Raw genomic sequence first — 143032 nt, 5'->3', positions numbered from 1 at the left:
CACTTAAGAAGTATTTATACTAGCCTGGATTTACCTAGTCGCTCTCCTTCTTCAAGACCGAAGAAAACAAAATCAGTGACTCCCCTTCAGAATGAAACCAAGTTAGTGACCTCGTTAGGATTAAGGGAGAGTCCACATTTTGGATTGAAGTGTGGGTGTTAAAGTGAGAGACCAAAATTTTGGGCTTCAAACTTCATCTTAGAGAACCTGACCTGAATTTAAACTCAAGTAAACTAACAAAAAGCTGAGCCTAGCTCCAGTTTCTAGGCTAACCCCAACAATCTCACCCTCTGCCTAACAACCAGCAGTCAGGAAGAGATCAGAAGTTAAGTCTATGGTTTGGCTCCCAACACCAGCCAATTATGCTCAAGGCCATAGTAGCACCCCAATTAGATGCTTGCCAAGCTAGGAACACTCACCCCTGGCTTGCTCCTTTCTATAAAACCTTGTCTCTATGAATGTTCGGGACTTTTCCTCCACCAGAACCATCCTGTGCATAGGTGGTGAGCTAAGCCTGTGTAGGGGTGGTTCTGATGTTGTCCTGTTCTCCAGTTGGTTCTTGATCTGTCAGTAAAGAAGCCAAGGACCAATTACTGGGTGAAATGAATAGATGGGTCTTCTGGGTCCCTGGAGGCAAGAGACAGATGCAAGGGAGGAGAGGAGAGTCACCATGCCTTGGAGAGAGAGAAAAGCCAAGCAGCCATGTGAGGGAATACCGGAGTGGGGGAGACCACCACCCTCTCAGAAAGGAAGGGGAGGGTTTTGGGGAGGGACCGGGAAGGGAGGGGGACAGTGTTTGGGGTGTAAATTAATTAATTTCAGAAATGAGTCTTATTATGTTTTATGTGTATGTGTGTTTTGCCTGTGCATATGTCTGTGCATCATGACTGTGCCTGGTGCTGGTGCATCATATAGGCCAGAAGAGGGCAATGGATCCCCTGGGACTGGAGTTTCATATGGTTGTGAATTTCCATGTAGGTGCTAGGAATTGAACCTGGGGTCCTCAAGCAAAGCAGTCAGTGCTCTTAACCACTGAGTCATCTCTCCAGCCCCATAATTTTCTTTTGTACAGGAAATTCTGTTCTAATTTACTTTCTGTCCCTAAGCAAGCATGTTCTCCCTCCCTCCCTCCCTCCCTCCCTCCCTCCCTCCCTCCCTCCCTCCCCTTCCCTTTCTGTCCCCCTTTGTCCTTCCCTTTCTCCTTTCTATCTCTTGCTTGTAGCAGGGTCCAGTGTAGCCCTGGTTGGATGTGAAGGCTTCTGATCTTGCTAGCACCCAGTCCATGCTGGGGTTACAGACATGTACCAGCACACGCAGTTTACCTGGTTTATTTGTTGTTTTTAACATCCTTGTTTGAGAAGGAAAACTTGTTTTATGCCTTAAGGCGTTTTTAGCTTTATCAGTTGTTTTGATGTTTCTTGACTCCCAGACAGCAAGAAAAGCAAACTGAATTGGAGGAGGAGGGGGTCTCTCTCTCTCTCTCTCATGCCCCCTTAAACTTTTCCTGTCTTTCTATCCTGCATCAGATGTGTTAACCACTCTGTCAGCTTTAATAGTATTCCAGAACACAGGAATGGTGTCTCAAAAAGGAGAATCTCACCATTGTCCAGCAAACTGGGTTTTCCCTTTAACCCTCCCCCACCCAAGCTTCTCTCAAATTCCAAGAATACGGAGCATTTGAGGGTGGGGGTAGGACCTACTCTCCCAATGCTTGAAGGACCCCGCAGACCAGACCTGAGATAATGATTAGCCAGATTGGTAAACCAGCCCTGCTTGATTAACACATTTCCAGCCTCTCTGCCTTTGTTCCTTGGAGGTCCTAGGTCTATTGACAGTACCCACAGCCAGGCAGGAGGACTCTGGTCTCCCTTTTCTTCTCAGTCTGGCCTGACTGTATAAATTCCTTTTCTGCTTCTTTTCCCTCTTTCCCCTTCGGTCCTGCGTGATGAGTAACTGTGGATGGTGTGTGGACCTCTCCAGAGCCAAACCCTCAGTCAGGATTCCAGTAACAGATTCACCCATTCCAAGATCCCCGGACTCATCTTTTGTTGTGTTTCTGGTTATTTTGAGACAGTATCTCATGTAGTCTAGGTTAAACTAGGTTAGGCTAGCGTAGACTACATGCGATTGTCTAGACTCACGGGATTGACTTTCTTGTCCAGGGCATTCTAGCTTGGAGACTTCCTCCCAATTCCTCCCAATCGATGTGATGGAGAACAGGCTGCAGTGGCATCTCCAGCCTTCAGTTGCCAGGGCAGATTGGGATTTTGTTACCATATCTACTCAAAGCAGCTTGTTATTCAGCATTCATAAGACGCTCTGGTCAGGACTTTGGTGATGAGACTTCTGTCCTATGTATACCTTGGGGTCTGATTTCATCCCCAAAACATTCAATCCTCCTGACCTCGATGAAGGTTGAGTGGACTTCCTGGAAGCCTCCTCATACCTTCCCTGCTCTCCTCAGAGTCCCCTATCCCTGCTCTTCTGACTTTGTAGGTTATAACCTCCTTTTTATTTTTCTGCATCTGTTGGGTTCAGGGTGGAAGCCAAGAAAACTCACTTCAGATATGAAAGCTTAAAAATGAAAGCTTTATTTTCTTTTTCCATTTTTTTTTCCTTTCTTCCCCCCACCCCCTTTGGTTTTTCAAGACAGGATTTCTCTGTGTAGCCCTGGCTGTCCTGGAACTCACACTGTAGACCAGGCTGGCCTCGAACTCAGAAATCCGCCTGCCTCTGCCTCCCAAGTGCCGGGATTAAAGGTGTGTGCCACCATTGCCTGGGTTTTGTTTTGTTTGTTTGTTTGTTTGTTTGTTTGTTTTGAAAGCTTTATTTTCTGAGCACTCAGGGAGGTGGCCAGTTCAGGATCTGAACCCTGTCTCTGAAGAGAGATTGCATATTTTTATAAGACGGAACCCAAAGCAAGGGGGATGAAATGGACTGTTGCATTTGGGCACAAGGAATTAAACAAGGAAGTTAACATTAGTGGCTGAGCCTTATTTGGGTCACCTCCTGGTTTCAGGGTCCTTGGGTCAGCTTTTATAGTCAGGTCCCCTTCTGGACTCTGGCCCAGAGTTTTAGAATGATAAGGGAACAAAAGAGTGGACAAACTGCTTGTAGTCAATTAAGTCAAAACAGGCTGCACATTTATGATTTGTGTGTCTTATTTTAGATAACAGGATGACAGTGTTTTCCCTCGTTGTCCTTACTGGTTACCAGACAAACGTGAAACATCTGAAGAAGCAGGACAGGAGTTGGGTTCCGGGGCCTGGGAACAGGAGCTCAGTTTTGACCCTGTCAGCAAGGTGAAACTTGTTCCTCAGATGGCTGAACTGGGGAAACTCCCTCCTAACACATCAAGGCCCCTGCCCCTTAGCAGTTCTGTAGGCTCCGTCCGAACAAAGTCAGCATCCTCCAGCAGAGTTCCAAAGTCCTTTGTCCTCACCAGTTGCCTTTTCCCCTGGGCGGAGCTGCAAGCAAGGGCTCCCTTCTCCAGGAGTGACTCTGGGCAATGGGAGAAGGGACAGGAAGACAGTGTGATGAGGTCTACAGAAGAAATCCCAGAGACAAGCCCCAGAAACGATACAGTCTAGGGTTCTCCGTTGGGTTTGTTATCTCTGCCAGATAAAGAATTAAAAGGCAGGAAAAATCTGAAACAGGTGGCAGAGAAATCTCAAGCGCTGTAGACCAAACCAGCAGTTAAAGAAAGGTGGTTATGGGGAATCAGAGGGGACACACACAGCAGACGACCAATAGAGGGGGGTGCACACTATAAAACTGGATGGCCTCAGAACGACAAAAACCCAATCCTTTCTTGAGGCCTAGGTTTCAAAGCCCCTGAAACATCTTCCTTCCCTCACTTAGAGTTTGTCAGTCTGAAAAGAGCTGGGATGGTTAATTGGCCCAGAACTGTTGAGTGACATAAGGTGATCAGGCCTTGAAATTGCTGCCAGCCATCAGCTGGGGGCCTGCTAGTGGGAGACAAAAACCTACAGTGCCTTTGTTTTAGATGCCAGGCTTTTGACTCAAGTCAGGAGGGGAAGGAAGAAGCCGCTATCTTTATTTGCCTAGCCATGACCCTTCTCTCTGCCTACTAGAGTCGTTGTAACTCTAAGTGTTTCAGTGGACCTAGTTTTCCAGCATCTTCTGCCTGACAGTCAAGTTGGGTTGGGGGGAAGGTGTTAATCCTCCTGGTTGAGAATGAGGCCACTCCCACAATTTTTGAGCCAACTTTGAAGCAAGCTTTATTAATTATTGGCCAGAATGACAGACACTGGCTATTCATACTGGGGATTCCCAGAGTATGGCCCCTGGGAGGAATCCAACAAGAAGCTGCAAGCAAGGGTCAAACAAACTGGGTATGGCTCAAAAGCATAGTCTGGCTCTTAATTCACAAATGTAGGGCTGGGGGCTGGAGAGATGGCCCAGCAGTTAAGAGTACTGACAGTTCTTCCAGAGGTCCTGAGTTCAATTCCCAGCAACCACATGGTGGCTCACAACCATCTGTAATGGAATCTGATGCCCTCTTCTGGGGCATCTGGAGACAGCTATAGTGTACATAATAAATAAATAAATCTTTTTTAAAAATGTAGTTAGTATCCTCTAGAGTAATCGAACCAACGAGTGAACATAAATTACAGAGGGAATTGTCTTACTTGGTTCCAGCTAGATAGTCCAACATCGCCGCTTACATCCTAAAGAAGCTGAGAACCAGTAACTCAGTTCACAAGACTGGATGTCTCATCAGTCCTGATCTGGTGCTGAAAGCCTGGAGAATTTCTAGAGAGCCCCCTAATGTCTAGGACACCGTAGAAAACCAGAAAAGCTGGGTTCTAATGTTTAGCAGGGGATGGTAGCCGCAGTCACAGCAAAAGAGAAGATGCACTCACCAGCAGGCGGTGAAGGAGGGCAGGTAGACTCAGAAGCCTTTCCTTCAGGTCTCCTCATATCTAAGACACTGCAGGAAGCTGCTGTCTACTCTAAGGTACTCTAAGGGAAGGTCTTCTTCAGTTAATTCTTCAGAAAATGCCTTTACTGATCTACCTCAGGGGGGTAGCTCTCTCTCTTTCCCTCCCTTCCTCTCATAGATTTGTCAAAGGCATTTTATTTTATTATTGTTCATGTGGTGGGAGACACACATGTGGAGATCAGAGGACAATTTTTTTTTGTTTTTTTGGTTTTTTTTTCGAGACAGGGTTTCTCTGTATAGCCCTGGTTGTCCTGGAACTCACTTTGTAGACCAGGCTGGCTTCGAACTCAGAAATCCGCCTGCCTCTGCCTCCCGAGTGCTGGGAGTAAAGGTGTGGGCCACCACAGAGGACAGTTTTGAGGAGTAACTTATCTCCTATCTTATAGGTTCCAGAGATCAAACACAGCAAGCTGCTTTACCTACTGAACCATCTCACCAGCCCAGTATGTCTCTTAGTTGATTCCAGATCCAGTCAACTTGATAACCAAGGTTAACCATCCCATAAAGGAAATGAGATATTTTATTCAGAGCCCAGTGTAGGTAACCACAGTCCAGGACACAGATTTAAGTCGCCCAAAGACTCATTCCACCGAGGAAGCAGATGAATAAAGTTTAGTAGACACTGAACAAAAAGGTAACACCAAACCAATTCATTTACCAAATGCATTGATGAGGACATCTGTGGGATTACAGCAGAACAGGGAAGTTTTCATCAAGTTTCAGATGCCATCCAGCCATAGTTCCAGCTTGTAGGTTGGTAGAGCCTGGTGTTCTGCCAAATTAATGCAGTGTAACATTTTCACTTGATACTTACTTACAAACATGGATAGGTGATAAATGGCTGATAACAAGACCAAAGATAGTCCAAAATATCTTCATTCTGGTTGGTAACATTTCAGCTTTCATCAGGCAGGAAGTTCCAGTCCATCAAGCCTCAGAATTGTCAACAACTTGGAGTTGAACTTGAAAGTGGCCTTTCAGGGTACTCCAGTCCACAGCTGGCTGCTCTTACCAAACATTACATTGTCTTCGAGGGGTCTGGGGAGGGGCTCAGTTTGGAAAGGGCTTTCTTCTTAAGCAGGAGACATGAGTTTGGATCCCCAGTGGCCACATAGAAAAGCCAGATACAAGAACAGCAACGTGACTCAGTGGGTAGAAATACTTGCCATGAAAACCTGAGTTTTGATCCCTGGAACCCATAATGGAAAGGGAGAACTAACCACCAAAAATTATTCTCTTACCTTGACACATTCAGTATGGCATGTGAATGCTTACACACACACACACACACACACACACACACACACACACACACCAGACACATACACACATGAACACACACATGCACACACATACACACTCGCACCTACACACACATCTATGCACACATCCACAGACATACACTCATGCACACACACATACACACAAACTCACACTCACACATATGCACATACCTTAGGTGACTCTATTAGAGGGGGTTCAGGCCATTGGCTGGTCTATAAGGATATCTCTTGAAAAATTAACTGATGGGAGGGGCGGAGCCTTCCCCAGAGTCTGAGGGGAAAGCTAATGCTCTCACTGCCTCTCTTCACTGAGCACTGATGAATTCACCCACCCTGCTCCTGCCACTCCCTGCTCCTGCCACCGCTGTTGTCCTTCACTGACTTCTTTAGCATTAACTCTTCCAAGGGCAATGCCCCAGGAACCTCTTTATTTTCCACGAGGCCCCACTTTTTAGGCTTCAAAATTGCCACACAAGGGACAAAGCTTCCAACATATGAATCTTTGGGTGACATATTTAAAGCCCAAATTTGAGGTACCGACATAAGGATTAAGTTTAAGCACAGGGCAAGAGGTAAGAATAAGTAAGCAGTCCTGTGCAGAGTGCCGTGCCATGATGTTCTGCCCGGCACTGACCCAGCTCTGCTCCAGTCTCTCCTGTAAGGTAGCCTGGAGTTGTCAGAGCTGTGAAATCTCTCCTCTGGATGTAAAGTGTTTATTAAAAGATAGAGGAGGGATATGTTTTATGGAGGTGTGGTGAAGGGGTGTCTCAGAGGGCCCATGCCAAGGCATCCCTTTCCCCCGAGGGACCAGCCACATGGATGGTATAGTATAGAATAGAGTTTATTCAGGACATGGGGAGGGGAGTTAAGAGGGTAGTAGAGACAGAGAAAGGCAGAGAGGGAGAGAAAGAGAGAGAGAGGGAGAGAAAGAGAGAGAGAGGAGGAGGGGAGGGGAGGGGAGGCAGGCCATGAGCATGGGGGGGGGAAGGAATGTGGGGGGAGGGAAGCAGAGAAAGAGCAAGACAGAAACAAGAGAGTGAGGAGGGGCAAGTAGTCCCTTTTATAGTGGGTCAAGCCTACCTGGCTGTTGCCAGGTAACCGTGGGGCGGAGCTTAGACAGAATGCTAACAGGGTGGCCTGTAGGCTTCAGCCTTTCCTTATTCCCAGATTCCTAGGAGAATTCAATCTCTTCGAGGACCATTCTTTCTATAATCCAAAAGCCAGAAGGGAGGGGCAGGCATAGGTGGTTGTTGTTGTTGTTTTAAGATTATCCTCCCATCAGGAGATTCACACTTTCATCCCAAGGAATGACACAATGTCTGCTTGTGCCTCTTCCCACAGGTGCAGTTTCCTGGTCAAGTGGAAGCACTCTGTAAGCAGTCAGAACTTGCCCTTCACTGACTGATGTCACCACCTATCCACCATTTTCAGAGGGCCTAAGAGGGCCATGGAGTCCCCAAGAGAGCTGTGCTCAGAGCTCTGTATCCCACCGTACTGGGACCCCTGACATGGACAGACAGGCAGGCAGACACACATACACACATACACACACACACACACACACACACACACAGAGAGAGAGAGAGAGAGAGAGAGAGAGAGAGAGAGAGAGAGAGAGACTTATCAGTCAGTCCCTTCAGACTCTACAATCCTCAAAGACTTCAGGAAATGTGAAAGCCACCATCCCAGGAAGTCTCAGTGCCCTTCTCAAAGGCAGAGGCTGCTGCCGCTGCAAGATTACAGGTCCTAGTCACACAGCCACCTAGCAGATTCCAAACTAAGGCCGGGGCTTCAGTTCCTCGTGTGTTCTTTCTCTAGACTGGAGTCCCTGTCCTTGATATTTTGGGCCTAAGAAAGACGAGGCATTTCTCTAGAAAAGCTCCGCTCTTGGATTCAGTTCTGATTTCTCTCTTCACAAAGCTTGTTGAAAGCCAAATGAAAATTTCCTTTGCTAGATTTGATTTTTTTTTTTTTAATGAATCTGAAGGGGAAAAAAGAGCAAATTCGCTCTCCTAATGAGATAAGGAATGCACAGTACTTTGCACAGCTCTGCTGTGCCTTCACATATAAGGTATTATTATGCCCTTGAAAGAAGCACGCGGGCCTGCAGGCCTCGCTGGGCTGGGGGCTGGGGCCCGGCAGAGACAATTTTCTCTAGAAGGCTGACTCATCCCTTGATTATCCCCAGCTTGGAGAACTACATTCCTTGAGGTTATTTTCCACCTCAGTCAGGAACTGGTGGTGGGATCATCCTGGAGTTGGGCTTTGAGGGAGCTGACCATCATTGAGCGAGCGAGTGATCCCAGCATCTGCCTGAGGAGCTGAGGCCTGCTGACTGCACAACTAGGCTTCTGAGTCTACCTTTAAAGGAGCCCCACTGTGAGCGCCCTGCTAGTGCAGCTGAAAGGAGACCATTGCCAGAGGTAAAGGGGAAAGCAGGCGTCCTAGATCTGACTGACTGCTGCCTGGCAGGCTTGCACGTGGGATGGACTGAGGAAGGAGAATCCTATTAATGTTCACAGCACACAGCCAAAGGAGTGGGATGCCGGTCAGTACTTTTAAAGTTGCAAGGCGACTATTTATATCTGATTTAGGCAGCAAACAAACAAAATATGACGAATTAAAAAAAAAACCCACAGAATTTTATTGACCCACATATCTGGGAAGCCTAAGGTTAGGGCTGACCATAGGAAACACTCAGTCTTTGGACTCAAACATCAACAGTGTTCGGGTTAAACCTCAGCTTGGTCTCTCTTCATTGTGGGCTTCCTCCATCGGTATCCCTCTGGTGTTGGGGCTTCCTCCCTCCCTCTAGCCCCCTGCACTAATACTAAGGTTTACAAGGGGGGGGTCAGGGAGAGGGAGAAGGGGAGAAGGAGAGGGGAGAGGAAGAAAGAGAGGGGAAAAGGAGAAGGGAGAGGGAGAGAGGGAGAGAGGGAGAGAGGGAGAGAGGGAGAGAGGGAGAGGGAGAAGGAATGTTTCTTTTTACTAACAAATCCTAACTTCACTCTGATTGGATCAACTTGGGTCACGTGCCCACCTAATATTTTGATTGGCCAGAAGAAGTCCAGTGCTCCGCTTTCAGGGCCTAGGATAGATGTGTCTCTTAGTTACTTCACCTAAAATGGCAGGTGTTGGGGTGTTTTTCAGAGGAAAGATTGCAGAAGGTTCCAGAAGGCACAATGGATGCTAAGCTCAGATGGTATTGGGCTCTACCTACCTAAGTATTTGAAACAGTTTCATACTCAAATAATGAGTACTCAAATCAATCTCAAATGCATGCTATCATGTATGAACTCTGTCACCCTTTGCTTTCTGGTGCCTTGAATGGAGAATTCAGAACAAGTGTCCTGATAGTGTGTCACTTTTAAGATATGAGGTACAGATTTCAGGTTGGATATTTCCACCAGAAACTGATGCATTTTAAAAGGCCACCTAATAGGGGGATGAAAAGTAGTTTAATGGTAAAGAGTTAGCTGAGGACCTAAATTCAATCTTACAAGAGGGCACACACACACACACACACACATACAAACATACACACATACATGTATACACATATATACACATACACACACATACACACACATACACATACATATACATGCACACATACACATATGTACAAACATACATACACACATATACACATATGCAATGAGGGGGTACATGAGGGACAGCATATAATCTAATACCTCAATGTAATAATAACGCAAATTTAGAGGATGATGGTAATTTATAAAGTCCCTCAGATGACACACGACACAGGCAGCATCTTTTATGGGGTTAACTCTCTGGTAAGAATTGTTCTGGGCATGCTTAGCCCCAGTGACAGCATCATCAAATCTATGTGCTAGCTAGCCCTGGGGTCACAGTCATCTTGGCCAGTTTCTGATTAGGCATTATTCTCCAAAAACTAACCTCCTTCCTCCATGTCTCTGGTGGTCAATCTTGATTGTCTACTTGGTTGTATTGAGAAACATCTAGATCAACTGTTTCCAGAGACTATTGCCTAATGAAGAGTTGAATCCATTGGTGGATTTAAATTTAAACCCTTGGGAAACCACGAAACTGTGACGGTTGGGCCAGGTTGGAGGGTACTCCCTGGAGTGTGTCCTTGGAAGCCATTTTTCACCAGAGCCTCCATCTGCCCCTGGTCCTCTCTGCTCCTGGCTCACCCTGGGGTGGGCTGCTTTGCTCTCCTTCCTCTGCCACATCGGACTGAAACCTCTAACACTGGGAGCTGAATGAACCTTCCCTCCTTTGAAGTTGGCTTCTTGGGTGTTTTGCCACAGCAATGACAAAAGTAATTAATAAATTATTTTACTCTGTTCTCTGCTCCTCTATAGAATAACACACACTGGGTAAATAATGAACAACAAACTTTTATTCAGCTTATGCTTTAGAGGCTAAGACATCCAAAATCAAGTGCTGTGTCTGGTGAGGGCCATTTTGCTCTACCTACAGCATAGTAAACTGGCACGTGAGTATGGATGAGACAGGGAGGGAGGGACAGAGCACAGAAGCAGTGGTTAAAACGAATCCACCCTTTGCCTGGCATCATAGCCCAAGAGGGAGAGCGCTTTCCCAGCATGACCAAGGCCCTAGGTTCACTCTTCAGTACCACATGAACTCGGTATGCATATAGCATGTAATTCCAGCCCTTAGGAGGTGGAAGCTGGAGAAACCAGAAGTTTGAGGTTATCCTTCAGCATACATCACGTTCAAGGCCAACCTGGGCTACATAAGACCCTGGAGAGATGCAAGGGGAGCAAAATAACTAACAAACAAACAAAAAACCCTCCCCATTCTCTGTGATAATGAACACATTTCTTTGATAATGACATTAATCCTAACATTGCTTACCCATCTTTTCTTTTTTTTTAATATTTATTGATTTATTTAATGTATGTGAGTACACTGTCACTCTCTTCAGACACACCAGAAGAAGGCATCAGATCCCATTACAAATGGTTGTGAGCCACCATGTGGTTGCTGGGAATTGAACTCAGGACCTCTGGTAGAGCAGTCAGTGCTCTTAACCGCTGAGCCATCTCTCCAGCCCCGTCTCTACCCATCTTTAAAGGAGCTTCACTGTGCTACTCTCTGTGGCAGCTGCTGAAGGGAAGACATCTTCCATTAACAGAGGAAAGGAAAAGATTAGTTTTTATAGTTTCACTAAATAAAATAAGCTATAAAGCAGAGCACCTCAGTGCTGGGGAGACGGTGCAGTGCTTGGGAGCACTTGCTTCTCTTGCAGAAGATCCTATTTCCGGCCACCACACGGCAGTTCACAATCATCTGATTGCAGTTCCAGGAGGTTAACTGTCTTCCTCTGGACTCCTCAAGCACCAGGCATGCATGCATTTGGAGAACATCTATGCATGCCAGTAAATACTCATACACATTTAAAAATAAAAATCAGAAATAAGCATCCTAGGTCTGGCCATTCTAAATGGCTCGGCCTTCTACAGTCCCAGCGTTTGCCATAGTCTATCTAAATTTTGAGTCCATGAATGGATTAAAGCATTCATTGAGTGAGAGCCCCGATAATCAATTATTCAGTGCCAATACCCACACCGACGTGCTCAGAGATGTGTTTTACTAAGTTCCTAGACATTTCTCACTCTGAGCAAGCTGACAAGATTATTATAGACAGGAATGAGGGGAAGTTGACTTTTACAGAATATAATAGGGTCTACCTGACCGTGTGCATTAGACCCTGCTTTCCAACACGGTTGAATTTAGTATCAAGTTTCCAATGACTTTGGGGACACGTTCAAACCATAGCATTTCCTCTGGAGATGCTGGATCCCCGTCTTCTCCCTCCACAAGGAATGACTCTGCTGTCCTAAGTTGCAGCTCTAGATGTGGTGCACAGTGAACATCTACCAAGGCATTTCAAGGTTCCAGGTAACAAACCTTAAGCCCCAAATGTAATTCTTGCTACTCTTTAGTCTGCTTTGGTTTTCGGAGCCATGCTGTATCTCTGGCACTTTGTCCCTCTGAAAGGCCCATGATGCTCCTCTTTCCTGTCTCTCCCAACTCCACCATCCTCTCCTCTCTTTACTAGGACCTAGAACAAAGACATTGTCCATAGAGATCAAGCAAACATGGAATTTTCCTGTGGATTCTAACAGACGACAATGTTTCTGTCTTCTTGAGTGAGCATCAAAGAACAGAAACTTCCCTTACTTGCTAATAGAATGACCCTCCAGAATTCCAGAATCTCCCAGAGCCCACCATTCCTACAACCTGTTAGACATTTCAGTTCCCATACAGCATGTTCCTGATTTATAAGTTTTACTCCTTGGCAGTCTTATCGCCATTAACAACTCACCCTTAACCACTTGGAGTCACTCTTCAGTGGTCATCATTGGCATCACTCTAGCAACACAAACTATGTCTACAGGCAAAATTCCAGCACTGAATTGATGAGATTGCTGTTTTATTCACAATAGCCAGGAAATAGAACCAGCCGAGGTGTCCATCAACTGAAGAACAAGTACATAAAATGTGGTACATATACATAATGGGATTTTATGCAATTACAAGAAGGACTTGAAGCATGACATTGGTAAGAAAATGGACAGACATAAAAATCATTGTATTAAGTGAATTAAAGCAGATTAAGAAAAGCAAATACGGTATGTTTGTCTCATATGAATAATATACAATACAGTTTCAAGAGTGTATGTGCGTATGTGTGTGTTTATATATGAGTATGTGGGTAGGCCATGAAACTAAAAAGGGGTAATGAGAGGTAAGGAAGAGATCATAAGGGTAAAGAAAGGGTAGTGGAATATATGTGACATGAACACAGACATGGGAGTTTGGAAGGAAAAAATCCAACCAGAGAGAGGTGGGAGCACGTGGGGGGAGAACAAAGTAAGGCGATACACAGGTATGAAGACACCATAAAGAAGCCTTTGGGTTTTTTCAACATAATATTTTTTATTGATCCTTTAGGAATTTCACAACATTGACCCAAATCACACTCACTCCCTAGTTTTTCCATGTTTAACCCCCCTCAAAAAATAGAAAAAAAAAATCCAATTTATGTTATCTATATATTCTTTGGAGCATGGTCAAACTCTCATTGGTCTGGCCAGTAAATGCTTTTAACCACTGAGCCATCTCCTTAGCCTCTTGGCAAGACTGTGCTAAAATTCCGTTATTATTCCTCTCCTTTTGGTTTTGAGACTTGGACCCCCTTTCAAGTCCTCAGGCAAAGCATCCGATACACATCAAAGTAAACATTACAAACACTTCTAAAACTCACTAAGAACAAAGCTAGCAGGAGAAGCCCGGCGGTGGTGGCACACGCCTATAATCCCAGCACTTGGGAGGCAGAGGCAGGCAGATTTCTGAGTTCGAGGCCAGCCTGGTCTACAGAGTGAGTTCCAGGACAGCCAGGGCTATACAGAGAAACCCTGTCTTGGGAAGAAAAAAAAAAAAGCTAGCAGGAGAATCAAAAAATAATGCAAATGAAAATTATTAAATCATTTCCCTAGATCTTTAAAAGTTCCGGACATTGCCACTGGTCCTGGGAGTCACAGGAAGCTCCTCCGCGTCCTGAGTGTATCACCCTGCCCAGCTTCTTTTTCCTCCTTATTAGACAGGGTTTTACTCTATATCTCAGGTTGTCTTAGACCCATTATGTGGCCCTGGCTGGCCTGAAATTCAAGACAAGCTTCCTGCCGTTAGCCTCCCTGCACGAGAATTACAGTCGAGAGCTAACACCCTTTTCTGAATGTATATTCTTTTATCATTAGCAAAACCAGACCCAATTTATGTTTTCAGTGTAAGTAACTTAGCCACGTTCAGAACTAGCGTGTATGTACCTAAGGTTACAGCTGCACCTCATAATTTACATCTGCGCCTCAGTACAGCGCCTAGCACAGCACAATGAGTGTCATAGCAGCCTCATTATCTGTTTGAACATTCCTGAAAGCACAGCCCTATTGTAGAAGCAAGGATCCAAATTATTTGCATGGATATTACTATCATAGGTTTTCATTCATGGTGAGTGCCCACAAAAGGTCCCACAGAGGACACTGTACCATTACAAAAACCTCACCTTGAAAAGGCGAGTTGCATCTTGCCCATAATCAGGAAACAGAAGTATTCCAGCAATTGCCACCACAAACAAATGAATTTCATAATAGAGCCAATGTAATCTGTGAAAAACAATTTATATCCAGCCTCTCTTTCAAAACAGACAAATCGCATCTATTTCTGTATAATGAAATCATATCTGTAAAGAATGGATCACACTTGAAATGTAAAATTCAATTACGCTTGAGTATTTTTATTTATTCTCCCCATGTCATTCCATTAAAGATGTGTGTCAGACTTTCTTTGCCTGAATACATCATAAAGGCTTCCCAGGAGGTAGATGCTTTACAAGGGATGTGCTTTCCCTCAAAGAACCCACCCCCTTCTCGTTGCTCTTAGAACTCTAAGTCCCAAGTTAAAGCAGTTTCCACAGCCGGAAGTACAAAGGCTAACCGCGATGAGATGAGACACACAGGGAAGAACTGCGTCCTTCCACGAATGCATCTTCCTAGACTGAAGAAAGTTTATCACGTCGGGGTTCTGTTTGCATTCTACATTTATTTATTTATTACATGTATCTGTGTTTTGCCTGCATGTATGTATGTGCACCATGTGTGCAAAGTGTTCTTGGAGTTCAGTAGAGGGTGTTGGATCCCCTAAAACTGGAGTTGTGTATGAATGGTTGTGAACCACCATATAAGTGCAGGGGAATGGAACTTGGCTCCTCAATAAGAGCAACAAGTGCCTCTAACCATCTCTTCAGCAAGTTCACAGTTTTTAACAACCAAGGTCTCTTAACCTAGGGATATGTGTGGGAATGGATCCTAAGAGTATAGGACCAGAATGAAGGAAGTATAATGTTGAAGCAGCCAATTTTATTGACAAATACTCAAGTCTGTAGAGATTCTCAATCTAACAGGGCTCTAGTTGTTTGGTTAATTAACAGAAATCTAAACCTGAAGGTGACTTAACCAAAGGCTATTCCCTCTACTACAGAGCAGAGTTGCTCAACGTTGGAAGTGAAGCTTGCCCAGGGCATTGTACAGTGTTAACTAGTCCAGCCAAGACTAGGATGAATTAAGTGAGAAATCTAGATTTATGCCCTGGGTGCCTTGTCTCATCTGAATCCTGCCTCATTTGGGAGTACCCTGGCTCCTGCCTAACAGACATCAGTAACACTCTTCTAATTATGATGTCCCAAGATGGCTTCAGATACTGCCAAGTGCTGTTGGAGGGCAGAATCGGCTCCAGTAGAGGATCACTACTATAGAGGAAAACTTCCAAAGGCTTAGGGATATTGGTGTATAGCAGGAGGTTTATATATATATATATATATAATCTACCCTTATATTATATATATATAATATATATATATATATATATATATATATATATATAATCTACCCTATATATATATATATATATTATATATATATATATATATAATCTACCCTTTCCTATGCCCACCAGGAGGGTCCCCAAAGCAAGGAGAAATATACCACCGTAATTCGAAGTACTCCCTTAAAGAACTCTTTGGTGACAACTCTCTGTAGGCCAAGAATTATGGCCAAGACAGCTGCTATTGCAATGGGCTCTCTGAATGCAGAGAAGAGAATGGGATTCTGGGTGGCCTGGTAGCAGCTAGTCAGCAAAGTGGACTCATCAGAACAGTCTGGCCTGCAGAGATCGTTGGCAAGAACAAGTTATGTTGCTAGACCTAGACTAGATGAGCAGCCTACAGGAGGATTGTCCATTTGCTTTGTGCTGCTGAGAATTGAACTTAGGACCTCAGGCAGACTCATATATGTTCTCCCTCTGAGTCATACTCCCAACCCTTAAACTTTTAATTTTTTTTTAAAGTGGAGACACTTTAGGTCTGGCACCATAATAAGAGAATCTACATGCTTTAACCAGCTTACAGATTGGAGCAAGGTCCCAAACCTAGAGACCCTTGCATTGAAGTCCAACTCTCTGTAAAGAAGGGTCCTACTACACAGTCAGCCATTCACAGTATAAATTCTTCTTGCCTCCTCAATACTGTGATTCAGAAAGGGGAAAATAAGTGCAGGGAAACTGGAATGTGCTCTGGACTGATAATGAGTCCTAGACACCAGAAGTGTACTGGTCAGAACAGGCGGTTTGTGCTTGTCAAGTGAGCCACAGAGCTCTGGTGTCAGTTTATCTTGGTTGTTGCCGAGGTCTATGACATTCAGTTTGCACAGGCATGCTCAGCAATGGGGAGATTCCTTGCACTGGCTTCTGAACACACCCAGTGAGGACTATTGTGGTTAAAAACAAAACAAACAACAACAACAAAGGTCAAGTATAAGCCTGTAAATCCGCTTCTAGCTACCAGGCAAGTAAACTAAATGTGGTACCACTCTCTGGAGATCAAGGCCAGTGCTAAAGATCTGAGCCTTATATCAGTGATGGTTCCTAAGGAGTCCCCTCCTGATTGCTTATTTGGTCTATGAAGACATGTGGATCTTGGAGAATGAAAGCAGTTTGAGCACTGAAGTATGGTTCCATGGTAGAGGACTTCTGTGGACTGCACAAGGCTATCTAGAACAGAACAGAACAAAAACCAAGCGAGGAGAAAGTTATGAAGTTGGTGTTCAATACAGCCTCTCCAGATCAAAACAAACACACGCAGACCCTGAAAGCAATTTAGCCTAAACCTACTTGACCACTAAAATGAGTCAGCCAGCAAGTTTGCTATAGCCTATACTAGCAGGACTGTTGTTAAAAGGCCAGCTCCTCCTGAAGGGAGGCTTTGGACTTCCTGATCACACCCTGCTGAGTTGAGTGCTCAGGGTAGAACTTTGAGCCAAGTGAACAGTTGCATGCAAAGGTATAGTGATTACGGTGCTTATGGGTTGGTGGAGGGAGAACTTGGGTAGCCAGGAAGTGTAATGACCTTGACACCTGATCCTCCAGCCTCCACCTGCAATTGCAGGTCCATGCCTCCACTTAGGTATGGTTCTTTAGTTTGATAAGAATATGTTTTCAAAGCCAGGTGGTGGTGGCACATGCCTTTAATCTCAGTACTGGGGAGGCAGAGACAAATGGATCTCTGTGAGTTTGGGGCCAGCATGGTCTACAAAATAAGTCCCAGGACAGCCAGGGCTGTTACACAGAGAAACTCCGTCTATGTGTATATATATATATATATATATATATATATATATATATATATATATATACACACATATATGTGTGTGTGTGTATGTTTTCCATCCCCTTACTGACATAGAAGAGGCATCAGATCCAACTACAGATGGTTGTGAGCCACCATGTGGTTGTTGGGATTTGAACTCAGGACCTCTGGAAGAGCAGTCAGTGCTCTTAACCACGGAGCCATCCCTCCAGGCCTGCCTTTCTTCTCTCATTAGTGTTGTCACTAGCACAGTTCCCAGTGTCTTCACCTCTTCATTACAGTTGGGATCAGAGATGCTAAAACACTTTAGCAGTGTGCTGAAAATCAGGCTTATCTTCTCTCTGCTCTCGGAGTCAGGTCCTGAGGCAGGTAACAGCCAGCCACAGTGGACGTGATGAAGGCGGATTCATACTTCATTGTTGCTATCTTATATCCTATGCCATTTGAAAATTTGCAGTGTATGAAGTCCTGCAGGTGTCATGTGTCAGTGATGGTGGTAAATCCATAATTAAAAAAAAATATATCCCTTTTTAAGTATTATGTCTTGGATTCAGGCCACAGCAGGTCGAGTGATGGGACAGTGTGGGTGGGTGTGGTACTGAGACATGTTTGCTGGGTGGTGGGCTCAAGGGGCGTGAATGCATTATTATCTTCTTGATTGAACCACCGTAGACAGCTTTTTAAAAAGATTCATCTATTTTTATCCTACTTGACCGAGTGTTTTGAGTGCTTGTTGTGTATATCGTTATTTCCTTACCCTGAGGCTTAGTTCAGTGTCAAGCTCTTGGCCCAGCCTTCCCTGTCATTCCTTTCAACATCCTATACCCTGGATCACTGGCTGCTCTCCGTCCTCCATACGTGCCTGCAGGGCATGTCCCTCTTCAGTAGCATCTTCCGCATTCCTTCTGGCTCTACAGAGTCCTCTCTGTTCCTAGCTTCTTCCTTCACTTTCTTTATAGACCGGTCTATCAATGTCAAGTTCTCTTTTCCTCCTGCTCCAATAGATCTTGGTTCATAATTTCATGGCATTGATTAAAACGGTCTGGCTGATAAAAGGAGAAGCTGACTAAAACAGACTCAATAGGAATCCTATAAAATACTAATAAGGAACTCGCTGAGACTTAGACACAGGAGCCAACCGACCTTGAGGTGTTGATCTAGGAAGCAGACAAGCTCTTCTCCTCAACCGTCTCTCTTTCCTCTTCATTCTCCTGCTGAAGAACATATTTTGTTTGTCCCCACAGCAAAAATCATGGCTGTCTTCTCAAGCTACCAAAGTTATTCATTAGAGGTTTAGCTGAAATTTGGATTTGGAGGGGAAGATTAAGTGGGCAGTGTATTAATCCCATAATATGAAATGGGAATTAACTGGACAAATACATAGTTTATTTAAGTAGGGTGGGCAATTGAATTGTTCAAAATGGCTGCCACTTCTATGGATTGGGCTGAAGCAGTTAAGGGCTACTTAACTTTACATGACATGGTCTGAAAATCTCTGGGAGTTCCATTTGTATCTGACTCCCCAGCAAGAAAGTGAACTCTTCAAGGGCACTTATTGCTGCATTTCTAACAGTTCCGTGGATCTTAATTTATACATTAGCTCATATAAATGTTTGAATTAACAGGTGTAGACGCCACCGTACCATAAACAGCGCAGTAAAGATGTTACAGTACAATACTGTAAGACGGTTCTGGTTTCCTGCCCATAGTCCTTTTCCTATTCTGGAGAGATGGCTCAGTGGTTAAGAATGCTTACTGCTCTTCCAGAGGGCACGAGTTTGTCTTTCAACATCTATGTTGGGCAACTCCCAGCCACCTCTAACTCCAACTCCAAGGGATCTGACCCCTTTTTCTGGCTTCTTCCCAAATAAAAATAAATCTTAAAGGTAATAATAAGGGGAAGCCATCCAGAGGCCTGCTGTCCGGGCCTACCTGCTGCTGTGCAGGCTGGAGCCTCTGTGATGAGCAAGTCTGTGGGGGAGAGATGTGAGAGAAAGACAAGCGGAATGCTTTGTGCACTGAGAAGAGGGGGAGAACTGGAGACAGGAGGCTGGTGAGGAACAGCCTGAAGTAAGGAGCCTTTGCTGATGTCCCTGGTCTGGGACCATGTTGATATCTGTTGGGCTCCCTCTGCAGATTTGGCACAGCTCCTTACAGGCTGCAGCTTGCAGGAAAGCTGGTCCCACCCCTCACCTGGGCAGTGTGGGAGAGCTGGCCCCCAGGGTCTAAGAGTGGGAGAGCTGGCCCTGCCTCTTGCTGGCTGCAGTGCTTGGGACTGCAGCCACTCCCACCTCCCAACAGGAGAGTTAGGTCTGGTGAAGTGTGTGTGGGAGAGCTACCCCCAACCCACCACTGCACCTGGGCAGCGTGGGAGAGCTGGCTCTGGCAGTGTGGGTGGATGAAGGGCACCCAGGAGAGCAGAAGAGCTGGCCCTGCTCCTTGCTGGTTGTGGGTCTAGGGTAAACTGGCCCTGAACCTCCCCTGGGCAAAGTGGGAGAGCTCATAGGCTGACCCATTCAACTACCACCGAGGCCCAGACCCAGGGCTTTGAGTTGTTCCCCATTTATGAACTGCTGGAGTGCATGAAGGGACCCGCCCTTAAAAACCAAAACTGCAGGATCTCTGTGACACAAGGCAACTATAGATATCGGAGAGGAGTCCTGCTGAGGATGCAGTATTGAGAGAGGAGCAGAAGCGAGAGGCCTGGAACCAGCCCAATGACTCACTGTAGTGAACACTGCAAGAAAAGCGATTTGGGCCAAAGGGAAGACTGTGTGACACACTGACACACTGCCGCTCCCACAGTGGGATTTATTTTTGTTGTTTCTTTCCCGTTTTCATTTCTGTTTCCTTTTGTTCCAGCAATAGAAACCCTAACTAAAAGGCCTGGGAGATGCTTTAGGGGTTAAGAGCACTGGGGTTACAAGGGTTGGGGGCAGATATGAAGGGAGATGTGTGGGACTGGACAATTAAAAGTTAAATTATATATATGTGTGTGTGTATATACATATATACATACATATACACACATACATACATATATGCACATATACATATATACGTGTATATATATATATATATATATATATATATATGTGTGTGTGTGTGTGTGTGTGTGTGTGTGTGTGTGTGTGTGTATATGATAGCTTAGCAGATAGAGGAACCCCACCATAAAGCCTGAAAACTTGTGTTTGATCCCTGGAACCCGCATGTTGGAAAGACAGAACCAACTCTTTTTTTTTTTTTTTTTTTGGTTTTTGAGACAGGGTTTCTCTGTATAGTCCTGGCTGTCCTGGAACTCACTTTGTAGACCAGGCTGGCCTCGAACTCAGAAATCCGCCTGCCTCTGCCTCCTGAGTGCTGGTATTAAAGGCGTGCGCCACCACGCCCGGCTCCAGAACCAACTCTTCAGAGTTGTCCACTGTCCACAACCCTCAACTCTCCGGCCACACAATACAAACAAGTAAATAAATAAATAAAAGTGGAGACCAATTGAAGAAAGCAATTAACACTGAACAATTAGCACTGACACACCACACCACACACACACACACACACACACAGACACCCCTGAGAAACCAACCAGCTTTGATCATTTCATTTACTGAACATCCAGGTATGGTACAGGCAAGTGGTTGCTTTGTTGTTCAGCTTCTTGTTTGGGTTTTAGGCTTTGGTCTGAATCATTTCCAGCTCTGCAGCCTCAGACTCACTGACTTTCTTGAGAAAGTCACACAGAAAGGTCCAGCTTCTGGAAAGGCTCTGGTCCGGCTTCAGTAAGCACGCAGTCCCTGTGTGAGGTCAGCAAATGTTCTGCTTTCTTCAGACTGCTTATTCTAAATACCAGACCGAGTCTGTTCTCTTTCTTTTCTGAGCACTGCCAATCATATTTCCATTTTGAATATGTGACTGTACTTAGTATTTATTATAGTTGTCTAATAAGTTTGAAATGTGCTAAATCCAATATAATTCTGACTTAATAGTCCCCAAGTTTAAGCCTTTTCTGAGCTATTAATTCTTTTCAGGCTCAAAATAGTCCTATCCAATTTTGTCTTTCTTCTTGGATTATGTTATTTTTCTATACAAAAAGCAAAGGTTTTATTTATTTATGTATGTATTTAATTTATTTATTTTGAGACAGGGTCCCACTATGTAGCCCTACATGGCCTGGAATTCGCTACATAGACCAGGTTGGTCTCAAACTTGAAGAGATTTGCCTGCCTCTGCCTCTGCCTCCTGAGTGTGGAATTAGGGTATGTGCCAGTATGCCTGGTCTTAAAAACAGATTTTTTAAAAAACCCTAACATCTGAGTATGACTGAAAGCTTTTGATCGTGTGCATCAGAATACTGAGTAGAATGAGGCCTGGTAACTATTGTGCCTTGTCATTTGGAATCCCTTTTGTCAGAACATCTCAAAGCACCTTTTCTTTACTGGTCTCTGTGCTAGATAGTTTTTTTTTCTTTTATTGAAAATATTTTTTTCTCATATAATCCATCCTAAGGTTTTCCCTCCCTCTACTCCTCTCAGTTCCCCTTCTCTCCATCCAGATCCACTTTCTCTGTCTACTTGACACAGGCTAGAGGAAAGAGAGATTCTCAGTTAGAAAATGCCCTCACCAGATGGGCCTATAAGTAAGCCATGAGGCATTTTCTTGATTGATGTGGGCAGGCTAGTGCCACAGGGGACATGAAACCCCTGGTCCCAGATGAAACAGGCTGGGAAAGCCATTAAGAGCAAGTCAGAAAGAAGCGTTCCTTTGTGGCTTCTGCTTCTGCTCTTGTCTGCAGATTCTTGCCTTGATTTGCTACCTGATCAAGGAAACATCCTGACGTCCTTGGATGAAGGACTACAACTGTATGCCTAAATAAACTCTTTCCCCTCCAAGTTGGTTTTGATCATGATGTCTTATCACAGCAATAGAAACCCTAACTAAAAGGCCTGGAGAGATGCTTCAGTGGTTCAGAGCGCTGGCTGCTATTGCAGAGGCCCCGAGTTTGATTCCCAGCGCCTGTGTGGCCGCTTACATCTGTCTATAGCTCCAGTTCTGGAGAACTTGATGCCTTCCTCTTCCTCTAGCCTCTGCGGGCTTCAGGCACACCTGTTGTACACAGAAAAATCATTCATACACATTAAAAAAGGAAAAATAAAAATAGGGGCCAGTGCAATGGCTCAGTGGTTGATATGTTTACCTCTAAGACTGACAACCTGATGTCAATCCTGGGACCCGCATGTTGGCTCCCATATGTTGACATTGAGCTGTGACGTGTGCAAGGTCCCTTCTCCAAATAAACATTAGCCAAACAAGCAAACAAAAAAGGAGGGGGAGCGGGAGGAAGCATGGTGGCACCACTTAGGGAGATGAAGGCAAGAGGATCAGAAGTTCAAAGCCAGGGCTGGAGAGATGGTTCAGCGGTTAAGAGCACTTACTGCTCTTCCGGAGGTCCTGAGTTCAAATCCCAGCAACCACATGGTGGCTCACAACCATCTGTAGTGACATCTGACGCCCTCTTCTGGTGTGTCTGAAGACAGGTACAGTGTACTTACATATAATAAATAAATAAATCTTTAAAATAAAAAAGAAGTTCAAAGCCATTCTGGAATACATGCAACTGTCTATAATTAGCTCACTGATAACCAATACCTAAAAGAATAAAATTAAAAGTGTTATTAGGGAGTTATTGCTAAGCTTACCAGGATTTGTGTCCTTATAGTTATGTTGGAGTTATTATTTTTAGGAAGACAGAATTAACTGGAGTTAAATATAATGATAGCACAAAATTGATGAACAAAATGGCAAACTATAAAAAAAATGGTATTGGGAATGTAGAAGTCTTTTTTATTATTATTCTTTCTGCCTCTGTACATATTTGAAAATACTCTTAGAGCTGGGCACGGTGGTACCGTGCCTGCAGTTCCTCCAGAAGGAAAGATGAGCCAGAGGACCTGTGGAGCCCGTGAGTCCAAGGCCAACCTGGGTAATATAGTCTGGATTGGTTGCAAATTTAAAATGAATGTTTACAAAGGCTCAAGAAAAGATTGCACAAGGAGAAGGTTGTACGTCATAGGCATGTGTCCATGAAAGAATTAAAATATAAAGGAATGGAAACTGAAAAGAAAGCGCATCCACGGGCTGGTGAGATGGCTCAGTGGGTAAGAGCACCCGACTGCTCTTCTGAAGGTCCAGAGTTCAAATCCCAGCAACCACATGGTGGCTCACAACCATCCGCAACGAGATCTGGCGCCCTCTTCTGGAGTGTCTGAAGACAGCTACAGTGTACTTACATATAATAAATAAAAATCTTAAAAAAAAAAAAAAAGAAAGCGCATCCACTTGCTGGGGTTTATTCCCAGGAGTTCACGAGCTAGAAGCTCGGCCTCCAGAGTGGAAGTACTGAGATGGTGAGCCTTTCTGGGGAGAGGAAGACAGCTGAGTCAGAGAGCGCTCTCCCTGAAGGAGGTAATGTGGGTATCCTGGCACTGGGGTGGTTTCTGTGAGAGTTTAGCATCTCTGCCTCAGCTGTCACTGTCACACTCAGGGCTGCCACTGTGATGCTGTGAGCCGTGAGGCTTTCATCAGAGCTGGGCAGGCCATGGCACTATGTTCTTAAGCTTCCGGAGCGACAGGGTCAGGAAACCTCTTTACTGTATAAAGTTCTGATCCTCAGATGATTTCTATTACAGCAAAATGGACCGAGACTTTATGAATCAGAGACCCTGACGCCAACAAACCTGTAAATCTCACACATATACCAGAAGTCAATTCTCTTAGTATTCTAGATTTTATCCTGCTTTTTCTTTGCTGTTATTGCCATTCTATCGTTACCTGTAGAAGGATTTTGCCTGCATATATGAATGTGCAGTTCTTGCATGCCTGGTGTTTATGGAGGTCAGAAGAGGGTGCTAGGTCCCCTGGACTAGAGTTATAGAAGGTTGTGAGCCACCACATGGGTGCTGGGAGTCAAACCTGGGTCTTGGGCAAAAACAATTGCTCTTAGTGGCTGAGCCAACTCTCCAACCACCTCACATTGAAAATAGAGCCCCAGACCTAAGCATGACTGACTTCATGATGAAAGTACCATTCAGGCTGTAAATTCAATATGCAGAAACAAAGGCCCAATCCATCAGAGTCTATGGCTCTAGGAAAGTCTCTAGATGCACTAACCTTGCTTTTTGGCTTCTCTAGTTCTGATTCTGGCTAACTGCTCTTGTTAACTGAAGTATGCCAACCCAGAATGTAGTTTTTGCGCTTCAAAGCTCAATCTGAGAAAGGTTTGGTATCCTGAACAACCAGTGTAGTCACCAACTAGCTAATGAAGACTTTTTATTGGCTTAAACCCAGGCAGTCTCCTCTGGTGAATATTGCACAACAACATAGCTTTTCAATAGTATATTCTAAACTATCCCAAAATTACTTGCCTCACTATAGTTCCAAGTGCTTGTGGTTACCATTAGGGTTTCTCTAGATGTGTGTGTGTGTGTGTGTGTGTGTGTGTGTGGTTTTGTACACTGCATAAAGTTTACCCTGGTGTTATTCAAATGCTGATTTCTTTGCCCCCATATCTTGTTCCAATCTGGACATGGCATTGTAATGCCTATACCAAGAATCTCCTGTAAACAATTATTGTCATTTATTCTCTGCCTTGTTAATAAATGCTGATCATCCAATGGCTGAGCAGAACAGAGAACAGGGTGGGATGGGAGAGAGGGCGAGAGGGAGATTCAAATCAGCAAGAAAGGTGGAGGATTTGAAGTCACGAGAAAGGGGTCCAGAGAGAGGTCATAGAAACACACCTGAAGCCAAAGAGTCGGATCAATAATAATATGCAAGTATTATGGGATAGGGCTGGGAGGTAGCCCGATTAGAATAGAAGGCTAAGGTAGATTAATTCAATGTTTATATTTATATTAAGAATAATTCATTTATTTACATTGCCTGTGTGTGTGTGGGGGGGTGTATATGGGTACCCATACTACAGAGACCAAAAGAAGACATAGGATTCCCAAAAACAGTTACAGTTGTGAGCTGCCCAGTGTGAATGCTGGGGACTGACCCAAGCTGCCATGCCTGGTTTTAGGATGATTTCTGATAGAGAAGCACTCAGAGCGTTTGCTAATGTCTGAAAATGAGAACCTAACCTTAGTACACTATGTTCGCTTTGGTTGTTGTTGGTGGTGGTGGTGGTTTTTGAGACAGGGTTTCTTTGTGCAGTCCTGACTGTCCTAGAACTCAGTAGTCTGTAGACCAGGCTGGCCTCAAACTCAGGTACCTGCTTGCCTCTGTTCCCCCTACCCGCAAGTGCTGGGATTAGAGGTGTGTCCCACCACTACCTGGCTCCTTGCACTTCTTATCCTCAAACAGATTCTGCTGTTCAGGACGGTTTGCAGAGGGTCTGTAGTCCCAGCTTCTTGATCAGCTGAGGCATCAGGGCCATTATCTGAGTCCAGGTATTTGAGAACAGCCTGCGCAACATCGAGCCCTCATCTCAGAGGAAGAGGCAGTGCAGTGGATGCAGGTCACTGGAAGAGCACTTGCCTCACATCCTTTATCCCAGCACTCAGGAGGTAGAGACAGGTAGATCTCTGAATTTGAAGCCAGTCTTACCTACATATAGAGTTTCAGTACACCTAGAGCTGCATAGTATGACCTCAACTTAAGAAACAAACAAACAAACTCCATGATCCTCTCCTCTATCCATGCTGGGTTTTAGTTAGCTTGATCTAAGCAGCTCTTGTGCATGAGGTCTCAGCCACTGTAAGTTCCTATGTGCAACCACAGCCTTGTCATATCCAGCAAATACTGTCTTGCTGCAAATCTTCACTACCTTTCATTCTTACACCCCCCCCCCCCATTTCTTCCTTGGTGATATCTGAGCCTTGTGGTGAGAAGGGATATTGTAATGTAGCCATCCCATTTACAGCTGAGCCTTCCACATCTCTTATTCCCCGTATGCTGGCAGGTTGTGGGCCTCTATTAATCTCCATTGACTGCAAAAAGAAACTTCTTTGATGAGGGTTAAGAGATGCACTGACCTATGGGTATAAAGATAAAAACCTTAGGAAGCTGTCTAACACTATGACCATTTAGCAGAATAATAGCACTAGAATTTAAAATTTTTTCTCCCCCTCCCCCTCCCCCTCCCCTCCCCTCCCCTCCCCTCCCCTCCCCCTCCCCCTCCCCTCCCCCTCCCCCTCCTTCTTCTTCTTCTTCTTCTTCTTCTTCTTCTTCTTCTTCTTCTTCTTCTTCTTCTTCTTCTTCTTCTTCTTCTTCTTCTTCTTCTTCTGGTTTGATAGGATCTCACTGTGTGCCCCTGGCTGATTTAGAACTCAAATGTAGACCAGGTTTGCCTTGAACTCCCAGAGATTTGTCTGCCCCTTCCTCCTAAGTGCTGCCATTAAACTTTCTCCAGCCTCTTTCCAACTCTCTCTGAAAACAGAGATCTTACCCCATTTCCTTCTCTAAAACTCTTATTTCCAAATCAATTCAACACAAACTCAGTAATTTGATCTCAAGTCCTTCTACAACCTCCATTCAGTTTAACCCATACAGCGTTCTCAGGCACCGCTGCACCAAGCCGGGAAAAGTGATATGCTTATTTTCCGCACAACACGCAGTTTGCTTTCATCTGTCCAAGCTTCGACACACCTTTTTTCGTCCACCTGGATTTCATGTCCCCACTGTCTCTAAAATCTCCTCCTCCAGTTTCTCTCGCCATGACACCTTCTGGTGCTCAACTTCTACCAATTACATAATAGTTATTCGTGCAGTTATTGTATTTCCACACTGGATTTTGAATCCTATTGAAACAAAATACCAGGGCTGGGCATATGGCTCAGTTGCTATTGATGGCAAAATCAGACTCCTCCCCAGGTTAAAATCGTACTTGTGTAGCTAGTACAATGTCCACCACATTGTACTTGGGATTCAATCTGTGCATATCCTATCAACACGCCAAACACAAAACAAAACAAAACAAAATTAAAAACAAAAAACCGGTGTTTCCACGTAGACAAACGTTCTGAGAGGGTTTGTATAGAGAGGCTGGACGGTAATGAGAGAAGAGGATGGTTTGAGAATTTCACTGTTAGGTTATGAGGCGTTTAAAACGAGCATTTAAAGTATTTGATTGCTAAGCAGGGGTGTATTTATTCTTCTCTCTCTGGTTGTTAGTACCTGTCATTTGTCGCTCTGATTTTATTGTCTTGATCCCTGAGGATCATCCTTCTTTTCTATTCCCACAGCGTTTAGCGAATTGCTCAACACACAAAGTGCGTACTTGTTGATTTTAACGTACGTGTGTTTGCGTGTGTGCACAGCAACTGGGCCGAGGACGTGGGTGTGGGATGCAGGGAACATTCCTTTTCCTCATTCTTTTCCCCTTAAGCAGCTGCAGCCTGCAGGCTTTCCGTCTAGGCGGGCAGAAGCAGAACCACTGACCCTTTAGCAAGTTGTCCCTCACAGAACAGGTGTCTCCCCCGCCTCTCGGAGCAGAGGGATGGTTGGCTGCTTAGTGACATGAGCCCCCGACCAATGAGAAGTCAGCCTTGGGCAGACTCACCAATGGCCGTCCGGGGGGCGGGCCCGGTTTCCTGAGAGCGGGGCGGGCCAAGCTGGTCTGCGGCCGCGGTGGAGTCTCCGCCGCTCACGCTGCCCGCCGCGGCTTCAGCGGCGGCGCCGTTCCCTGGCCGCGCGGCTCCCCGACGCACGGTTCGGGAGGCTCCCGGTGCGGCGCGGCTGCCCCGGCGTTCGGGTCCCCGTGGCCCCGCGGCTCCCGCCTCGGGCTGCAGGGCGCGCAGGTGGGCCGGCGGCCGCTGGGAGATAGGCCCCCCGGGGGCAGCGGCGGACCATGGCGCGGAGACCTGGCGTGCCGGCTGCCTACGGGGAGGAGTTCTCCTTCGTCAGCCCGCTGGTGAAATACCTGCTCTTCTTCTTCAACATGCTCTTCTGGGTGAGATTCGGGGGGTCAGGGGGCACCGGACTCTCGGGCATCTCTGGAGCGCCGAGGGGGCTGCCTGAGGCTGGGAGGTTTGGCCTGGGCTGCCCGGTGCCCAGGAGCGTGTGGAGTGGTGCTTCGTAGTTTTCTGAGCTGGTGACACTTGGGGGCATTTCTCCGGGGGAGGAAAACCACAGTGGCGCCGTGTCAAGAGGGGACGTTAAGAGGTGGGCAATCATCCTTGCTGCCAGGGATGAAGCTTTAGCAGGGATGAGGATCTGTGTCAGGCCATGAAATAAAAAGGGTTTGGGGAAAGAAAGAGCTGGCTGGACAGCCCCATGGGCACATTTCATGGTTAGGGACTTTCAGGCCTGGGGGCTGGAAGGCCCGACTGGCCATACGGGGCGCGGGGCGCGGGGCGGGGGTGGAGGGAGAGAGAAGGAAGAGAAACCCCAAGCCTTCCTTCGCTCCAGTTCCTCAGGGGCTTGTGTCAAGGGACTATATCTGTCCCTTTTGCAGGCCTCGGTGTCTGCTCCTGTCAGGGCTGAAAAGGGTTAAGAATGGTCTCCAGGTCCGATGTGTACCCCAGCATGGCCCCAAACTTTGCCCTACCTTCTTCAAGACCAGCTTCTCTACTTGGAGCTGACAGTCTTCAGATGATTCAAATAGGATTTTGTTGTTGTTGTTGTTGTTGGGCTGGAAGCTATGGCTCCTTTCAGAATCTTTTGTTTGGGGTGGAAAAGTGTAAACAGTATTAACCCCGAGCTCCCGACACCTGGATTTCCGTCCCCTCTCCACCATCCTTATTGATTTGACTGATCTGGGTAAATATGTTCAAGTCCACAGGCCTTCCCTTCCTCCCAGCAAAAATCTAATGCAGTGTATTGGGGGATGGCAGGAGAGGGCTGAGAATTCAGGGGGAGGGGGAGTCCATTAGAGAATGCTAGCTGAGTCCTGTTTCATAGCCAGAGTGCGTGGGCCCCTCTGGATTTGATAACAAGGGGAAGTCCTTCCCCATCTCTCCATTCTTTTGCCAGCTTCTACTGCACCAAAGCTGCAGCCCAGAAGCCTATCATCTTTGCCTCTCTCAGCCTGAGACCAATAGTTCAGATTTGCCAGAGGGAATAATAGTGGGCCTGAACTGCCTCCTGGGAGAAGGCAGATCCAAGGCCACGGCTGGAAAGGTTTCACAGGGGCCCTGGTGTGAAGCACAGGCACAGGGTACCTAAGTGCCAGCCTATTGGGACAAATGAGAGACATCCCAGAGGGTGGTGATGACGCTCACTCTCAGCCATCGTATTCTTGGGAAGATTGAAGTTTTGGGCTTCTGTCACATTCTAGAATGGTTTTGGAACTAGAAAATCCAGCAGTTGCTAAACTTCCACGGTTTTATACAGGAGAAAGTTAAATCGCAACAACAGTCAGGATTTTCACCCGTGGCCAGCAGCTGGTTAGCAGGCTTGGGCTGGTGGGCCTTGGGCTGCTGATTTTCTATTGAGCCAGCATGTGTGTAGGGAAAGTCCGCGGATGGCTGCTACTGTGGCTGGGGTAACCAGTTAACCCAAGAACTCTTGGCTTTGGTTCTGCTTCCCTGGGAGGTTTGAAAACAGGAAAAGCCCTCTCCACCACCCTGCAGAGCTGAGGGAATGTACTAAGGGGAACTCACCACATAGGGGCAGGCACCAGTGAAACCACCTTCAGTGGGGCCTCACTCTTACCTGCCCTCCTCAATGCCCGCAGCCGGTGCCTCTGTCACTCGTGTTCACGAGCGTTTTCTTGGATTGTTTGCTTCCACCCTATGCCCTTTTATCAAACAAATAACTTTGGGAGGTCACAGTCTGGAAGAGAGCTAGGCTCATAGGCCCATTTACCTTGGTGAAGAATGTAAACTATATAAATAAAATAATAATAATGATAATAATAATAATAATAATAAAACGTGTTAAAGATGTAACCACAAACACCTCATGAAGGCCTTTTGGCATCTGCACACATGGGTGACAAAATGCTCTCTCACCTGCTTGGAAAGCACTTGGATAAGCATGGTCCGGCGCCTAAAACCTAAAATAAGATAAAATAAAAAAATGCTTTGTTTGAAATCAGAAGCTAGCCATGTTGGTACTACCCCCGAATTAGAGCAGAACCCCCATTTTGGACCTACTGCAGATGCAAAAAAGTTGGTGGGTCTAGAAATAGTGTCTGGAAGGACAAGAGGCCCAGTTTCTTTCTGGCACCCACTTACTGTGTGACGCCAAGCCAACATATACGACTCTCTGTCCTTAATCTTTTTCCTCTAAAGGAGGAATTTGTCTATTTCTGTGAACTATTTATAGATGAATAAATCACTTTGGGAACTGTTTTCTCTCTCTAAGACCTAAAGGATTTAAGCATGAGTCTCTCTGTCTTGGTCCCTGGGACGCTGGCCTCCCTAAGGGATGGTGAAAAGATGGTACTGTTTGGGCAATACTGCTTGTCACTTCTCTCCTAAGCCCAGAGCCCCAGTTTTATTCCACACACGTGCAGCTATCAATACAGGGCCACTTCTCCAGCTCAGAGCTCCTCTCTGTTACCATCCACTTTAGGGACTGGTGACCATGTGATGTCCCTTGTAGGCTTCCAGTGTCCTAATCAAATAAATTTCCCCTTTCTGCTTGGAAAGCACCCATGGCTGGGACAGTTGGACCACTTTGCAGGCAGAGTGCATGTCTGGCCTGCTCCTGGGGAGCTATGTAAGGGTAGTCTTTGTATCTGTGCCTGAAACATGTTAGGAAGGTAGCCAGCATCCTCTGGGCTCACACTTGGGGATGGCAGCAGGGGCCACATCTACTGCAGCAGGGGCCCTGACCCCCGGGGCGTCTGGGATCTGCTTCAGAAGCTGGTGCCTCCCTTGGAATCAGAACCAATCCTTCCTGTTCATGTTTCAAATCTCATTTCCTCTTTGGCATGGAAGCTCTGGTTTTCTCCCCAGAATCAGGTTGCTGGGCCACTGGTCATTGAGTTTCCATAGTCTGAAAGTAACTGCTGCAAGATCCTAGAAGTTGTATTTAAACTCTTTAAAAGTAACTGCCTCCCTCCCTCCCTCTGATGGTTACTTCTGTACTGTGTGAACACACTGATATGGGAAACAGTGTCCTAGGCCGGGGCACTTGTTGGCGGGAGTATTATCAGTGCTACCCTGCTTCTCTCTTGCTGGTCCTTTATCCACTCTGAGCAGCAGATGGGTGCTTTCATTCCCTGTACTGCAGTCATGTGCACCTAGACCCCGGCTCCTGACTGTGGAGACTGCCTAATTTGACTCTGGATTCTTACTCCCCGAGGCAGGAGTGAATGCTGAACGGATGTTTGTTGCCTGAGAGAGCAAAGCTTCTTGGGGGAAGCCCATGTCTTTTCTCACTCTTCTCCCTTATAGACTTACTCTGTGAAAACACAGCCTAGCCTTGCCTGCCTGAGCAGGTGAGGTACCCAACTGTGCCTTCCTCTACCTGACACCTCTCATCCTCCAGCCAGGTCAGAAAAATGAATGACAGCTGTCCTCTTGAGTAGCTCCCCAGTGCCTCATGTGATTGCCACCCTCCACATCGGCTTTCCTCTGTTTGTCTGTGACACATGTGGATCCCATCCCGGGCCTTCCCTAGGCCAGCCTCAGCCACTGGTGAGGAGTCTTTTTTACACTTCAGACCACACGCAATAGAATCATAGTTGTGCGGAGAGTGTTGACCTAATACTACTGTGTTACAAAATGCCATCTTGTACTTTACTATGGGGCAGCATCTGAAACAATCAGATTCTTGGTTTTGGTTTTTGTTTGTTTTTGTTTTGATTTGTCTTTTGAGACAGGCTGGGCTCAAACTCATTATGTAGCCAAGTCAGGTCTTGAATTTCTGATACTCTTACTTCTAACTCCTGAGTGCTGAAATTTCAGAACACTTATACCACTGAGTGTAGCCTCTCCCCCCTCCCTCCCCCTTCCCCCTCCCCCTCCCCTCTCCCTTCCTCCCCCCTCTCCCCTCCCTCTTCTTCCCCCTTCCCTCTCTTCCCTCCCCCTCTCTTTTTCCTCCCTCTCTTCCTTCTCCCTCTCTCTCTCCCTCCCTCTCTTTCTCTCTCTTTCTTTCTTTCTCCTCTTCTTTCTTTTTTCTTTTTTGGAGACAGGATTTCTCTATGCAGTCCTGGCTGTCATGGATTTTTTTTTTCTCTCCCCAGCTCCCTCTCTTTGTGTGCATGTGTGTGTGTGTGCACACGGGTGTGTGTGTTCATCTTCTACCTTGTTTGAGACAGGGTCTCTTATTCGATGGTGCCTGTGCTAGTGTGGCTGGCCTCAGAGCATCTAGGGTTCTCTTATCCCTGCTTCCCATCTCACAATAAGAGTACTGGGATTCTAGACATGTGCTACTAAGTCCAGCTTTCACACGGGCTCTGGGGATTTGAACTCAAGTCTTCATGCTTACTACAAGTTTTGCCCACTGAGCCATCTCTCCAGCCCATCTTTTTGATTGGGACAGGCCTCAAACTTACAGAGATCTCCTTGCCTCAGCCTCCTGAATGCTGCTGATGTTATAAACATGGTGGCTACCATGCCTGTCTCCAGATAGTTTTTTAAAAACAACAGAAATGCCACACTAGTGAATTCCTGTAACTCCAGCGTTCTGGAAGCTGAAGAAGCAGAGGCTCCTTCTGCCATAACAGACTCCACAGTGAGTTCAGTCAGGCCTGCGCTTCTACATGGCAAGTTCCAGGCCAGTCTGGCTGGGCACACAGTAAGACCTTGTCGCTAAAGAACAGACAAACTTCAAACCACCATAGGTGGAGATAAGAGCCATCACATCTCAAATGGCTTCTTATCTCCCTAGCAACTCTGCTCTACTGGGTCTTGTACTAAGTAGAAAACTAAAGCTTCAGCATCTTTTTGAAAGAATTTAAGAAGTGTGCAGTTCTCCTCATGGTTTTGGTAGCAGACTATGTTTTAGACTGGTTTTTCTAGGACTGGGAGTTTGGATTGGGGCTGGGGGAACCTCACTTTGTAGCTCAGGCTATCTTTGAACTCACAGCAGTCCCCTGCCTCAGCTGTTTGAGTTTGGGGATTCCGGTAACGGTCAAATTTGAACAGTTATACTATGGAGAGTCCTTATGCTCTTCCCTTCCTCATGCATTGCCTTTGAAGAGAAAAAGCAGCCATGCATGGTCTGTGGAAGACAAGGTCAGCCACATGGCATGATGAGGAAAGGGCCCTGCTAACTCCTCCATTTCATCAAGGTGATACCGTCCAGTTCAGACGGTACAAGCTAAAAGCCAGTGTCACACAGTGGTCTCCTCAGAATTCCGGGAACAGCAGTGCTGGATGACACAGAGGCCCGGCATGTGCCGGTCCTGGGAAACAAGAGGAAGGGCCTTGCTTTGCTCTAGGTGGCTGTGAATTCCTGCAGTCCACCCACCAGGATAGAATACCTGAGAAACAAAGTAGAGACTCATTTCTACTTCCTCTAGGCTGGAGTCGCTGGTTTTGGCTTTGGTAGTGCTAAGGATTTGGTCTGGGTCAGACGTGTATCCTTTATTACCGTCTTCAGAAGAGGGAAAGAGACTAATGGAGGGGCCACTGAAACAACCCCCAACTGTCTGTAGATGGATTATAAAATGTGGAGGTCACTCCAGCTGGCGGGCCCTGCTTCTTCATTCCCTGTCTTCCCCTTTTAGGTGTCAGAGATGCCTCTGAGCCGCCCACCAGGCCTTGCTGGTGCCCTGCTATGTTCTCCTGCTTTCTCTCCCCTCCCTGAGCTCCACCTGCTTTGGAGATTGCCAGCTGCTCCCCAGGAGGACTGAGGGCAGCTGTTCTTCCTGCTTCACGATAGCCCCATGGGGAAGGCATGGGATCAGGGGTGACTGTGGTGCAGAGATAACAAGGCAGCCAGCCCAGTGGCTGCGGTCCGAAGGCTTTGATGACTAGAAGAAGTTCCTTTCCCATTTCAGAAACTCACTAACTGAGCGAACTAGGCAAAGTCACTTGGATGCTGTGAACCTCAGCTCTGTAAAATGGAGACGTAAGTGCCCTCTTGGTTGAGCGAGATGTTAGTATATCTAAGTTTAGTCTGGGGCCGGCAAAACAATTCAGCAGGTCAAGGTGTCTGTCACTAAGCCAGATGACCTGAGTTCAATCCCTGGGACCCAGAGCATGGAAGGAGTGAAACAGTTCCTCCACGTTTGCACGGTGGCGTGCACGTGTATGTGTGGACACACACATAAGCAAACAAGTAAGTAAATGAAGTTTTGTCTGGTGCTGGCTCGTGGCACTCTCAGGAGGAAGTTACTACTACTGTCCTTGGAAACAGCAGGGGTCCCCTGCTGGGGTGGGCTGAGGTGGGAGGCCCTTAGGTGAAGCCTTCATCAGGAAAAAGAGAAGGGCATGTGGATGGGAGTGACTCCAAGGGCCAGCTTTAACTTTTTTTGCTCACAGTCTCACCATTAGCCATAGAAAGATGAGAATTATATTAATAATTAGTATTTTCTATTTTATGAAAGCCGTGTGTGTGTGTGTGTGTGTGTGTGTGTGTGTGTGTGTGTGTGTATCCCCTAGGAACAGGGCTCCACTCCTATCTCCCAGGGCCTCCTCAGGGTTTGGCAAGCCACCAGCAATCAATTTGCCCATAGTTGTTGACACTGAGCTTGGGAGCCTATGTTGGCTGCCTCACCTTAGGGTCCTGAACTAGCAGTGCCATAGGGGAGAGAACAAGACTTATTTCCCTCCATATATCAAACCATGGGTGTCTTTTTCTAATTTGCAAGAGAAGCCAAAATAATGGAGATTTTTTTCACTTCCTGTTTTCTTTTTGAATAGTATCAGTGCCTTGACTGTTCACCCTCTAATCAGCGCTAGCAAGGGGGCAGAGAAAAGCCCCAGTCACAGCACTGTAATGGAAACATGGACACTGTTCGTTTAGAGTACTTACTGCCTGGGTTGTTTTATGGCATGCAGAGACATATATCTAATAGAACATCATGGTAGCAAAATGATGTTTTTATGAGATGGGAATTAGTGTCTTGTGCTTCCTCAAAATGCAACAGTATCTGTCTTAGTCAGGGTTTCTATTCCTGTACAAACATCATGACCAAGAAGCAAGTTGTGGTGGAAAGGGTTTATTCAGCTTACACTTTCCACATTGATGTTCATCACCAAAGGAAGTCAGGACTGGAACTCAAGCAGGAGCTGATGCAGAGGCCATGGAGTGATGTTCCTTACTGGCTTGCATCCCCTGGCTTACTCAACCTGCTTTCTTATAGAACCCAGGACTACCAGCCTAGGGGTGGCACCACCCACAAGGGGCCTTTCCCCTTGATCACTAATTGAGAAAATGCCCCACAGCTGGATCTCATGGAGGCATTTCCTCAACAGAAGCTCCTTTCTCTGTGATAACTCCAGCTGTGTCAAGTTGACACAAAACTAGCCAACACAGTATCTATGTAATATTCCTGTCAAAAATGTGTAAGATACCAGGTGTGGTAAAGTGGGAGGCTGGGTGGGGAGGGGTGTGGGTGTGGGTGTAGGTAGACAGCCTCAGGAGTTCAAGATCATCCTGAGCTACATAGTGAGTCTGAGGCCAGTAATGATGTGGGCCCCATTTAAAAGTGTTACACCAGAGGCTGGAGAGGTGGCTTAGTGGTGAATAAGAGCACACTGGATCTTCTTCCAGAGGACCCGGGTTCAATTCCCAGCACCCACAAAGAAGCTTAAAACTGTCTGTACCTCCAGCTTCAAGAGATCCAACACACTCACACAGCCATACATGCAGGGAAAATGTCAATTCATATTAAATAAATAATTTAAAACACAGATCACCCCAAGCTTCCAGTCTAGCCCATCTCCAGTTTTACTAGTCCCTCCCCACACACTGGTCTGGGGTGCAGATCAGTGCCTCAGTCAGCCCACATTGGTGAAGCGTCTTCTTACAGCAGATGGGAATTAACACAGAGACTCACAACTGGACAACGTGTAGACAGTGAGAGACAGTGGAGCACAGAGTCCTACATGGGGATGTTTTCATCAAATCCCTCCACTTAAGACCTAGGGGACTCTGTGGAGGAGGAGGCAGAAAGATTGTAGGAGCCAGAGGGGATGGATGACTCCAAGGAACCCATGTCTTCAGGACCCAGCAGGACTGATGCACATATGAATGCACAGAGCCTGGCAGCATGCATAAAATGTGCATAGGTTCAAATCAGACGGCAGCCAGCACTAAGAGGGCAGGGAAGCCAGCAGCAGTTGATACCCAGTGGCAAAGGGAACATCACCTCCCCTCAGTGGACTCTCACTGAGTGTATCAGCCACCCTTCAGGACAGACCCAGGGCTGTTGGCTAGCACAAGACTAACTCAGTGGTAGTCTGCGGACCTTTTGTTTTGGTTGAGCATTCTTTTGGCTTATTGGTCTTTGCTTGTTTTGACTTTTGGTTTTGTGGGGTTTGTTCCCTTGAGTTTCTTGTTTTTCTGGTGTGTCTGTGTCTGTGTATGTCTGTGTGTGTGTGAGAGAGAGAGAGAGAGAGAATGAATAAAGATGGGTAGGTAGGACCGGGCGTGGTGGCACATGCCTTTAATCCCAGCACTTGGGAGGCAGAGGCAGGCGGATTTCTGAGTTCGAGGCCAGCCTGGTCTACAAAGTGAGTTCCAGGACAGCCAGGGCTACTGAGAAACCCTGTCTCGAAAAACAACAACAACAACAACAACAAAACAAAACAAAACAAAAAAAAGGTTGGTAGGGAGATGGGTGGTATCTGAAAGGAATTGAGGGAGGGGGAAACATGATCAAAATATGTTATATGAAAAAAATTTTCAATACAGAATGCCATCCCAAAAACCTAAGTTTATAAAAGTAAAAAATTTAAGGGTGGTTTTTTATTTAAATAGACTTTTTCAAATTTATTTTTATTTATTGTGTGTATATGTATAAGTTAAGTGTGGGCATTCATGTGACATACATGTTTGAAGATCAGAAGACAGCTTGCCAGAGTTGGCGCTCTCCTTCTACCATGTGGGCCCTAGGAATCGAATTCATGTCTTCTCATAGCTTGTCGGCAAGCCCCTGTACTCACTGATCCCTTCACCAGCCCTTTTAAATAAGTACTTACACAGACCAGTTCCTCCATGCTAACACCGTAGGTCCGTATGCTGTTACAGTCAGCAGCATTCCCACTGGGCTCTGAACTTTAATCAGGCTCCCTTAGGAGCCTGTTTCAGATCCCACACTGCATTTAGCTGTCATGTTTCCTTCCTCTTCCTCCTGGTTGTGACAGTCTCTGACTTGGTTTTGATGGTGTTGTTGAGGTATTGTTGTAGGACTTTGTAGATGGCCCCTTTATGAGAACTGCCTGATGCCTGTTCTTGGTGTTCCTGTGGGTTCTGAGGAGGAAGACCACAATGGCAAAGTAACACGTTCCTCCAGTGACTCGTCACCATCGTCCCATTGCTACCGACCGTGAACGAGAGGCTGAGGGGCTGTCGGTTGGTTTCCCCAACGTGCGGTTGCTTTTTCCTCCTCTGTGCTGTGCTCTTTGGAAGAAAGACTATGCACAGCACACACATAAGGAGTAATGAGTTCTGTTCTACCTCTTTGATAGCTACATTTATTAGTTAGTCTCTATTAAGTCATTTATTTGTATTGATATAGGTACACAGACAACTATTTTATACTATGGGCAGTGCTTTAATACAGTTACATTTTTAACTTTATTTTAAAGTACATGTGCATGTGTGTAGGGCTGTGTATAGGTGTGCACATGAGGTCAAGTGCCCAGAGAGGACAAAGGCATAGGTCCCCTGGAGCTGGAGTCATTGGCAGTTGTGAGTCACCCAGTGTGGTTTCTGGGAACCAAACTTGGGTCCTTTGTAAGAACAATATGCACTCAATCATTGAATCATGGTTATTTACTCTGATCCTCTGGCCATTGATAGCTCATTCACTTGGTGCTTGTGTCTCCCCAGTGTGAGAATTCTGATTGTGTATGGTAAATGTCTCTGTGTATGAGCACCCTTGTAGAAGCCAAAGGAAGACACGGAGTCTTTCCTTCTATTCTTCTCTGCCTTATTTCCTTCCTATAGAGTCTCTCATTGGAGCTGAAACTCTGCTTTGGCTAGGCTGGCAGACCAGCAGTCTCTGCAGATATGTGCTCCCCAGTGCTGGGTACCGGTGTGCTCAGCAGCCATACTCAGCTCTTACGTGGTACTGGTTCTCATGCTTGCCCAGCAGACACTCTGACCCACTGACCCAGCTCCCCTACCCCAGCTTTATTTCTCAGCGCCTTACTTTCTGCCCCAGCCTGTTCCAAGCTCATCTGAATATATTTCTGCTCTGGCCCTGAACTAGCCCTTTCTCACCAGAGTCCTACAGATGACCATTTTCATTCCAAGGTGATAACTCACTTTGTATAAGAATACAGGGACTGGAACATACAAATTATTTTATATCATCTGACTGACAGCTTTTCAGGAACATAAATTTTCCTAAAAGCTAGGCTCAGCTATTTTGAAAATGGTACCTAGCTTTTAAAAGTTTCTAGTCAGGCTTCATTCTGTCCATTATATGAAAACCCATTCTAAGAAGAGAAGTGACTTTATCTCTATCCCCTGAAAGCAAGCCATTGGTGGGATTCTTACTATGGGGATGTTGTGCTAAAGATTGGTACCATAGGGAGATTACCAGAGTGAGAGGGAGGTTGTACGGTGTTCACATGCTGCCACAGCACCATACACACTCGGCCAGATGTCCTTCAGAGGTGAGTGTCTGAATCCTTTCTGGAGCTCCATACAGCTTTAAAGTTGATGGTGGTAATGTCTGCAGCACTAACCTTGTCGTGGCAGCGGCTTTGAGGCTCCAGGGTGGGACGTGAGGGCAGGGATGGATATGTGAAGGACAAAGCTGTGAAGAGCAGGTCTGGAGGTCTCAGGAGAGAGATGTCCTTAACGATCAGGTTAACAATTAATAATATTCATGCCTCAATCTGGATCTTAATGTAACCGATTTTCTATCTTCCATTCCTGGTTGGCTGCACTGTGGGATCACCAGGAACTCTCAGAACTACGGTTGCTTGGGTCTCCTGGCAGGGGATTCTAAACTGCTTGGTTTGCAGGGCAGTCTGGACATGGAGAGTTGAAAAGTCCCCTCCACCTCCAGGTGCCCAGGTGGCTCTAATGCAGTCAAGTTGAGAGCCAGTGCCCTAAGCTGAGGATGCACTAGCTTTCCCTACAGGGTAACAGATCACAGGCCCTCGGCACCTTACCTAACAGCTGGTGGGTTGGGTTGGAATAGCACATTTGTTTCTGTTCTCCCAAACTTAAGGTTTAAAACAACACAGATTTAATCTTTCACATTTCTGGAGATCCAAAGCTCAAAACAGGCTTTCCTGGGCTAGCACCAAGGCGTCTGTAATTCCATGTTGCTTCCCGTGTTCTCTAGGGGAAATGTCCTTTCCTGCTCCTGCTTCTGAAGCTGCCTACATTCCTTGGTCCATGGTACTGCATCACTTCAACCTTGCTTCCACTGTTCTGCCTCTCTCCCTGAATCTGCCCCTCTTCCTTCCTTCTGATAAGGTCTGCTTGTGACCATATTGGGTCCTGGGCAGTGGCAGTGGGGGGTGGGATGGGGACAGAGGAATGAGGAGATCTTTAAATCCTAAATCACATTTGCAAAAAGTCTCTTTGGCAACGTAAGATAATATATTCACAGGCTCATAGAATTAGGACATTATTGTCCTTGGGGGGCATTGTTCTCTTTACCCCAGAAGATGGAGCAAGTGTTGTAGTTACATGCCCATGGAGAGAATTAAGTTGCCCTGTGATATGTAGCCTCTCCCTCTCTCCCATTCTTCTTCTCCCATCTCTGTCTCTTTTGTTGAAGTAAGGTCTCACATAGCCCTTACAACATACCCAAGGCAGGCTTGAGCTTCTGATTGTCCCATTTCTCCTTCTAGAGCTCTGGGACTGCAGGCATGCACTACCACACCTGCTGGTTTGATCCCTGTACAAAGTTATCCAATCTAGAAAATTTTAGCATGTGAGGAGACTAGGAGCAACAAAAATACAGAATAGATACTCATTTTTAATTAAGTCCACAGTAAAAGACTATTCACAACTGCAGCTCTGTGCAGTAGAGAGGGAAAGGCAGAGGAGTTTTGTGGAGTGGGTTCCAGGTACTGAACTCAGGTTGCCAGACTTGCACACAAGTGCCTCTCCCTGCTGAGCCATCTTGCTGACCCAGGTGTGTCTCATACTGTTAAAGGGCTTGTCCAGACCTGGCGGTGACTGGCATCCCTGACCTAGGGTTTCCCTGCCTTCCCCCATGTTTCCTAAGCCCGGCCATGTGTTAGCACCTACAGCCCCACATTCGGCTCGGTAAGCTGCCCTGTTTATCCCAAGCAGAAGATGAAGGCTAATAATATTTGGACCCAAGTCAGAGGAAGGGCTAGACCTGGGTGGGGGTGAGGAGACAGGGCTGAGCATGTTGGATCCGAGTCAGAGGATGGATCTGAGTAGGGGCCAGGAGGAAGCACTATGGACTCACACACTTGATCTTAGCCAAAAGGCCAAGAAACCATAGCACTATGGATTCACAAAGAAGCATTCCAAAGACTTATTTTTAACCCAGGCCTGGCATTAACTACATACTTGTCTTTTGCTAAATAGTAAAGAATGTTCAGAAATAACTCCCAAATGGAAAAATGTCTTCCTCACAGAGGGCTAGTTTAATCTCATTACCTGACCTAGGGCCCAGCTCCCTTCTCTCACTGAAGACCTCCCAGGTGGCTCTTTCCTGCAGAGTGTTGTCTCACAGGATGTGGGATCTAGCTGCTATACCCTTCCCTCCTGAGCTGGTCAAGCCCCTGCTGCTGAGACCTCTCTGCCAGAGCCTGGCCTAATCTATTGCCATGGTGACAGTGAGTTGCTGCTTAGCACCAGCCTGGAAACTGGGCTGGAAGCTGAGCAGAAAGCTGGGGCTACCAGGCACTCTTGGAAGCCTTGGAAACAAAGACCCCTCTGGGGGCCCCTAGGAGCCTCTCATGGGCTTTGCTCTTACAGGGAGGAGCCATGAAATTTGTAAGGCCTAAATTGTCTTCTTCCATATTGGAATCAGAGTTTATAAAGATTCCTTTCTATGGTAGAGCCAGTAAGCACACTCCTGCCTTTCACATTGGTGTGTACTTTTATCCTTGGCTTCCAATAGAGTTAGAGAGCTAGAGTCTGCATCTGCCAGGAAGACCTGCCTGCCTTTTGATGTAGGTGAGTTAGAATTCAGAATTGAACAAATCCTATGTAGTCCTGTTGGTGATGGTATATAGTATTCAGTGTCAGAAATTTAGGTGATTTCCAAGCATTATTTTATTCAACTCTCACAACATTTTTTTTTTCGGGACTGACGATATGGCTTAGTGGGTAAAGGTGTCTGTAGCCAAGGTGACACTCAGCCTGAGTGTGATCCTAGGACACAGAGCGGAAGGAGAAAATCAGCACCCGCAGCTGTGCTCTGACTTCATGCGTGTGCTGCAGCAGGAGCTCACACACAAACAGATGTCAAAATGGAAACGAACTTGTTTTTATTTATATGCATGTGAGCATTTTGCCTGCATGTGTGTAAGTGCCCTCAGAGGCCAGAGGTTCCTTCCAGAGGTAACAACTGGAGTTGCAGGTGGTTGTGAGCTGGCACGTGGGTGCTAGGGCCTTAAGCCAGGTTCTCTGCAAAAGCAAGTGCTCTTAACTGCTGAAACTCGTCTCCAGCCCCGAAAACATTGTTTAAGACGTAAGAAATATAAGTTTAGCCAGGCAATGATGGCTCACACCTTAAATCCCAACACTTGGGAGATAGCAGCAGGCAGATCTTTGAGTTCGAGGCCAGCCTGGTCTCCAGAGTGAGTTTCAGGACAGCCAGGGCTACTCAGAGAAACCCTGTCTTGAAAAACCAGTAAGGAAAGGGGAGAGGAGGGAGAAAGAGAAAAAAAGAAAAATAAAGATATGATTATATTTTAGATAGTTTTGGCTGGAGAAATGGCTCAGTGGTTAAGAATGTTCACTGCTGTAACTCAGGACCTGCCTGGAGTTTAGATTCCAGCTCCCACACAAAACATTTCACAAACACCTTCATCTCTAACACCAGGTCCAAGGATCTTCTGTGCCCTCTTCTGGCTTCAGTGGGCACCCACACAGACACATGTGAAAATTAATTTTTTTTTTTGAGGCAGGCTCTTGCATTGTAACACAGGCTGGCCTTGAATCTTGGTCTCCTATCTCAGCCTCATAAATGCTGAAATTAAATGCCATAAGCCATCACACCTGTCCCTTGTCCTTAATTCCATCTTCACATGCAGAAATCAACGGCAACTCAGAAAGTTGTCCCAAATGGAGTTCAGTATTTGAATCTCTCAGAAGGCCATGCTTTGTTTTAATTGTGTCTCTGTGTGTGTCTGTGCGTGTGTGCGCGTGCACGTGTTCGTGTGTTCGTGTGTGTGTGTGTGTGTGTGTGTGTGTGTGTATATGTGTGTGTGTAAGTTTTGGTGCTTGTGATTGAATCCAAAGCCTTGTGCTATAGTCCTGAGTTATGCCTCCAGACCTGTCTGGAAGCTTGTACTGTCTTGATTCCTCCATCTGTGAGATGCAGACACTATCTGTCTCACAAGATGATTGTGTTATAGAGAATGAAGGAGAAAATGCTGAGGAGCGGAAGCGCCCTTAGCGGTGTTGGGTAGGAGATAGCTGCACCTGTGCCCTGGAAACCTGGCCTCTCCTGACTCCTCTCCTGTTCCCACAGGTCATTTCCATGGTCATGGTGGCTGTGGGTGTCTATGCCAGGCTAATGAAGCACGCAGGTGGGTTATAGGTCTCCCTCTGCCTCTCTTCACCCTTGCTGCACCTCTGCTTGCTCCAGCGCTGGTCCTGGGCTGAGGTCAGAGGAGCAGCCCCCTGAACCCAGTCTTACTGGGCCACTTGAGATTGGCAGTTCCCGTGGGTTTTCCTGTCCCCCACCCCCAGATCTGTCTGATCTAAGCCCTGGAGAGAAGCTAGGTCTGCAGAAGCAGAGAGCAGTCACGGACTTGGCCCCGCAGCCTGTCCTGAAGCGACTCAACCTCAATCCCCCTGCAGAGTATCTAGGAATCGGCCCAGCCAGTGAGCCCTGTGCCACTCTAAGTGGCTGCTCCACTCGTGAGGCTGGGATGGAGGCTTTCCCCAGTTCTTCCAGTTACATGCCAGGACTCCTCCAGCACACTTTTGTTCTTTCCTGTGAGGAGGTCTTTCCCATAATCTCCACCAGACAAGGAGGTTCCCCCCAGGACAGGAAGAAAGATTGGGTACACCCTCATCCTTTCCTGGGAGCCCCTCAGTGGGTAGCAGACTCCGGCTGAGGGTCAGCCTCTCTCCCAGAAGCAGCCTTGGCTTGTCTGGCGGTGGACCCTGCTATCCTGCTGATCGTGGTGGGCGTCCTCATGTTCCTGCTCACCTTCTGCGGCTGTATCGGATCCCTTCGGGAGAACATCTGCCTTCTGCAGACAGTGAGTGGTCAGGCCGTGCAGAAAAGCCTTGCTCGCTCGTCTTCCTTGTGCTTCCTGCTCCCCTCTGCCATCCTATAGAGGTCCATTCTGTCCCCTCTGTTGCATCCTACCCTCTAAGCCTGTGCTGTCCGCCCCTCTGGGTGGCCACCTCTGTAGCATTGTCCTAGAGGCAGGAATCTTTGTTGTATTGGGGGTGTGGAGAAGAGTCTAGCTGCCTCTCATTGGCCCTGGAAAGGGCTGCTTCCCAGAGCAGTGATGCTGTTCCTTGTCTTGCCATAGTTCTCCCTCTGCCTCACCATCGTGTTCCTGCTGCAGCTGGCTGCTGGCATCCTGGGCTTCGTCTTTTCAGACAAGGTAACACTGGGGAGCCTGGAGGCCTCTTGGTACCAGAGGGAGGAAGGGGAAGTTCCTACTGATTAATTAACCACAGCACATTTTCCCCTGGGAAGCATCAGCCTTTGAAAGGTTTCCCCTAGGGATGGATAAATGGCCTCTAACATCAATCTATTTAAAGAGAATTTCATGACTATAAGGTGTTTTCCTTTGACAACCTGATGCCATGGCGCGGGGTGGGGGTGGGGTGGGTGAAGGGGGATCAATAAACATGAGGAACATTAAAATAACCTACATCTTAAATGGTAAACAACTAAGTAGCACTCAGTGATCAAAACCACAGACAACTTGAAGAGACTGTTACTCAAACCCTGTTTATTGAACTAGCTGTGGAAAGCAGAGGGAAGGCAGACCCTGTTCTGAACCGTGCTGCCCGCATCTGGAGGTCGGCTGCCCGAGGCAACAGTCCTAATTAAGAAGCAGCATTTCCTTTAATCCCAGCACGGGGAAACTGGAGGCAGAGGGATTTCCACTAGTTTGAGTCCAGCATTGTCTGCCTTGTAAATTCCAGTGTAGATGGGACTAGTAGGAGGGAGAAATCTGTCTATTTTTAAAAAGGAGGAAAAGTGTAGCAAGGTGTGTTGGTGCATCCCTTTATTCCTAGCATTGGGGAGGCAAAGGCAGGTGGATCTCTGAGTTCCTGGACAGCCTGGTCTACAGAGTGCATTCCAGACCAACCTGAGCTACCTAATAAGACCCCACCTTGAAAACAAAACAACACCTCCCCCCAAAAAAGGGGGGGAAGAAAAATGAATCAGAATTCCATTCTCAAGTTACAAATAGCTACCAGGAATAAAATACAAGACTATGAAATAACATCACAGGAACAGAAGCCAGGGGTGGTGGCACACACCTTTGATCCCAGTGCTCTAGAAGCAATCCAGGCCAGCCTGATCTACATAGTGAGTTCTGACAGCTAGGACTATATAGAGAAACCCTGTCTCAATAACACACACACACAAAGCCCTAGGAAAAAGTAGTTGAGCAGAGAGAGACCCTGGTACAAGCAGCTAGGAGCTGCTGAGCTGATTTGTAGTTGACAAGTCCTTCTGGCTTAATGAAGTAGATCTGAGTCTAAAGAGCAGTTTTCTTGTGTCCACTAGAGGTCAGTGTCTCCACTTAGTGAGCCCCTTCCTGCTAAAACAAAACAAAATTCCCTCACTGCACCAGTCAACAAGTATTCTGGGTACTACTATGCAGAGGTAGGTAGAGAGAGGTAGATAACACTGCATTGTTCTGAAGGAGAGTTCTGAGAAGCTGTGATGTCAGGAGCACTGTTGCCCTGGTCCACTGGTCCACCCAGGGCAGAGTGGATGGGCCTGAACCAACCAACGTCTTCCCTTGCAAGATCTCCTTCAGATTAAAGATGAGCTGAGGGAATATGAATTGGTAGCTGCCCCAATTTTAATTTTAGTCTGTGATTCCCTGCCCCCCCCCCAACTCTTGGGAGGCAGTTACTAATACCTTTTAGTGACATGGGTCTGACAGTGACAGGGCTTCTCAATTTTTAGGCCTTGGGATGAATTTGAGGTAGAGTGAGGCTCTCTAGTGAGTTAATGACCCACAGGGTGAGATAGGGTTATCCAGTGTATAAAAAGGGAGGCAGGCATAGGAGCTGGTGACAGGGCATAGGTATGGTGGAAACTGGAGCTGGGACAGTACGCAGGGACTTAGGGCTGTTTGGCTGCACTAGCTTTAGTGGCTGTTAGCATGCACCCAGAATAGGGGGAGAGCCTTACCAAGCCTGTGCTGATCCTCTGGAACCTGGCACGAGGGAGGGAAGGGCTACCCTGGGCCTCTGACCCTACAAAATGTGCTGTGACAGTAAACCATAGAGACATCTGGAGAGGAGAGCAAAAGACACAACCAGTAGTGTTGGTGACTCTCCCGATGCTGTGATAAAGCACCATGGTCAAGGCAACTTAGAAGAGTCTCTTTGGGCTTACCGATCCAAAGGGGTAAGTCTGGCGTAGTGGGGAGATGTGGCAGCCACAACGGGTATGGTGGCAGACGTAGGATGCTGAGAACTCACGCCCTGAACAGGCAGGAAACAGAGAGTGTCCTGGGAATGGCATGTAGCTTTTAAACCTCAAAGCCCACACCTAGTGACATACTTCCATCAACAAAGCCACGCTACCTACACCTCCCCACCCAGTGCCACCAACTAGGCACTCAGACATCTGAGACAATGGGGGACATTTTCATTCAAACCACCGCAAATGCTGATCTGGGTTTGCTGTTATTTCTGAAGGGATTAATAATTATGAATTAATCCTGTGTCCTGATTGTGTCTGGCAGGCTCGAGGGAAAGTGAGTGAGATCATCAACAATGCTATCGTGCATTATCGAGATGACCTGGATCTGCAGAACCTCATTGACTTTGGCCAGAAGAAGGTACCAGCCAAGTGTGGTGTGATCACCCAGTGCCCTGTGGGCAGGGGTAAAAATGTTACTGCAAGAAACGCCTCACTCTCTAGGCCAATGGACTTCTTTTACCTGATAAATAATGTATTCTAAGAAGGGCTTTGTGGGGGCAGGTACTGCTAAGGGCATAGAATGTTATATATAGCATTACATATATACATAATATACATATACAAATGTGTGTACATACGCACATCTGTGTGTATATATATATATATGTTTATATATACACACATATGTGTATATATACACAGATGTATATATTATAATATACACATATGATACATATATATAATATATATGCTTATATAAAGAAGAAGAAAGGAAAGATTATTAGTCTTACAAAAAGATTCTGGAAGAATTAAAAAAATTGTAAGGGATTACCTATAGGGGAATGAGGAATAATCAAAAATTATTATATATCACATTAAAAATTGTGACAAAATATATGTAATCAAAAAATACTATTTTGTGCCAGGTGGTGGTAGCACACACCTTTAATCCTAGCACTCTGGAGACACAAGAGCAGGTGGATCTCTGACTTCTAGGCTAGCCTGGTCTATAGAGTGAATTCTGGGACGGCTAGGGCTACACAGTAAAACCCTGTCTCAAACAGACAAACAGAAAACAAAAACAAAGGCCATTTTGTTTTGTTTTGCTTGTTTTTGTAAAATCAGGAGTAGAACCCAGAGCTGTCAGCACCATGGACAAATACTCTACAACACTGAGCTATACCCATAACCCAGAATTTGCCCATTTTATGTATTGAAAAGATTTACATTAAGTGGATGTATTGACACAACTTGTAATCCTTCTTAGTTGGGAGGCTAAGACAGAGTTCAAGGCCTACCTGGGTTATTCAGTCAGTTCAGGGACAGCCTGAGTAACTACTGAGACACTGGGGTTATAGCTCAGAGGTGAGCACCTGCCTTGTATGTTTGAGGCCCTAGGTTCAATCCCAGCATAGAAGGAGAAACGTTGGGCTGGAGAGATGACTCAGTGGTTAAGAGTACTGACTGCTATTCTAGAGGTCCTGCAATTCCCAGCAACCACATAGTGGCTCACTGGGATCTGATGCCTTCTTCTGGTATGTCTGAAGATAGTTACTCATATAAATAAGATAAATAAATCTTTAAAAAAGGAGGGGGTGGGCTGGTGAGATGGCTCAGCTGGTAAGAGCACCCGACTGCTCTTCTGAAGGTCCTGAGTTCAAATCCCAGCAACCACATGGTGGCTCATAACCATCCGTAACGAGATCCGACTCCCTCTTCTGAAGACAGCTACAGTGTACTTATATATAATAAATAAATAAATCTTCTAAAAACAAAAAAGAGGGGGTAATCATATTGTATGTAGCCATAACCACCATCTGTTAGCAGAACTTTTCCATCTTTGCCTGTATGGCAGTGCACACTGTCCCTTCTATTTGAAAAGATGGAATTAGAAAGATTAGCAGTTCAAAGCTAGACTTGGCTTCATATTGAGTTTTAGGCCAGCTGGTTACAGGAACCCCCATCTCAACAACAAAACAAGACAAAAATCTCTTCAGGACAGTGAAACAGCTCAGTGGATGAACCTGCTTTTTTAATTGTTATATGTAAGAACGCTGCAGCTGTCCTCAGACACACCAGAAGAGGGCGTCAGACCTCATTACGGATGGTTGTGAATCACCATGTGGTTGCTGGGATTTGAACTCAGGACCTTCGGAAGAGCAATCAGTGCTCTTAACCGCTGAGCCATCTCTCAAGCCTGAATGTGCTTTTTATAAAACCCTGACAGAGAGCCTGAGCTTGATTCCAGGGATCCACTGTGGAAGGGAAGAACTAACTCCCCAAAGTTGTCATCTGGCCTTTCCATGTACGCCATGGCACGTGTACACACAGGCACACACACATACACACACGTGCGCGCGCACACGCACACACAAAAAACCTTTCCTTCTTTCCCTGATGAACTGTGCCCATTAAACTCTCTCCATTTCCCTCTCGTGGAGGCCACCACCATTCAACCTTCTGTGAATATAACACCATGTGAATGGGATTATACCTATGTGTCCTGTCATGTGAATATAACAGCATGTGAATGGGATTATACCTATGTGTCCTGTCATGTGAATATAACAGCATGTGAATGGGATTATACCTATGTGTCCTGTCATGACTGACTACTGTTACTTGGCATGTTGTCAGGTGTCATCCATGCTGTATGTAGCATGTGTTAGAATTTCCTTTTTTAAGGCTAAATAATACTCGGTGTGACTGCCTCCTCGTTCTGTTTATCTGTGGGTGGACACCTCAGTCACTTTCACGTTTGGTGTTCTAGTTTAGGCTGCTGTGACTCAGTTACATTTTGAATGAAGGCATCTTCAACACCAGTGCTGCATCTCTGTTCCTCTGGCTCAGCAGCCCTCAGCTTTGAGATCCAGTTTGCTTCCATGGAGTAATTGTGAGATCCTGATATTGAAGATTTTCTTCTTGTGATTTATTTTATTTTATTGGTTTTTTGAGACAGGGTTTCTCTGAGTAGCCCTGGCTGTCCTAGAACTCACTCTGTAGACCAGGCTGGCCTCGAACTCAGAAATCCGCCTGCCTCTGCCTCCCAAGTACTGGAATTAAAGGTGTGCGCCACCACACTCAGCTTGTGATTTTTTTTTCTTATGTCAAGGTTTTGGGTTTGGATATTTTAAAAATATTTTTTTCTTAGTAGTGCTGGAGTGAATCCAGGGGTCAAACACTTTAAGCATATGCTCTATTGCTAACACCCCTGGTCCAAGCCAGTAATCTTGAATATCCCCTTTCCAGACTGGTTTATAGGGTTGTAAATTCAGAACCTTCTCTCAAGAGGTAAAATCTGAATAATCTCTCTCTCTCTCTCTTTCTCTCTCTCTCTCTCTCTCTGTGTGTGTGTGTGTGCATGCGCGTGTGCACAAGCCAGCTGGAGTATAAAGCACTAAGTTATAATGAGATAAAGAAGGAATTAAGAGAATTTCTTTAGTGAAAGAACAGAGAAGCTTGGGTCCCTCATATGCTTGCAGTACCTTGAAGTTACAATGGAAGCTCGCCTTCAGCTTGGTGAGTCCCCTGGCCCCTCCCTGTGGGGGATCAGCAATTCCTAACCTTTCTGGTGGGCTGTGTTGCAGTTCAGCTGCTGCGGAGGGATCTCCTACAGAGACTGGTCTCAGAATATGTACTTCAACTGCTCGGAGGACAACCCTAGCCGGGAGCGCTGCTCTGTGCCTTATTCCTGTTGTTTGCCCACCCCCAACCAGGTGAGCAAACACCGCTTGTCATTTCCTCCCAAGTAAGCTCCAAGTTACTTCCTGGGCAGAAAAGCTGTTATGGTGACACTCCTTCCTGAGCTTAACCAGGTGGCTGTGCAGGTTTGTCTTCACCCTACTGTGATGGTCACTTTAGCCTTTTACTCTGAGCCCACATGGGACAGAGATAAGGGGATGGTTGGGCCAAGAGAGCTCAAAGGAAAGGAGTTTTGTATTTAGCCATTTTTACTCCAGTGTTCTCCACAGACATTCTCTAACAACTTAGGGGGGTTGGGAAAGTTGGCAGGTTTGTCAGCCAGTGTTTCTTGGTGTGGGAGTACCATTTGGCTTCTCAACATTTTCCTCAGGCAGTGATCAACACGATGTGTGGCCAAGGTATGCAGGCTCTGGACTACTTGGAAGCTAGTAAGGTCATCTACACCAATGGCTGTATTGACAAGTTGGTCAACTGGATACACAGCAACCTGTTCCTGCTTGGTGGTGTGGCACTAGGCCTGGCCATCCCCCAGGTAACTTACCCTGCCCAACTGGTAGGTCTCACACTCTGCGAAGGTTGTCTTTTGTAGAGACACCCAGGGATCAGTTGGGTACTGACATAGCAGAGGGACCAGAGAGGGATGTGCTTGCTGCATTGGAAGGACTGAGCCTGGGATAGCAGGATAGTCCACCCTGATTCCTTTCTGCCCGTTGCAGCTGGTGGGAATCCTGCTGTCCCAGGTCCTCGTGAATCAAATAAAAGATCAGATCAAGCTACAGCTCTACAACCAACAGCACCGAGCTGACCCGTGGTACTGAGAATCCTTCCTGCGCCTCCTTACCGTGGCGACGAGCATCTCAAGGACCAGCAGCAGAGGGTGCTGAGAGCACCCAGTGCAGATTTGGATTCCAGCCCCCAAATGAGGGCCCAGTGGAAAGAAGCAAGCTCCAGAAGGCAGGACACAGATGGCTCAGGTCTCCGAAGGATGTGCCTCATCTCCCCATCCTAGCCTCAGCATTGTCCGAGAATTATTTCATCCTGTTTGTAACCTTGAACATTTGAGTTTGTGTTTTTAGTTTCCTCTGGGCAGAGGTGTGGAAACAGCGGCGGCACAGAAAGCTGTAGGGTTACTAGCTGCATACTTGTCGCTGAGGCACAACAGACAGCTCTGTTAAGGCTGCTGCTGAGCTAGGTGGACAGAGTCTGCTGCCAGGGAGACCTGGCTGTGCACAGACACTGGCAGCCCTGCAGGAGTCCAGTTGGCACAATTCCGCCTCCAGAGAGGCTGGGAGTGCAGCGGGCAGAGCAGCTGGAGCCTAGGGGTTGGACCGGACCGCAGGGCATATGGGGGATAGGAGTGAAGGGGGTATGTTTACCAAATGCTTGCCTAGCCGCACTCCCAGGTAGTCAGAGTGAGCTATATCCTGCCCCTCCCTCATCTCCATGGAAACAAGGCAGCAAGGGCAAGGGGTATAACCGCAGCCAAATTCATCCCCACCCGCTCTGTAAAATGTTTGGAACCGTGGTCCCTATATTCTGCGTTCGGCAGAAGCCGGACTAAGCCATATATGCCCTTGAATTCCTCTCTGTCTGGCCTTCCCGCCCCAGCAAGTGGGGTTTTCTTTAACTTGGCAGAGGAGTGACACCACCCCCCACCCGCATCCCCTGCACCAGAACTCAGTGTTTCTACAGTGTAAGAATCGGGAATCTGGCAGAAATGGCAATAAAAGTTTGTTGACATGGGCTAAGCTGTCCTACATCAATTTTCCATTTGGGCAACTAGAAGAAATGTAGAAGGGACCAAACTGTGGGCCTGCCTTCTGGAAGAGACTTGAGACCCCTGATCCGCACAAAGCCTCCAGTTCCCTCGCATGACCCACCTACTTAGGGTCGAACCCCCGGGTCTAAATTAGGTAGAATGATTCAAGGCACAGATCTGTAGGAATGGTGTTACCTTATCCAAAAATCCCAACCTTAATTTTTTGTTTGTTTGCTTGCTTGCTTTATATCACTCTATGTCAGAGTGAAGGGGCACCAAGAAGAAAGCTTGACTCATCCTCCATCTTTAACTGGAGGAACTGGGTACTAACAACCAGTCTGCCTTAGGGAGGACTCAGCAAGCACTTAGCAGTGTGTCTCTGCCTGGAACGGCTTGGCTTACGAAGGCGAGGGCGGGGCGCGCGGGGGCGGCTCTACCGCTTGGGTGGTCCCCACCCATGTGACTTGGGAACCTGGGAGAGTGTTCGTTCGTCTTCTCAAGGATCCCTGCATTTAGGGCTTTGGATTAAGGGGGTCTTTGGCCTGGCCCAGAAAACTTAAAGAGAATCCTTAAGGTTCTAGGAAACAAAAGCGTAGCGGGTGCCTCCCGCCCCCCAGGGTTTCCTCTGCCAGCCTTCTGCGCCTGCCTGCGAGAGCTCCTTTCTAGCAGGCGCCTGGGGCCCTGGCCAGTGTTTAGCTCCCAGCTCGAAACAACGGAAAGAAATAAAATCACGAATGTAAAATTAAGAGCGAAGACCTTTTGTTCCGAGGGAGAAGAGTGGAAGGAAAAAAGCACACTTTCATGGTAAGGTGCCGTTCTCTCACAGTGCCCCAAACGTGCGTTTTCTCTGGTTTCAGTAACAAGGACCAGAGTATGAATCTTGAGTTAGGGATTGGGGTGGTGCGGATTCCCCAGAACTGCGGCTTTGTACCGGTAGCTCACCAGAGTGGGTTCCACTTGGACTACGGATCTCCAATTTCTGCCAGTACCCCAGACTTTAAAATTCAGTGAATAAATGTTCAGGAACACAGCTCAACGATTCTGGCTAAATTCAAGTTTGTGGGTGCTCCCCCACAACCTCCCTCCCCCTCCCCCCACCGTGTCGCATTTGTCCCTTTGCTAGAAGAGAAAATGTCTCCTTGTTCAAAGGACTTCTTGTTTATTTCTTTTTCGCTCTGTTAAATTTCTACGTAGTCCTAGTCACTTCAGGAGAGCTTACCATTAGTGTTTTAGAACAGCTGATTAAATAAAAAGTAAGAACTGAAAAAACCCAAGGTGAGTGAGAATCCAATGGAGATGTTTCACTCACGGCTGAAATCAAGCTATGAAGTTAGAAGTCATGGAAACCTGGCCTGTTGGCAATGGCAAGAAAAATGCCATCAGTTCACACCCTGTAATTAAACAAATGGCTTCTTCATCTCCCTCCTCTTCCTCTTCTTCCTCCCCTCGTCCCTCCCCCCTCGTCCCTTCCTCGTTCCATCCTTTCCTCTCTCTCTCTCTCTCTCTCTCTCTCTCTCTCTCTCTCTCTCTCTCTCTCTCTCTCTCTCTCTCTCTCTCTTGGCAAGGTTTCACTGGCTCAACATCATGTAGACCAGACTGGCCTTAAGCTCACAGTGAACCCCCTGCCTCTGCCTCCTGTCTTTTTTTCTTTTTCAACAAATTACCAAAAAGTTAGTGTTTGAAAGGAGCACACATCTGTTATTGTAGCATTCTGGAAAAGAGCAGTCCTAAATGAGCCTGGCAGAGCCAGAATCCAAATGTGGTGAGGACCAGACATTTGGGGTGGGGGGGTGGATATTTCCCAGCTCCCAGAGATTCCCTGGTGTCCTTGCAATGCCCCCCTTCCTCTTCAGTGCGCACCACCCTAAGGTCTGTCAGTTTTCTGACTCTCCCACCTTCTTGTACAGCCTTGTGATTGTCTAGGATGGCTGACCCATTTTAAAATCCTTAACTTGGGGCCAGTCAGATGGCTCAGGGGCACTTGCTCCCAAGCCTGAGTTAGATCCCTAGAACCACTGGTAGGAGGGAAGAATGTCCCCCAACTGCCTGCCACACACATAAGCTAGAGAATGCCTCTGTGTCTGTGTCACACAAAATAACAATATAATGAAGTTTTAAAAATCCTTAATTTGCCGGGTGGTGGTGGCACACGCCTTTAATCCCAGCACTTGGGAAGCGGAGGCAGGTGGATTTCTGAGTTTGAGGCTAGCCTGGTCTACAAAGTGAGTTCCAGGACAGCCAGGGCTATACAGAGAAACCCTGTCTCAAAAAACAAAAACAAAACAAAACAAAACAAAAATCCTTAATTTAACCACATCTCAAAGGTCCTTTCACCATGTAGGGATTTATAGACTTTGGAGGCGGGCAAAGCCCCTTTCCCTTTCCAGCCTTATGCATGACCTAAGGTTGGGAAGACAACATGATCAGAGTGCGCTACCTGCAAGAAGAAGGTGGGAGGGAGTTCTCACCTGACACGACTGAGTACTTACTGCACACACATACTTAACGCCGAAGCTTAGTATGCAAGCTTCATTATGTTTTAACTCGCCGTAAGGCCAGACATGTTAACAGGATCAGGATCAGTTTCAGAAAGAGGATCGGGATAGGCTCAATGGTGAGCCTGTAGTCTCCGTTAGCTGAGAAGCTGATATAAGAGCACTTGAAGTCAGGAGTTCAAGTCTGAGCAACACAATGAAACCTTCACAAGAGGGGGAAAAAAAGAGGTGGGCAGTATACAGCCCAGCAACTTCTACCAGAAGAGGTCTAGTGTGTTTTTAAAAATCCTCAGAATCGGAGCCCGGTGTGGTGGCGCACGCCTTTAATCCCAGCACTCGGGAGGCAGAGGCAGGCGGATTTCTGAGTTCCAGGCCAGCCTGGTCTACAAAGTGAGTTCCAGGACAGCCAGGGCTACACAGAGAAACCCTGTCTCGAAAAACCAAAAAAAAAAAAAAAAAAAAAAAAAATCCTCAGAATCATTTCATAAACACCCCCATTCTCTCCAGAGTATGTGTCTAGGTAGTGGATATGTCAGATTGCTGTAGATCAAGCATTTGAAGGAAGGCATCAAACAAGGAGGGAACTCAGAGCTCAGGTTAGCGAGTAAGCTCGCAGTTGCTGTAGCTCAGCAGCCAGCAGGCATGAACTCTTCGAATCAAGCCCTCCACCCCACGTCCCCACCAAAATTCTCCAGACCTACAGAATTTTCTCAGTCCATGACGGGAACCTCATGAACCAATCGGAGGAACAGAGAACAGAAAGTTCAAAAATGGTTTTCAAACATCAGTGCTCAATTTAATAAATGAAAAGCGACACAGCAGTCAGAGGGCACGAATAGAAGTCATTAGAGGAACAGATGACTATATGGAAAACAACAGATTTGTATCTTCACACACCACACACCACAGTACATTCCAGAAGGGTGAAAGACCTGAATATTTTAAAGGGAAATCAGAAAAGAAAAAAAAAGAGAGAAGCAATGGCTCTATGTGTCCCAGGTCTAGGGAACTAGATGGATAGCGTCCGTCCTTCTGTAGGGGTGAGTCTTGAAGGGTCACATTTGGACTCTAAGTTCTGGTCTCCTAGGCATAAAGGAGTGGATCATACTGGACACTACACTGGTTTTCTCTATCTGCCACCCAGAATGCCAAAGCTCACATTGCTTTAAGCTCAGACACTGTTGCTTCCTGACCTTGGAGGCCACAAGTCTGAAGCTGAGGTTTGCCAGGGTCACGATCATCCAAAGCTTCTAAGCTAAGAAGCCTCTTCCAGATTCTGGTAGCCCTGGGCACTCCTTGGCTCAAGGTAGCATCATTGAAGACACTCCCCATCCTTCCATGACCACCTTCCTCCTCTGCCTCTGCCTGTGTCCTAGTTCCCCCCAGCCCTTGAACTAAGGCCCCACCTTACTGTGGAATGTCCTCCTTACATCTGCAATGGCCCTCTCCAAAACGGGTCACATTCTGAGTTGGAGATAGGGTGTCTTTTTAGGGAGGCCACAGTTTAACCCATCTCAGAAATCGCATATGGCTAGTCCCAGAATCAATTTCTTCTTCTCCTGGGACTTCGGCTTTGAGAATGAGATTCTAGTCCCAAAGGGAAGTTGAAGGCTGGCCCTCTGACAGTTTAAAGAGAACATGTGTTTCCCAAGGGGGGAGAAAGAGAGTGAGGTTGGGCGAAGCTGGGAGGGAGGCAGAGATGGAGGGCCCGAGCAAGGAGGCCCAGAGCAGCTTACCTTCAAGCTGCTTTCCTGCCTTGTTCTCCCCCAGGTGCCCTGGGTGCCCACGATGGCCTGCTGCCTTTGCTCGGGGAAGCTCAACTTGGTTCTCCTTGCTTATAAACAAAACCTTAAAAACAAACAAACAAAAAATTACGGGAGAGATGGCTTAGTGTTTAAGAGCACTGGTGGCTCTTCCAGAGGTTCCTGGTTCGATTCCTAGCACCCACATGGTAACTCACAACTGTCTGTAACTACAGTGCCAGAGTATCTGGCACCTTCACGCAGACACACGGGCAGGTGAAACATCAATGCATACAAAAATAAATCTTTTTTAGAAACCCTAGAAACGAATGACAGGTCTGCATTCACTTTCAATAGGTGCTCCAGTACTTTTTCATGAACTTCATGCAAAAAACAACCAGAGCTTCTGCCCTGCAGCTTGGTAGGGCAAAAGTCTGAAACGGGTCTCACAGGGCAGTTACCACAGTTCATTCTGGAATCTCGCTTGACTCCAGGGCAGAGTCTGTCTCCTAGCCACCTGCATGCCTTGGCTGGAGACGCTTCCTCTAGCCTCAGAGTCAGCAATGGAGGGATGGGTCCTTATATTCCTCTCTCTGGTTCTGCAGCTAAGAGAAGTTTTCTGCTTTTAAAGACTCATGTAATTAGCTGGGGCCGGTGTATATAACCTAGCCCATCCATCCTGAGGTGTCTCAGCCACAGATCACACTCACAGACAAAGCCCCCTTTTTACTGTGTGAGGTGATGTGGTTGGTTGTGTGTGCTGGGTATTTAGGATGTGGACATTTTTAGGGTTAATTACTTTGTCAAGCGCACCAATACAATAAAACCTACTGTGAGCATTTGTCGTAAGCTAGAAGGCCAGTGGTTTAACTGTCATACACTGTTTTTATCCTCACGAAGCTGCTTTCCTTGGCTGAACTGCTCCGTTTGAAGTTCTTCCTGAGGAACACAGGGTGAACACCGTTAGATTCCAGGGCCTTTATTTAGCTGCCTTGTCATAGCTGACGTTTTAGAAAGACATGAAATGAGAGCATTTTCCCAGAAGGCCTGATTGAAGCCAGGAAAAAAAAAGGGGGGGGGAACATGGGATGAAATCCGTACCCCACTGAGACAGATAGTTTGTTATTTTGACACAGCACAGAATCACCTGGGAAAGAACTCAATGGGAACCTGTCTAGGTTAGGCTGACTGACCTGCAGGCATACCTGTGAGAGATGTTCATTGAATTGATCTATGTGAGAAAACCCATGCACTGTGCCCTAGACTGCACAAAAGGGAGACCTGAGCATCAGCATGCATGCATTGCTCTCTGCTTCCAGCTGTGAATGAGCAGAGGCCAGTCCCTTCAGGCTGCTGCATTCTTACTTCCCTGCCCTGATTGACGGCAGCCTGCAACTGTGAACCAAATAAACCCTTTCTCCCTCAAGTTGCTTTTGGCTGGTTAATTTGTCACAGCAATGGGACAGAAAACTTTATTGACAACTTAACATTCATTAAAATGAAATTACTGAAGCGAAACAGTTTGCAAAGAAATTAAAATCTGGGCTGGAGAGATGGCTCAACAGTTAAGAGCACTGACTGCTCTTCCAGAGGTCCTGAGTTCAATTCCCAGCAACCACATGGTGGCTCACAACCATCTGTAGTGGGATCTGATGCCCTCTTCTGATGTGTCTGAAGATAACTGCAGTGTACTCACATATATTAAATACATAAATCTTAAAAAGAAAGAAAGAAAGAAAGAAAGAAAGGAAAGAAAGAAAGAAAAGAAAGAAAGGAAAGAAAGAAAGAAAGAAAGAAAGAAAGAAAGAAAGAAAGAAAGAAAGAAAGAAAGAAAGAAATTAAAATCTGCCCAAGTGTGGGGCCACACACCCATGATCCCAGCAAATCTCAACACTGAGGTGATTAGAAGTTCAAAGCCATCTTCAGCTACATATTGAGTTTGAGGCTAGCCTGGGCTACAGGAGACCTTGTCTCAATAAAAGAAAAGAACAAAATTCGGAATCTCCTCTGAGGTAAGTCTGGAGTGGATAACGTGATAAAGCCTTTAGCAAAGTCAGTGGATTTCAACAGAAAGAACCGCTGCAGGATATCAGGCAAACTCGAGTATTGACTCAGTAAACATGACCTGCCAGGTGCCTTAAGAGTAATAGGGAGGGAACATGACAAGTCTCTGCCCTTTTAAGTTTATGCTTAACTGTAGGAGACAGATTTATTCAAATATGTATTCTAGCTTACATACTCTACCTATCACACAGCTAGAGATGGAGGCTTTGGACAAAGCTAGCACAGGCTAGGAGTACTTAAAGGGCGGTACAAAGCTAGCACAGGCTAGGAGTACTTAAAGGGCGGTATTCTTGTCAAGATGTTTGGGGGAAATGCTTGCGATCCTAGCAGTTGGAAGACTGAAGCAGGAAGAAAACGGAGATTGAAGGCTGGCCTAGCATTGTTAGCAAATACCAGACCAGCCAGGGCTACCATAGTGAAATCCTATCTCAAAAACAAACAAACAACAAAAGACTGAGAGAAAGACCTTGCTTATTTATGAATTGCCTCCACATCTCCCTGGTGAGTCTGTATATCAAGCTGATAGCTCCCCCATTGCAACAATCCTTTCCTGATGTCAGAACCCAGCTCCTTTGGGCTTCCAACATGGCCTGAAGACCAGTGGCTCTGCAGGATTCCCCCAGGTGTCCAGCATCACACTGGGGCTGCTGGTACATTCAGCCTTGTGGCCTGAGCAACTGTTATCTAGGCCGTGTTGTGTAAGTCAATCTAACAAATCATCTTTATTAGATTGCCAACTATATACTTACTTATTTGCATACATGTGTATAACTCCATATAATTTAATCAAATATGTAGCTTCGCATAGTCACCTCCACAGTCGAGATACTGAGCTGTTTGAGTGAGCTATATCACTGTATAGCTGTTATAAAAATATTCAAGTGACAGGGCTGGTGAGATGGCTCTGGGGTTCAGGGTGCTTATCCCTCCATCAGAGCACCAGGTTTCGGATCATCGCACCCACATCAGGCAGCTCACTAACACCTGCAACTCCAGTTCCAAGGGATGCAACGCTCCCTCTGGCCTCTGTGGATACTCATTCACGCATGTGCAAATGCCACACACACACAGGCACGAACACATGCACAGACACAGAGAATACAATTAAGAAGATTAGAGATCGGGTTCTGTATTTAAGGTCCTGTTCTGGTCTTCTGTAGGACCAGAGTTTGGGTCCTAGTACTAATACTGGGTGGCTTGGCACCACCTGTAACTCCAGCTTTAGGGGATCTGATGCTCTCTTCTGGACTTCAAAGGCACACATAACCATTTTCATATATATATATTTTTTGTTTGTTTGTTTATTTTATGGGTTTTTTGTTTTTGTTTGTTTGGGTTTTTGTTTCTGTTTTTTGCTTTTGTTTGTTTAGGTGTTTTGTTTTTGTTTTTTCAAGAGAAGGTTTGTCTGTGTAGCTCTAGCTGTCCTGGAACTTGCTCTGTAGATCAGGAACTCTGTAGGCCTGGAACTCATAAAGATGCTCCTGCCTCCACTGCTGGCATTAAAGATGTATGCCACCATGTCCAGCTTATTTTGTGTTTTTTAAAGAATTATAATCTTTTAAAAACACCTGTGTCCACCATGTGTTTGTGGGTGCCCACAGAAGCCAGAAGAGCCCATTGGATCCCCTGGAGTTGGAATTACAAGCAGTGTGAGCCATCTGGTATCAGTGCTTTTAAACATCTCTCCAACCCCCCAAACAAATTTTCTTTTTATTAAAAGGCAAAAATACTCACGGAGTTGGTGGTGTAGTTCAGTGGTATACCACTTGCCTATGCCGGTACCCTGGGTATGCTCTTCAGTACTAGAAGGAAAAACAAAAAAACCCCACCTCAACTGTGTCATCATTCAGACACACAGGAGTTACCTTTTCATGGCCACACCCATCTCTCCCTACCATCACTAACCCCTGGCAACCAGTAATCTGTTCTCCATCTCTGTAATTACGCGATTCCACAAATGATGCAGAAATGGAACAAGCTGGTGGGCATCCCTGCAAGACTTGCTTTTTTCTTCACCCCATATAATTCCTTTACCATCTACCCGAGCAGTTACCTGTATCAATAACATCGTCCTTTGAAATTCTGAGTACTGTGTCATAAGGACAGACAAATCCCAGTTCATTCATCCCTCATCTGATTCAGGGTATTTGGCTGGTTTCCAGTTTGGAGCTATTACAAATAAAATTGCTATGAACATTTGTCTACAAGTTCCTGCATGAAAATAAATCTTCATATCTCTTGGATAGATGCCCAGGAGTGTGTGTGTGCGTGTGTGTATACAAAAATGCCATATATATATATATATATATATATATATATATATATATATGTATGTATATGTATGTATATATATATATATATGTATGTATATACATATATATATATATGTATATGTTTTCATTATGTGTTGTTTGATTTCAGGAACAGACAAACTGCTTTCCAGAGGGTATCATGTTGTATTCACCAACAGGGTGAATGACCCAGTTTCTCTGCAGGTTTCTATCATTTGGTGTTAAACACTAGGGACATGTGTGCACAAGTGTGTGTGTGTGTGTGTGTGTGTGTGTGTGTGTGTGTGTGTGTGTGTGTGAGAGAGAGAGAGAGAGAGAGAGAGAGAGAGAGAGAATGTGTTTCCATGTCTGGGAAACCCAGGGCTTCATATATGCAAAGCAGATACTCTATACATTTTGTTAAGAGTGTGGTGATGTCTTATTGTGGCTTAATTTGCATTTCTCTGATTGCTCCTGATGCTGAATTCTTGTTTATCTGTCATCTAAATGTTCTCTCGCTCTCGCTCTCCTCTCTTCTCTTTCCTCCCCATTCCCTCTCCACTCCTTCCCCTACCCCATTAGGATCTTGCCATGTTGGTCAGGCTACATTTGAATTTTCGGGAAGTGAGCGTTCTCGGCCTCTCGGGTAACATGGACTGCATAGCTCACCTTTGCCTTCAGACCCTGCTGATACTTACTCTCTTGAGTAGTTACCCGAGCTTCTCTCTGGTTCATTGAATTTGTAATTGAATTGTTGGGTTCTGTTGTGGCTCTGTTTTGTTTTATTTTGTGATAAGGTCCCATATATCCTAAACTAGCCTCAAACTTGATATATGGCCAAGGATAACCTTGAATAATCTTCCTGGTGAACTCTTTTTTTTGGGGGTGGGGGTGGGGGGTTTCGAGACAGGGTTTCTCTGTGTAGCCCTGGCTGTCCTGGAACTCACTCTGTAGACCAGGCTGGCCTCGAACTCAGAAATCCGCCTGCCTCTGCCTCCCGAGTGCTGGGATTAAAGGCGTGCGCCACCACACCCGGCCCTGGTGAAGTCTTGAGGCCTGGATTACATGTGTATACCACCAGTCTATTTTAGAATTGTTGGGCTTTGGGGTTTTGTTTTGTTTTATTTATTTATTTAGTTAGTTATTTATTTATTTAGTTAGTTAGTTAGTTTTCGAGACAGGGTTTCTCTATGTAGCCCTGGCTGTCCTGGAACTCGATGGGTAGACCAGACTGGCCTCTAACTCACAGAGCTCTGCCTGCCTCTAATTGTTGGACTTTTAGTGTTATTTTGCAAACTCTTTATTTGCATGCTCAAGCACAAGGCTTTGTTGAACATGGAATGGTAAATGTGTCTTCTCTGTTGGTAATATGTCCATTTGGGTTTTGGGTTATTGGTTTTGTTTTTTTTGTTGTTGTTGTTGGGTTTTGCTTGTTTGTTTGTTTGTTTTTTTAAAAGATTTATTTATTACATGTAAGTACACTGTAGCTATCTTCAGACACACCAGAAGAGGGCGCCAGATCTCGTTACGGATGGTTGTGAGCCACCATGTGGTTGCTGGGATTTGAACTCTGGACCTTCGGAAGAGCAGTCGGGTGCTCTTACCCACTGAGCCATCTCACCAGCCCCTGCTTGTTTGTTTTTAAGACAGTATTTCTCTGTGTAGCTCTGACTATTCTTGAGTCTGCTCTCTGTTGATAAGGTTAGACTCAAGGGCAAGAGATCCACTGCCTCCCAAGTGCTGTGATTAAAAGTGTGTGTCGCCATGCTTGGGCTAAGCCAGATGGGGTCCCAGTGCTGAGAGGAGAAATAGATACATGTTCCCACCCCTAACCAAGAAACTATCCCCAATTGATAATCACTGGAAAAGGAAAAGTTAGTTTTCTCCAGTGGAGTCTCATTGGGTATATAAGCCACACTTAACTGGCAGACCTCAGGCCCTGCAGGAGGTAGCCAACACAAGTGAACTCTATGGTAATTTTTTTTTTTTTTTTGTCTCATAATGAGTGCTTTATCTGGGATTTTTTCCTCTCCTTAAAGATCTTTTGCTATATATTACGGTTTCTGATTTTGTGTCTTTATGGGATTTCTGTGTGTGCTAATAGGTTGTGTCTCTGTGCTAATATGTGTTTCTTGTGCTTTTTCTTTGGCTTCCCCTCTATTCCGTTGTTTTGTCCTCTTCAGTTTGTTTGTTTTCATTTTATCTTATTTTATTTCAGATATCTGTTTTTCTAATGTGAGAGAGAGAGCGAGCAAGACAGGGTGTGGATTAGGGAGGATGAGGAAGTGGAGGGGGAGGATCTGGGAGGACTTTGAGGAGCAGAAGCCATAATCAAAATATATAGTATGGAAAAAAATCTATTTTCTTTTTCTTCTTGGCTTTTTGATACAGGATTTTTCTTGGCTTTCTTGGAACTAGCTCTGTAGACCAGACTAGCCTACAACTCAAATAGACCTACCTGTCTCTGCCTCTGGAGTTTGGGATTAAAAGCTTCTGCCATCATTGCTTGGTCCCCTTAAATTCTATTTTCAATTAAAGAAGGAGGAGGAGGAGAAGGAGAAGAAGAGGAGAAGGAAAAGGAAGAGAAAGAGGAGAGGGGGAAGAAGAGGAAGAAGAAGAGGGAAAAGAAGAGGAGGAAAAGGAGGAGGAAGAGGGAGAGGAGGAGGAGGAGGAGAACTCTTCCAGTAAAACTCCTAATATTTTTTTTTCTTATATCCCTCTTTTAAAGTTTTGCAATTGGGAGCTGGAGCAATAACTCAGTATTTAAGAAAGTTCCAACTTCTCTTGCAGAAGACCAGGTTTAGTTCTCAGCATCCACAAATGGGGCTCAAAATCACCTGTAACTCCAGTTCCAAGAGATCCAACACCCTCTGGCCTCTGTGGGCCCCTGTATGAATGGACTGCACATAAACTCAGGCAGGCAGGCAGGCACACACATATACACATTAAAAAAATAAATCTTGAAAAGTTTTGTGGTTTTAAATTTGCACTTAAGCTCATGGTTCTTTTGAAATCAGTCTTTGTTTGAGCTCTAATGGTTCTGTCCAATTTCTTTCCATTTGATCTATAGGTACCTAATTGCCATAGTAATCACATATTGATAATATTCTCTTTCCACCATTGCTTTTGCTACTTCATCAAAAAAAAAAAAACAAAAAAACAAAAAAACAAAAAACAACCAACTAACTAGAGGGCTGGAGAGATTGGTCAGTGGTTAAGAGCACTGGCTGCTCTTCCAGAGGACCCAAGTTTAATTACCAGCAGTCACATGGCAGCTCACAGCTGTATGTCACTCCTACCGATGACCTCTGCAGGCAACATGCAAAATACCTATATATCTAGCATGCATAGCGTGCATATATGTGTACCACATGCATGCCGGAGCTCAAGGCAATCAAAAGACTGCATTGGATTTCCTGGACCTGGAGTCATTTCACCATATGGGTGCTGGGAATTGAACCTGGGTCTTTTGCAAGAACAACTGCTCTTAACTGGTGAGGTAGCTCTCCAGTCCCTATATTGTGGGTTTGGATGTACAGGTCTTTCACTTTCCTTAGTCAAAATTACCCAAAAGCATTTAATTCTTTGAAATGTTATTATAAATGGAATTACCATCTTAATTTTAGCGTTTTTTTTTTATCACTTATTTTTGGAAAGGCACAAAAGGAGATACGGAAGTTGTCGACTGACTGGGACTCAGTGAGGCTAAGTCTTCAGTCCCGCATCTGTTTTGCTAACCTCTCTGAGGGCACCTCCTTGGCCAGTGTTCACTTAGTCTCTTCCCCTTGTGCTCTTACCCAATAAAGAATGAAACACCAGCCAAGGAAAGAACTGGGAAATGCAAAGGTTATACTCCAGGTTCTGGCTAGTGCAACAGCTGAGCTGTAAGGAGGTAGGATGGTGTCAAAGATGCCCATGGAGAGCTGATAGGTACTTGGATGTCAATCCTCCGTGAGTGAAGGGCCCGAAGGCAAATCTCAGAAGTCAACCTGGATTTCATGACCTCACAAGCCAAGGTATCTGAAGAGAATGACTCAGAAGTCAAGAAGCTACATGTAGCAAATCAAGTCCTGTAAAGCCTTGTTAGGCCGAGGGAGCTTCTCACGGCCCTGACGACAGGATTGTGCCAGGACATGTAGGCAAGACTCTGAATCTTGAATCAGCATCATGGCAGCTTTACACCAGGAGTACAGCGAGTCCTGCTGACGTGTCTTCAACAGACTTCGGCAGTCTTTGTGTTCTCAGGGGAAGATGGGCCAGCTTGGAAAGGCTGTGTGCTGTTCAAGGAGCAGGAAACCTCAGCCCTCGATGGACACCATCCTTTTTCATGGCCTCTTTCTGCTTCCTTCTGTGTCCAGGGGATAGCCCATTGCTGTGTTGCCATGCACGAGAACGAGGTATGGTAGTTGTGGACAGCACCATTATTAGAATTTCCTCTCCCTGCCTTCCCGCTCCTCTTTGTTAGGTCAGGGAGTCCCCCAGAAATGAGCCGTGAAGTCTGGTGATTAGAATCATGCACACACTAAGACAGCTGAGCAAGGAGAAAGCATCTTTCATCTCTCCCTTTAGAGAATACCCTGCCTCAGAGAAACATCTTTAGCTCTATAAAAATATTAAAAAAAAAAAGATTTACTACTTTATGTTGATGAATGTTTTGCCTGCGTGTGTGTTTGTGAACCACCTGTGTACCTGGTGCCTGCAGAGGTCAGAAAAGGTGTCGGTCTCTGTGGGGCGGGAGTTACAGATGATTGTGAGGCTCCGTGCAGTGCTGAGAACCGAACCTTTGTCCTCTGGAAGAACAGCCAGTGCTCTTAACTGCTGAACCATCTGCCCATCCTCTGCCCTTAAGCTCTTCTCCGTTCCTTCTTCTAGCCATGCCTGCAATCCAAGCACTCAGGAGGCTGAGGCAAGAGAAATGCCAAGAGTTCTAGCTCAACCAGTGCTAAGTTGCAAGACTCTGTCACAAACAACCCAAACCAAAACATCTGTCTTCTGTTTCCAGTGTGAAGGTACTGTGCCACAGTCCTGTGGTTTCTCTCTCTCTCTCTCTCTCTCTCTCTCTCTCTCTCTCTCTCTCTCTCTCCCTCCCTCCCTCCCTCCCTCCCTCCCTCCCTTCCTTCCTTCCTTCCTTCCTTCCTTCCTTTCTTTCTTTCTTTCTTTCTTTCTTTCTTTCTTTCTTTCTTTCTTTCTTTCTTTCTTTCTTATCTTTTATATATATATTTTGTTTTGTTTTGTTTTGTTTTGTTTTGTTTTGTTTTTGTTTTTGAAACAGGGTTTCTCTGTGTAGTCCTGGCTGTCCTGGGACTCATTCTGTGGACCCGGCTGTCCTGGAACTCACAGAGATCTCCCTGCTTCTGCTTCCAGTGTGTTGGGATTAAAGGTGTGCACCATCACTGCCCACCCAGTGTCTGTCTGTCTGTCTCTCCCTCTCTCCCTCCCTCCCTCCCTCCCTCCCTCCCTCCCTCCCTCCCTCCCTCTCTCTCTCCCTCCCTCTTTCTTTCTTCCTTTCTTTCTCTTTCATCTTTTTTTTTAAAAGATGGGTCTCTTGTAGCCCAGGCTCACATCCAACTTATTATAAAGCCAAGGATGACTTTGAATTTCTGATCTTCCCACCTTCACTTCCTAAGTACCACAGGTATGTGCCACCGTTTTTAGCCATGATTTTTCCTTATCCCTACCAAGAAATTCCAGGCAAGGAATGACTTGAAGTGTGTGTGTGTGTGTGTGTGTGTGTGTGTGTGTGTGTTTCCTACAGAGGGCAGAAGAAGGCATTTAATCTACTGGACCGGCTGATAGTTTGAAGCAGATAAAGGTGGCTATCTGAGCACATGTGGAGGTTTCTTCCTTCCTAATGTATGGAATACTGAGTATCCCATGAAAAAATGCTACCAGCCTTCAAAGCTAACCTGGTGCTGCACATAGTGGCCCATGCCTTTAATCCCAGAACTTGGCAGGCAGAGGCAGGCAGATCTGAGTTCAAAGCCAACTCGGCCTAAGTAGCAAGTTCCAGGCATATCTAAAACAAAAACAAAAACAAAAACAACCAACCAACCAACCAACCAACAAACAAAAAAACAAACCAAAACTACTCATGGTAACAGCCATGAAAGTAAGTGGGAGAAGTTCACAAAGTCAAGTGTCCACATGACTTAGGCTCCAAGGCAGTTTTCTGTACAGAACAGATGGAGACAGGTTATAACAGCCATTTCATTTTTATCACAAAAACCCTGAAGAAGATCATTAGGTTTTCAATTGTTTTTTTCCCGGGGGGATGTTATGCCCTAATGACAGTCTGTTTTACTTTTTCCATAGATCACACATGACTTTCCTCCAGATGGTCCCTTGCCTCCAGCGTTTTGCCCTTCATGCTCTCACAGCACCCCCTTACTAGTTATAAATGATTAATATTACTTCCTAGATTATTTGCACTTTTTTTATTACCAATAGTGTTTGGTTTCCACCCCAGGATGGGAACTGAGGTGGATATTTTACCTACCAAAGCAGACCTGGCCTCCAGGTTCTCCCAGCATCCTACAGTCCCTACCTGGCATACCCTGCCCCCATCCCTGATCTTTCCAGCCCAGGAGCTGGGCTGCCTTTCCACCAGAGGCCCCTCCGTATATATTCCAGACATTTTGGTTTCTCTCTCTCCTCTTCTCTCTGCAGCAATGCCCTATCTCTCTTTCTCACCACCCTCCTCCCACCCCCATCATAGCAACCTCCCTGGCCTTGGTCCTTGGGGCCAATGAACTTGCCCACCTGAGAGCAGGTTCCCAATAAATCTGCCTTTAATCTAATCTAATCTGGCTTAAATTGGTTCATTTCACTGGCAGCAGAAAAATAACCTATCAGATGGAGCTGAACCCAGGAGAAGTTGAGACCCCAGCCTGATGGCCCCAGTCCCTCTTTGCTACATGGGGATCATTTCTGCTCCTCAACTACTTCCAGTTACCAGGCTACCCATGCTCTCAGTTGCGGCCATGTTTTCCCCACATGTATTGTCTTTCTTCTCTCTTTCTTTCTTTCTTTCTTTCTTTCTTTCTTTCTTTCTTTCTTTCTTTCTTTCCTTCTTGTCCCTTCTAGTTATACTTTAGTAATGGGTTCAGATCCCATATCATTCACTTCTCACACTGATTTCTCTTTGCTATAAATTACCATTAATTTTACAGTAGCTAATAAAGATATATAGAGATGATATATATATACACATATATATGTGTGTGTGTATACACATATAATCTATGGGGATACAAAGAGTGTAAGAAGATAAGGTGCCTGTACTGGAGAAATTTTCACTGCTTTGCAAGACATTGTGGATGTTGATACAAAGAGTATAAGAGGCTAAGGTGCTTGTACTGGAGGATAAAATTTAGCTACTTTTCATGACATTGTGAATGTTTCTTGAGAGCAAGTCTTGCCAGCACAGTAAAATAAAAACTCTCAAGTTCTACAAGGATACCACCACTTGAGTACATTCTAGGATTTTAGGAAGGCTTCTGTTGATAGGTTGTTTTTTGTTGTTGTTGGGGTTTTTTTTGTTTTTGTTTTTGTTTTTTTGAGACAGGGTTTCTCTGTGTACCCTAGCTGTCCTGGAACTCACTTTGTAGACCAGGCTGGCCTCGAACTCAGAAATCCGCCTGCTTCTGCCTCCCAAGGCGTGGGCCACCACAGCCAGGCTCTGTTGATAGTTTTAATTGTCAAGTTGATACAATCTAGACTCCTCTGGGAAGAGAATCTCCATGCAGGATCTCTAGATGAAGCCAACCTGTTGGTGTGTCTGTGGGTGGTTGGTTGTCTTGATTACACTAAGTGATATAGGCAGGTCTGCCTGTGATGGGCAGCACCATTCCCGAGACAGGGAAGTCCAGAGAAGGTGCTGAGTACCAGTAAGCATGCATGTATTCATTTCTCTCTGCTCTTGATTGTGGATGCAACCAGCTAAGGTCCCTGTCTAAGGTTCTCCACAATGATGGACTATGACCTGGAATTGTGAGCCCAGAATACGACCTTTTAGTCTTAAAGTTGCTATGTCAGGATATTTTATCACACCAACAAGAATAAAATTAAAACACAAAATGAGACCCCAAATTGAATTAAATTCCTCACATAATTCTGGGGACCCGGGTACCAATTAAGCATGTATCTTAAGTGTAGGAGCCAATTTGCTCTTAAACAACAGAGATAACAGAAACGATCTATATCTGGCTGGCTGTGAGCTATTCTTACAGAAACAAGAAATGAAAAGCTATGCTATTGAGTTGTCCGTCAACAAGGAAAAGTTACTCAAGGTTCAGTCCAGTCTCCTAGCCGTTGAAGGAGACTTGCTTAGGGGAGCTGGGATTTAAAGAAGCTGCAAGAACGAACGAACGAATGGACGGACGGAACGGAAGGAAGGAAGGAAGGAAGGAAGGAAGGAAGGAAGAAAGAAAGAAAGAAAGAAAGAAAGAAAGAAAGAAAGAAAGAAAGAAAGAAAGAAAGAAAGAAAGAAAGAAAGAAAGAGGAACTGAGTGGAGAAGGGAACGACAGAAACTTCATGAGGCAGCTGGGCCTCAGGTATTCATCCAAGATGCACTAGTTTCCTGCAGACAAACCCGAAGGTGCATCAGGGTCAGTTGATGGAAATCACAGTCCAGCCCTGACATACCTGAGCGATAAAGGTGTTGACATGTTCTCAGGCTAGATATCTGTCCCCACAGCTACTCTGAGTGACTCCGAGGTCATTTCCCCACATATATCTCGAGTTGGAAGAATTTAAAGAAGCAAAAATCCCCAAACTCCGGTTCTTCTCCACCAGGGTTCTAGGTAAAGTTGAGAAAGATCTAACAAAAAGCAAGAAAAGATTGGTAGGGCTGGGGAATTGGGCAGGAATGGAATGAAAACTGTTGCCTGCTTTAGGCATCCCCCTGCCACCCTAAACTGAGAGAAATGTTCTCTCCTAAAAGTCACGTCAAACAACCTTAGGACCAACTAAAGGTTCAGTCAAGTGCCTCGTGGCAGCTCTGGGACACAACTTGCACGCATCTTCCCCCACCCCCACCCCACCCCCTCGCATGGCGAGGGTCTTCGGTAGGGTGAAGGTTCCCGAATACCCCCACCGCAGCCCCTTCGGGCGTTTAGGCCGCCAAAGCTGGGGCTCCTCCTCTCCAGCGTCTGAATCTCCCCTTGCTCTTCCTCGCTCGGGCCCTCCCCCAGCCTCCGCGGATGGGGGGGCCGGGCTTGGCTCCGCGAGGCCCGTGCATTCCAGAGAGCAGGGCCAGCTAGAGCAACAAAGGAGCCCGGTAGTCGGCAGGGAGAGCTCAGGGGGCTGCGGCGCGCTCGCGCGGAGGTGGCTGCTGGGCCGCGGGCTGGCGTGGGGGCGGAGCCCGGGACCCACTCCCGCACCCCCCGGCCGGCGCCTGGCCTCCATCGAGGGGCTGGGAGTTGGTTTTAGTGGTGGGAGAGGGAATGGGGCTGGAGATCGGGGCCCCGGAGGGTTCCCAGGGTTGAAGACAGCTTCGATCTCCAGGCGAGGGAGTCCGGAGTCTGTGCATCCTGGCCCGGGCCTGCGCTGCTCAACATGGGGCCCGGGTTCCAAAGTTTGCAAAGTTGGGAGTCGAGGGGCCCGGACGCGCGCGGCGCCTGGCGAAAGCTGGCCCCAGACTTTCGGGGCGCACCGGTCGCCTAAGTAGCCTCCGCGGCCCCCGGGGTCGTGTGTGTGGCCAGGGGACTCCGGGGAGCTCCGGGGCGCCTCAGCTTTTGCTGAGTTGGCGGTTTGGCCATGGCCGCTGGCCGCCCCGTGCGTGGGCCCGAGCTGGCGCCCCGGAGGCTGCTGCAATTGCTGCTGCTGGTGCTGCTGGGGGGCCCGGGCCGGGGGGCGGCCTTGAGCGGGAACGTGACCGGGCTTGGGCCTCGCAGCGCCAGCGGGAGCGCGAGGAGGAACGTGCCGGTGACCAGCCCTCCGCCGCCGCTGCTGAGCCACTGCGGCCGGGCCGCCCACTGCGAGCCTTTGCGCTACAACGTGTGCCTGGGCTCGGCGCTGCCCTACGGAGCCACCACCACGCTGCTGGCTGGGGACTCGGACTCGCAGGAGGAAGCGCACGGCAAGCTCGTGCTCTGGTCCGGTAAGCGCGCGGGAGTCGGGATTGCGACGCGGAGGTGATGGGACCAGCCACTGACGGAAAGAAAGGGCTCAGGCCTCAACTGTTGGGCGGGCGCGGCTTGCACCCGGGATAGTTGGAGAAACGAGTCCGGAACTTTTGGGACAGGTTGCGTGCGGGAAGGGGACTCTGCGTGTTGGAGAAGGGTTCGGGGCAAGAGACCAGGGAAGCCAATCGGTCACAAAGAGCCCGAGTAAGGATGGGGTTGGGGGATGCAAGGCGGTGAGGAGGGAGAAGAGATGTATTCGTGAAGCAACAGTCCACGGGGATTCTGGGCAGTGTTCAGACCTTGAGGCAATCTGAGTTGTAGAGAAGAAAGAGAGGATGAAGGTGGAAGACATTTAAGGATTTGGAGGAAAGGGGCGAGGAAAACTTGTACATTCTGTGAAGGAAAAAAAAAAAATGCCTCCTTGTAGTAACTAAAAAGCCAAACGAACCACCTGATAATCTTGATTTAGATCGGCCCAGGGAACCAATGATTTTTGTCTTGTTTTTACCCGTTTAAGTTTCCTTATCTGAAAAATGAAAACTCTGATCCATTCGGGTTAAGAAGGAGGGAGACGGTTTAAGCAGTTGTTTGTGGCTCTGTGGAAATGTGAAGCCTCACGCCAGTGTATGCTGTGGAAGAACATTAAGTCTGGGGTGTTGAGAGCCAGTGGGCACCGTCCAGAGTGGCAGAAAGTCCTTTCCTTGGGGTAGGATTGTGACAGAGCCTGAAAACAGCAGACTACATCAAACAAGTCCTTCCTAGGCTATTTAGGATGGTTTATCTCTCTGCCTGTCACCCAGTTGGACTGAGAGCCTGTAGGGTGCTGGGGAGGGGACAGTCCTTGTCATTTTTCCCATCCCTCTTCCCCACCCTGCACCCCCACTTCGGTGTGATGTAAAAGCTGTCCTTGATGGAAAAAGAAAAGAAAATTGAGAACCCGGAGCAAACCAGAGAGCCTGACAGTGTCCCTAGCCTTAGCTCTTCCTCTGAGGTTGTGAGGCTCCTACTGGGAGGTAGTGTGAACCGTAGGCTGACTGTCTTGGGCTGAGGTGTGTTGTCAACTTGACTACTAGAGTTCTCAGTTGTAGCTGAGTGCTGCCTGGGGTCCTAAGGTTCTTGGCTTGATGCAGATGTTGGAGCAGGAACTTGGAGGATGGTGGGTACCCAGAAGGTAGAACTGTATTCTATGGAGATAAGGTTCTAAAGTAACCTATGGGTGGAGACCTCTCGAGGGAGTGAGTGACTCTTTCACAGGGGTTGTCTAAGACCATCAGAAAACACAGATATTTACATTATGAATTACAACAGTAGCAACATTGCAGTTATCAAAATAATTTCATGGTTTGGGGAGCGGGAGCGGTTACCACTACATAACGAGCTGTATTAAAGGGTCGCAGCATTAGGAAGGTTGAGAGCCTTAGAATCTAAACCCAAAATCTAAGGCAGAAGCTATATGTAATCAACAGTAGCTTTGAAAAAAAAATCCATAAATTACTGTAATGTAAGGTCTGTGTGATTTCACACATGCACACTTATGATAATATGTTTGCATAAATGCAGTATAGAAGATATAAGAATGGACATACAGAGGGAATATAATTGTAGTCTTTAAAGTTATATGTGTGCAAAAGACTGACAGAATGAAAAAGGAACATGAAAGAAAGATTACGAGCCCTTGGATGGTTCAGGTAGAGGTGCTTGCTATGTACACCCCATTATCTGAGCTGCATTCCCAGAACCCAAGAGAGAAGAGACCTGTGTGCTGACAGCTGTTGTCTGATGCCCGGGTGTGCCCTGCGGCACCCATGTTCCTGCTCACCACCACCCCCACTACTAAACAACAACATTTTTTTTTTTTTAAGATTCAGCCAGGTATGATGGCACACACCTTTAATCTCAGCACTGAGGAGGCAGAGGCAGGCAGATCTCTGAGTTCAAGGCCAGCCTGGTCTATAGAGCGGGTTCTAGGACAGCCAGAACTACCCAGTGAAACCCTGTCTCAAAAAAACCAAACCAAACCAATTCAAATAAAAACAAACAAAACAAACAAACACCCTTAAAAGAATACAAAAAGGAAAGTAATCTTCAATAAGATATGGCCTGAAATGAGACTTGAATTTAGGAGGCCGCCATATGAAAAATCCTGACCTTTCATCACAAGATAATCATCAAGTTTTGTGTTGCTAAAAGGATGCTCTCCCTCCCTCTCTCTCTCTCTCTCTCTCTCTCTGTGTGTGTGTGTGTGTGTGTGTGTGTGTGAGAGAGAGAGAGAGAGAGAGAGAGAGAGAGAGAGAGAGAGAGTTGATTCACAGGGCCTATGACTGAATTCTCCCAAGTGACAGTTACCCTCTGAAGCTGTTATCAGATCAAGGAGGAAAGGGTGCACCTTTCCCAGCCCATGTGCCCAAGAGTTGCTGCTGAGCTGCAGGAGTGTCCGCAAGTTAGAACCATGTGCTGGGTGTTCAGGTTTTGGTCGCTCTAGCTGCCTAATCATGGCGGTACAGGGGCACAAGCTCTGAGCCCAGAGCTTCTGGCTCACACTGAGTTCTTTCCTGTTGCTGCCCATTTACAGCTTTCCTCTTCTCCGTGAGTGGACTAGAAGCAGGTGCTGACACAGGCTGGATCAGTAGATGGGGAAGGTGAAAGGGAGCCATTGGTGAGAATCACAGGCAGGTAGGAGCCAGGAGCTAGTGTTTGTCCTATCTGGAATTATAGGTCCTGATTTAGTGTTATTTATTGTCTCACTTTGGCAGGTGGTTTTGTGGATAATAAAGATATTCTAGCTTATGTTCATTATAAACTTTGTAGGGTAGAGATTCAATCTTTATGTCTTTCAGAGCCTCTCTGGGCTGAGTACACAGCCCAAATCCACACATTCAGTTGTACTGAGTACATCACATCCTGGGGCAGGGATTGAGGTGTAACAAGATGGAGATTATAGAAATGAGCTCTCCGATTTCAAGAGGAGGAAGGACAATTAAACGGGTTGGCAATACCTGTGAAAAGTCACGTCGTAGGTGCTGAAGGCACACAAAGAGCTTTGGGGAGCAAGAGAAGATACCCAGAGAAACTGACATCTCACCGGTGACTTGAGAAATAAACAGGAGTGTGGAGGGAACTGAGACAGAGAATGGGAGAGGCAAAGGCTTTAGAGGAACAGAGAATGGTACTTAGAGATACAGTGTGGGCATAGAACTGGACCAAGGCACATTAGGAGCAGAACTGTAAGACTCAGGGGGACTAGATTGCAAGGGCTCACCCTGTAGTAAGTTAAGATGCTACCAATCAAAAGATGACAAGGAGCCTATGATAAGCAAGGCTTTTGAAACAAGGTAGAAAAGTAATTGTATCTGCATTTTGAAAAGATTTCTTTGGGCTAGGTGTGGTTGGTGATACATGCTTACAATTCCAGCTTTTGGGAGGCTGAGACAGGAGGATGATTGTGAGTGCTAGGTCAACCTGTGTAGATAGTGAGTACCAGGCCAGTTCAAGATTTCAACTCTAAAACCAGGGAAGGATTGAAGTGATTGTTCAGGGGTTAAGAATACTCCCTGGTCTTGCAGAGAACCTGGGTTGGATTCCCATCACCTACATCTGGTAGCTCACTGCAGCCTATAGCTCCAGTTCCAGGGGATCCAATGCTCTCTTCTGGCCTTAGTGGGCACCTGCATATGCGGTGTATGTGCACACACTTGGGTGCACACATATGCATTTGAGGGGCAGGGGTCGCTATATAAAACAGCCACCAGAGAGAAGGGAGAACCTGGAACCTGATTATTTGTTCGGGACATGGATGAAATGGTCTTGGGGGGCGGGGATGATGGTGGTCAGGATGGGGGTAACAGGCTGAAGTTTGGGAAGAGTATAATGTCGGAAGCAGACTTGCTGATGTGTTGGGTGCCAGACTGAGCAGGAGGAAGAGTGAGATGCTGTGGATGGCGGTGCCCTTCCTTTCTCCTGGTGGTAGTAGAGGTAGGGTGAGGATGGAAGTGTGGCTTTGGCTTTGGCTTTGTGTGTTAGACCATCAGTGGATATCTACATGGAGCTCTGTGGCAGATCTGGGAAGAGTTTCCGTAGAGAACAGGCCTCTATATGCTTTCTTTGCCCAGATTACCAAGTCTGCCAGTGATGAAGTCTCTAACGAGGTCATTCTGATTTCTGTGTGTGTCTAGAACTCAGGTCTCTCCCATGGTTTTCATGTCTACAGACTCGAGCTTCTTTATTCACTCAGAGTCTCCCCAATACAGCTGGAAATGTCTCCTACCATGCATGCCAAGCTAGCCAGACAACAATGGCCAGGCTGTGCGTGGGCCACCTTGGGACAAATCTGGTTTAGTAAGTGGGGCAAGAAAGAGAGACCTGCATCTGGTGAGGGGACAGGTCCCTGAGAGTCAGCACATAGACTCCTAGTCCATTGCTATGCCATGTCTGTGTATACATGGATATGTGGCTCTGTTGCCTAGCCAGGGTCCAGCCAGCAGGAAAAAGACTGGAAAACTGGGAGGAATTTCTCACTGGTCTTTCAGACCTCAAGTTGGGATGTTGTTGGTGATGGGTAATTTGCAAGGATAGTTCTGGAAAAATTTTCCTTCTGGCTGTTTCCAAAACAGGCTGAGGGCAATTAAAAATTCTCTCTCTCATTCTCTCTCTCTCTCTCTCTCTCTCTCTCTCTCTCTCTCTCTGTGTGTGTGTGTGTGTACATTGTGACGCATGTCAGAGTCCCAGCAATTGAGAGGCTAAGACAGAAGTATAGTTGTAAGTTTGATGCCAGCTTGATATATATGTATATGTGTGTGTATGTGTGTGTGTATATATATATATATATATATATACACTCTGTTTCAAAATAAACACATAAATTTTGTGTGTGTGTGTGTGTGTAGTATACAAGCACAGAAAATACACACAGTTTTCATTTTTGCTTCATTTTTAAAATGGTTTTTCGAGATAGGGCTTCTCTGTGTAACCCTGGCTGTCCTGGAACTCACTCTGTACTCTGTAGAGCAGGTTGGCCTCAAACTCACAGAGATCCTCCTGTCTCTGCCTCTCAAGTATGGTTTTAATTTTGAGTTTTCTTGCCATGCTGCTGGGATTTGAACCTAAACCATTAGTCCCTATTTCTATGATTTGCATTTCCTTGATTGCTTGTAAGGAGAAACATCTTTGCAGTTGTTTGCTACCATTTGGATTTCTCTTGTGAAGTATCTGCTCAGATTACTGATCTATTTTTCTAGGAGACTATCTGTCATTTCTGTTAGATTGATGGGGATTCTTCATATATGCTGGAGATGAATGTTTTGTTTATTGTGAGTGTTAAAAATATCCTCATGGCTTACTTTCACATTCTCTTCTTGGTGTTGTCTCCAGTTGAACGGAGTATTTGAACTTCAATGTAGTTATCAAACATTTTGTGATTCATTCTTTTTTTTTTTTTGTGCTTTATTTAGAAAAAAAAATCCTCTTCTCCCAAATCATGAATTTACTCTTTTATGAGAAATGTTATAGATTCCCTAGTCACTTTTAGGCACAGAATTCACCTGGAGTTGATTTCTTTAAGAGCTTTCAACAGCATTTGTTAAAATCAATTTCCGCTCTCTGCTACTGTACCATAAATCTAATATGTGCGTGTGTTTCTGCATCTTTGTTTTGTCCATATCACATTGTCTCAGTTACCGTGCCTTTACAGCATGGTCTTCACCAGCGTGACAGCTGGTAAACCTGCACCCTCGCAACATAGTATTCTTAAATCTATAAAGTAAAATATGTGGGATTTAAAACAACGTGCAGGATCATAGATCCAGAATACAGTAAGAACTTCAAAACTCATTCCATTTGATAGAAGAACCAAGCCAAATGAAAATAAACAAGCTGGTTTGAAAAGGAGGCAGTAGACCTAAATAGACATCCTTAAAAGAAAAGACAGAATACAGTATGCCAAAAAGCACTTGACAGCTCGCTCACTCAGATTGCTGATCACCAGGAAAATGCCATTCAAAGCCACAGTGAAATGTCACTCCACCCCAGGAAGAATGGCTAATGTAAAAAAATATTAAATACAACAATGTGTTGGTGAGAATTCAAAGAAGAAAAAGGAATACTTACAATTTGTGTGTGTGTGTGTGTAAAATTAGTTTGTCCTTTGTGGAAACCACTATAGAGACTCCTCTAAAAGAAATCCCTTTACTAGATATGTATCCAGAGGGAGTGAAGTCAGGGGGCTGAAGAGACAGCTTCATGCTCCTGCTTACTGCAGAATTACTCACACAGCTAAGAAATAAAAACAGCCAAAGCGTCCATCAGCTGATGAATGGAAAGAGAAACATGCCCTGTGTGGTGGCCCATGCCTTGATCCCAGTGCTCTGGAGGCAGAGGCAGGCAGATCTCTGTGAGTTCAAGTCCAGCCAGAGCTACATAGTAACACTATCTGAAAAACCAAACAAAGCATGGTGCCCATTCCGAATGAAAGACTCTTCAGTCCTGTCATGTGAACACATGGGTGGAGTCAGAAATCACATGGGTGGAGTCAGAGATCACATGGGTGGAGTCAGAGATCACATGGGTGGAGTCAGAGAACACATGGGTGGAGTCAGAGATCACGGGCACTAAGTAGTAAGTAAGTAGCCACTATACTGTCAGGTGCTGATGAGCATGACCTGTGATGTGACGCCACTGAGATGTATCCAGAGGGATACATCCAGATACATACAGATGTATCCAGATGTATCTCCACTGAGATGGAGTGACATCCTAGGTAAACCGAAAGCTAAGAGCCTCTATTTTATAGTATCAAGAGGAGCGCTTGGGCCGTTCTTGAGGCCCCCCCAAAAAAAACCTTCTGTATGTGGGTGTGCGAGTGCTGTGTTCGAGACAAGGTCTCATGTAACCCTGGTCTGCCTGGAACTTACTATCATGTAGTCTGGAATTTACCATGTTAACCCAAGCTTGCTTTGAACTCTCAGCAATCCTGTCTCATCAGCCTTCTGGGTTCTTTTTTTTTTTTTTTTGGTTTTTCGAGACAGGGTTTCTCTGTGTAGCCCTGGCTGTCCTGGCACTCACTTTGTAGACCAGGCTGGCCTCGAACTCAGAAATCCACCTGCCTCTGCCTCCCGAGTGCTGGGATTAAAGGCGTGCGCCACCACACCCGGCGCCTTCTGGGTTCTTGATTACTGGTGTGAACCATCACATTTAGCTGATACATAGACACTGGAGTGTACATACACATATATTTCAAAATTAATCTTTTATTGGTTTTTTAAATATTAATTTATTTATTGTGGGGTGTGCGCATGTGCACGCCCATACCTGATGACCTAAGTTCTGTTCCTAGGTCCCATGGGGTTGGAAAAGACAACTGACTCCCCCAACTTGTTCTCTAACCTCCACAAGTGCGCTGTTGAATGCACACAATAAATAATACAAATCTGAATCAAGTTGTAGAAATATTATTTTAAAATTCTATCCATAGAATTTTTGCATAGAAAATTCGCATGGCAACACCGCCTTTTAATCCCCGCATTTGGGAGACAGAAGTAGGTGGATCTCCATGAGAGATCCTGGTGTACAAAGTGAGTTTCGGGTGAACAAGGGCTACACAGTGAGAGCCTGTGTAAAATAAAAATAAATAAAAAGTAAATAAATGTTAAAGTTCCATAGTTATAAAAACACATATACACTAATATTGTTATTATGATGATGGCACTGTGATCCTATTTTTCTTTTTGTTTCATATTTTATTAAACTAAAAAAGGAGTAGGTGTGGTGGTAAATGCTTGTAATTCCAGTTATTCTGGAGAATGAACTGGGAGGATCCTGAGTTTAGTGCCAGCCTGGGAAACATAGCAAGACTCCCACCCCTAAGTAAATAAATAAATGAACTAAATAAATAAATAATAAGGCTGGTGCGATGGCCCAGGGGGTAACGGTGCTGGCTGCCAAGCCAGCTGAGTTCCATTCCCAGAACCCACAAGGTGAAAAGAGAAAGCCAACTCCTGCAAGTTTTCCTCTGACCACAGTTGAGCTCACACACACACACATACACACACACACACACACACACACACACACACACACACACACATCTTCTTAGAAAAATTAACAATGAATAGATACAACTTTTTTCTTTCTGGATTCATTTTATTCTCTAGGAAGTTTTCCTTGTCCTAGTAATATACACATTTCTTTATTTTATTTTTAACTTAATTGTCTAAAACAATAAAGGAAAAAAAAACCACAAAAAATGAAAGTCAGATGTGGAGGTGTACATCTGTAATGCCAGCCTTTGGGAGATGGAGGCAGAGGGAGCAAGTGTTCAATGTCATTTTGACTATGCCAGACTCTGTCTTAAAATGCCCAAAGTAGCCGGTGAGATGGCTCAGTGGGTAAGAGCACCCAACTGCTCTTCCAAAGGTCCAGAGTTCAAATCCTAGCAACCACATGGTGGCTCACAACCATCCGTAACAAGATCTGGCGCCCTCTTCTGGAGTGTCTGAAGACAGCTACAGTGTACTTACATATAATAAATAAATCTTAAAAAAAAAAAAAAAATGCCCAAAGTAAATAAAACTAAAAACCAAACGCACTCCACTGTTATAACCTTGCCTGTCTAGCCTGGAACTTTCTATGTAGACCAGGCTGGCCTTGAACTCTCAGGATTGGGCTGCCTCTGCCTCCCGAGTGCTGGGATTAAAGGTGTGTGCCACCACACATTGCTTTAGGAACAGGCGGTACATGTGACGTAGGGCTGAGAAGAAACAAGATGAACCCCACTTCCGCTTGCTAATACCCACTGTCCCTCAGAGGCCGCCATGAATGTTGGCTATTTGTGTGTGTGTGTGTTCTTTTAAATATTCGTGACAGATTGCTGGATGTCTTTCATCTTCCCCCAGGCTCCAGTCAATCGTGTGCATTTAACAATGCATATCGGACCCTATTCCATTTTAGATACATGGTTCGGTTCCGAGTTGTGTTCTATTGTATATTTAAATTTTTTGTGCGGTATCGATATGCCCTTGGTTACTTTTCGATTGCTGTGAAGAGACACCACGACTGAGGCAGTTTATAAAAGAAAGCATTTGATTGGGGGCTTCATTACAGTTTCAGGAGGTGAGCCTACGATCATCGTGGCAGAGAGCACGGCAGCAGGCAGACAGGCATGGTGCTGGAGCAATAGCTGAGAACTTAGATGTTGAGACAACCACCATAAGGGAGAGAGAGACAGAGAGAGAGAGAGAGAGAGAGAGAACACTAATTGGGAAAGGAGTGGGCTTTGAAACCTCAAAATACCCTGAGCAATAAACCATATCTAACATGGGCACATCCTAATCCTCCCCAAACAGTTCCACCAAACAGGGACCACACATTTACATATAGGAATCTATTGGGGCTGTCATCATTCAAACCACCACAGGGTATTTTACCTGTGTGTATGTGTATCCACTGTGTGCACACCGGAGATGGTTGTGATCTGCTATGTGGATGCTGGGACTCAAACCCTGTTGCTGAGCCATCTTTCTAGCCCTTTGTGTATTAGATTGGTTTTGGTGTGCGTGCATGCGTGTGCATGTGTGTGTGTGTGTGTGTGTATGTATGTACGTACGTACATGCACACATGCACTTTGTGCTGGGACTGGAACCCAGGACGTTGTACATAATAGGCATTTGATCTACCACTGAGCTACATCCCAGCCCCTGATGTGTGTGTTTTATGGCTAATCTATGTAGGATATGGACTCAAGCTGTTTTCCCTTCTTTTGCTCTTGCAGAGAGTACTATCAAGAGTAACCCTATATATCATCAACTTGTGAAGTAAAATTCTGATAATGTTAAGTGGCCTCCCCAAGATTTAGCAGTATTTGTTACCTCTGCCTGTTCGCCCCTCTCCCCACATGCTTGGTGGGTCAGTATTTTGCAAATGTTTTCATCTTTATTAGTCTAAAGGATAACATGTTATATCTCACTTATTTTGCATTTATCATGTTAAGAGTGCGGTTGATGATTTACATTATTAAAAGCCACACACTCCTTCTCTGTGTGATTTCTTCTGCCTTTCCCATTATTCCACAGGGCTGTGCATTGCTTATTGATCTGGAAGAGCTTTGTGCTTTAAGGAGATTAGCCTTTTTAACATTGATATATATTAAAAATGTATTTTCCCAGTATGCTAGTTTTCTTAAGCCAGGACTACACAGAGAAATCCTGTCTCGAAAAAAACAAAAAAAAAATTTTTTAATTTATGTATGTGTGCATCACATGTGCACGGGAGCCCTCAGAGGCCGGAAGAGGGAGTTGGACCTCCAGGAGCAGGAGCTGCAGGTGGTTGCTTAGTCTCCTGGTGTGGGTGCTGGGACATAACTTGGGTTTTGTGGAAGAGCTGCAAGTGATCTTACCTGCCGAGCCATTGCCAAGCCATGTCTCTGTCCCCAAGGTTTTCCTTTTTATTCTATTGAATTTACCAGATTTTTCTGGAGTGTTTTTTTTTTTTTTTCATTTCATAGCTTTAAGGGTTTTGTTATTTGTTTGGTATGTGTGTGTGAGTGTGTGTGTGTGTGTGTGTGTGTGTGTGTGTGTGTGTGTGTGTGTGATATGCATCAAAAGGTCATTCTCACCTCAAGGTTTAAAAAAAATATTTTCCAAAGCCAGGCGTGATGATTTTAAAATCCCAGCCTTGGGAGGTTCACTCATGTGAACTGTCATAAAGTCTGAGGCCCAGTTGAACTACCTAGTGAGTTGTAGGCCAGCTAAGATTATATAAAGAAACCCTGTCTTAAAAATAAACAACCAAATAGGGCTAGTGTCTTAGTTACTGTCCTATTGCCGTGATAAGACAACTGACCAAGGCAATTTATAGAAGTAAAGAATTTATTTGGTGCTGAGAGTGTCAGAATGTTAGAGTCCATGATCATCAAGGCAAGGAGCCTGGCAGCAGGTAGACAGGCAGACAGACAGGCAGGCAGGCAGACAGGCAGGCAGGCAGGCAGGCAGGCAGGCAGGCAGGCAGGCAGGGCAGGTAGGCAGGCAGGCAGGCAGGCAGGCAGGCAGGCAGGCAGGGCAGGTAGGCAGGCAGGCAGGCAGACAGGCAGACAGGCAGGCAGGCAGGGCAGGTAGGCAGACAGACAGGCAGGCAGGCAGACAGGCAGGCAGGCAGGCAGGCAGGCAGGCAGGCAGGCAGGCAGGGCAGGTAGGCAGGCAGGCAGGCAGACAGGCAGACAGACAGGCAGACAGGCAGGGCAGGCATGCCTGAAGCAGTAGCTATCTTGATCTACAAGCATGAGGAAGAAAGAGAAAAAGCTAACTGGGAATAATGTAGGCTTTTGAAACCTTGAAGCGAAGCCTGTCCCTGATCCACCACCTCCAACAAGGCCACACCTCCCAATCCTTCCCAAACAATTCTGGCAACGAGGGAACAAGTGTTCAAATATATGAGCCTATGGGTGCCATTCTCATTCAAGCCGCTGCAGCTAGAGAGGTAACTCAGCGGGAAATGCGCTTGCTGCACTTGCTGAGATTGCTGTGCTGTGCTGTGCTGTGCTGGCGCAGTGACTTGAGTTCAGATCCCCATCATCTATGTAAAAATCTAGACATGAGTGGACTCATTACATGGCTGCTGTAATCCCAGCCCTGGGAAATAGAGATAGCAGAATCCTATTAGGAGTCAACCAGCTTACCAAGTCAGTGAGCTCTCAGTTCAGTGAGAGACCCCTGGAATTTTCTTTCATGTAAGATAGGGATTAAAAACAATCTCCCCTAGATGGCTCTTAATTGTTTGTAAGATTCATTATCTTTTGCTAGACATACTGGCACAAACCTTTAATCCCAGCCTTGGGAAGCAGAGGAAGGTGGATCTCTGTGAGTTCCAGGCCAACCTGGTCTGCTAGCGATTTCCAGGCCAGTTGAACCACATAGTAAGACTCTGGTCCTTAAAAAGCAAAAGCAAAGCAAAACAGAGTTGGGTTTTTGTTTGTTTGTTTGTTTGTGGTTTTTTGAGACTTGTTTTTTCTTGTATCCCTGGATGTCCTGGAACTTGCTTTGTAGACTAGGCTGGGCTGGAACTCAGATCTGCCTGTCTCTGCCTCCTGAGTGCTGGGATTAAAGGTGTGCACCAAAACAAAACCTTATTTGAGTTTGCCTTTAAACTATAAAATAAAATGTTTAAAAGTAAAGGGGTGGGGGGACAGTGTCACAAAAATCCAGAAGAACAGTAACTGCCTGATGCTTCTTACAGTACTCCAGGTGGCTTCCTTCCCCCTGTGTATTTTTTTAAAGATTTATTTATTTATTTTATGTTTATGGTACACTGTAGCTGAACAGATGGTTGTGAGCCTTCATGTGGTTGCTGGGAATTGAATTTTTAGGACCTCTGCTCACTCCAATCAATCAATTCCGCTCGCTTTGGCCCAAAGATTTATTTATTATTATATATAAGTTCACTGTAGCTGTCTTCAGACACGCCAGAAGAGGGGCGTCAAATCTCAGTACGGGTGGTTGTGAGCCACCATGTGGTTGCTGGGAGTTGAACTCAGGACCTTTGGAAGAGCAGTCAGTGCTCTTACCCGCTGAGCTACCTCGCCAGCCCATCCCCCTGTGTATTTTAGATGTATTATGCAATAAACATTCAATAAGTTCTACCTCCCTCACTCTGAGGCAAGGTCTCATATATCTAAGTGTAACCTTGAACTTTCTATGTATTATTGTCCAGAATGAGCCTGAACTTCTTGTCATCAGCCTCCCTCTCCCAGATGGGCACTGCAGGCCAGGTTCATGTGGTGCTGAAGATCAAACAGGATTCATCTGAGCTGGGCAGGCACTGGGACACTTGAGCTAAATCCCTGGCACCATGCTCCCTTTTTTTGTATAGTTTTGTGAATTTGGACAAAAGTGTAGCGTTGTATGTTATTAAAACCTTTTTTATAAAAAGTATAGTACGGGGGGTGGGGGGAGGTATGGAATGAGGAACAGTCAGAGAAAGGAGGACTGGGATGGGGATAAAGACTGGACTGTAAAAAAAAAAAAGGAACTAGGTCACCTTAGCAATGGCCTCTTCAGCAATGGCCAAGATTAAGGCTTGGGACCTGCTCAGCAAGGAGGAACTGTTGAAACAACTGGACGATATGAAGGTGGAATTGTTCCAGCTTCACTTTGCCTAAGTGACAGACTGTGCCATGTCCAAACTCTCCAAGATGCGAGTCGTATGCAAATCCATCACCCAAGTCCTCATTGTCATTAACGAAACTCAAAGAGAAAAACCTCAGGAAATTCTACTAGGGCAAGAAGTACAAGCCCCTGGACCTGCGACCCAAGAAGACTAGAGCCATGGCTGCAGGCTCACCAAGCACAAAGAGAAGCTGAAGACCAAGCAGCAGCAGCGAAAGGAGTGGCTGTACCCACTGCGCAAGTGTGCAGTCAAGGCCTGAGATGACGACGACAATAAAGTGCAAGACTGACCCCCCCCCAAAAAAAAAGAATTTAAAAAAAGTAAAAGTATAGTATTGTGTAACTAACTAGTCACCATATTCAAGATGGAGACTAGTTCCATCTTCTTTTAAAACAAAATTTTATTGCACTTGTGTGTGTGTGTGTGTGTGTATGTGTGAGTGTGTGTGTGCATGAATGTGTGCATGTGTTTCATGTGCCATGGTGGACATGTGGCAATCAGATGACAACTTAAGGGAGTTGGTTCTACCCTCTCACCCAGAACTGAGTCTCAGCTTGTAAGTTGGGGCGGCCCAGCTCCTTTACTACTGAGCCATCGCACTGGCTCCTCATCTGCACTTAAGCAGACAGCCCCCAATTTATAGTGGTTTGACTTAAACGATTTTCTTGTCTTAACTTAATTCTTTTTTTGCATTAGATAGAAATCAAGCCACTACTTTTACATTTGGATCCTCTCCCAGACCAGCAATATGAGTTCTAATTTTTTTTCTCTAGATGCTGGGTAGCAGCCATCAGCCACAGCTCCCACTCAGTCCTTTGATCACATGGGGAAGTAGCTAACATGTTCCACACAGCATACTGGGTTGGTAAATCTGACTGCTCAGTAGCTCTGAACGCATTTGCTTCTTAGGCTGCCTTTACTTCATGATGTGTTAGTGGGGACATGTCCTCCTTACAAGTCAAGACACATTACACAGCCCTCTCACAATGGCCTCCCACCTAAACCTACCAGCTCAGAATTTCCAGGCCTGGGTCCTCCTCTAGGTGAGTGAGGTTCCCAAGTGATGGTGACTTGCACCAGAGGAGATGCTGTTTCCTGAGGACATTGCTTCATAACTGGCAGGGACTCTTGGAACCTTGGAGTATTCTTGGAGCTGTGAAGCCTAAGACTAGGCTCGGACTGCTAATGAGAACAGCTAGTCCCTCTCAAGGACATAGTGCCTGATAGGTGCTGGGCCAAACACATAGACTGTACCATTTCTCATTCTGCCCAGGGTTGTACAAGGTAGCTCTGTCGTCTCCATTTTACAGACGAGGAGACTGAGGCTAGAGATAATGTACTTTGTTCAAGACCACACTGCCAGGGTATGGTGGCCCAGGCAGACTAATCACACTGTCCATACTCCTTACCCTTGTACTGTATTGTGAACTCTCCACCGAAAGAGTGGTGACCTGCCCCACTAGTCGGAGGCACAGTTATACAAAATGGCTCTCACACCCTCAGAAGATTCTCCTGGAGTGTTGGTGTTCCCAAAGTAGAGGTGATTTTAGGGGGGGCCATGTGGGCAGAAAGCAGAGCACTCTGGGCTCCTGGGGTGAGCAAGTTGAGACCTAGGCTGGGTTGGGGCTTGGGGAGACGACTGTGTTTCTGTGCTGACAGCATCTTTCCTCCCTCTGCACTGGACAGAGCCTCCTCTGTTTCTCTCCATCTGACCTGTTTCCTCCTCTGGCTCTCGAGTTCCCGGCTCCTCTGAGTACCTCTTCTTAAGCCCCCACCTCTTCTCTCTCTGCCTCAGCTTGGTAAGAGTGAAAAAGGGCTCTTGGGGCTGGGCATGGGGAAACATCTCTTGGTTCTGGTGAATGGGTCCCACAACCCTTCTGCATTAGAAGAGAGAGGCCCACAGAAGGGTTTAGAAAACACCCTGAAGAGACAATCCCACCCTGAGATTCTCAGTCAGAGGCCCTACCACTTTTCAGCGGGGCATTCAAAAGTGGCGGCTGTTTTTACGAATGTTAGCTGAACTATGATAGGGGTGCACATTAGTGAAGGAACCACAAGTCTGACTTGCACAAAGTGGAAGCACTCCTGTAACCCACCTCTGACCAAGAACTAGACAGTGCGGGGCTGGAGAGACGGCTCAGCAGTTACGAGCACTCACTGCTCTTGCAGAGGACCCTGTTTGAATCCCAGCACCCACACGGCAGCTCACAACCATCTGTAGCTCCATTTCCAGGGGATCCAGTGCCCTCGCTGACCTCTGAGGACAGCAGACATATACATGGTATATACATGCAGACAAAACATTCTCAAATAAAATAAAATATAGAAATATCACAAAATTACGTTTGAAAGAGCTAGACTACCATCTCCCCTTCCAGCCCTCTTTTAGTTGACATCCCTGGAGTTGGGGGTGCATATTTTTGGTTGTCACAGTGACTTCGGGGTTCTGTTGGTATTTAGAGAGCAGAGTCTAGTGGTGCTAAGTGTCCTGTAATGCATAAGACAACCCTGCAGCACAAAGGCTGTCCTGTCCAGAATTGGGATGACAAAGGCTTAGGGGCAGGGGTTACAACTGTATCAGTGGGTAAGTGAGGCGGGGTCTTTGCCACAATGTCCCATTCTATCACCACTTCACAGGTCTCCGGAATGCCCCCCGTTGCTGGGCAGTGATCCAGCCCCTGCTGTGTGCTGTCTACATGCCCAAATGTGAGAATGACCGAGTGGAGTTGCCCAGCCGCACCCTCTGCCAGGCCACCCGAGGCCCCTGTGCCATTGTGGAGCGGGAGCGAGGGTGGCCTGACTTTCTGCGTTGCACACCGGACCACTTCCCTGAAGGCTGCCCAGTAAGTGCCCTGTGGGGCAAGAGAGGGTCGTCTAGCCTTGGAACAGAGCAGCACTGTACTGGATGCTGGGGAGCCAGAGGTGTCCCTCCTAGGAGACCCCGCGTCTGCAGACACAGGGCCGACAAAGCATGCATCCAAGCTGTAACCCACAGTCTGGGTCTCTGTTGACCTGATGGAGCATGGTTGTCCAGTAGTTTTTGAATGCTTGCTTTTAGGGTTGTGAGTGACAGGAGCCTGTCGAGAAATTTCTGTCACATGTAGAAGTCAGAGCACATACACACGAACACTAGAAGCAGGAAGACAGAGGGGTACAAGGCAGTGTGGGTTGGAAGAGGACATCTATAGGGATAACAGAATGATAGTGATACTAATTATCATTTACTACATACACATACCATTATGAGAACTTTAGTCCTTTTATTAATCGAATCCTTACTCCCTATGAGGTAGGGGCTACTCTCTCCAATGAGAAAAATGAAATAGTCAAGTAATTTGTCCAAGGATATAGAGCCATAAGCAGCAGTGGGCCTCCAGCCAGCGTATCTGCTCTTGCCCAGTTTCCCAGACCTCCTTAACCCTGATTTATCTCTCCCCGTGGTATTTTCTTTTTCCTTTCCCGTGTCAGAACGAGGTACAAAACATCAAGTTCAACAGCTCAGGCCAATGTGAAGCACCCTTGGTGCGGACAGACAACCCCAAGAGCTGGTACGAGGACGTGGAGGGCTGTGGGATCCAGTGTCAGAACCCGCTGTTCACGGAGGCCGAGCACCAGGACATGCACAGCTACATCGCAGCCTTCGGGGCGGTCACTGGCCTCTGCACGCTCTTCACACTGGTGAGCAGCGCTTTAAGGACAAGGGTATAGGATTGACAGCCCAAGGAGCAGGGACTCTAAAATGAAGTGGCTTGGTAGGGGACCCACAGAAGCTTATGAGGGGGTCTTGGGTTCAGATCGAGGCATCTGCAGCAGAACAGACCCTCACTTCACTGCATGGCCGCTTCTCCCTTTAGGCCACCTTTGTGGCTGACTGGCGGAACTCCAATCGCTACCCTGCGGTTATTCTCTTCTATGTCAATGCGTGTTTCTTCGTGGGCAGCATTGGCTGGCTGGCCCAATTCATGGATGGTGCCCGCCGAGAGATTGTTTGCCGAGCAGATGGCACCATGAGATTTGGGGAGCCCACGTAAGTATCTTGGGGACCCAGAGGTGAGGGTGGGAGGAGAAAGCCTGTAATGCACTTTTTCCTTAGAAGGAAGGAGTTGGACTTGAAGGCAGCCATAATGGGTAGGATTTAGCATTGCCCTCTTGTGTTCAGTGTTGAGACTTGTGATTCTCCTGAGATGATGTACCCTGTAGCCTCTTCACATCCGACCTGTGTCCCAACTCCTGGGGACCCTCCTCATTTTAGTAGACTAGGACCTGGGGACAAGGTGGAGTGACTGGTAGGAAGGATACAAAGTGACTCTCCAAGTGATACCCCACATCTTCACAGCTCCAGTGAGACCCTGTCCTGTGTCATCATCTTTGTCATCGTGTACTATGCCTTGATGGCTGGAGTAGTCTGGTTCGTGGTCCTCACCTATGCCTGGCACACCTCCTTCAAAGCCCTGGGCACCACCTACCAGCCTCTCTCGGGCAAGACATCCTATTTCCACCTGCTCACGTGGTCACTCCCCTTTGTCCTCACGGTGGCAATCCTGGCTGTGGCTCAGGTATAGTGGCTGGGGGCTGGGGACCTGAATGGGGTGAGCTTGGGGGAAGGGTCACACCTAACTATCCCTTCCACACCTTCCCGCTACAGGTAGATGGAGACTCCGTGAGCGGCATCTGTTTTGTAGGCTATAAGAACTATCGGTACCGTGCTGGCTTTGTCCTGGCCCCAATTGGTCTGGTGCTTATTGTGGGAGGCTACTTCCTCATCCGAGGTGAGTGACTCAGCCAGGGCCAGCCAGGTAACATAGTGCGCTGAGCACCTACTCTGTGGAAGTGGGATGGGAGCTTCCAGCTCCACTGCCTTCCTCTGATATCTGCCTAAACCTTGGTGCAATATAGAAGATGACCCTATAGGCTGAACAGCACTTTTTTGAGGACAGAAAAGTGTACCTCTTCCTCCCACGCCATGACCAAGGTTCTTGGCTTTTTTTGAGGGGAACTTGGCTAGATTCCAGACCCTCTTTCTTCGCCCTTGTCAGGATGTACTTACATGGTGAATGCTCCGGGACACCTAGCTGGCCCACACGGAGCATCTTGGGGCCATTGCTTATGTCTGTTCACACTAGTTTTATAGATACTGTCATATTTTTGGAGCTTGGTTTCCAAGTCATGCCAACCCCTAACATACACAAACAGTTTTCATAACATATACAGATTTACTGGTCCCTAATTTCCCCGTCTCAATCTGCCAGCCCATGATTTGCCTTGGTTTCTAGCTCATTTTGCTTGGTTTTCTTTGTCAGTTTTGGTTTCCTCCCACTGAACTGTCAACCTTCTGTTCAGCCTTCTTCCCTGCCTTTCTGGCAGAGCATCTGAGCCTCTGGTGTATAGTTTGCATCTGCGCCTCCCATACGGTAACCAGTAGCCATGGATGTTGAAACGAGGCCAAACTGAGATGCTTAAGTGTAAAAAACACGATGTGTTTGAGACTTAGCATGAAGAAGAGAAAGAAAAATATGAATATAAATTAATCACTAATAGTTTGTTGTATGGAATGCAGAGGTGGTTCTATTTGGGATATATTTGGCTTATAAAATATAATAAAATTATATAATTTTTTAATGTGGCTACTAGAAAATTTGAGATTTTTTTTTATATGTCACACAATGTATTTCTATTGGGCAATACTATTGTTGATTCTGTTTCACGCTTTCACCATCAGAATAGCTTTGACCTGGTTTCCTCTCTCTGTCCTTGACTGTTGTCTAGGCTCTGTCCCAGTTACTAATAGCTGTTCTCTCATTCTCTGGTTCCCCAAGCTTTATGTAATTAGTCATAGGAGTCCAGGGCCATGGGGCCTCCCTCCCTGCACCCCCCACCCCAGACGAGTGTCTTCTGTTCTGCTAATGCCTCAGTTCTGTCTGTTTAGGGGTCATGACTCTGTTCTCCATCAAGAGCAACCACCCTGGGCTTCTGAGTGAGAAGGCAGCCAGCAAGATCAACGAGACCATGCTGCGCCTGGGTAAGTGGTGCCCAGGGCTCTGGACATCTCAGTACTGAATCCTTGATGGGGCCTCCAGGATGCAGAAAGACAGTGTGGAGAGTTAAATATTCAGGGACAGAGCCAAGGTGTAGTGATAGTGGAGGAGGCAACTCCCTCTGAGAAGGGGAAGAACCCAGGTTGGTGCCAGGACTGCTACCGCAGGCCTCTTGCCCTTCCTGTGGCCTCCCATAGTATAATAAATCGCCTCTGGATTTATTTTGGAGGATGCAGTTCCTGACCTGAACCCAGCATGTAGCCACCCTGGACTCAGCTGCCTTTAGTATTCCATACGCAGTTGCCCTCTTCCCGGGTGCTGCTACCATGTCTGTTCTGGTAACGGATCCCGCCCCTGAACTCCACAGGCATTTTTGGCTTCCTGGCCTTTGGCTTTGTGCTCATCACCTTCAGCTGCCACTTCTATGACTTCTTCAACCAGGCTGAGTGGGAGCGTAGCTTCCGGGACTATGTGCTGTGAGTGAGGGGCCCCGGGCTTGGCTTGGGCGTGGTTGGGACTGGAGCTCCAGCTATAATGCAGCATTGCATCTGCTTGTGAAGTGCTTGTTCCACCATCCTGCCTCAGATATGAATAGCTTCTACATTGCTTTCCAACTCCACATGTCTGTCTGCGCCCCTGGGCAGGATGTCCTGTGTGTTTGCAACTGTTCAGAAACCAACCCATGTTGTGATCTGTGTGCCTTCTACCATCGGTGGCTCTCCCTGAGTCAATGCACAGGAGCAGGTCCTTGGACAGCTCAGCAACCTGGTCAAGTTTGCCAGTTCTGCTTGAGTGTTTCTGGATCTCAGTAAAGGTGAACCAGGGCACCTGCAGCATCTCCACTGCTAAAAGGATGCCTGCTGCTACCGGGGTTCATGGTTAAAACCTCCCTTAAAAGGGAGACTCTGGCTGGAGAGATGGCTCTGTTCTTAGGAGTGCTTGTTACTGTGCCATAGGATGTAAGGTCAGTTCTCAACATCTACACCTGGTAGCTCCCAAATGCCTGTATCTCCAGCTCCAGGGATCCAGCACCCTCTCCTGGACTCTGCAAGTACCTGGACATAAGTGGCACACACACACACACACACACACACACACACACACCTCTCTAACTGCTTTTGGCTCGTTCTTAAGTTTACCCCTTTCAGTCTAGGAAGATGTTACCTGCGGTGATGCTGGATTCTTGTCCCCGAAGTTTGATGTGAGGCTCAGACAGCAGTGGTTTATAAAAGCTCTCTAGATGATTCCAAAGTGTATCACTGGGGTCTAGTGGTACACTATGTGTGGGTTTCACCTCCAGCACCCACTCCATGAGAATCACGCAGTGGGGCTCAGCTCTCTCCTATATGGATTCATGTTGGGTGCCTTCTTACTGGATCCCGATAGCCTTAGCTGTTGACCGTTCCTCATCATAGATGCCAAGCCAATGTGACCATCGGGCTGCCTACCAAGAAGCCCATTCCTGACTGTGAGATCAAGAATCGGCCCAGCCTCCTGGTGGAGAAGATCAATCTATTTGCCATGTTTGGCACTGGCATTGCCATGAGCACCTGGGTCTGGACCAAGGCCACCCTGCTCATCTGGAGGCGCACCTGGTGCAGGTGAGGTCAGCAGCTGTCTGATCTTGTCCTTCCTCTCTTACCCTCAGCCTCATGTCTTCACTTGAGGACTTTGTCTTACCATGCTTCCAAAACAGACTGGGGAAGTGTTTGCCAAAGCAAGTCTGGATGGCTAATTTCTTAGCTGCTCACCACTGCCCTCTAGGGGACAGTGAGAACCAGCGCTTTTCAAGTAGGGGCCACAGGAGACCTGCATTCTAGGCATGTTTTGTTGCTGTGAAGGCCTCAGCTCCTCAGAGTCCTCAGGACTTAAACCCAGAATCCCAGGTCTTCCGATAGATTTGGAAGGAAGTGGCTGCTCCTGCACTTGCCAGCCCCACCCCTTCTGTTCTCAGGTTGACTGGGCACAGTGATGATGAGCCCAAGAGAATCAAGAAGAGCAAGATGATCGCCAAGGCCTTCTCTAAGCGGCGTGAGCTGCTGCAGAACCCGGGCCAGGAGCTCTCCTTCAGCATGCACACTGTCTCCCATGATGGACCTGTTGGTGAGTTGGTGACTGTCTGACCAAGGCACTCACTCACACTCTGCTCCATCTCGGGTGCCTTGTCGTGTCTCTCCCCTCTACCCCCTTTCCTCCCTCAGCCTGTTCATGGTATTGCAGTTCTCTGAGGACTTTGCTCTCTCTTCCTTCTTCTCTGCCATCTCCAGTGACTTTTCTGAGCCAGAGTAAGTCAGGGTGCTGGTCCTAGACTTATGATCTCAAGTTTTACTTTTTGGGAATCAGAGGCTGCTGCACTCAGATTTTGAATGGGCACTGGCTCCGGGGTGGAATCTCTCTGCCAGCTGCAGTGGGAAGGACTGGCTAGGAAAGATGACCCATGTTACATAAGGAGGGGTCATTGTTCTTTCTTTCCTTTCATCCCCCAAGCCGGTTTGGCTTTTGACCTCAATGAACCCTCAGCTGACGTCTCCTCTGCCTGGGCCCAGCATGTCACCAAGATGGTGGCTCGGAGAGGAGCCATATTGCCCCAGGATGTGTCCGTTACCCCTGTGGCAACTCCAGGTATGAGGGCTCTGTCTTCTGCAGGAAGGAGGGGTCGGTGGACACATTGTCTAGGAGCTCCTGGAATGAATATATGGGGTTGTAAAACTAGGGGAAGGAAGGAAAGGCCCCAGAGGACCTGAAGGAGATGCCAAGGCTTGGGAAGCCTGGAGTGACGGGTCCCAGAACCCAAAAAATAGGGATTCTGGGAGGGAAGGGCGGAAAGAACAGAACAAAGCCCTAAGCTGTGCTCTTTGTCCTTCTGACAGTGCCACCAGAAGAACAAGCCAACCTGTGGCTGGTTGAGGCAGAGATCTCCCCAGAGTTAGAGAAGCGTTTGGGCCGGAAGAAAAAGCGGAGGAAGAGGAAGAAGGAGGTGTGCCCCTTGGGGCCAGCCCCTGAGCTTCACCATTCTGCCCCTGTTCCTGCCACCAGTGCAGTTCCTCGGCTGCCTCAGCTGCCTCGGCAGAAGTGCCTGGTAGCTGCAAATGCCTGGGGAACAGGGGAGTCCTGCCGACAGGGAGCCTGGACTCTAGTCTCCAACCCCTTCTGCCCAGAGCCTAGTCCCCATCAAGATCCATTTCTCCCTGGTGCCTCAGCCCCCCGGGTCTGGGCTCAGGGCCGCCTCCAGGGGCTGGGATCCATTCATTCCCGCACTAACCTAATGGAGGCTGAGCTCTTGGATGCAGACTCGGACTTCTGAGCCTGCAGGGCAGGTCCTAGGATGGGAAAGACAAATGTACACCTTTCTATGGCTCTTCCTGAGAGCACACCTCATCTGACAGAGTCTGTGGGCCAAGTCTCTGCCTAGAAGAGCTGTGTATGTCTGGCTAGAAGCAGCCAGGCCATGGAAACAAGTTGAATACAGCGATTGGTAGGCCTCATGTCAGAATCAGGACCCTGCACTTCAGGACCCTTGCTTCTGTCCACCAATCAGAGTCTGACTGGCAGTGTTAGTCTCCAATAGAGCTTGTACTAGGGCAGGAATGGCAGAGACAGGGGTGATGGTACCCAGAGTGGGCTGTGGTGGTCTGTGAGGTAACCAAGCCCATGTCTGGCAGATGAGGGCTGTTTGCCCTTTTCTGTGCCAATGAGTGCCCTTTTCTGGCACTCTCAGACCAAAAGTGTTTATTGTGTCATTTGTCCTTTGTCTAGGAGAGGACAGGACTCTCTTTTTCCTCTTCCTGGTAGTTGTAATGACCACTCCCATAAGGGCTATAACTGTTCTCCACAGGTGGCCCTGCTCAAAACACATCCTCTCTTTTCCTTTTCTATCCCTACATTCACATCTCAGTTCCACTACGCCAACCTCTTCCTGGTTAGCACCTTAAAACTGCAGTGAGCACACACAGACAGACACACACACACACACACACGCCCCTTACTTCTGAGCTCCAGGCCTCTGAAAGACATGTTCTTTCTTCCTCACATCCATCCAGTGGGGAGGACCCTCTGACTTAAGGGACCACCTTGGGTAGCTTCAGCCAGGCAAGAAAGCTTCTTCTAACTTCTGTCTCTGGTGGGAGCGGGGGGACTCCCACTTTTTACAATGTCTAGTCATTTTCCTAGTGCCCCACATTCAAGAACCAGACAGCAGGATGCTTAGAAGCTGGCTGGGCTTTGGGTCAGGGGCTCAGGATGAGAAGAAGAAATATGAACAGTAAATAAAACATTTTTGTATAAGCTCATGCGTGGTTCTTTTCCCCAGTTCCAGCTCTGGCTTATGAACCTGGTTCAGAACTTCCATGAACTCCTGAGGTCTTTTTGACCAGTGGAAAGCTTGCTGGTGTGGTCATGACTGACAGATACAGGGCTGATTCAGCGTAATATGCTGGCTGCTCTCTCTGGCTACTTGGCAGTAAATGGACAAAGGGTGCTTGGTGGCCACCTTTGCATCCTTAAGTTCCAAGCATAAAGAGAATGAAGGACAGACATGCAGGATGCCCTTGGAGTCACCATGGGAAGCGAGTGTTTTCCTGGTGGTATACAGACGGGCACAGCGACTGCCAGTCCCAGGTCTCACCATTGCAGGGTGGCATGCTCTGCCTCCTTCCAGAGATGTTTGGTCGGGTACATTCTGATCCACAGCTTCCTTTCTGGGCAGTCAAAGGAATTCAAACACAAGGAAAGCTTGTTGGTTTTGCTTCTTTAAAATACCAGCAGAAGATTGGGAACTGAATTCAAGTGACTCTAGATTATGTAGCAAGGTCTGTGGAGAAAAGGCAGTGAGAGCCACAGACCTGAGGGTATTGCGGAGTGCTGATCTGGCTTAGGACGAATAGTCGCTTCTTCAGCTCTGTGTGTGATGGGGACACCAGGGTTTGAATCAGGCCAGATTTTCCAGGAAGAGGAGAGGGGGAATGCTGGTTTTATCCCAGGTGACTTGTAGATCTGATATACCACTGAAAGCTAGGTGACTATATATATATATATATATATATATATATATATATATCTGATATATATGATATACCACTGAAAGCTAACGCCCAGGGTTGGCTTTGCGGGGCACTCTTTTGAGCCCTCCACAGAATTCAGCTCAGGCAATCTCACAGCCCTGCCAGGTTCTGTTCTACCCCTCAAGACACTGAGGCATAGAAGGCCTAATGGGCTACTCCAAAATATTCAGCTACTGGTAATGCTGGCATCCAGGCATGGCCTTCTGGCTTCATGGTGACAGGGATCTAACCATGGTGCTCTTTGCATGGAATCAAGTTCAGCAAAGTAAAGCAAAGTGACTTGCACACAACCCCACAGTCAGAAAGGTGCACACACCGGCCCAGTATTTCTGATTGTGAAGTCCTGGCTCTCCAGCTTGGTGGAAATTCATTCTTCGATTTCTCCATTTTGTGTTTCCTCAGGCTACCCCCTCCTCTGCACTTGTCAGTGTTGGTTACTATTTTCTGAAATTAAAAACAAAAATGTTCCGGTTTTCCTCATTTCATTTCCATGAACATTTAACTGTTTCTTTTCCACGTTCTGTTTCTTCTTTCTTAGAAGGATTGCTTACATAAAGGATAAAATACTGAGGTCAGTCTGGGCCTTCAAACAGCTGAGGAACCTGTATGGTTGCAGTGACAGATTGTGGGCACTAGAGGACAGTCCTAACTCTGTTTTCTGTGCATCTGCATGCAGACTCAAACTGCAGCTGGATGTCCAGTGTTGTGACACCCAGGCAAACAGGCAACCTTACAGGATTTCTGTAGGAGTGGCAGAAGTCATACTGAACAATGATCATCATTTCTTCTAAAAGTTTTGAATCCAATTCCTAAGGAAACACTTCCAAGTTCAAGAGATGCCAATTTTGGCTTCCTGCTGTCCTGAGAACCACTTCCCCACCAGCCCTGCCTTCTGCCTTACCTGGGTTCTTGGGTTTTCCTACCACACTCTCAACCTTAGACTTCCTGTTCCTACTTCTGTTGGTTCCAGCTTCTTTTTTATTTTATGTTGACTTCAAGGATGTCTGTGTGAGGGTGTTGAATCCCCTGGATCAGGAGTTACTGTTGTGGGCTGCTATGTAAGTGCTAGGAATTGAACTTGGATCTTCTGGAAGAGCAGCCAGCGCTCTGAACAGCTTTTCCGACCCCTGGCCCTAGCTTCCTTAAAGCAGGCTGCACTGCCCTAACCATTCCCCCGCCCACTTGAGCTCTGAGTGTAAAATCTTGAAAAGACATGGAAAATCATAAAGAACAATAGACAAACAACCAGGGATGGAGAGATAGTTCACTGATAAAACACTTGCCTTGCAAGTGTGAAAACCATGTAAATATGCCGGGCAGGACCAGCCAGATGGCTCAGAAGGTAAAGGCTTCACTACCTGAGTTTGATCCCCAGAGTCCTCAAGGTGGTATATGTGTACCCATGTGCACACATATAAACATTTTTATTATGTTTATTTGCCCATGTGTCATGTGGTTTTCATAGGACAGCTGCCAGGAGTCAGTTCTCTGATTTTTAAAAAGAAAAGTCTATTTCTTGGATTTCTTTCTACTGCTTGTTTTGAAACAAGGGCTCAGGTCTTGTTTTTTTTTGTTTTTTTCAAGACATGGTTATTCTATGTAGCCCTAGCTGTCCTAGAACTTGCTTTGTACCAGGCTGGCCTCAAACTCAGAGATCCTGAGTGCTGAGATTAAGGCATGAATCACTGCCTGGCTCAGGTCTTGTTATATAGCTCAGACTGGCTTGCAGTTTTGTGTGTATGTCACACTGGCCTTAATTTTCAATTCTGCTTCAGCCTCTGATAAGCTGGTATTACAAGCTGGCACCTCCATGCCTGCCTGCTTCTTCTTTCTTATTTCAGATGTAGTTTTACATCCACAAGCTCAGTTCTCTTCTTGTGCCATATGGGTTCTGGGGCTTGAACTCAGGTTGTCAAGCTTGCTGGTAAGTGCCTCTACCTGCAGCAGTATTTGTCTTGCCAGTCCCGTCCTGTCCCATTCATCCATCTATCCATCCATCCATCCATCCATCCATCCATCCATCCATCCATCCATCCCATCCATTCACCTATCTATTTTTGAGACTGGGTCATGCTATATAGCCAGAATGAACTCATATTCTCTATGAAGTTCTACTCTAGACATTGGAAAGATACTCTTTTTGTCTACAGAATTTTGAAATTCCACAATGGTATAAATCAACAGAGGTCTGTTGTCACATACTGTGCTAGGCATCTAGTGGCTCCTTTCCTGTTCCTGCTCTTACCCGGGTTTTATACACAGCAGGCAAGTCCTCTACCACTGCTGTATCCTAACTTCCTCCCTATTTCTTTTGTGCGTCTAGAACCTGTCCTTTTATTATTTGGGCTTTGTGAGCAGGTTATCTAATTTATGTACTTTTCACATTTGTGAGTTTCAAATGAGTACTTTGTCTCCATCGTTTCCACCCCACCCTCTCCTAACGTTTTATTGTAATCTTCTGTGGTTTTGTATTTCCTTATGGTAGTGTTAGGAATGGCACCCAGGCCTCTGAGCATGTGCAGCAAATGCTCTGCCGCTGAACTGTGCCTGCAGCTCTGCTTTTGAGATGTAAAGAAAAGAATGTGTTCACCTAAAGGAATGGGGGGAAAACTAAGGAATGCTACAGCTGTTCAATGCATTGAATGTATTATGCCAAAATATACATTAAACTGCATGTAATGCATATAAACTACCATTTTCAACATCTGAGCAAAAGATAGAAAACATCTTTTGTATACAGAAGTACGCACACTGTGATCTCAGCACACCTGGGAGGTTGAGGCAGGAGGAATTGCTGAAGTTTTGGGCTAGCTTGGTCTAAATGCTAAGTTCTAGGCCAGCTAGGCTGCACAGGGAGATTCTCACCTCAACAAACAACCTCCACAACAAAAAATTTCTACTTACAGTTTTCTAATGAAAAACAAAATCTGCTAGCAGTTTTCATTTAACCTGTGCTGTTGTTTTCTGGATGTTTATTCCTTGAAACTGTATGCTCCTTCACAAAATCAGTATTGTAAGTCGCCAAGTGAGTTGATGGTAGTGGGACACAGTCTATATAGCCTAGGCAGGCTTTATTAATGTTTCGGTCTAGCCCAGGGCATCCTCGAACTTACAAATTCTTCTTCCTCAGCTTCCTGAATACTGGAATTATATGTGTGCACTACCAGTTGTTTTACAATTTAAACTACGTTAGCCTCTACCTCTTTTCTTGTGTTGATGGAGATGGAACCCAGGGCCTCACTGCATGCCAGGATTCCTATGGCATCTTGCTTTCACCTTAGAGGTTTGCTTCACATGTCTGGTGACTGGCTATCTGCTCACGGTGTGGCACGAGGTGTTCCCTGGAGGACGGTCATCACTGCTTATGATCTGGCTGGCCCATTTCCTTGGAGAATTCCTCAGCATTAGTTTCTTCGTTTTCTCTCTTGGATCTCATGGAAGATTATTATTGTCTGCCTGGCTCCTGGAAGCTGAATGAACCAGACGAAGGAAAAAGACCTGTAGACCTAAAACGTCTTTTAATATAGTTAATAGACTTGTGTGTAATCTTCTGGTTTCTAATCTAGTAATTCCATCTTCGAGTATGCTTGGTTTGCCTCAGCAACAAAGCTGTGCCTCAGAAGCAGCAGATGAGTAAGATGGAGCTAGAAAGCCTGAAGAACATGGTCTGACTTGGTTCCAAGTAATGTTAGAATCTGGGTAAATAGGGGCTAACATCTGTCTCTTTTCAGGGCTCAAACTCCTTACGTCTCATCACCACATCCCCCTGAAGGATCGGCTCTTCTGCTTAATCATCAATCCTCGTGGCTGGCCAGGTAAGCAGCTGCTGGGTATGAGTTCCTCACATGCCAGGTGGCTGCGCTGCAGCTCCCTCATGCATTGGGGGGAAGGAAGAAATCGGTTATAAAGTTGTTAGCCCCTGCCCAGCAGCTGGAGGATGAAGCTCTGGGCCATTTCTTCGTTACAGGAAGGAAATGATCAAAACCAGACATGTGAGGAGAAAGCCTAATAAGCTCTTGTGTCTGGCAGACTTTTGGGTTCTGTGGAAATGGCAATGCTCAGGTGCCTTCCAGCATAGACTTAGAGACCGGGAAATGACAGCTCCCAAAGCTCGCACATGAAGAAACTTCCATGGTACTAGAAGGATCATGGCAGGAACTCAAGCAGGTGATTTCTCCGTTTGTCTCTGTCTTATTCTTGCTTAGAAAAAAGTAGCTTTCCCAATGACAAGCTGGCCGGTAGGCCAAGGGAGCTGTTAGGGCTGCTGTCACTTTCTGAACAGCCACAAACCATAATCCTCTTTGCCTCAGTTTCTTTAGGAATAAAGAAGCCTACCTCATAATATGCTAAAAGAGTCAACCACATTTTAATGCCCTTTTCCCCCTTTAGGTAATATTCACATAAACATTTAAAGACTGTGCAACTAAAATAATTTTTAAGCTTATGCATACGTGTGTGTCTGTAGGACAAGAGGGTGTCACACCCCTGGAGCTGGAGTTGCAGGTAGTTGTGAGCTGCCCAATGTAATTGTTGGGAACAAATTCCAGCAAGGGCTCATAAATTTTGAGCCAACTCTCAAATCCCTAGAAATTGTGGTGTAATGTATATGTGTGCTCTTTCTGTAATGTATATGTGTGCTCTAGCTGCTTGTACGTCTGCAGGTCAGAAGAGGGCATCAGATCACACACTATGGTTGGTTGTGAGCCACCATGTGGTTGCTGGGACTTGAACTCCAGACCTCTGGAAGAGCAGCAGATGCTCTTAACTGATAAGCCATCTCTCCAGCCCCTAGTCTAATTTGATGTTGTTGTTATATGCCCCTTCCCCTTCCCCGCCAGGGTATCTCTGTGTAGTCCTGGCTGTCCTGGAACTTGCTCTGTAGACTAGGCTGCATGCCTCTGCCTCCCAAGTGCTGGGATTAAAGGCTTATGCCACCTCCGCCTGGCTTTTAGTCTGATTTTTAAAATTATAAGCATTTATTTCCTTTTATCATTAAAAGACTATTGGAGAACTCTTCTTAAAAGAAAAAAAAATTCTATCATCAGTAGAACATTACTTTCAGGTAAGTTTCTTCTTTTTGTGACAGGCTTTGGCTAAGCAGTCAAAGCTAACCTCAACAAATTTCTGATTCTCAGGTCTCTGTCTCCTGAGTGTTGGGCTTACCACTATGACCTACCCAAATGGTACACAATTTTATTCTATTTTTGTTATTAAAAATAAAACTGGCAGCTGGTGATCTGGACAAAAGTTAATTAATTTGTTGCTCTTTTAGAGGGCCAAGGGTAGATTCCCAGTTCCTCTCTGGTCCTTTAATTACATGTGTGCGGTGGAATTAACTTTTTTTTTTTTTTTTTTAAGACAGGTCCTTGCGTTATAGCTCAGCTGGCCTCGAACTGTTAGCACTGGTGACGCATATGCTTCAGATGTTCAAATTATTACTGCGTACTCCACCATACCCTGACGAGATTTCTTTCTTTGGGGGTTTGATTTTAGTTACTTAATTCAAGAGTACGCCAGAAATCATGACGGCAGGAAATGGCTTATTTCTTTTCTTCTAGAAACCAACCCACTGAAGAAAGGCTCGGAACAGAACGGAGAAACTCCATGCCTTCCAGCCTGGAGCCGGAATTCATCTCACCTGACCTGCCGCTTTTCCTTTAAAGGCCGCCCACGTGATAGCACACATGCGCACACTCCGGAGGAAATTCACGCCGTCAAGGGAGCGAGTCATTCTTCCCTGGGGTTTCTGGCATTCCTTTCCGGAAACCGCAACCCCTCTGGAGACATTCTCCTCATCTATTCCTCATCTATTCCGTCGCGCCATCCGTTTTTATACTTTTCTGTTAGTCGCTGTCCTGGGAGTTTCCTCTCCACCGAAAACTACTTTCCGGAGGAAGGACGAAAGGACTACAACTCCCAGGGGACTCTGCGGCCTCTCCCCCCCACCCCCGCGAGTCGAGCGCATTGCAAGTTGGTTGCTGAGGTCCCACAGTCTTCTAGTCGCGTGCAGCCCGGAGCAAGCGCACTACAGGTTCCGTGGCGCCTCGCGCGTGAGTCAGACAGGGGTGGGGCGGGGCTCGAGAGGCCGGGCTGGCGGCGAGCGAGCGGGCGGGCGGAGGAAGGGGGTGGGAGCGGAGGCGATGGAGGGGAGGAGTGGGGGTATGGGGGAGGGAAGGGGAAGGGAGGCGGGAGGCGGGGCCGAGTGGGAGCTGGAGCGAGAGTCAGAGTCGGCGGTTGCAGTGGAGGCGGTGATGTCGGTGCAGGTTGTGTCAGCAGCGGCAGCCGCCAAGGTGCCTGAGGTGGAGCTGAAGGATCTGAGCCCCTCCGAGGCGGAGCCCCAGTTGGGACTGAGCGCGGCGGCCGTGGGCGCCATGGTACCCCCAGCGGGTGGCGGGGACCCAGAGGCTCCAGCTCCGGCTCCCGCGGCGGAGCGGCCCCCGGCCCCCGGCCCGGGCTCGGGGCCCACCGCGGCTCTGAGCCCTGCGGCCGGGAAGGTCCCTCAAGCGTCCGCCATGAAGCGGAGCGACCCTCATCACCAGCACCAGCGGCATCGCGACGGCGGCGAGGCCCTGGTCAGCCCCGACGGCACGGTCACCGAGGCGCCGCGCACGGTCAAGAAGGTACTGGGGTCGGGCTGCCTCGCTTCTCGGAGAGGCGGGGAGGGCGGGCACGGGAGTGGCGGCCCTTCACGGCACGGCGGCACCCCGTTCCACACCCTCTAGATCGTGGAGCCGAGAGTCTTCTCCCACCCTTGAACCCGCTCTTAGAGCGGCCGCCACCCGGTGCTCCGCTGCGAAGCGAAGCCTCTAGGTACCACGGGCGTACTTCACTAATAACATGGAGGTAGCGCCCTTCACTACTACTTGAACGAGGCAGGGGGAGGAGAAGCACCTACTACTACACCCGGCGCCTCCAGCACACTCCCGCGTGTAATTTTCCGGACTGTTCGGTGGCATAGAAAAACCTTCCCTCCAGCGATAAGGATAGCAAGATCTTTTTCCTTGGAGAACGAGGAAGCTGTAGGTAGCTCTCTATCCTGAGAGCTCGAGGAACCTTCTGAGTTGCCTAGCTTCTGTACAGATGATGACTTTCTGCCTTTCTGTGGCCAACAGCTCCCCACGGGGTAGTCCTGATCTGTGCCCTTCCTTTCTAGCCATTGCAATTCTCTTGTACTGTGATTGTAGACCGGTAATGGAAAGATGCTTCACTCACTCTGAAGAGGGCTGGTCTCTAGGATTACCAGATTGTACCCGAAGAGAATGCTTATTTTATTCATATCTTTATCGTGAGCAGAAAGTGTTGGGAAGAAATGCCTGCTACTTTGAGGAAAGCAATCGTTTGGGGCTGTCAGCTTCCTTCATGGATAGAAGCGTGTAATGATGGTACCCCCGTATTATTTATATATTGGCTATACCCTTTGCCCACTCCCCTCGTTTTTTCTCCCATTTATTGATGTGAGTACAAGAGGTAAAAGACAAGATCTTGTGGATCATCTAAAAAAATGTGGCTTTCATTTCTTGGGAACAGTATGAACACAATGATTTACATTTTTTCCCATTATAATGGGTGCGTTTAGTTCTGTCAGGACAACAGTAAAAAAAGTTATGAAGTGTACATTGGGTTTACTATGTAGAGTTTAGGTGAACCTTGGCTTCAGCAAAACATTTTGTTGTAATTACCTCATGACTTAGGGCAGTTAACTTTTTCATTTTGACTTCTCAAAGGTAGTGCTAACTGATGTCAGAGGCAAGACTGAAGGAATTTAACAGTGCTTTAGGGCATGCTTTGTCCTTTGCAGTTTGGTGTGTCGTCCTCCCCTCTTCATGCAATTATAGTTAAATGGAGGAATTACTCTTAAAAGATGCAGCCTGGGCTAGTGCTGGAAGTACTTAGGTCAAAATTAGGAAATCCAAAGCCTATTTCTCACTAGTTAAGATGGTTTGTAGCTTTGGTCAAATCTTTTTCTTGTGACTGTTTTTTTCTAACGTTTGTAATTTAGTTCTTTTAAGGGTAAAATGTTTAACAAATTACTTTTAGAGTGAAGTTTATACTTAGGTGCAGACCTAAGTTTGAACATAGTACTTCCTTCCCCAGATTTAACTTTTGAATAAGTCTATAAAGTAATTTCTCCTATAAAATGGGGGTACTAATTATGATTAAAGATTAAAATGTCTGTGGTCATCACATAGAACTTGGTATCTACAGTAGGATCTTAAACAATAACTTATTAAAATTTATTATTTCTCTTCTCATTGCTTAAGTATATGTCACTGTGACCTTCTCTGAAAAAAATACACATATTAGTAGTAGTTCAATGGATTCTGTATAAAGAATTAAGAAAAAAAAAAAGAACCACAGGCCAGTACCCTAGAGTCTGTTATTGAATTCTAAATGTGCTTCTTGGACACTTTCCTTGTTGCTGAGCCACCTTCTTCCTGGCTTTTTAAGTATCAAAATCATGTTCCATGATTCTAGATTTACTCAGCAGCCTCAAGGCTATGAAGACAGGGCTGAGCTTGCCTGGCAATTATAATCCCACCAGAAGCCTGTGTTACCTGCTGCACCGTCAGCAGGTAAAGTCCTGCAGCTGTGTGGCAGAAGGAAGGGCACTGCTGAGCTCGGCTTGGCTCCCTCTTTTCCTCTCCCCTCCCTGTTTCTTACTCCCTCTTCCCTTCCTCTTGTCTCCTTAGGGTGTCAATCTGTAGCCCAGGCTGCCTGGAGCTATGGAACTGAGGCTGGCCTCTTAACATCTTCCTGCCTCAGCATTCTGCTACTGAGATTGCAGATGTATGCCACCACACCTGGCCTAAACTTTTATCTTCTTTTCTTTTTTATGACAAGAGCTCAGGGGCTATAGATGTGGCTCACTTGGTCTCTACCCAGCAGGCAAGAAGCCCTGGGTTTGGTCCACAGTAACATGTAAACCAGGCATGGAGGTGCTTACCTGTAACCTCAGTACAGAGAACGTGGAGACAAGAGAACCAGAAGTTCAAGGTCATCTTTGAGGTCAGCCAGTCAGGGTGGCTTTGAACTCATGATCCTTTTGCTTCAGCTTCCTGTGTGCTGGGATTTGAAGTTTGTACCACATTTGGCTTGCCCTTTTTAAAGAGCACAATCTTTAGTTTTCTTGATAGTGAAGTGCCTACATTTTCTCCATGTAGAATGTCACTCAGTGCGGAAAGACTGAGCTGTTTTGATTTGTTAAGCCTGTCTTGCTTCTTAGCTTGTCTGGATAAGCCATTCTGCTCTTGACCGCCTTCTGCTTTATTAGAGTGTGTGGAAGGATTGGGTATTCCAGGAACAAAATAGTTGCCTTTAGCTCTGTAGATGGTGATTGTTGCTTTTATTTTTTAACTACCAGAAATCTTATTCATGTTTTTATATTTCCAATGATGTTTCCCTTTTCCTGTTCATGTATCAGTTATCAATTTGTTGGTTCTGTTACTCTGGTCAGCCACACAAAGGAAGTACGTAAGAGTCAGACTCTCACGTTCAATCGTTATAAGAATGGACACAATGGGGTGCAGGCTGCTTGGTCACATTATACTTTTTTGGCCCTTGCCTTCATCCTGTAACTTGTACTCTATAGGGCAGATCTTGTCATTGTGATATCATTATGATATTTGTATTTATTAGCTTTTCTTCATAAGCATACTTTCGGTGTACACAGTAAGTATATCTGAAGTAGTAATTTATAAAATGGGAAAATAAGTTCCATCATGAGTGGCTGTGACAGCAGTTAAGAGCGTTCCTCCCGTGTGAGCTTAGAAATGGCTGCTAGCACAGCAGAGAAAAGAAGGCAAAAGAGGACTCCTGAGAAGTTGAGACTCTGACAGTAAGGCTGCAGCCTAAGAACCTCAGCCAGTGTGAGCTTACGTTACTATCAGTAATGACCATGTTCAAACAGACTCCATGTTTTTCTTGGCAAACATATCTGCATTATACTTACTTTGTTGCTGTCAGGAGAGAATAAGTTGAGCCATGTTCATGCTTTCTTGCCCTGAATTGTTTAAGCCCTTGATTTGGTTAATTATAGATTACTGAAATTGAGTGTTTTGGATAGAGTCATGGGAATGTGAGAGCAGTGTGACTCCCTTGCCAGTTAGAAAAGTACAGCCTAGCAAAATGTTCAGTAAGGCAATTGGCAGTTGGACCCTAATAATAGTTACCATTAATTGGCCTTTTAGGTGCCAGGAATTGTTACAGGCATTTCTGTAATCCTGACAAGAAAATTATGAAATGCAGATGGCATTATCTCAGTTTTACTGATGAGGAAATGTGATTCAGAGAGCTTAGTGTCAACCCCAAGGTTATACGTCTAAAAAGTGGCACAGGGATTTAAACTTATGTCTGTCCCCAGAGCCCCGGTCTTTATCCCAGACAGAAAGCTCTTAGATCTTGGTCTCTGGTCTTCCCCCAGGAATCTGTAGGTTTCTGAGTGAACTCTTTAAGGTGTGTCTGTCAGGCTAAGGCTTAGGTCATTCCAAGACTAAAGTGAAGAGAGTGAGTCAGGCTTTTGGAAGAGGATGGGAGAAAACTGTACAAATGAAAACCTCAAAGAATTGTAAAGTTAGAAGATGTGAAGAATATTTATACAGGGGAGAAATTTAAGATTAGTGATACTAGCCTCTTGTTCGTAATTAATTTGTGACCCAATAATGTACCTCTCACAGCCCCCCCCCCCTTTTTTTTTAGATAGAGACTTACTGTTTATCCTAGGTTGGCCCATATAGTTCCATATGCAGCCCAGGATAGCCTCAGATTCCAGCTCTATTTCTACCTTCTAGTATTATAAGCGTGTGTCACCCTACCTGGCTTTATCCTTCCTTTTAAACGTAGGGCTCCGGTTCCTTACTGTTGCGCTAACCGTTTTCTTCTGTTCAGTAAGTCCTTCCTCTATGAATCAGGCTTTGCTTAAACCTTTGAGAATTAGAAAGGGAAGTATGCTGTTGGATTTTTTTGAACTTTTGATTTTTATGTGTATAAGTGTTTTGCCTACATTTATGTCTGTGCACCACTTGCGTGTCTGGTGCTGAAGGAGACCAGAAGAGGGCAGTAGATCGCCTGGAACTGGAATTGCAGTGGTCTGGTTAGCCACCCTGTGGGTGCTGGGAATTGAAGCCAGGTCCTCTGGAAAGCAGCCAGTGCTCTTGACCACTGAGCCATCTGTCCAGCCCCCTTGTTAGGAATTCTCACTTTGTACTGGGCCTTGTACTTTCAGCTTGATAGGTACTATTTTATTTAATACTTCTAAGAGCTCTTAAAGATAGTGTTATCCTTGTTTTATTGAGGAAACAGATTAAGAAATTTGTCTCATAGTAACACAGTAATGTATTAGAGTGAACAGATTCCTAATCTGTTTGACTTTGGAGACCATATTGTGTTGATTTTCAATTGCAGAAGGTTGCTCTAGGCCAAAGTTCCAGTTGTATGTTCCATGCCTTGAGGAAGATACCTAGATCAAATGTTTCCAGTTAACAAATTAACAAATACAAATGATCTACTTTCTCTTAATGAGAAAGAGGGAAATAAAGATTTGCTATTTTTATTTATTTATTTATTTATTTTATTTATTTATTTTTGCTTTTTTGAGACAGGGTTTCTCTGTATAGCTCTGCCTGTCCTGAAACTCACTCTGTAGACCAGGCTGGCCTCGAGCTCAGAAATTGGCCTGCCTCTGCTTCCCAAGTGCTGGGATTAAAAGCTTGCACCACCACTGTCCGGCTGAGATTTGCAGTTTTTATGCAGAGTCTTTTTGAGTTGAGTTCTGAGTAAGACTAAGTAGAAGCCTGAGGCCACCTTCATGGCTCACTCTCTCCTTGTATGTGGATAGCAAATTCAGGCTACTAGGCTTGTACAGTACATGCCTTCACCTTAAAATTTTCTAATTAGTTACTTCAAAAATTAAAAATAATACTGATGATGTGTGTAAATGGGTGAGTGCTGTATACCTGTATACTTACCATGTGCATGCTTGGTACCCACAGAAGCCAGGAGAGGGAGGCAGGTCCTGGAACTGAATGAGTTATAGGCTGTTGTGAATCACCATGTGGGTGCTGGGACCTGCAAGAGCAGGAAGTGCTCTTAGCTATCGAGCCAGTTCCAACCCATTGGGTGCCCCCTAATTATTTTTAATACAAGCCTCCTTTATGTAGCCTGCTGGCTTTAAGCCTGAGATCATCCTGTCTTAGCCTTCACAAGTGCAGGGATTATAGGCATCATGCATGCTTGACTTATAGTAGCTCTTATTAACTACTCAGAGAGGTATAACTGCCCAGTGTCCATGTGATAGACACAGATAGAGGACCTAAAGTTCATTTCACCCAGTGGGTGGTTTCAGTCAGCCTGATAACATTTTATAAAATTTATAGGAACTTTTTATAGTCTTTTTACTTATGACTAGAAACTTGATGAGACCAGAACAAAGGAGAAAGTTTCTTACTGCAGTTTTTTAAGACTAAACTTTCTATCTTTAAATGTGTATTACATACACATTTTGTATGTATATTCATGTGCTTTGTGTATAAGTGGAGGTCAGAGGACAGCTGGTTGGAATTGGTTCATAATGTAAGTTCCTGGGATCAAACTCAGGTGTCAAAGGTGGTAAACACCTTTTCTCATTGAGCCATCTTGAAGGTCCCACTAAGATTAGCTTAAGTTGAATAGCTTAAGACATGCATATTTTTTTTTCTCCCTCTTCCACAGCTTCATCTGAACAGTTAGCTATTTTCTTCTCTTTGGAGACTTGTATTAGTAGCTGGTGATTTTTAAATTTTGTTTTCAAGGCTCTGTCAATCAAAACTGTCAGCTTTGGGCACTGAGTTTTTAGAACTTATGTAAACTAGAGTGCTAGAAAACTAGTTGAGTAGGACTCTCCTTAAAACCTTTCTGAATACTGCATATCTGAGACTAAAACTAGCTTCTCTAGTCACCTCTAGTGCTCCACTGTGGCCCTTTTGATTACTTTAAAAGAAGGACCAGCAAGATGGCTCAGCAGGGAAAGACTCCTGTTGTCAATCCTGATGACCTATGCCTGGAACCCATGTGGTGAAAGAGAGAACCAAGTCCCCAAAGAAGTTTTCCGTTGACCTTCATGTGAATCAATCTCTCTCTCCCTTTCTCTCTTACACACACACACACACACACACACACACACACAATCAGTTAATAAATGTAACTTTGAAAAATTAAAAAGAAAAATCTTAAATATTAGGAAAAAGGATTTAATAATGTTCTTGGAAACTCCTTTCTTGGCCTTTGTGATGTGTCTACAATTTCCTCAGTACATACTCTCTGCCAGACCTCCGTTTTATCTATTAATCCTCATAACAACTTTATCAGATGAGTAGCTTTATCTTTACAGATGAGAAAATATAGGCTTAAAGAGAGTAATTAACATGCCTGAGGCTTTGCCACTCTGTGATGCCTTTGGGATCAGTGAGATGAAACATTACCCATAGCAACAGTGGGAGGTTTTGTCAAACTGCCAGCCCCTACTGCTCTGACCAAACTCCCATGTGATGTCTGCTTGAGCTGCTGCTAAGACTGCTCTGTGTAGCCCTTTGGACATCAGCATCTATCCTGTTAGTGGAGGAGGCGGAAACTACCCCGCTCATCACAGCCTTGTCTACTTTGGTTGCCGATGTCTTATCATCCTTTCGGCTGACTTAGTTCTTCAAGCCTTTCTACTTTATTTTTCTCAACATCCCATTGTCAGCAAATCCCCATGTAGCATCAGCCTTTAGGTAGCAAGATCAAGTCATGGAGTGAGAATGGCAATGGTGTAAGTGTTGGCACATGGTGTCCAGAACTGTAAGACAAAAATCAAGCTGCAGGCTCTCTTGTTTGTCACCCTCACCCGTAATATCTATGACAAACCAATTTGATAATTTTGGTTTTTTTTTTTAAGCTGTGTATCCTTGAAACAGGCTTTCATATTCTTTCTGTATATTCCTTTTCTGTTTATTCTAGTCCAAATTGACTTGTAGTGCTTGTGAAACTGAGTAATGGACTGTCTATACTAATGGACTGTCTATACTAACCCGTCTACCTTCCAGTTGCCTGAACCCATGGAGCTGAAAGTAGCTGAAGAAAATCTGAAAGCTAGACAGATCAGTGTCACAATGAATTTGTAATTAGCAGCCTTGTGAGACATCAGCCATGTCTAGCAGTATTATGCATGTCTCTAGCAAGTTCCCCTTCCCATTGCAAAGGATCTGCCTTCCTTTTTGACTTGACTATGTCATGCTGTATTTCTCCTATTTCATGTGCCCTTCTATTTAAGCCAGTTATAAGCTTTCTCTTTCACTATGAGAACAGAAGACCCCACATAGAACTTCTCTGTACATTCTATCTACAAACCCAGGGCTCACCTTATTCTTCATGTTATTACGGAAGAGGAAGTGTCCTCATTCTGTCAAAGATAAGGCCCTCACAGATGCTTTAATCATGTTCTTTAAAGAAGTCTTTCTCTGGTTATTTCCTCTGTCTCCAGTATTTTGTTAATATTCAGACTTGCTTTACCTTCTTCATTCTGGCAGCTCTATTCTTCAACTTGCTGACTTCTTTTAGTCTTTCAGAATTCACCTTTGTACAGGATTTTTCTATGTATACAATTTTTAAAAAAGATTTATTATTATTATATGTAAGTACACTGTAGCTGTCTTTAGACACACCGGAGGAGGGCATCAGATCTCATTGTGAGTGGTTGTGAGCCACCATGTGGTTGCTAGGGTTTGAACTCAGGACCTTCGAAAGAGCAGTCAGTGCTCTTACCTGCTGAGCCATCTCTCCAGCCCCCCTATATATACATTTTTAATCTTTATGAATTCCTTAGCCCATTCTTTTTTTTTTTTTTTTTTTGGATTTTTTTTCGAGACAGGGTTTCTCTGTGTAGCCCTGGCTGTCCTGGAACTCACTTTGTAGACCAGGCTGGCCTCGAACTCAGAAATCCGCCTGCCTCTGCCTCCCAAGTGCTGGGATTAAAGGTGTGTGCCACCACGCCCGGCTTCCTTAGCCCATTCTTATACTCTGACAGAAAGAAAGCCTATTGCTAATGTTCATAAGATTGGAAACTGTTTTTTGTTGTTGTTCAGCTCCTTAGCTTCTATGACGCTGCTCTTTTGTTCTCCGGAGGCAGGGTCTTCTAACAAGGTAGCACTTGTTACAGAGCTAAGACTGCCCTTGAGTTTCTGATCCTCTGTCTCCTGCCTCCACCTCCTAGTGTTGGGGTTACTGGAGTGTATCGCCACACCCAGCTTATGACCCTGCGTGTTTGGTTGGTTGGTTGGTTGGTTGGTTTTTACTAGTTTCCATTTAACTGTTTTGGCTGAGCACTACTTCTTTGTTGACACTTCCTTCTTGGTCTTAGGACCTCTGTTCTAGTCACTGAGTTTTCTCCCCCAGTTATCCATATAATTCCTGTGTCTACTAGTATCATCTACATCCCAGTAACTCCCAAAAGTATCCCCTGGGCTAAGACACATCTTCTGAATGCCAGTCTTAGGTTTTTACAGCTGCCTACTGCAACCAGATACAGCAGCTTTATGTCTAACACTAGATTGCATTTGTTTGTTTTAGATTTCTGTTCTGTGTATGAATGTCTTATGTGCCCATAGAGGAATTGGAGTTAAGGATGGCTCTGAGTGGCCATATGGGCACTTGGATCCAGGACCTCCACAATCTACATGAACTTTTTTTTTTTTGCTTTTTTTTTTTATTAGATAGTTTCTTTATATACATTTCAAATTTCAAATGCTATCCCAAAAGTTCCCCCCCCCCCCCCGCCCACTCCTACTTCTTGGCTCTGGCGTTCCCCTGTCCTGAGGCATATAAAGTTTGCATGACCAATGGGCCTCTCTTTCCAGTGATGGCCGACTAGGCCATCTTTTGATACATATGCAGCTAGAGACACGAGCTCTGGGGGTACTGGTTAGTTCATAATGTTGTTCCACCTATAGGGTTGCAGACCCCTTTAGCTCCTTGGGTACTTTCTCTAGCTCCTCCATTGGGGGCTCTGTGTTCCATCCAATAGCTGACTGTGAGCCTCCACTTCTGTGTTTGCTAGGCCCCAGCATAGCCTCACAAGAGATAGCTATATCAGGGTCCTTTCAGCAAATTCTTGCTAGTATATGCAATGGTGTTAGCGTTTGGAGGCTGATTATGGGATGGATCCGCAATACCTCTGCTGGGCATATATCCAGAAGATGTCCCAACCAGTAAGAAGGACACATGCTCCACTATGTTCATAGCAGCCTTATTTATAATAGCCAGAAGCTGGAAAGAACCCAGATGCCCCTCAACAGAGGAATGGATACAGAAAATGTGGTACATTTACACAATGGAGTACTACTCAGCTATTAAAAAAAATGAATTTATGAAATTCCTAGGCAAATGGATGGACCTGGAGGGCATCATCCTGAGTGAGGTAACCCAAACACAAAAGAACTCACACAATATGTACTCACTGATAAGTGGATATTAACCCAGAAACTTAGGATACCCAAGATATAAGATACAATTTGCAAAACACATGAAACTCAAAAAAACCAAAGACCAAAGTGTGGACACTTTGCTCCTTCTTAGATTGGGAACAAAACACCCATGGAAGGAGTTACAGAGACAAAGTTTGGAGCTGAGACAAAAGGATGGACCATCTAGAGACTGCTTTTTGTTTTTTTAAGACAGGGTTTCTCTATGTAGCTCTGGCTGTCCTAGAACTTACTCTAGACCAGGCGGGCCTCGAACTCAAGAGATCTGCCTGCCTCTGTCTCCCAAGTGCTTGGATTAAAGGCCTGTGCTGCTCCCGCCACCACCACCCATTGAACAAGTGCTTTCACTGATGAGCCATCTCTTTAGCTCCGTAAAACTGAATATTGTTAATTACCAAAACGTTTTGTTCTTACTTTCTTCTGCCAGTCAACTGGCACTTCCATTTTTTTCTTTCATTTGTTTATTTTTTAGTGCTACAAATTGAATCCAGGGCCTTGTGTATACTCTACCAATGAGCTACACCTCTGCACCTCACAAACAAATGCTTTTAATTATCCAAATGAACCTTGAAGATATTCTAGTAAAATAGTTCAATTAAATAAAGCAGAAGTCCTTGTCTGGCCCCAGCATTCCCATTCCTGTCCCTAGAGAGGTGACCTCTGTTGTTTGTCTTTTTAGACTTTCTTATGATTTTCCATGTATTTGTATATAAATTTATAGCCTTATATTAACTTGTACATAGGTTAAGAGCACACTATATGTATAATATTTCTCAGGCTCCTTTTTTTCTAAACTTCAATACAATATTAAAATTTATATGTGTATGTTCTTTCCATATCAACATACACATATTTATCATATTTTTATTTATTTTTTAAAGACAAAATCTTACTATATAGCTCAGTCTACATAATCTTAAACTGGTGATGATCCTTCAGCCACAGCTTTTATGTCTGTCTGTCTTTCCTTTTTTTTCTTTTTTTTTTTTAAATAAAGATTTATTTTTATTTTATGTGCATGGGTGTTTTGCCTCTATGTCTGAACCACATGCATATAGTGCCGGGAGGCCAGAAGCAGGTGTCAGGTCCTCTGAACCTGGAGTTGTTTGTGGCTATGAGCTACCATGTGGGTACTGGGACCTGAACCAGGGTCTTCTGCTATAGCAGTCAGTACTCCTAACAGCGGAACCATCTCTCCAGTTCCCACCCCTTCTTTTTAACTGCTGAGTTGATGTTTATTAAAACATTCTTCTGTTACATACCTTTAACTTTTTTCCCCTTTAAAATTTATTTTATATGTGTGAATGTTTTACTGGGATATGTTTGTGTGCTACATGCACATATAGTGCCCTCAGAGGTCAGACGAGGACAGTGGCTCTCTGGAAATCTCTGGAACTAGACTGTAGTTATAGACATCTGTGAGTTGCCATGTAGGTACTGAGAATCCTCTGTAGGAACAAATGCTTTTATCTACTGAGCCATCTTCCTAGTTCCTTTTTTTTTCTTTCTTGATAAATCGTGCTACAGTACTTATATGTATGCATTCTCTTCTTTGTGTTTACATAGAAATGTTTCTTTAGGATAGTTATCTAAAAGGAAATTTTGGAAGTCAAAATACCTTTTGATTCAAACATAATCTGCTGTGTAGACCAGGGTGGTCTTGGTATGTTCCTTCTGTCTTACCCTGTTGAGTACTAATATACATGTACATCACCATGCCTATGGTAATGTGTAAAGGTTCAAAATGTAAATACCATTGTTATATAGCTGCTAGCTCTATTTTTTAAAAAAGATTTATTATTACACATACATACACTGTAACTGAAGAGGGCATCAAATCTCATTACAGGTGGTTGTAAGCCACCATGTGGTTGCTGGGACTTGAACTCAGGACCTTCGGAAGAGCAGTCAGTGCTCTTACCCACTGAGCCATCTCTCCAGCCCATCTGTTAACCCCAACAAGACAGCCCTTACCATTTGTCTTGAACTATACTAGATTTCTTTTTTCTTTTTTACAAAATTGATAGGGAGAACTCTTACTGCTCATGGGTTTACTGTCTTATAGTAAGGCTGAGAGTACTTTTCATGTGCATATTGAATTGGCAGTTTGAATTCCTTTTCTTATAACTGCTTGTTTATAATCATTAATAACGTATTTAGGGAGTGACTGACTACTGTATGCCAGGTCCTGAGGATGCAGCAGTGAGTACAATAGGTAAAAAGGTCTACATTTCCAGTGGATTGTCATTTCATTTTTTTAAATTTTTGGGACATTCATTCTTTTTGTATATGTTGCAGATATTTTTTCCTATTATTATTTTCTATGTGGTATGGAGATCAGACACGTTAGGCAAGCATTCAGTGCCTGACCTCGATCTTCCTATTCTGTTCTTATTGGCTTGTGACTATAATTTTTAACAATAGTTTTCATGTGACTTAAACATTTTATGTATTGGTTGGTCTTTTCTATTCCACGTTGATAAAAACTCTACATTTCATGATTGTGTTTGTTGTATTTTGCTTTCTAGTCCATCTAAAACTTTTGTTTGTAATGTAGGTCAGCGATTACTTGTAATACAAGATGGCATTATTGGTCCCCAAATTTTGTATTTACCTGCTTTCAGTTGGTTCTGGTTGTTTCTTTTCCTTTAATTTATCTTTCTTTCTTTCTTTCTTTTTTTTTTTTGTTTTTTGTTTGTTTTTTTGAGACAGGGTTTCTCTGTGTAGCCCTAGCTGTCCTGGAACTCACTCTGTAGACCAGGCTGGCCTCAAGCTCAGAAATCCACCTGCCTCTGCCTCCCGAGTGCTGGCATTAAAGGCCTGCACCACCACGCCCGGCTTAATTTCTCTTTCTTAACTGGATGTTTGTTTGTTTGTTTGTTTGTTTGTTTGTTTTGAAATAATCTGAAATCATCTAGGTGCTCTCAAACTTGCAGTCCTAATCATCCTGCATCTGCCTAACCCGTGCCAGCAAACTCAGCATTCTTCCTTAACACTCAGCTGTGCATGTACTAGTCATGACTAAAGAGTGTCCAAACTTATTAATTCAAGAAAGGCCGTAGCAGTTAACATCCTATTACTACTCACTGAGGGCTTACAGTGAGTTACTCACAAAAACACTGGATATCTTAGCAAGTCTTTCTTATGTACGTGGTATCATTTTCATTTCTCTTTTAAAAGATTTTACTTATTAGATTTGCTCATTTTACTTTCTTTGTGAGTGTTTTGCCTGTATGTTTGTGTGTTCACAACATGCATGTTTGGTGCTCACAGAGGTCAGAAGAGGGCATCATTTCCCCTGAAACTGAAATTATAGATGGTTGTCAACCATCATGTAGGTGCTGGGAATTGAACCCAGGTCATATTCAAGAGTAACGAGTGCTCTTAACCTCTAAGCCATCTCTCCAGCCCCATAGTTTTAAGTTTTGATAGAAACTGGAGCCTCAGTGGTTTTCAGATAAAACCCCGCTAGTGGTCACCTCAGAGAGACTCATCTGCTAATGTTCCTTTACCAAGTTGAAAGAGTGTTTCCCTGTGTGGTCTTTTTCCAAAACAATATTTAATTTTTTTTCTCTTTAAGGCATTACCAAGATGAGTATGTGTGATAAAAGTGTAGGACAAAGTTTTTTTTTTTTTTTTCATGGTAATTGTGTATTATCTGCCTTTTGAACTTGACATTTTATGCTCTAGGCTTAAAGAGGGGCTTCTTTTCCTAGAGCATAAATAGAAATTTGTCTTTAACAAGGCTGTATTAGTTAAAGCTTAATTGAGTTCCAGATTACTTTATGCCTTGGAGACAGAAGTAGATTAGTTTTTTTTTTTTTAGTACATTATTTCACATTATTTTTAGGAATAAAGGACAGAATATGTTATCTCATGTCTATAATCTCAGCACTTAGGAGGATGAAGCAGGAGAATGGCTGTAAGTTCAAGGCCAGCCTGAGTTACAGAGTGAGTTTGAGGCCAGTTTGGGATAAAGGGTCTATATACCAGACCTTGGATAAAGGCTTGAACCATGCCCCTGTGGTGTGTGACCTGCAGGGCTTTGTTATAACTCTTGCTTCTCTAATGAACTGTGAGCTGCTTTATATAAATTCATTTATTTATTGTGTGCTAAGCATCACTTAGTCCTAAGGTGATAATATCAGTAAGTTACCATCCTTGCCCTAGAAAAGAGTATAGGAAGTGTCCCAGGGATAGAAGTAAATATAATTTCGTTTGCTATGGGCAATCATGAAAGCAGGACTTGTAGCTTGGGGAGGTCAGCTTTGACTGAGGTATATCACCCCTGGAAACTAGTTGGTTTCACAGTGTAGCTGAACCTTTATGGTATTCCCTTGTTCCAGCTTTAAAAGTCCAGAAATTCATACTTGGTATATTTGCAAGCCATTAGCCTTTTAGGACTTGTTCGTGCAAGCCAAACTTAATAAGGCTTATTTAAAACAAACTGGTAGGTAACTTGTACTTATGGCTAGATTTTGATCTGACCCGAAATATCAGTAAGTCAGAGAGTATTCTGATTTTTTTTTTAAAGATTTATTTATTGATTATATGTAAGTTCACTGTAGCTGTCTTCAGACACACCAGAAGAGGGAGTCAGATCCCGTTACGGATGGTTGTGAGCCACCATGTGGTTGCTGGGATTTGAACTCCGGACCTTCGGAAGAGCAGTTGGGTGCTCTTACCCACTGAGCCATCTCACCAGCCCGTATTCTAATTTTTAAGGTTTGGAATTCTTAGGGTGGATGGATCCTTGATGCTCAACTGAATCTTGCTACTCAAACAGCAACTCTGTTTTGTATGAGAGAATGCTTGCCAGAATCCCAGTTTGTTACTTATTGTTGACTTCATATTTTTCATTATGAAACTTTTAGAGGGGCAAAAAAATCATTTAAGAGTTTTGAGTAAAGGTGAAAATATAGTGAAAAAAAGTAATAGAACATTTTAAAGACACAGGGACAGAAACACACGGGCTTGGGTACACAGAAAGATGAGCTCTAGAGAGAAATGGATACACAGACTAACAGATGACCACACATGCATTTCCCATGTGTGCATGTATAAGAACCCTCTGCTAAGTCAGTTCTCTGACAGAGAACCCCATATATCTCCACAGAATCTCCTATGTGCACTAAAACACATACCCACACCCTGATTCCTGTCCTTTGACATCCAACAGGTAATGCTTAAAACAGATTTTTATGGAACTTGTTAGTATTTTCCATGGTTACTTTGAGAAGGAACAAATATTTTCTCTAAGGTACTTTTAACTGAGCCAGAAGATGAAGCAAAAACAGAAGGGCTGCCTTTGGGTCGGTAGAGCTGTGAATTTGACAAAACCAGTTTTATTTGAATTCCTGACTGTAGAGCTGCTTGTTCCTGGGTATCATTTTCAGTTTATGCTTGCTTTTTTTCTCTCACGAGCTTGCAACCTAGGTTGCTGGTTAAGCAGAGTTCCAAGCGCAGCTTCCCTTGGTGCTCATTAACATACTTCCATGATGCTTACTGAGTCTCCTCAGTCCACCTGGGATTGGAAGCTGCACATTGCACTCTGTGGAGGAACCTGAACTGAGTTCTCTATGAATGTGTGGAACTGAGGAATGTAGACGGAAGGCTAAAAGTAGAAAGACCTGTAATTATACAAGTCTGTTACCATGGTGGGTTGTTCATGGTATGCATGGTGCATACACAGTAGATTTGCGTGAAATGTAAGAATAATTAAGGGAAGCTGGTTGCGTTGGTTTATGCGTGTAATTCTAGTACTGAAAGGTAGATATAGGAGGATCAGGGTAGTTCATGGTCATTCTGCATAGTGAACCCCAGGCCACCCCGGGCTACAAAAACCCCATTCAAGACATCAAACAGCAGAACTAAAGGGAATTAATAGCGACTTTAAAATGTCTCAACTATTCTGATGTGTGTGGGAGTGGCACATTGTGTCAGTTAAGCTGGGCCTGGTGGCGAAGATAAGTAATACCAGCCATCAGGTAGTTGAGTCAGGAAGAAATTCAAGCCAGCCTATCCTATAGAGGATTGTATTAATTGGCAGGTAACTGGTAGGTGCATAGCTGGCTTTTGTTGTGAGTATCTCGGGCAGCAGGTTATGGGATGCATTTTATTAGTGAAGAGGAAGCTTGACTTACACAGCTTTGTGTGTGTGTGTAAATCCTTGAGGTTTCCTATTACACCGAGGACCCTAGATGGTAGGGACGTGAACTGAATACTTTTACAAATACAGCTTCTGAAGCCTGGTATTTTTCTTTTGCTGCTTGATATAGGTATATTTATTTGACCAAAAGTCTATTTAAATTTGTATATTTCAGCCAGGCTGGGGTGGTGCATGCCTTTAATTCCAGTTACTTGGGAGGTAGAGGCAGGCGGATATTGATGGGTTTGAGGCTAGCCTGGTCTATAACAGAATGACAAGTAGGGCTACACAGAAAAACCCTGCCTTGAAAATATATTTAAAATACAGAAGAGTATGGAGAAAATTGTAATTTTATTCCTTTTTTTCCCCCAGACAGGATCTCTTGTAGTCCAGGTTGGCCTTGAACTTGCTATGTAGCTGAAGGTGACTGAACCCATTATCATTTTGTCTTTTTTCTTCGAAGCCACCACACATGCTATAAATTTTTCTTTAGATAAAAAACAAAACAAAACCCCACAACAACAACAACAAAAAACGGTCAGGATAGCCAGAGTTACACATAGAGAAACCCTGTCTTGAAAAACCAAAAAAGAAAAAAATTTTTCTTTGGTAGTGGAGATTATATCTAGAACCTCACACATGCTAAGCATGTACTTATACACCCACAACCTTTGGTTAGCTTTTAAAGAAGCAAAATATTGTAAATAAAGTCGAAGACCCTTTCTGTTCACTTAGTGCTTCTCACATTTCCTCACAAACAAAGACTACTGTTAGCCAGCCTTTTCTGTTGCTAAATTCTTGCTGCAGTTGTTTAACAATCGCAGTTGGATATTTGTTTATATGTTTTACATAATGTATTAAAGACATTCTTCTATAGCCTACTTCTTTCACTCAGTTTTCTGAGTCAGATCAAGATAAAGAACCACAAGGAGCTCTTCTTACTCTCTTACTTGTCTCCTTCTTATCCCTCACTCTCACCCCCTCTCTCCTCTCTCTTTGTCTTTTCTCCTCTCTCCTCTCTTTCTCTATAGCCTTCTCTCTCTCTCCCTCTCTCTCTCTCTCTGTCTCTCTCTCTTTTTGTCTTTCTCTCCTTTCTACCTTCTCTCTTTCTCCCTGCCTTTCTATAAAAAAAAAAAAAAAAAAGAACCACAAGGAAATCCAAATTGGAAAAGAGAAAGTGAAATTCCCCTTGTTTTCGGATAACGTGAAATTACGTAGAAAAGCTTAAAAATTCCCCCAGAAAACTGTTGGAACTTGATCAGTGAGTTGAGTGAGGCTTCAGCATGCAAAACCAACATAAAGTGTTCAGTAGCATTTCTGTGTATCCACAGTGAGCTATCTGAGAAGGCAACCAGTTTATAATAGGAAAAAAAAGTCTAGGAATAAGTTGAAAGAGTTGAAAGAACAATTTCCTGTTAAACATGAATGAAAGAAATGGAAGAGGACACCCAAAAGATGAAAAAGTCACATGTTCATATATTGAAAGAATAAATATTGTTAAAATATTATCCAAAAGTATCTGAAAAAGTGAAACAGAACCAAAATGGTCTATAGATTTATGCAGTCTCTATCAAAATACCAAGGATATCACAGATAGAGAAAAAAAATCCTAGTAAAATCTTTATGGAACCATGAAGGATGATTGAATAGCCAAAGGACTGGGCAGAAAGAATAAAGGTGAAACTGTCATAATATCTGACCCTTGAACTTTTGATCCTCCTGTCTACATCTCTGGATTGCTGGGATTGTAGATGTGCACCCCCATATCTGTTTTATGTGGTGCTAAAGACTGAACACAGGGCATTTTATAAAAGGCAAGAAAAGTATTTCACCAGCTGAGCTGTATCCCAGCCTTTCTTGTATATCACATTGTGTTAGGTTGTCTCTGGGTCAGAAAGCACTGATAACAAAGTGTTTCAGGCTCCTTAGCTAGGCTGTAGCAACAGGAACACTATTACGTGTGTGTGTGTGTGTGTTTGTGTATGTGTTGTAGATACTACTCCTTTGCCTTAAAAGTGGTATCTTAAAAGGAGTAGTTCCTTTGCACTACTTTGTAGATGCATTCTTTTTTATTCAAAGTTGGCCCTTACATATGTGCTAGATCATGGTACTCTGTATCCTCTTAAGTCAGAATACACAGGGATCTGTTAACTTGAAAGAGATTGTGTTTGGAATCCATGGTCAGGCTTTTCAAGCCTCTGTCCTGCTGATCCCTAGTTAACTACATGGTGACTCACAGCCGTCAGTAACTCCATTGCCAGAGGATCTGATGTCCTCCTCTGGTCTCCACAAGCACCTGTACTCACACACATACCTATCTACACACAAGTACACATGCGTACACACATAGCTAAAGGTAAAATAAATCTTAAAGCCCCCCCCCCAAAAAAAAAACAAACAAACCTGGATGTGGTGGCATGGTTGAGATCTGTAATCTTAGCACTTGTGCAGAAACAGGAATCTCTGGAATTTATTTTTTAATTTAATTATTTAGTTTGTGGGCCAGCTAGCATGGCAGAAACAACAAGGGTGATCCTACCTTAACAAGGAGAAGGGAAAAATCTGACTCCATAAAGTCTTCTGACTTTCACACATGTGTCACCCCCTCCTCACATAAAATTTCTAGAGTGTTCCATTATGTGAATTTGTCATAGTTATAGAAAGAGTTTGCTATTACTGTGTCATTTTGCCTTCCTGAATTCTTGTCAACAGTACATAAAAAAGCTGTGTGAAAATAGTGTGAGAAGCCTAGAACATAGCACAGTGGTAGACTGCTTGCCTAACATGTACATGGCCCTAGGTATGAATTTTGACATCAGAGAAAAGAAACTTGTGGGCATCGTGATTTCTTCTGTTGTTCACTGGCTCCTTTTTCTGGAGTAGAAATCTGATAGCACATTTGGGAGCTAGACAAGGTCACAGACCGTCTCCAGAAAACTTAACTATTATTTTTTTATTTCTCATATTATTTTTTGTCCTCTGTTTATAAAATGTTTGCATTTTCTTGCCATTCTTACTATAAAACTTTTTGGGAAAGCAACTGTCTCTCTGACTTTTTTTATTTTGAGACAGTTTTAACTATGTGGCCCTAACTGGTCTGGGATTTGCTTGTAGACTAGGCTGGCCTTGAACTCTTAAGATACACTTGTCTCTGCTTCCCTGCCTAGTGCTGTGGTGAAAGGTGTGCACTGACATCCTCTCTTGTCCTTTATGAAAAGAATCGTTTTTATTAAATTATTTGTGTGTGTCTGTATGCAGGTATGTGTGTGTAAGTGCAGTTGCTCAAAGCAGCCAGACACATGAGATCCTCCAGGTACAGATGGGTGTGAGATGCCCAGTGCGGGTGCTGATATCTGAACTCCTGGCCTCTGGAAGAGCAGTACACTCGTCCCTGCTGAGCTGTCTTCCCAGTTCCTTGTCCCTTTTCTATTCGGTGCTCTTTTTGGGCATTGGTTTGTTATTACTAATGATTAGAGGCTGCTTGTATAGCATGTTATCATTTTTAGAAAATAATACTGACAGTTTTATGTAAGGCACTAGTTTTTTTGTTATTACTGTTTTGTTTTAATAATAATAATAATAAATAAATAAATAATATTAAATTAAAATTAAAATTAATTAAATTAAAAATAAAATAATTATTAAATTATTAAAGCCTAGAATAGTAAATTCTTAGAATCTAGCAAGCAGTTATTCCTTTGACTCATTGCCCTTAATTACACATATTATTTATCCTTTTTTTTCCTTTTGTACAAGAAGCTATTTAAGACAGATAAAAATACCAACTCCCAGAGTTCCCTGGGGTAACAGTAAAATATTGGATGGAATACAGGATAAGGAAACAACAGTCTGTACCTTTAGGTACAGTTTTTGTTGCTAGAACAAAATCCTTTTGTAGGTCATGAACTATTGAGTAGGCTGAGTTTTGAGTTAGCCTCAATTAAGATTTTTGGTTTTTAACTTATACCACCCAGGCTTTAGATTAGCAATCAGGGAAAAGAGCTGTGATGGAATTAAAGTAACCATGGCAACTATTATAATGTAAATGCCTTCTTGGGAGGAAGTGGAGAGCGTGGGCACTTGTTAGGGTATTCCTTTTTTACATTTACAACTGGAGTGGACTAGTGTTTTACTATTTACAAATAATGGTGTAGCTGATCTTTGAACATTTTTGAATACTGTGCTATCCAGTCTTAAAAGTTTTACCAAGGTGGTAGCACTGTGTTTTAATACATGTATAAAACTTAAGATGTATCTGCGATGTGCTTTCTTAAATGCAGTTTGAGACTTGTGCTTCCTTTACTGACAGAATCCTCCCCTCTTTCTGGTGCTAATATTGTGGTTCTCCATCAAATTTCTAAGACACAAAGGAAACCATTTAGGTTTCCAGAGAAGCAGCTTTATGACTGATGATAGCCAACATCTGGTTTATGATGTAACTGTTAATCCCAAAGATTCCAGGAGAAAGCACTGACCCAAATCATCATGGCCAAATTAATTAAACCAAGCAGTTAATTAAAGCAAGCTCTTTATTTATTTTTTATTTGTGTACACAGGCTGTCTCTGAAAGCAGGTTTCAAGAAGATCAGCAGTGGACAAGTAGAAGATAAGGTCCTTACAGTCCAGGAGTTTTAGGGGGTTTCTAAACGAGGAATTTTGCAGGGAAATAGATGGGTTACAGAGGTAGGAGGACACAAGCATAATAAAGTGGGTCATAGTGACCGGAAACAAAGACATGGCTGCCAGGTGGTTGGAACAACAGGTGTTATAGTAACTTTTTAACACAAAGGTGTGATTGCTGTTTCCTGGAATAGCCAATACAGAACCATTTGTAGTTAGGCTCAATCCTTGAGAACCAGAGGTTTAACCATAAACAGGAATGAATCTAGTTTGTCTTTACTATAAGATGGCTTTCAAACTTAAGATGGAGACAGGCTAAAAAGATGACAAAAAAACAAAACAAAACAAACAACAACAACAAAAAAGATGGAGACAGGCTGGTTCATCTTGGAACTAGTAGTGCCAAGGCTATTTTTTAAGCAGCGCGCGAGAGAGAGAGAGAGAGAGAGAGAGAGAGAGAGAGAGAGAGAGAGAGAGAGAGAGAGAGAGAGAGAGAACTTTCCTCTTACATCTTTTGTTTTATTTTAGCCTTTGAGATTTAAGAAAAAAAATTTGTTTTCTATTTTTAATAAAGGTATTCTTTCTGGATCTAGACATTATGTGACTTGAAGAGAAGCTCAAAATGAAACCAGAGTAATTGCAAACACGTTGAGCTGCTAAGTACTGTACTTATTAGTACCTCCAAGAGCCTAGTGGCTTTCAAAAAGGCCTTGTCAAGCTGAAGAGATGGTTCAGTGGTTAAGAGCATTGACTGCTCTTCCAGAGGTCCTGAGTTCAATTCCCAGCAACCACATGGTGGCTCACAATGCTCTCTTCTGGTGTATCTGAAGACAGCAACAGTGTACTCACATAAAATAAAATAAAAAAGTATATATTTTTAAAAAAGGCCTTGCCAGTGAACAGTTAAGGTTCTTATTCAGGGTTAATGGTTATGATGATGATGGCGCTAGATAAATACATGGCTTCCCTCAGCTCTGCTTCTTCCTTTTGATAAAGGAAGAATGAAAATGATTCTGTTGCTGGGAAACCCAAGTCATTCTCATCATAAGAGATACGCCAGTATTATTGAGGGGTTAGAACTTAGACAATTCCCTGATGGGTAGACGGGGAGAGGGGCCATGACCAGGTAGTAAAGATGGTGAACTTCTAAGATGACTGGCTTCCTCCTTAATTTCCTGACCTGTGACAAAGACTTCTTGGACTTTTTTCCTGTAAGTAGGCCCATTGCTGAATCTGTCAGTGTGGGTTTGTGCATATGAGTGCGAGTACCTCAGGAGGCCAGGAAGAGGGTGTTGGGTCTGTTGGAGCTGGAGTTACAGGTGCTTGTGAACTGCCTAACATGGATGCTGGGAACCAAACTTGGGTCCTCGGCTAGAGCAGTAAGCACTTCTAACCCCTCAGCCATCTCTCCAGATCCCTGGAGATCATTCTTGATGCATTCTCTCTCTCTCTCTCTCTCTCTCTCTCTGTTGTTGTTGCCATTCCAAGCTTTTTTGTTTGTTTGTAGAACATGATTTTAATATTTTCAACTGTTAATATTCAACAAACAGAATATTTATTTTAAAATATATTTCATTGTTATGTCTCCCTTTTCATTTTTTAAAAATTATTTATTTATTATATGTGAGTACACTGCAGCTGTCTTCAGACACACCTGAAGAGGACATCAGATCCCATTACAGATGGTTGTGAGCCACCATGTGGTTGCTGGGAATTGAACCCAGGACCTCCAGAAGAGCAGTCAGTGCTCTTAACACTGAGCTATTTCTCCAGGCCTCCCTTTTCATTTCTGATTTTATTAATTTGGATACTGACTCTGTGCCCTCTGGTTGTTCTGGCTAAGGGTTTATCTATCTTGTTGATTTTCTACAAGAACCAGCTCCTGGTTTGGTTGATTCTTTGTATAGTTCTTTTTGTTTCTATTTGGTTGACTTTAGCCCTGAGTTTGATTATTTCCTGCCCTCTACTCCTCTTGGGTGTATTTGCTTCTTTCTGTTCTAGAGCTTTCAGGTGTGCTGTCAAGCTGCTAGTATAAGCTGTCTCCAGTTTCTTTTTGGAGGTACTTCATTCTTGATTCTCTTAGTGGTTCTTCATATGGTTTTACTTATCAGATCCATTAAACTATCCTGATGATTCTCTTCTGACCCTATTTATTATCTATAGGTAATATCTCCCAAATAAGAGGTCATATTCCAAGATACTGCTTAATCAATAACAATTTTCTTTCTTGTTCATATCACTGTACTATTGTCAGTTGATTATATTAACTTGTAACTTTTTAAATTTTATTATGAGTTTATGTGTTTGCCTATATATACAGCCATGTGCCACCTGCATGCCTGGTGCCTGGTAGAGCTCCAAAGAGGGCATTGAATACTCTAGAAGCAGAGTTACAAATGGTTATGAGCCATCATGTGGATGCTAGGACTTGAACTTAGGTGTCCTGGAACAGCAACCAGTTCTTTTAGGCACTGAGGTATTTCTCTAGCCCAACTTTTTAAGTTGATCTCTCGTGCTGAAGTTGATATTGAGCTCTTTCATTTTCAGCCATTTCTACTTGTGCATATGTGATTTTTTTTTTTTTACTGTTCCATGCTATCATGTAGCCTTTATTGATAGCCTTATAATCATTAGCAAAATTCTTCAAGGTTGTGGTAAACATCTAAAGTGAGTTCAAATTCTATAGCAACATTAGATACTTCTATCCAAATTGAGATTAAACCATTGATTATTAATCTGAGAATATTTTTATTTTAATTAGTAGTGAATTTATGAACTGACTATCATAACAATTGTTATTTAGATTTGATATTTCTGTTAAACTCTCTTAATCCATGTTAAAGATCATAGTCTTCTTTTTCCTTTGGAATTAGAAATTTAAGTTGAATGCTTTTATTTTCAGTTCTGTTACTTCTTTTCTTTGGAGTTCTCAGTGCTTGAGGGTGTAATTGTCTGGATTCAGAGACCTGCACTTACTATAAGCTATTCCATGCTCCTCCTGCTCTTTCATTGACCACCCCCCCGCCCCCATTCGTGGTCTAGTTTGCTCTTAGCCATGTATATTCTATTTTATTCTAGAATTTAAAATTTGTTTGCTTGTTTGTCTAAATGCTTTCCTCTTCTTCATACAGAATCTCATTATGTCGCCCAAGCTGACCTCCAAGCTGAGCATCCTTCTGTGTCACGCTTCCCAGTGCTCTGATTATAGAGATGTGCCATTAAGCCTGCTGTGAAATTATTCTCAGTAAATAAAGATAGAAGCAAATCAAGAGTTACTTAAATAGGTTAAATTTTCTATAATTTTTTTTAACATGATAGAGTCATATCTTATATTTTTGTATATACCCTTGCTGGAAAAAAATGCAATTAGTGTTTTTATAAGTGGTATAATTTTCTTTTATCTTTTTTCTTTCTTTTCTCATTCTTTCTTTTGGGAGGGTGGGGTGGGGGATAAGGTCTCTATCCTGGCTGGCCTTGTTCTCATCTGTTTGTCCCTGCCTTTCCAGGGCTAAGATTAAAGGCATGTACCACCTTGCCTAGCTCAATAAGTGGTATAATTTTCATATTAATTTATTTATTGCATTGGTAGATATTTGGACATCAGAGATGAGCAAGGTATATTCTGTTCTCAAGGAGGTCAGATTTATAGTTGGAGAGATAATATTACGTATTCACTAGAGCAAGATAGGGCCTAGTAGAGGATCTCAGGCCTTCTGTGGTGAGGTTGAGGGAAGAATAGGCAGTCAGGGGTCATTGTGTAGGCTTACATAATCCTCTTCAGAAGAATTCTGTTCAAAGTTTCTTGGGCTGGTCATGGACACACCTGCAGTGCCAGCACTTGAAAGCAGAGGCAGGTGAATACAGTTAAGTCTTAGGCTGGATTGGAAAGGCAGGAATAACAGTTGTAGGAAATCTAATTAAAACCAAATGAGCTTGTCATCTTATGATGTACCATATAAATAATTTTTGTCTTTGTTATGTTGTGGTCACAAGCAGCTCCCAGATGTCAGTAGTTATTAAACATGGTTTGTTTTTTGCATATGCTGATGTCTTTAGTGTAGTTTTGTTCCAGGATTCAGGCTGGAGATAAGTCTATGATTTGAGGCTTTCTTATTGTGCCAGAAGGAAATGAGGCATGGTAGAATCTACATAGTGTTTCTCTGAAAGCTGTTCAGAAGTGAGCTATGCATTTCCTCCCCTCTTTCCTTTCTTTTTCTTCTCCCTCTCTTTCAGTTTCCTTTATCTGATTATTTTTGAGATGGGGCCTGGTTACAAAGGTTTGGCTCCTTCTGTAATCCAGGATGGGCTGGAACTCTTTTTTGTTTTTTGGGTTTTATGAGACAGGGTTTCTCTGTGTAGCCCTGGCTGTCCTGGAACTCACTCTGTAGACCAAGCTGGCCTCCAACTCAGAAATCCACCTGCCTCTGCCTCCCGAGTGCTGGGATTAAAGGTGTGCCACCACACCCGGCTCTTTTTTTTTTTTTTTTTAAAGATTTATTTTATATTCCGTGTACACAATAGCTGTCTTCAGACACACCAGTCTTCGTTCATTGTGAATAGGAATAAGAAAGGGAAAGCAGAAAGAAATACTCAGACGGAAATACACAGTTGTCTACCATTTGAGTGGGTAGTGAGTTGATCAGCACAGGAGGTATCATTAATAGAAGATAGCTTAATTTAAGCATGTTGAACTTGAGGTGTTTGTGGAACATCTAAATAGAGGGGACTAGTAAGGAAACTGGATAAGCTGGCATGAAGCTCACAGGATGTAGACAGTATTAATAAAATGCTCGAGTAGTAGGACTGGGAATTACAGCCCCAAACACAGAGATACCTTTGCTTCTTGAGTGCTGGGATTAAAGGCATGGACCACTGTGCCTGGCTGTGTATTCTATATTTTTAAAGTTTATGGTGTTTATGCCTATCTTACCTGATAATTTTATTTGGTTCTTAATTTATATTTATGTCTTTTTATCATTTAATACACACATGTAGCACATATCAACAAAATACAGTATTTAGTTTTTTGAAATGAACATTAAAAGGTATTTTTGTTTATATTTGTTGTTCATTGTTGTATGGCATGGCTTGTGTGTACCGCGGCCTGCCTGTGGAGGTCAGGGGACAACTGTTTGAGAGTTACTTCCTTTCCAGTGTAGATTCTGGAAATTGAACTTTAGTCATTGGATTTGTGTCAAGCCTTTTTCCCTGCTGAGCCATCTTGCTGTCTCCCCCTGAGTTAATTTCACTTCCCATTTTCCCCTCTTTGTTTCTGCAAGGAACCCATGGTCTAGGCGAGCCCTGGACCATGAGCTCCTCCTTTTTTCTTTTCTGAGTAATATTCAGTGCTGATGGGAAGTCCTGAGTTAAAAGGTTTTATAATTATCCAGTCAGACTTATATTTTACATTACTTGGTAGAAGGTCAAACATTTACTGAAAAATAAGTTAAGGGACATAAAAGACTAGTAGGTGTATTTTAATACTTTGGTTTGCAGTTCCGTCAACCCTCCTCATTGTAAAACCTGATCTGCCTAAGCGATTCTGCCTTCTTATCTATGAGTTGTTAGAACTACTTTTGCCTGTCCACCCCTTCCATTTAGTTACTAGGGAATAAAGCTGTTAGGGCAGGATGGTCAAGCACTATCTAGTCCTTCAGTTAGAATCGGAGTAAAAGAAACCCTTAGATCTCTGGGCCCTCTAGCCCATCTTAGATAAAAGGCAGAGAAAAATTGTTTATAGTCAAGTTTCCTTTTTTTTGTGCCCCTCCTTATTAAATACTTACCATTTGATAAAAGGGTGAATAGTTAAGATTTTTAGGCAGATGCCAGATAAATATAATAAACATGATTTTAAATCTCATAAGTGAACTTAGAAAAAGGTAAAGAAAAAAATCTTAGAGAAAAATGGACGTGAGTGAGCTGGGGATGGATGTAACTCAGTGGAGTAACACTTGTCTACAGTATACAAAGGCTTAGGTCCATGAATGCCCACCACTGGAGGAGAAAAGGGACTGAAAGCTACTCCTGGCTGTCCTCCCAAGAGGCCCAACAAGCAGCTGACTGAGACAGATGCACATACTTACACCCAACCAATGGACAGAAGCTGGGGACCCCAGTGGTTGAATTAGGGAAAGACTGGAAGAAGCCGATGAGGAAGATAACCCTATAGGAAGACCAGCAGTCTCTACTAATCCAGACCCCCGAGATCTCTCAGACACTGAGCCACCAACCAGGTAGCACACACCAGCTGGTCTGAGGCCCCCTACATATCTACAGCAGAGGACTGCAGGGTGCAAGATGTGCCCAACCCTTGACAGACATGGGGCCCCAGGGAGTGGGGAGGCCCGGCGGAGTGGGTAGGGTTGGGGAGACATCCCCTTGGAGACAGTGGGGAGGTTGCATGGGATGAGAAACTGTGGGAGGGCAGACTGGGAGGGAGGTAACAACTGGATTGTAAAAAAAAAAAAAAAGTAATAAACAAAAAACCCAAAAGTTTTGGGCTATCATGGGACTTCAATTTTAACAGCTTCAGAGACTTTCTACATTCTTACTTAAAGCTTTGTTCCTTAAAAGTCACTGTATCTTTAAAAACATGGTCTGGGGCTGGTGAGATGGCTCAGTGGGTAAGAGCACCCGACTGCTCTTCCGAAGGTCCAGAGTTCAAATCCCAGCAACCACATGGTGGCTCACAACCATCCGTAACAAGATCTGACTCCCTTTTCTGGAGTGTCTGAAGACAGCTACAGTGTACTTACATATAATAAATAAATAAATCTTAAAAAAAAAAAAAAAAAAAAAAAAAACATGGTCTGGACAGGTGTGATGGTACCCAGCTTTAATCTCAGCCAGTGGATCTCTGAGTTCAGGGCAAGCCTGGTGTACGTAGGGAGTTACAGACAGCCAAAACCACACAGTGAAACCCTGTCTAAAAAGGAAAAAGATGGCTTAGGGAAAATATCTGCCCAGAGGCAGAGATATCATGGACGTTTGTGCACTTCAGGACCTTGGTTTGTCCTTGTGTGTTAAGTGTGGTGTAATGTCCTTTTTTTCCTCTCTGTGTCCAAGAAACACAATGCTCTGACCACACAATCTTGAAACATTGACACTCCAATGGCTTTAGGCTGAAGTAAATGCTGAACTTTTCTATAGAGATGGAATAGCCTTCATCTTGGTCACAGAGATGCTCCACCTTGTTCTTTTTTGTTTTGTTTTTGTTTTTTTGAGACAGGGTTTCTCTGTATGGCCTTGGCTGTCCTGGAACTCACTTTGTAGACCAGGCTGACCTTGAACTCAGAAATCCTCCTGCCTCTGCCTCCAAAGTGCTGGGATTAAAGGTGTGCGCCACCACTGCCCGGCCATATTCTTTTGTTCTTAATGGACCTTTAAAATTCAGTAGACAATAGAATAGATCAGCTATAATACATCTATGCAATGAAATACTGTTAATCCATAGAAATGAATAGGTTGCTGCTTTGAAGCACAAGATCATAGTTGAGTAAAGAAAACATGGGAGAAAAGAAACCAGACACCATGATGTTATTTATATGACGGTAAAAACATTAACAGGATGAGAAGTTACAAGTAATCTCTGAGGAACAGGAAAAGGGTTAATGGTTAGGAGGCTATGAAGATAGTTTCTAAGGTGCTGCTTTTTGGTTCTTTTTTAAACCTTTGTTTATTATTATCATCATTTTGGTATGGTGTTTTGTTTACATGTGTATATCTGTATCACAGTAGGCTTTCAGTACAGAGGCTAGAAGAGGACATTGGATTCCCTGGGTCTAGAGTTACAGACATCTGTATTAGTAATGATATGAATGTAAATTAATTATAGTCAGCAGTTAAAATACACATTGTGGTAGTATGTTTCCGGGAAGGCTGGCATAAGTTCCTTTGTTCTGTATGTATACCATCCCCCATCTAGAAGTATAGGTTATTGTTCAGTTCCTTTTGAATCTGAGTTGGCTTTTGTCACTTGATCAATAAAACGTGGGGAAAATGATACTTGGGGCTTTGGAGATTAAATCATGAAAAAACTTGCAGCTTCCTCCATCTAGACCACATTAAACATTTTTGAAATGTTCTATGGAGTACATCCTGGGAACTAGGTTAACATGCTATGAGAAACCCAAGCCAGAGGGAGAAGGTCAGCCATATGAGTGAAGGAAACATTTTGGACAGTTGGACATTCCAGTTGTTGTAGACATTATATGTAAAAAAAACTAGGGTCCAGGCATATAACCCCAGTCTAGACATCTTCAACTTTGGCACTACCTCACCTGGCCTCAGAGGTCACAAAGTAGACACCAAGTGTCTTTGTTATATCTTCTCCAAATATGGAACCTTAGCTGTGTGAACATAGTAAAATGATTGCAGTTTTTATGCCACTAAGCTTTGTGGCAGATTGTTTATAATAGATAAATGAAACAGACGTGTGCTATCACAGTCCATAATCTGCTGACTGGGGGTTCGTGTTAAGTTGAAAATGAAGGCACCTTCAAGGAGACTGAGCAAAGGTTTGAAACACAGTGAGGAAGGTGCTGCTGAAGGCTGAGAGAAAAGGAACCTTTATCATATCAGTGGACATAGTTTATTTGGTTGTCGACACTATCATCTGGAGTAAATAACATGAAAGATAAAAAGAATAACAAAAGTGGAGGCCAGTGAGGTGGCTGAGAGGAGAAAAGAGCTTACCCTACAAGATGATGAACTAAAACTCATGAGAGAAAGCTGAGTGTGTACCCATCCAGCTCTCCCTGGGCTGAGATGAGAGCCAAGACAGGAGAATCGCCTGGAAGACTCTGGGTCAGCTGCTCTGCAGTATATATCATGGCAGAAACAAGAAGAGAAATGTTGCCCCAACAATGGTGGAAGGAGAGAATTGACTCCCAAAATTGCTTCCTACCAATCCCCATCTCTTTTTCCCCTCCCCCTCCCCCTCTTCTTTCCCTATTCCTCTCTTTCTCTGCCTCTCTTCCTTTCTCTTCCTCCCCCTCTTATAATAAGTAAAAAATTAAATAAATTTAATAAATTTGTAGGGAGAATGTTTAAAAGTGCTTTTTAGCTTCTGCTAGTTGCCTATAAGGTATAAAAAATAGAGATGAGGCAAAAAAATAAGCTATTGAAGGGAAATGTCTTTTGTTTGCTTATTTGTTTATTTTGAGACAGGGTTTTATGGAGTCCATGTTTGCCTTGAACTCTTGCTCCTCCTGCCTTTGCCTTCCAGTGCTGGGATTGTTGGTATATGCCACCACACCCAACTATTTATTGTTTCTTGAGAGAATCTCTGTAGACCAGCCTTGCCTTAAACTTGTGGCAGTCCTCCTGCCTCAGCTTCTCAAATGCTAGGAATACAGACACGAGCCAACATTTCATACAAGAGGAAATCCTTCTCTAATTCAGGGTTGAGTATGCTGGAAAATCAAACCTCCTCATCCCTGTTAGTTTCAGATGACCAATGACTTAAAAACATGGCTTCAGAGCAAAGATAAAATTCAAGGCTTTGTGAGCAAAATGTGATCTCAAGTAAATCCATTTGTTAAAGCTTCTAAAGAAGTAAAGCGAGATCACACAAAACCTTTCCGTTACATGAGAGCAAGCCTGAAGTTCTTACAAGGGACATTTGTAGATCTGGAGGTTATGTTTTTAACATTAACTTCACAAAGAACTTGAGTTGAGGGAATATATATATATATATATATATATATATATATATATGTCTAGTGTAAGATTTCTTGGAAAATATACAAGGCTTTTAAGAAATTGTACACTAACCATCTGTTCTGAAATAGAGTAACCAAGGGTTAGAGCCAGGAGGTGTAGAGAATAGTTACAGGGTGTGGGACTTTGTTGTCATTCAGGAGCTGGTGACTTGTGTCTAAGTTTTAGAATTGATGGCCTCCTCGTTCCTGCTCTTCTCACATTGCCTCACCTTCTGAATGAGAATGTCTATTGTGGTGACCTGAGTCAGTCTCAGTGTCCTGTGTTTGTGTGTTGAGTGTGTGGGAGCAGATAATTTGTCTCTTTAATTCAGATCAAGAGGAATAAGACTCCAGTAGCTGTACCTGAGGAACTGCATCTGAGGAGCTCCAACCAAGCTGGACCTGACTTAGATATCCAGATACTGAACATCAAGCTGATGCCATAATGAGATGAGAATGTTGAAGGTCTTAGGAGAGGGTGAGTGTATTTTGCATGTCCGAGGGAGTTGTTGGGCCCAGAGGGTGGTCTGTGGTCGTTGTTTGACTCCAAAGTGGCCAGTAGCAGTTTCTTCCTTTCTTGCCATTCAGAGATAGCCTGTTTCTCTACTTGTGTTGAATGTGGGCTGGCTTTAGTGAGTCACTTAGCAAACAGGCTGTTATTTGTTGGGGCTGCTAAGACTATATCATAAGAAGCTTCACAACTTCTGTGTATGGTACCTGGAATTCGCTGTCTTTCTTTCTATTGTATGTGCATTGGTGTTTTGCCTAAATATGTGTCTGTGTGAGGGTGTCAGGTCTCCCGGAACTGGAGTTATAGGCAGTTGTGAGCTGCCATGGGTGCTGGGAATTGAACGCAGAACCTCTGTAAGAACTGCCAGTGCTCTTAACTCTTAACCACTGAGCAATCTTTCCAGCCCTGTTTTGTTTTGTTTTGTTTTGTTTTTAATTTTTTTTTTTTTTTTTTGAGGCAGGGTCTCACTATCTAGCTCTGGTTGTCCTGGAACTCACTATGTAGACCAGAAGGGCCTTAAACTCACAGAAAAATGCCTCCCCCTGCCTCCTGAGTGCTGGAATTAAAGGCATGTACCTCATACCTAGCTCAGTGTTTTGTTTTTTGTTTTTTGGGTTTTTTTTTTGATACCAGTAAATAACTGGAATATTGTTGGACCAATTAGAAAATAATCTAGCTCTGTATAGTTTGTGAGAGTCATATCTATGTATAAGGGAGACATAAGGAATCAGATGGAAGTAAAGGTGTGGAAAACCCTATTCTAAAAGAAGTTGGTGAAGCATATTAATGGTAGAGAAAATTCATTTGAAGGCAAAGTCATTAGAGTTAAAAATTGGGCTGGAGAGATGGATCAGCGTTTAAGAGCATTGATTGCTCTTCCAAAGGTCCTGAGTTCAAATCTCAGTGACCACATGGTGGCTCACAACCATCCGTAATGAGATCTGATGCCCTCTTCTGGTGTGTCTGAGGACGGCTACAGTGTACTGCAGATATAGTGTATTCAGATTTATAATAAATAAATCTTAAAAAAATAAAGAAAAGAAAAAGAAACCCTGCCTAGAGTTAAAAATAATTAGGAGAAATTTAAATGAGTAATTAAGGTGGCACATGACTAATTTCAGCTGCTCAGGAGACTGAGACAGGAAGATAGCTTGAGCCTAGCCTAGGCCACCCTTGGCAACAAAGCAAGACTTTACTTATTTATTTATTTATTTATTTATTTATTTATTTATTTATTGTTTTTGGATATGACATAGTTCTGGCTGACCTGGCACTTGATACGTAGATCAGGTCTGCCATATTCCTGCTTCTGTTTTTTAAGTGGCACCGTGTCTGACTAAGATGCCAATCACGAGTGAGGGGGAGGAGATGAGAGAGAATCTGTATCTCCACATGGATAAGCAGTAACGATGCAGGAGGAGACCTGTGAGGATGGTTGTAGGAGTAGCTTGGTCGTTCCACACAGTGAGAGCTCTGACTGTGTTCTGAGTAACAACCTAAAGTCATATGGGCAAACATTTTTTTGAGAAATTATACTAAAAATTTGAATAACCAGCAAGCTCCATTTGATAGGCATGCACAGAGTCTTAATAGATGAGGACACACTTTAAAAAAAAAAACTAAAAATATTGAATACATGCTAAATTCACATTAAGTCTAAGCTGAGTAGATGGATGTTAAGCAGACTGCCGATTATGTTTTGTTAACACAATATAGATTAAAATTGAGCAGAGTAATAACCCAAAGAATACTATTTGGAACTTTAAAAGAAATTGGTAGGTCAAAAAGGAAAAAATAATCAAAATTGGAAGTAAAGTTGAATGATGATATAGTTATATGGATTATAAATAAAGCAGTATCCAGAGGGAAATTTACAGCCTTTCCTACGTTTTTTAAAATCCCTACATGTTTGATTTGAGCCTTTAAAATGTCTTCTGTCTCTTGGTTTTTGAGTAAGACATATTTTAATGCTCTTATTTGGTAATTCCAACATTTATGCCAGTTGCATATTGGCTTTTAGCTGTTCTGTTTTCTTGTCTTTATGAGGCATTATCTTCTTACTTCTGACAAACTTGTTTAGATTCCAAACAGGATTGTACTTTCCTGGATCCTGGGACTTTACCTTGATTCATATCGCAACTGAGTCTGATCTTTTCCTTAAGTTCACTTACCTGTAGCCAGAGTAGCTCTCCATCTAGAGCTGGTCCCAAATCCAATGGGGTTTCTCCACCCAGTACCACATGGTTTAGACTTTCATTTCTGATTAGTGGGAAGAGGCTTGGCCCTGTCCTGAAGGGCACTTCACATTGCCTCTGTTCAGTACTCTGCTGAGTATTTACAGGTTCTCTTCAAAATCCTAGATGCTACGGTGTGCTGACCATCTTGCCTTGATCTCCTCAGACTCTCAGCTCAATCTCCTCAGCTAAGTAAGATAGGCCTTGGGGCTCCCCGGTCCAGGCGACAGCAGACAGCGGGTTTCACTGGGTCAGTTCACGTTGTTTCCTGTCTCTTAGGGCTCACTGTCCTTTATTGCGTGGTGCACATTGTTTCTGTAAGTTTGTTTCAGGCAGGCATGTCCTGGAACTCTCTTTGTAGCCCAAGATGGCCTTGAACTTGGGACAGTGCCTCTGCCGCAGTCAGCCAATTTTAGAGGTTTGAGTCACTGCGTCTGATTGGTTTGTTTCTAAATGTCCTTAAAATGTTTCATGATAAACACACCTGTCAAATGTGCATGTTTGTCAAAAGAAAGACATGGATTTACTTTTTCTACACTTAAATTTCTTCAATCATTTTGAGAGATTGTTCTAGATTTCAGGCATTTTTAAGTCTGGCATGGTGGTATACACCTTTAATCCCAGCACTCAGGAGATAGAGGTAGGTACCTGGTCTGTGAAGCAAGTTCCTGGCCTTAAAAAATAATAAAAAATATTTTCAGTTAATTCCTTGTTTTGATTTTTATTTGCAATCTGTTCTATGGTTATATAAGTATAGATATACTTGGCAGCACAGGCCCTGGGGTTTGAGCTAAACATTGCAAGTTTGTTTCTCATATTAGCTTCCAAGGAGCGTCAGGTGGTCATTTTGTTTTTCACTTTAAAAGTAGTCCATCTGTCTCATTTGACTTGACTTGTGACCTCAGGGAAGAAACCTCCTAGGAATAGAATAAAGAAACTTTTTATATCCTAAGGCTTTTATAAACAAAATGAAGATACAAATATTGTTTTAAATTTAATATTTTAAGTACTTCCACAATGCAGTCATTTTTCCTTAAAAAATGAAGCACTGTTCTTTGGCCTAGTGAATGTTTCTTTATAAATAATTGATTTCTAAGATTTCCTAATTTAAGAAGACTATGTTCTAGTTGAATAATTTAAGGGACAGTGATGAGGCTATGAATTCTTTTAGTGGAATAATAAGAGAAAGCAAGATCTGGGGTTGATGTGAGACGAGTAGCTGTGTGGTTTCAGATGGAGTTTGTTCGTCTTCTCAGTTGGGTCATCTCACCACAGTTGAGGAAGCGACCTGATGGAAATAGTCTAGAATAATTGGAGCCATCATGAGCTAATGTTATCGTTGGGAAGATGAAAAATCACATTGAAGGATTCCATCTTGTGACTTTCATGCTTGTTTCCCTTGCCTCTCTGTATGTTCAGTGTATGACTGTTGATAATTGAAAGGGAGAGTGAGGACTGGAGAGAGTGGCTCAGTGAAAACAGTGCTGTTCTTTTAGAAGACCTTAAATGCCTGTAATTCCAGGGCCAGAGGATGCAGCATCCTCCTTTGGTCAACAAGGCACCTACACACATGTAGTACATGCACATAAACTTACTTGAGAGAGAGAGAGAGAGAGAGAGAGAGAGAGAGAGAGAGAGAGAGAGGAAATTTCCCTCTAAAATAGAAAAATCTAAACTATTAGTTTCTAGAGCTGTATTTTTTTTTTTTCAAACTGGAAGACGGTCTAACTTTTATAGCGCCATTTATAGAATTATGTACCAGGAAGGTCTGAAATTTTTAAATTTCTACCAGTATAAGGAAGACATATCCAGTTAAAATGTCCTGCAATATAAAAATTAGAAGATGTCACACAGAGGGGTACAGTACCCCCCAGGCCCTGATGAGGCTGAGGCTGTGGTTGTATATGTGTGTGTATGCCTGACATGGGCTCCTTATGGCTCCGCTCTCCTCCTTTTTCATGGTGGTATCCTTCTTATCTTTATGCTTCATAGTTTCCTGATGTTGCACTCATGTGTTCACAGCACCAGCTGTGCTGAGGACTATGTTATTTTCTTGCCCTCCTATTTGAGACTTCCCTGAGTCATTCTTACAGGAGCTCACCCAAGTTCATTGAACTCAAGTATAAACTACAGGTTTCTGTTAGATGAACGGGGCAGAAATCAGAGCACAGAGACTCCTACTAGAGAATTTGAGAGGCAAGGAAACTAACATATCTCTGTGTCCTGAAATGACCAGGGTCTCCTGCCCAGATTAGGAAGGAGCACTTGCCACAGTCTTCCTGTAGTGTCAGGGTATGGGGCTTTGAGACTTTGAAGATCCAGTTTTGGCACATTTTAACGAAAAGGAGAAAAGATCATCAGAGAAAGAACTTTAGTCCTTGGACTTAGTGCCAGCCTCCCTCCTGAGGGAGATGCTCTTCCGGACCCACACAGGGAGCAAGTCAGATACACTGTCAAGAGTGACAGCAGGGCACATAAAGGAAGACACTTGAGAGTCCCAGCTGGTCGCCTGAAGCTTTCAAACAATGGAGTCTAAAGGAGGGAGAAACTGATACTAAGGGCATACTTTGGGTGGTTGTCTATTTTGATTGACAGGTTTATATAAAAATGAATCTATTGTACATCTTCTTTCCCATAATGCATGTCCAATTATGCGTAGGCATGTAATGGTAAATCCAGGCTTATCACTAAAACCTTCAGAATCCAGTTTTTGGTTTTGTTTTGTTTTAGGTTTTTTTTTTTTTTTTTTTTTTTTTTTTTTCAAGACAAGGTTTCTCTGTGTGCTCCTGGCTGTTCTGGAACGTTCTCTGTAGACCAGACTGGCCTTGAGCTCACAGAGACCTGCCTGCCAAGTGGTGGGGCTAAAGGTGTATCCCTCCACTTTTAATCCACTGGGAATCCAGTTTTACTTTACTGTGCATGCACCCCAAAGGAGCCTAAGCTGGACCAGTCTTTCTCCTTTTGTACTGGTCTTTTGAAGAGTATGATTGGGTAGAATCTGTCTGTTTGATAGTTGTTAAGGGGCGGAGGAACTTACTCTGTTGTTTGGAGTGGGGTGTATATACATAGTACATGCAGGTAAGGGTCTCAGCCTACCAAGTGCATTATTATTAGAAGAGTGGTGTGCATGTAGCCCAATCAAGGTAGTCCCAGGTCTCTAAACTATTCCTATGCTTGCCTACCTCCAAATAGGAATAAAAAGGCACATTGTTACATATTTTTACAAATCTGTTTAATACCTCACTTTCTAAGAAACAGCTGGAGTTAGATTCCCGGTTGAAGGTAACTTTATACAGTATTTTAAAAGTGAGTGTGTGTGTGTGTGTGTGTGTGTGTGTGTCGTTCAGAGGACATCTTTGTGAAGTTGCTTCTCTACTCCTCCCTTAATATGGGTTCTGGGGATCAAACTCAGATTGCCAGGCTTGTGTGGCAAATGTCACCCACTGAGCCATCTCACTAGCCCTTTAACACAGTTATTTTAAATAATCCTGTATGTGAAATAAAAGTTCCATGGTATAGAATTTTCCTCTTGTGCTATTATGTCCAGGCCTTTTCAGATTAGGAATACTAAACTGAAAAAATGGGGCATGGGTCACATTTTGAAACAACTATTACCTATTTTTATATGGGAAAGAGAAACCCAGGAATTATCACCATTAGTACACCAGATTTCTGCATGTGCTTAATCAATACAGGCTGTTGAGCCTGATTAAGCAGTGCAGCATCCAGACTCCAGACTTGAGTGGGTGGGGAGCCGATCCCTCCAAGCTCCGAGGTGGGGGCTAGTCCTGCTTCATGTGCTCTTTAAAAGCACTTGCTGTTCACTGTTAAAAGTGGTGGTTTTTTTTTTAAACATTTATTTGTTTTCTGGGTGTGTGGGTGCATGTGTAACACAGCTCATGTGTGGAAGTCAAAGACAAGTTGTAAGAGTGGATTCTCTTTATCCCCTTATGGGTCCCAGGGGTAGGTCCTGATGGAACTCAGGCTGTGAGTAAGCATCAGGCCGTCAGTAAGCATCCTTACCCATGGAGCCATCTCACCACCCCACATTTAGCAGTTTTTGTAGGCTGTGTGCGTGTGGGTGTGCGTGGCTCATGTGTGGAGGTCAGAGGATAACTTTCAGGACTAGGTTCTCTTTTTCTCTCATGTGGGTCCCAGGGATAGAACTCAATTAGTCATCTCTCCAACCCTTGACTTATCTACCCCAGGTATAATCCTAGTATAATTAACATCGATAGAAAATAGTTTGACATAATGTATAGTACCATCAACACTCACAGTGTGGGGGCTGAAGAAATGACTTTGCTCTTGCAGAGGACCAAATTCAGTTCTGAGCACCCACAGTAGACAGTTGCCAACTCCCTGTAACACTAGCTCCAGGGCATCCAAATTCTGGACTCCCAAGAGCACCTGCATCATATGTGCACATACTTACACACACACACACACACACACACACACAATGAAACACACAATAGAGGCCAAATATCAGAGGCATAAGGGCAAACAATGACCACAAGACATCTTTTTGCAGTTCCCAAATAGGTTTATTATCTTAGGTATGAAGTCAGTTACAGTCCCATTTTTTTTCTTCTTAAGGATAAAAGAATTTGATAGATATCTTTTTCAAAAATAAGTTGTTAAAATTGTATTATAACAGCAGTTAGAAATTTGAATGGTGAATAAAGTAAAAATAACTGCGATAAGGTTTTTTTTCTCCTATAAAATTTCTCTCCCTTTTAAAATATAATGTGCATTAGTGACTTTCCTACTTGCGTGTCCGTGTGAGGGTGTCAGAACTCCTGGAACTGGAGTTACAGATGTGAGCTGCCATGTGGTTGGTGGGATTGAACATGGTTTAGTCCCCTGGAGGAGCAGCCAGTGCTTTTAACTGCTGAGCCATCTCTCCTAAAACAACATTTTAATCTTTCTTCCCTCCATCCCCCCTCTTAGCTACCCTCCCTCAAGCCCCTCCCATGTCCCCCACTCTCAAATTGATAGCCCCATTTGTTTGATTATTGTTACATACATGATGTGTGTGTGTGTGTGTACATATATGCATAGATATGTACAAATACAACCTGCTTAGTCTTAGTTGTTTGTTGCATATAGTTTCAGGGCTGACCACTGTGCACTAGACAATCAGTAAATGGGCTCATCCCTGGGAAAGGCTAATTTTTTTTTTTCGAGACAGGGTTTCTCTGTGTAGTCCTGGCTGTCCTGGAACTCACTTTGTAGACCAGGCTGGCCTCGAACTCAGAAATCTGCTTGTCTCTGCCTCCCGAGTGCTGGGATTAAAGGTGTGCCACCACGCCTGGCTGGAAAGGCTAATTCTATCAGCAGTCATTAGTTGTCTGTAGTTCTTTGTCTTAAGAATAGAACCCCATAAAACTTGCCCCCTTCTGCATTAACATGTTCGTTGATATTGCCATTGTTCCAGTCTTGTTTATGCAGCTATTTCTAGGAGAGGCTGTTTAACAGCCAACTTCCTGGTATTCTGGCTTTTATGATCTCTCTGCCCCCTCTTCAGAGATGTTCTCTGAGCCATAGATGAAGGAGTTGTGATGTTGATATTTGTTGGGGTTGGGCTCCATGGTCTGTTGAATAAGAAGGAGTGATGAGGGACAAATAATACCAAGGTTGTTTGATAAAGCTTTAAGGAATCATATTATTTTGTATTTGCTAAAATTATACATATATGCAAAAATAAATATGTATTTTATATATTTAAAACACACACACACACTAAAGGAAATTAAGCCACTTGGCCTAATAGTGCTCTCCACAAAACCCACAAACTAACCAAAACCCGTTACTAAGCATGAGAAACTTCCTTCTGAATGACTGATCAGGGTAGTCCAAATGCTTGCCAAAACAATATAGGCTATTGATGTAGCCTTTGTTTGCCTCTCAGTGGTTGAGGGTGGGCTCTTATTGCTGAAGACACTGTACACATAGAACACAGGATTTTTTTTTTTTAAAGAAAATTGTTTTAGCTTTTATGTGTTTTTATGTGTTTTGCCTGCTTTCATGTCTGCATATCATGTGTGTGCAGTGCCTGTGGAGGCCAGAAGAGGTCATTTGGATTCTCTGAGATTAGAGTTGTATACAGCTGTGAGCTGCCATGTTTACGCTAGGAATCAACCCCGGTTCTCTGAGAGTAACCAGTGCTTTTGAATGTAAGATATCTCTTCAGCTCCGCAGCTTGTTCTTTTAAAAAGATTTATTTTTATTTTATGTTTATAGATATTTTACCTGCATATATGTCTTTGAACTACATGTGTACTTGGTGTCTGTGGAGGCCAGAAGAGGGTCTTGGATCCTCTGGAACTGGTATTAGGGATGGGTGTGAGCCACAGTAGGTGCTGGGAATTGAACCTGGGTCCCTGGGTCCCCTGCTTGAGTAAGTAGCACTTTTAACTGCTGAGACATCTCCATACACTTTCATAACCAAACTTGTTTCTAACAATTCAAATTTTAGTGTACATTTGATTAGTCTTTGGGCCAATAATTTGAAGATAGGAGAAATTATTGCCAGGTTTTTCATATCATGCATTTGCATTTGACTTCTAACCTTTGTATGCTATGCAGGTTCTTTAAGATAAATGGAGGGTCTCACAGTGTGGCCATGTAGATGAGGATGTTTGTATGGGACAAATGACATCTTCTCACATCTTCTCTCTCTTTCGTCTTCTCCACATCCAGCTTCAGCATGAGGCCCTAAGCCTCGAGTACCAGGGCTCTGTTTAACCAGCTTGCAGTCTGTACCCCGGTCCCCACCACAATTCCTTGGATTATTGATAGAAAGTCTAGGATCTTATAATTTCATCTGTAAACATACCACTTTATCTCTAACAGCAATTCCATTATTACACTAAAAGTTTATATTTCTTTAATAATATTGAAACAATGTATATAATTTTTCTAGCGCCATTCATAAAAGTTTATTTTTTTTTGGTGTATTTTAATCAGAATGCAAATGAATTTCAGTTATTTTATTTGTTTGTTTTTCAGATTTTATGTTTATTATGTTTGTATATATGAGTGATCTGTCTTCACACACACCCAGAAGAGGGATTCAGATCTCATTACAGCTGACTGTGAGCCACCATGTGGTTGCTGGGAATTAAACTCAAGACATCAGGACATGTGGAAGAACAGCCAGTACTCTTAACCACTGACCCATCTCTCCAGCCCTGATTTATTTCTTTATACATTTCATTTCTTATAAACTGCATCATTTGGCTTGTAATTTTCCTAAGTCTGAATTATACTGACTATATCTCTAGTGGTTTTTATTTGTTTGTTTTGTTTTAAACAAAAAAATAGTACTTATATTTAGAAGTTTGCTTGGATTTCATGAGTGCTTTCTTTCATTAGAAAGTACATAATGTCTGCCTGTCTCCTGTGATGTCAGCAGCTATTGATCTTTGCAGATATCCATTAAATCATCAGGCTATAAAATGTTCATGTTCTACTTACGTCCTTCTTTCTGTACTGAGCGTGCCAGGTCAGTGCTTCCTTCTTTCTCCTTTTCAACAGTTTTCAAAATGGTTCACCAGCTTCTCCCCTGGTGACCAGTTAGCTTGTTTTATTTATTGGGGTTGGGTATCATTGTGAATTTCCAATTTAAACACTTTTGAGTGTGTTTCAGTCCAGTGCTGCTATTATTACACTTTATTTCATTTCTTACACTTTTATGTATGGTCTTGTAGTAGAGTAGGTTGAAAATGAGGACATGTCTCACTCCCTTTGTGACCCGGAGCTTAGTCTTTAGTGTTTATCAAATGAGTGAATTGATGTTCTCTGTAGCATTTCAAAATGTGATTTCATTTTGAGGACATTACAAACAATGCCAAGGATAAGTCTTCCTGATTGATCTAGAAAAAGGGATTCTAAGTGAAGAAATACTGCACAAAAATAAAGAAAATTATTTTTTTAAAAAGTGACTACTAGGTAGGTGTGTGGTGGCACCTATAAACTCAACTGCTTGGGAGCCTGAGCTGGGAGGGTGTCCATTCAGTCTGAAACTCCAACCTTTGGAGAGTGTGGAAGTGGTATTTAATTGCTAATACTGAGCAGACATAGAGTGTTCTATTGTTTCCAATGGATCTTTCATTGTAATACCCCCTCAAAATCAGTCTGTTTTTACTTCTCTTGCTATAGCATAAGTAACATTTAAAGCTACCTTTTCACTCCCGTTGTCTTTTTGCTCCCTTAATATAGAAAGGCTTGTGTGTTGCAGCACTGACTGGGGAAGTCTCGCACGGGCTGGGGAAGTGCTATACCACTGAGCTGTATTCCCAGCTTATTGTAGAAGGTTAAAAACAAAACTAGATAGATACGGTCCCCATAAACTTATCCACTTACTCTACATTTCCCAGACAATATTTTTTTTTCTTTTTTTGAGACAGGATTTCTCTAATTAGCCCTGCCTGCCCTGGAACTCACTATATGTTTTTAAAATTTTGTTTGTTTGTTTATTTATTTGACACAGGGTTTCCTTGTGTAGCTTTGGCTGTCCTGGAACTCAGTGTAGACTAGGCTGACCTGTAACTCACAGAGATCCACCTACCTCTGCCTTCCAAGTGCTAGCCATGCCCGCCCAGCTGCAAAGATTCTTTTAGGTACATGCTAGGCACCATT

At 44.6% G+C, this 143032-nt stretch overlaps 3 protein-coding genes, 1 long non-coding RNA gene and 1 pseudogene across 11 annotated transcripts in view; all 5 read left to right on the top strand.

Annotated features, from left to right (window-relative positions):
* Nucleotides 1–23843: 23843 nt before the first annotated feature.
* Tspan33 (tetraspanin 33) lies at nucleotides 23844–51725 on the top strand. Of its 7 annotated transcripts, none has more exons than XM_029479007.2 (9): nucleotides 27873–28412; nucleotides 31901–32049; nucleotides 43173–43230; nucleotides 43787–43911; nucleotides 44191–44265; nucleotides 46603–46698; nucleotides 49868–49996; nucleotides 50353–50514; nucleotides 50699–51725. In XM_029479007.2, exons 2-9 carry the CDS (start codon nucleotides 31918–31920, stop codon nucleotides 50798–50800), a joined length of 879 nt encoding a protein of 292 aa, XP_029334867.1. In that variant the 5' UTR covers nucleotides 27873–28412; nucleotides 31901–31917; the 3' UTR covers nucleotides 50801–51725. The 7 variants fall into 7 exon arrangements, with proteins under 7 accessions (XP_085696890.1, XP_029334867.1, XP_029334866.1 ...); XM_029479006.2 differs by having other exon boundaries at nucleotides 43784–43911; XM_085840764.1 differs by lacking the exons at nucleotides 27873–28412; nucleotides 31901–32049 and adding an exon at nucleotides 23844–23923 and having other exon boundaries at nucleotides 43784–43911.
* Nucleotides 51726–69594: 17869 nt separating this feature from the next.
* Nucleotides 69595–93912, top strand: Smo (smoothened, frizzled class receptor). The gene is made up of 12 exons (XM_021165132.3): nucleotides 69595–70412; nucleotides 86225–86430; nucleotides 87056–87265; nucleotides 87442–87614; nucleotides 87924–88143; nucleotides 88233–88356; nucleotides 89514–89606; nucleotides 89990–90098; nucleotides 91038–91223; nucleotides 91577–91725; nucleotides 92110–92244; nucleotides 92493–93912. The coding sequence occupies exons 1-12, from the start codon at nucleotides 70070–70072 to the stop codon at nucleotides 92924–92926; spliced, it is 2382 nt and encodes a 793-aa protein (XP_021020791.1). The 5' UTR covers nucleotides 69595–70069; the 3' UTR covers nucleotides 92927–93912.
* Nucleotides 83481–83846, top strand: LOC110296421 (large ribosomal subunit protein uL29 pseudogene; annotated as a pseudogene).
* A 6949-nt stretch (nucleotides 93913–100861) lies between the features above and the next one.
* The window catches only part of Ahcyl2 (adenosylhomocysteinase like 2), a 148196-nt gene continuing 106025 nt past the window's right edge, over nucleotides 100862–143032 (top strand). For both annotated transcript variants that reach the window (XM_021164573.2, XM_021164572.2), the window contains exon 1: nucleotides 100862–101302. In XM_021164573.2, coding sequence (XP_021020232.1) covers nucleotides 100934–101302 — 369 coding nt within the window. In that variant the 5' untranslated portion in view covers nucleotides 100862–100933. The remainder of the gene's footprint in view (nucleotides 101303–143032) is intronic.
* The window catches only part of LOC147004018 (uncharacterized), a 27808-nt gene continuing 16485 nt past the window's right edge, over nucleotides 131710–143032 (top strand). The window contains exon 1 of the long non-coding RNA XR_015047690.1: nucleotides 131710–132119. This is a non-coding gene — a long non-coding RNA (uncharacterized LOC147004018). The remainder of the gene's footprint in view (nucleotides 132120–143032) is intronic.

This window comes from Mus caroli, unplaced genomic scaffold, assembly GCF_978045245.1.
Source record: "Mus caroli unplaced genomic scaffold, Mus_caroli_1 scaffold_7, whole genome shotgun sequence".
Lineage (NCBI taxonomy): Eukaryota > Metazoa > Chordata > Mammalia > Rodentia > Muridae > Mus > Mus caroli.
Note: the sequence above shows the minus strand (reverse complement) of the source record. Positions and strands in the feature narration are given on the sequence as shown.

Coding starts and splice junctions, on each gene's coding strand:
- Tspan33 (XM_029479006.2), top strand. CDS start 31,918: ATGACAGCTGTCCTCTTGAGTAGCTCCCCAGTGCCTCATGTGATTGCC. Junction 32,050..43,172: donor TAGGCCAGCCTCAGCCACTG/GTGAGGAGTCTT, acceptor CTGTTCCCACAG/GTCATTTCCATGGTCATGGT. Junction 43,912..44,190: donor ACATCTGCCTTCTGCAGACA/GTGAGTGGTCAG, acceptor GTCTTGCCATAG/TTCTCCCTCTGCCTCACCAT.
- Smo (XM_021165132.3), top strand. CDS start 70,070: ATGGCCGCTGGCCGCCCCGTGCGTGGGCCCGAGCTGGCGCCCCGGAGG. Junction 87,615..87,923: donor ATGAGATTTGGGGAGCCCAC/GTAAGTATCTTG, acceptor ACATCTTCACAG/CTCCAGTGAGACCCTGTCCT. Junction 88,144..88,232: donor CAATCCTGGCTGTGGCTCAG/GTATAGTGGCTG, acceptor TTCCCGCTACAG/GTAGATGGAGACTCCGTGAG.